The sequence below is a fragment of the Blennius ocellaris genome, assembly GCF_963422515.1.
Source record: "Blennius ocellaris genome assembly, chromosome: 3".
Classification (NCBI taxonomy): domain Eukaryota; kingdom Metazoa; phylum Chordata; class Actinopteri; order Blenniiformes; family Blenniidae; genus Blennius; species Blennius ocellaris.
The window spans coordinates 11,518,353-11,662,531 of NC_137652.1; the positions used below are offsets into that span (position 1 = coordinate 11,518,353).

General features: G+C 40.3%; 5 protein-coding genes across 5 annotated transcripts; 2 read left to right on the plus strand and 3 right to left on the minus strand.

Moving 5' to 3' along the window:
• Window positions 1-11,474: 11,474 nt before the first annotated feature.
• On the plus strand, window positions 11,475-18,685 carry adra1d (adrenoceptor alpha 1D; the record flags this gene model as incomplete). Its single annotated transcript, XM_080494207.1, has 2 exons — window positions 11,475-12,435; window positions 17,960-18,685. The coding sequence occupies 2 exons, from the start codon at window positions 11,475-11,477 to the stop codon at window positions 18,508-18,510; spliced, it is 1,512 nt and encodes a 503-aa protein (XP_080350333.1). The 3' UTR covers window positions 18,511-18,685.
• Window positions 18,686-21,912: 3,227 nt separating this feature from the next.
• Window positions 21,913-22,977, minus strand: LOC308128696 (5-hydroxytryptamine receptor 4; the record flags this gene model as incomplete). Its single annotated transcript, XM_080494358.1, has 1 exon — window positions 21,913-22,977. The coding sequence occupies one exon, from the start codon at window positions 22,975-22,977 to the stop codon at window positions 21,913-21,915; it is 1,065 nt and encodes a 354-aa protein (XP_080350484.1).
• An 8,982-nt stretch (window positions 22,978-31,959) lies between these two features.
• On the minus strand, window positions 31,960-38,238 carry mettl14 (methyltransferase 14, N6-adenosine-methyltransferase non-catalytic subunit). The gene is made up of 11 exons (XM_080520287.1): window positions 37,888-38,238; window positions 36,418-36,506; window positions 36,097-36,184; window positions 35,349-35,426; window positions 35,156-35,243; window positions 34,997-35,087; window positions 34,769-34,910; window positions 34,251-34,343; window positions 33,265-33,381; window positions 32,879-33,089; window positions 31,960-32,451 (listed from the first exon to the last, which is right to left on the minus strand). The coding sequence occupies exons 1-11, from the start codon at window positions 37,951-37,953 to the stop codon at window positions 32,144-32,146; spliced, it is 1,371 nt and encodes a 456-aa protein (XP_080376413.1). The 5' UTR covers window positions 37,954-38,238; the 3' UTR covers window positions 31,960-32,143.
• A 3,229-nt stretch (window positions 38,239-41,467) lies between these two features.
• Window positions 41,468-64,246, plus strand: prss12 (serine protease 12). Its single transcript, XM_080518473.1, has 13 exons — window positions 41,468-41,858; window positions 43,551-43,689; window positions 44,652-44,824; window positions 45,036-45,186; window positions 45,735-45,913; window positions 46,558-46,699; window positions 46,828-47,048; window positions 50,439-50,580; window positions 55,010-55,215; window positions 55,809-55,887; window positions 56,579-56,701; window positions 60,383-60,678; window positions 63,516-64,246. Exons 1-13 carry the CDS (start codon window positions 41,528-41,530, stop codon window positions 63,836-63,838), a joined length of 2,505 nt encoding a protein of 834 aa, XP_080374599.1. The 5' UTR covers window positions 41,468-41,527; the 3' UTR covers window positions 63,839-64,246.
• A 4,874-nt stretch (window positions 64,247-69,120) lies between these two features.
• ndst3 (N-deacetylase/N-sulfotransferase (heparan glucosaminyl) 3) lies at window positions 69,121-113,566 on the minus strand (the record flags this gene model as incomplete). Its single annotated transcript, XM_080520732.1, has 14 exons — window positions 69,121-69,282; window positions 70,254-70,364; window positions 71,432-71,534; window positions 75,462-75,571; window positions 76,968-77,138; window positions 77,581-77,755; window positions 78,332-78,455; window positions 79,448-79,544; window positions 79,970-80,152; window positions 91,317-91,445; window positions 97,972-98,157; window positions 100,262-100,416; window positions 101,340-101,427; window positions 112,568-113,566. The coding sequence occupies 14 exons, from the start codon at window positions 113,564-113,566 to the stop codon at window positions 69,253-69,255; spliced, it is 2,661 nt and encodes an 886-aa protein (XP_080376858.1). The 3' UTR covers window positions 69,121-69,252.
• Between the last annotated feature and the right edge of the window lie 30,613 nt (window positions 113,567-144,179).

A 144,179-nucleotide genomic window follows, 5' to 3' on the forward strand; every position in this document is an offset into this window, starting at 1 on the left:
TAATAAATGTGCCATTTGTGTTCACTGTGCTTTATGGGGCAGTTTCATTTATTTATAACGTGTGCTCACTGTCTTGATAGAAGTGTCAAGTTGCACTGAATCACCAACTATCATTCATAGAGTGCACTGGATCAGTATGTCTCCCAAGATGCCTAAAATTCAAGAATGATTTCGGGTGCATAGATGTTTGCACGGTTCTTATCCAGATGGAAAATCTCAGATCTCGATACCTCAGAGAGGATACAACTCCACACCGCTGCCACTTTGCAAGTTGGGGAAAAAAAAAAGTATGCTCTAAAAGTCAGGATTGAATTTGGATAGCAATGCTACATCATGTTTCTGATGGAATTATGCAAGAACTGCTCTTCTCTGTTCTGACACAAACCTGTCCATCCATTTGAGTGATTACTCCCAGTTTTAATAGGCTGTGATTAAGTCAGCATTTGATTTGCACCTTTTTTAGCTAAATAAACATTTAAGTAAACAATGAAAGAGGAAACTATGATCAACTGTCACATATTCTTTGACAAAAATAATATTTCTTTGAACAATATTCAATATATTTGCTCTCAAACAATAAAAAATTGCATGTTATGTGTATTCAAAATTAGTTTCCTTTTGGTTCGGTGGTGAGATACGTTTAGTCCTGCTCGTCAGAGCACATGGGACCAGCTTCAGTACTGCTGAACATCCATCAACTGTTATTCCTACATTTTCAAACATCTATCCATCTATCCATCTATCCATCTATCCATCCAACCATCCATCCATCCACCCATCCATCCATCCACCCATCCACCCATCCATCCATCCAATTTAGAAACACTAATTAACCTCACATTTGCAAACAGTTCATCAGAAAATGTCCAAGACATTATTCTGTGTGATTCTCATTAGTCACCTCATCTTGGGGAAGATTAAATCAGCATGGATTTTGAACTATCCAGACAACTCTTAAGAATTCTACTTTCAAAAATAGAAATGTTCAGTAAAGACTAACTCCATCTGGGCTCCAGTGTGCATAATAAACATTGTGTCTGAGACAACACAGAAGCAATTGTGCCCTGACCTTTGAAAACATTAGTGTGCAACAACATGTGAATAAATGAATTTGATCAAATTTACCTTCAGCAGTCAAAACAAAACGTTTTTATTCAAACTTACCAGGTTCATATGAAGCCTTTCCTTAATATCAATGTTGTTTATTCCCATAGATTCATATGACATGACCTGCTTCCGGTAAACAGCTGTTGTCTCATTTGTCCTGTGTTCCTCTGACTATCCAAATCTTTGGTATATCTGTGTGTGTGTGATTGTGTGAGGCTTGCTTTCACGAGACACCTCTAAATCCAACTCTTTATGAGACGAAGACCAACACTGGGCACAGTCTCAATGCAGCTCTGGTTATCATCTCTCTGCAGAAGAACAGACAGCCTTGAGGTAATTCCAAACAGTTCATAAGTAATGCTATGATTTTTTTGGCTATGTCATTAATCGCAATGACAACAGAGGGAGAAATCGCGTCTATTGCCTCTGCTCAGGTCTGATTCTGTCTGATGACAAAACAAAAGTCCAAACAAAACATCATAGTATTTATTCATCATGAATATTATTTGAACCCTTCGTGGTCTGATTTGTTCATTTAGGATTCAATCCTTCTTTCTTGATACCCATAGAGGCTGTTGATCAGTTATGCATTTGACAGGTTAATTGTTTATTTACACTAAGATTGAAAGAGTTCTCTGATTACTTATGAGGCCAGCAGATAATATATGAACCCTGATCCTAAGACAGTGGACAACATAAAATTGTACTTCTTTTGCTGCTCACCATTGAAATTTTTATACAAAATACAAAATTGCTCTGCTCCCAGCAATTAGAGCTGAACACAAGTTTGACCACTAGTATGTATTATTTGTTACATTAGCCTTTTTCTCTGAAGACCCCTGTACATAACTGGGCTTTCTCTGAATACATCCAGAAAAAGTGTTGATAATTTTTAATCCTTGGACCAGGGCAATCACAGTGATTTCGTTTCTGCGGGTACTCCGTTCTGTCTCCGATACAAAGTCAGCACCACTGTGACTATGAGACAAACATAACAATCCACAACTGACAATCAAGACCAACAATCATAATATGAACCACATTCCCCAGATAACTTAATAACTAGTCTCCGTTTGGCACTCGTTTCGAAGTATCCTACCCACAGTGCTCAGATTTCATGCACAGAAAAGATAAAAATGATAAAACATGCCAAGTTTTTAAAAGTATTGAGGATTGTGTCGGGAGAGAAAGTCACTAACAATAACTCTTGAATCTGCTTTTAAACAGTGCTGTTAAGATGACATAAATGATGATTTTTGCCTGAAGGAATAAAAGCTGAACTCTTCCAAACGTGTCAGAATCCCACCAGTCAAAATGGACAATGCTTTTACCATAGATAAAATAAGTCTTTTCACCCCTCTCCTACACCTGCTGATAGGCATTTTTGTTTGGTAATTGCCTCAATTAAGCATGGGGGAAAGTGTGATAAATGCAGCCATTTCTTAAATTGTCATAGCAATGCGGTGAATTCCAGCATATTCTCTATGTGATCAGAGTGCTCTCTGAGGCACAGCTTTAATGTGGAAATCAACACTTTTGAATGCAGAGAGGTTGAGAGGCATATGATGCACCAGCTGGTGAACACTGAAAGTTGAGCAGGAAGGACGGGTCCTTGTTTCACTTTGATGAAAATTAGTGGTACTTTTATAGCAGAATTGTTTTGGGGGTTTTTTGTTTGTTTTTTCATGTGTGTGATGTGAATACAAATCACAGTCAAATGTTTTGCAATGAATGCCTCAAAATATGCAACTATACACTGCTTCTGTTGTTGTTTCTTTAAATCATCTTTAAATGTGGGTCAATTGTCTTCCTCCCACAAAGCGGTATGAGAAACGCCTGACCATTTGACCTTTTCAAACATTCGAGTCTTTGAACAATCATGTAGGAAGTGATATCAAAGCACGACATGACTTGTGGTCGAGTGACTCCCAGCGCTCTGCCGGGGACTGATAAGATGGCACATAGTCAAAGTCGACGGCGGATTACCATATTGAGAGTTTGAAAGGGAGGCAAGAAAAAGTATGTTTGTGTATATTCCTGTGTGTGTACAAATATCTGGTTAGCTGTATGACAAATGGAACCCACAATATGTGCAGGCAAGATCTCCCCCCTTCTCCTCTTTGTGTTATTTTAAACATTTCAAATGATGTTTCAAGAAGACAGAGAAAAACTTAATTCAATCCTTTCTTGATTTATGTTACTTTGAACGCAGCTGATGTCTGACTTTCTGACAGATGCTTTAGGATGAAAAATGAACGAGTCGGCAGCGCAGCTGACTGCGATACTTTTGCTCACTGCACACAGACCAGCCCTTTGTCTCAGGAAATACCAGGAATTTTGATGCAGGTCAAAGACCTTTGAGGGTAAGTGAAGTAAAGCTGGACTGTAGGGTGTGTGAGTTGGGTTTTTTTTGGGTTTTTTTTTACATTCTCACAAACACACATTCACTCCTCGCTCTCCAGACATACGTATGGTTATACATAGAAGCCTCATCAGTTACTCAATGGTACAACAACTTTACAACTGTACTGGAAAAAGGCAACAAGCTTCAGTCAAAACTGTCCAGCCTCAAAAAAACCTCCATAATGTGACTGTGTAACAGACTGGACAGACTATGAATTTCTCCATAACTCAGCTAAATGTGATAATTTTTAGTTCAGCTGCAAACTTTTGTCCACTTTTCCTCCTAAAAAGGAAAACAAAAAGGATGCAGTGAGACGTAGCTCATTCAGTTACTTTGCAATAAACAAGTAGAGATGGATTGACCTGTCGATTTTATGCTTGGAAAACGATCAACAACACAAGCTGAGCCACAGCAACCCTTGTCTGAGGCTCACATCTCATCCAATTGGTGGCCTTACTTTTCCTTTGTTTTATCCAGGCCGCAAAAGTTAAAGCAGCTATCCATCTATAACCTCGGTGTCAAACTTATGGCCAGTGGTTCAAAATGGAATGGAATGACTTTAGGATGACCTATTTATGCTGCTATTTTAGTGGCTTGCTCACTCAAAATCAAATTAAGATCAATGCGCCTGCTGAACATGAGAGTTTGACACCGTTAATAGAGTGGTCAATAGAATTGCCACCATTTGGAGATGTTGGAGGTGAGGTTTTGATCCCCATGTGGCTCTTTTGTCTTTCTTAAGGTCCCTGTATAGATCTCTTATGAAGTGTTATCATAGAACCATTATGAAGCTGCTCACATTGCATAAGACATTGGGTGACACTACAAATCATGTACTCGATAAAAATGTATAATCATTAAAAAAAAATAGATGTTGTCATCCTACGTCTTGTAGTATGACCATCCTATGTTTAAATCTGTCTTTTTTATAACTTAATGTTATGAAAGGCTTTGTGAATATTTCCACTGAAATGTCCTCCTGCCTTTCAGTGCTGTTTGAAGATACAGACTGCTTCAAACCATTTATGTCCTGCAGAGAGGCATGCTGTGACTTTCCGCCTATCCACCAATCCATCCATCCTCTGTGCTGTTGCATCCAACCCAATATCACAGGGCGCAGGAGCCAAGTACTGCTGATAAACATTAAATGATGAACTGATTAAATGCAGGGTTGCCAGGTGAATTCAAATGCAATCTTTTGCGGGGGACTGCTGGAAGAAGCCAGGGTACTTGGAGAAACGCTTTGCACAAATACACACCAACTGAAAGTAGAGACCTTCTTGCTATGAGGTGAGTTAAAGCTGTACTCCACCAATCAGATGTAACTTTTCAGGATATGAAATTTGAATCTGTTTAATGTCATGACTCAATATTTATTCTTCTAACATGTGACAAAATGGAAATTTTAGCCATTCTTGCTTGAAGATGGACAAATACAATTCATACTTGCTGGTAAAGTAATTCACTTGTTTCAGGAAAATAGGCAGCCTTTACATGGTGGAGATGGCTGATGCTCCACGTATAAAGTTTATAAATGGAAGTCAATCGTTGGAACAAACTGGAATTGAAGCAAAACATAAGCAGAACTCAAAGGGTACGACTGATTCACTTCCTTTTTTAGTTCAATCAAATTCACAGAAATTAGAATTAGTTTTTTGAATATCTGATATGCTGTTTAACAGTGTCAAAAAGCATTGCGGCACAAGTTCACACGTTTTTGAGACACACAAGGTACCACCCGCAGCAAAAATAAACATTTTCACAATCAAGCTCTCATTAAACATGTATAAAGGGTTGCTATCAGTGGACACCTGCAATAGAAATGGGCAGGCGTTTTCTAGTTTCTCCAGTAATCCTCTGCAGGACTCATACAGCAGCCAGCTACACTTCTATGTTTTGACAGCTTTTTGCCTTTCGGGTTTTTCGGCAAGTGAGACTCAGCTTTCTGTAGATATATGAAAATCATTTACAGCCTTAAAGCAGAGACTGGAAAAAGCCAATGGCAAAATTGTTGCTTCATTTTTAACAACTTGAAAAAACAAATCTGAGGAAAACACTCAGTCCATTCAAAAGAATTCATCTTTTGAATGTGCTGGTTAAGACACAATCATTAGTGACCTCTCGTCTCCACAAAGTACTTCATTTTCTAAAACTCCCTCTGACATGCTCCACAACATGCAGCTACAAAATCTTCCCTCCTTGCAGCAGCCCACTGGTCACTGTGGCTGCTGATTTTGTCCTCTCGAAGGAGCAGGTGGGTTGTCTTTTTTTATATATACATATGTATATATATATATATATATATATATATATATATATATATATATATATATATATATATATATATATATATATATATATATATATATATATATATATATATATATATATATATATATATATACATATAAATCCAATAATAAAGATGTGTCTTGACAGCTGAGCAGATTAATTGTGACTAGAAACAGAAGCCCCGTCACCCACACTAAGGACTCAATATCAGAACCAAATTGCCATAATATCTTTTACACATTTCAGCCAAACCCACCAATCAAGTGATTTGAAGGACACCTAATTATTTTTTTGGACTGCTAAATTTCTGAAACAATATTTGTGATTATTGAAGATATTGGTACTTAAATCAATGTGTGTTCATTTGTCCTACAATAAGGGTGCATACCAAACCTTACCAATACTCCCCTGCATGTTTTATCTCCTCCTCTAACACCCCTCATCCACATGAATGGGTTGTTATCAGGCTGCTGCAGGTCTTGATAACAATCCATTTGTTTGAATGAGCAGAACTGAAGTGTAAAGATACTTGTTTTGGTTCTTCGTGCTGGAAAAAAAAAGTATTTGCTTGTTCACGTTGAGTTTATTTCGACATTTTATTTTTTTAATTAGATCAGACATGTGACCATGCAGAACTATTGAGGATACACATGAATATGAGTATAGCTTAATGTGCTGTTAGAAACAGGCATCACTGTATGTGCTGGTTATAACAATACCAACAAAGAAGAACGGCAAGGAGGAGGGTAAGTTCTGGGTGTCTTGCCACGTGATTGTTTTTTTCTCCTGTTTTTTTTTCTCTGTGCTGCATTCATATCTCTCTCAAGCTGCTTCACAATGGAAGCAAAGCTGGCTGTGTGTCTGAGTGACATATCTAAGATGTCCTGCGAAAACAGTTAAAGAAAGTGGGATGTGTTGCAATATTTGACTGGCCATTTCAATCGCTGGAAAATACTGAATAGTCATCTCACACACACACACACACACACACACACACACACACACACACACACACACACACACACACACACACACACACACACACACACACACACACACACACACACACACACACACACACACGAGTGGTGCCACATGAAGCATGAAAATCAAGGATGATACAGAGGCAGGAAGCAAAGAAATGTAGGAAAACAACCCTATTGGCTGGTTATTTAGTGAAGCTGAAAAGAAACTGTAACCCCTTAAAAAATTTGTAAATGTAAATACATACATACATACATACATACATACATACATACATACATACATACATACATACATACATACCCCTACTATTTTTCACTTCATTGGGACTTTAAGCAAACAAGACCAGTTTTTCAGTCGGTCTTGGTCCATGGTGCCACTGATGCACAATAGAATTGAGTTCGTTTTATCAGAGCTAAACCTGCTAACTGTGAACACACACTTAAACATGTAAAAATGTGTGTTGTAATATAATATTGTCACTAAGTAACATTTTTAATTAATGTGCTGCAATGACAGGATCCTCATGACGTTAATGACCAAATTCCCGTCTGAAATTGAGCTGCACTGCTTAATTATTGAAACATGTGAGCATTAGTGCTGCTAATGATCACCATCCTCACCGTGATTTACGCTCATGTGACTACTTCCGTTCGTCTTCACAGCTGCGTCTAAGAATAAAGCTGACAGAAAACTAATAAAAGCCCTACCTTATAATTGTATCCATATTTCACAACACCACACGCCAACGTTTAATGTAACACTTCCCCAATATATTGCACTGCACATAAAGAGCAGCACCCTAATCTTACAAGACAAATAAATTGGCCTTATCAAGGTTGGATTTCTGAGTGAACTGTGGGTAAGACAAGATAATTGTACTAATTCAAGATAACATTTCCGATGTGAGATATTTTTACAAGACATAATTTCAAAAGCACTGACAAGAAACTTTTTCATGGCTGTCAGGGCTCAACATGAAATCAATACTTTTTTTTAACAGTAAGATTTGTCTAATTATAGAAAGGTCTCTTTTGTTTCCATCTCGTCAGTGATTCTGTAATATGCTGTGTAATTATCATTAGACATCATTAAATCATGTGGGGAGAGACTGGAATGTTTTTGATCATTTCACAGAATCATCTTAAGATTTATCTTCTACAACATGAGCTGCTGATTTCAAGCATATTGATCAAAATCTGATATAAAGATGGAAATGGAAAATTCGATAAAGGTTTGTCTACAGTCAAAAGATTTCTGCTGACTACTGCGGGAACTGGTGTCATGAGCAGAATATCTTGCAGGTAAAGTTGTAAGACTTGCAAAATGTTTACTTTGGTTTTACACGACAGGTTTACTGAAAATGACGTGATGAACGTGACATACAATTTTCCAGCACAATATATACAAAAGTAACCACTCAATCATCTTCTTTGTCCAACAGGAGGGGAGGAGCTGGGCTGGGCCCAACAATGAGCAGGTGACACTATGGACAGGTCAACCGGTCAATCACATGGTTAAAAATCTGTCAACATAGGCACATCGACACAACCCATGAACGAACCAGAACATGCGAACTCCACACCGGGAATTAAAGTGGGATATTGTCATGAGACTGAAGTTGAAGCCTTGTCTCAACAATCTCCAACAGAAATTCCAGAGTGTGTTTTCTGTCAGATTTGAAATGAATTAACTGGACACAGTCATTCAGCATCTATTTCTTGCTAATCAAGGCACAGTTGGTGCTCAAGCTGCTGCGCCTCCATCTTCTCCTATGTGTGCTCCCCTTACAAGGCATGTTTTTTATTCATTCGTTTGTTTGTTTGTTGTTGTTGTTGTTTTTACTTATTTCATTCATAAGCACATTGTAATTCATGGAAAGTCAATACTGTCTTTAACACTTTACCCATAGCAGCATCACAATTAGCGTACACAAATCAAGCATCCTGCAGAGCAGCGTCATGACTCCCCTCGCGACCCCTGACTCCCCTGACCTTCCCTCACTGGTGACAGACAGGTGACGACAGCATTGTCCTCAGCTTCAGCTGTGAATTTAAATCACAATTGAAGCATCTTTATTCAGCGAGCACAACTCCGCCAATAGGCCAATCTTACGTTGACACAAAGCGTATACCAGCTGTGTAACATTGCGTCATCAGAATAAATTGACAATCATTCTGGTCGTTGCATTTTGACCTGCGGCTTATCACAAGAAACATGCATGCTGTTTCCAACTTGTTCTGATTTATACGGTCCAACTAAATGTCTTGAGGACTTCATGATGTTACACTGGTACTTGCAGGACAACCAAGTGATTGTTTATTTGTCAAGGTTTTAATTTGTCACTCTCATTTGGAAATATCCTGTTACATCTGTTTAACTGTACAATGATGTGATATCAGGCACTCCAGCCCAAAATAGGTACTCTACACAGCATTGTAGTGAGACCCTTTAATAGAGCAGTATGTAGTTTACCTCATCATGTTTTCCTTGAATATTATTAAAACCCTGCTGAATGAATAGTTCAGACTATGTTGTCATTCACTATTTCTGGGAGATTAGTTTAAATGATAATATTCCAGAGTCAGTTTGGAAGATGGCATTTTGAACTACTAAAGAATTGAATGAACATCTATACATGAGTGTGTAGCTAATAAAAACAACCAAATTGAAGGTTTTCTCATATTATCAACTGTGACCATTTAAAAGTGGGGTGTTTTTATCACTAACCACCTGCCTAAAACAATCTCTGTGCACAGTTCGAGTTTCTGATTACTTTCATCATTGCACATTCAGAGTCATTACGTATAAATAGAGCTTATGTTTGACTTTACTAAGGAAGTTCTATTCATGTCCTGTCTATATTCATCCAAAAGCAAATATGCAAATTTTTGCAGATTTCATTTTTTTTGTATCAATTACATCAATTGATATTATGGGTTTTTCAAGAGCCAATCAGTCTTTAATCCATCCTCTTTCGGCATCAATGTAAAATGGTCATTTAGCCTTTCAGAGTCTGTGTACAACCCTCCTTCTCCTCTTCCCTTTCCTCCTCCCCTCACTTCACCCTAATCAGCCTCTCTTTTTATTTTCACCAGTCATCCACCTTTCAATTCAACCACTCCCAGCAAACAGTCCAATCCTTTGACCAGTATTTCACTCATCACCCGAGGCTTCATACAAAATCCTTCCCATTATATTGTTATCGCTCAAGAACATAGTTGATGTTTATTACCTACATGGTTTGATTTTCTTCTTCTATCGAGCAAATATTGTTGTCCTTGAAAGGAAAGAATATGCAGAAAATCAAAACAAACACACATCCACAACACAGTCACTGTAAAGGAAGAAAGAACTCCAATAGGTTTGTCCCTTTTCCCAAGAAAACTTCCTCATTCTTTCAGATAATATCTCCCTTATTAAAATAACATTATCAGACATTCTCTGCAGGAATGTGGAGTTAAAAGCTCTTGTTCCCGGCTTGATTGCCATGCATTACGTTGGTTGTTTGTTACTTCTCTGCTCTGTGTGCTCTTTCTGATGGGTTTCTTTGTGTTAAAAGAGGGTCCATCTCTACATCTCCAGCAATACTTACTTTTGTGGCATCTGTTTTCCTTCTTCTTTTTTTTTTTCTCAAGTTGGCTTTGAGATGAGTGTTTTGTAATTTATGCTACATAAATTTAATTAAATAGATAGCACTGAATAGACCAGTGTCTTGTGATGTCAAAATACACTCCATAGCTGCACTGATGGGTGGATGTGAGAGGATGTTTTCCCATGCAGAGTTTGTTTGTCCTCTCTGTGACTCTGCCTCTTGACCTTCCGTCTCCTCCAGGCTCTCTGGTGGCTCATACAGGCCTGTGCTTCTACTTAGGCTATGCACACTTGGAGATGGCAGCTGCAGAGTCAGTTGGGAACAAGGAAGTGCCTCAGTAGGCCTATGACTTTCACACTATGGTTTCATGTAGTGTAATGCGTTTTGATCTGATCCTGCTGTGACTTATTTTGAAGAGAAGTTTATAATGAGAGAAGAATGTGGACATTCTTTAATCTAGTCTTGCCTTTGTTTTATTTACCTCTGAATGCAAATCGTGTCCCATGAAGACATTAAATGACCTTTATATTGTTATGTATACGGATGCACAAACGTGTTGGTGAAATAAGGCCAGATGTGTCAGATCAAATAAAAACTGACCACACTGAAAGCAACGCTCTCTTGTGGAGTGCTGTGAAGGCGACGTGAGTGAGTGTGTGTCGTGTGGGTGGAGCTGTCGGTTCCGACCTGCTGGTCCAGCTCTGATCAGGGAGTTGTTACAAAGGATGCCACCAGTGGAAAGCCACTGCATGGAAGAAATGCAGTGAAATGGACCAAAATGCATTTTACTTCTTTTTTTTTTAATTATTATTATTATCGTCGTTGCGGGTAGATGTACTTCATCCATCAAGAAGTAAACCCAGGCCGTTTTTAGTGAGTTAAAATACTTAAAGGGGTTTCGTAGTCACGCGTGTATTTTGTGATGGAGTTGTTTGAGTTTAGTTGACGTGTTTCGCGCGGCTTGATTCACATGTTGACAGGGAGGACGGCTGCTTGGTGATCTCGCAGACGAGAGACTGAGAACTGTGTCCGTCACTCTGCATTCTTAAAAGAAACAAACTTAGCCCAAAGTTCTCTTTATGGCGTTTCAAAATGACAGCCTCTAACTTGAGGAACGAAAGCAACCATGGGATGTATTTTTCTGAAGCTATTAATGGATCTCTTTTGGACCAGATGCTCTTTCAAAATGACAGCATCACGACGTGCAGGAACTTCACCATGGACTCGCAGGTGGTCGGGGTCGGGGTCTTTCTCTCGGTTTTCATCCTGGTGGCGATCGTTGGGAATATTTTGGTCATCCTGTCCGTGGTTTGCAACAAACACCTGCAAACCGTCACAAACTTCTTCATTGTCAACTTGGCCATGGCAGACCTTCTGCTGAGCATCATCGTGCTGCCTTTCTCTGCGTCTTTAGAGGTGCTGGGTTGCTGGGTGTTTGGACGGGTTTTCTGCAACATCTGGGCGGCGGTGGATGTACTCTGCTGCACCGCATCCATCCTCAGCCTCTGCATCATCTCGGTCGACCGATACATCGGGGTGAAGCACTGTCTGAAATACCCGAGCATCATGACAGAGAGGAAGGCTGTGGCTATCCTAGTACTCGTCTGGGTTTCATCCACGGTGATCTCCGTCGGACCGCTGCTGGGTTGGAAGGAACCGCCGCCGGTGGACGAGAGCATCTGCAGGATCACGGAGGAGCCGGGATACGCGCTCTTCTCCTCGCTCTTCTCCTTCTACCTCCCGCTCATGGTCATTCTCATCATGTACTTTAGGGTGTACGTGGTGGCCCGCAGGACTACCAAGAGCCTGGAAGCGGGCGTCAAGCGGGAGAGGAACAAGTCGATGGAGGTGGTCCTCCGTATACACTGTCGGAGCGCGCCGGAGGACGCGCGTCCCGCCAGCTGCAAGAGCAACAAGAACCACCCGTTCAGAAGTTCTCTGTCTGTCCGGCTGATGAAGTTCTCCAGGGAGAAAAAGGCTGCTAAAACCCTCGCCATCGTCGTGGGGATGTTCATCCTCTGCTGGCTGCCGTTTTTCTTCTTTCTGCCACTCGGTAGGCTGCGTTATGACTTTCTTCTGCGTAACGCTGCGTAAAATGTGCTCCAGTTGGCGTATTGGGCTTTTTATATGCACACAGATGTAATATTCGATTCGAGTACTCATCTAGTCACGAATCAATGTTTGTTATCAAATTTTATTATATTAAGAGTGGTAAAATTGTTAATTATTACACATGGAATGCTTTAAAGTGCCTTACTCAGGATGGATTTCTTGTTTTACTATTTTGTGAAATGTTATTTACAGAGACATTTAAATTATTCCTTCCCACCCATGATGAGTTTAACTATTTATTTATATGTATTTTGGTTTTCCCTAGAGTGCTGCAACATTTTATGTCTGTAGCTCCTTGTAACGATCAGCCATGATTGTTTTTTTTTTTTTTTTTTTTTTTTTTACAGACAAAACAACGTACAGCGTACTTTAAAAATAGACTTTTATCACCAAGTAAAACCTACAATGTCATAAGAAAACACACATATGCTTGATTTAATGATATTTATTTCAGGCACCATTCCAGGGCTTTGTCAACTTGGAAGATTGTCATAATGCAAAAAAAAAAAAAAGCAACGTTTTGGTTAGTAAAGGTCAAAAACTCGTTTTCATGCTTGAAATTTTTCTGAGAGCCTTTTTCTTCAGATGGCTTATGTCACATTCTTACAGCAGCAGCAGTCATAATAGACATACATTCTTTAGTAATGAGCTCTCTGAAACCAGACACCTTCAAGTAGGTTTCCTTCTTCAGCAAGAACCTTATACAGTAATAATCAATTATCTGAACATGCGTGCTTATTTGTATTTTGAGAGTCACTTGTGACCCAGAGGTCACTGCATAGTTCCACTGAGTACCCCCCCCCCCCCCCCCCCCCCCCCCCAAATTAAAAAAAAAAAAAGGCCATTCCTAACCCATTCCTTAAAAACAATTAAACACAATTCTGAATGAATGGCATGTCAAATGCTTTTAGAGGCATGAATAGAGAAGTAGTCAGTCTCTTGTTGCTGTCGATCCCTCACAAAGGATAACAAATTCAAGTCATTATGGGCACATATAAATCAAAGTGAAGGATGCAATATGCAGTTACCTACAGCCATGTACCCAAAGGAGGTAATAGTTTTAGATTTAGACCTGAAAACCATATACTTCCATATACACTAATATACACATATACAATCAATACTCCAATCAGGCTCATGAATTTAAATTTGGCATACATTTCCTATAATTGATTGTAAAAACTGTTTGGAACAACTGGGCGTGACATTAACACTGTAGTTCTCATGCAGCAGCACTCTCATTCCTACCACACCTCTACATTCACAGAATTGAATAAATAGGGCAAAGCAAAGCTTGCAGAGAGAGAGAGATACAGAGAGAGAAAGCGAGAGAGAGAGGTGGGGTTCTAGAAATGAAATCTGGTTCCACTAATCATGTTAGTTGCTCAATGGGAGAGGAAAGGGCAGGTGTATTTGTAAGCAGGGGTGTAAGACAGCTCCTCGATCATTTTATGTGATGAAATATGTGCAAAGGGCTTCATTTTTAAAATCATAGTCAACACAGATTATTCACATCATCAGTTCATTCACATCACATTACCAAACATTTAATAATATGGCAAATAAACGGTTTTTTTTATGATGAACTAATATATTGTGATTTTGTCCTCATATTATGGAACCTGCTGCAAAGATAAATTATGTCGGAAAAGTGACACCATAAATCTGTATTTTAAAGTAGTAAACAAAATAGATCTCAGCCAAAAGGGATAATCATTTTAGAGAATGTGGCATCTTCAGTTAATTTAAATGTATGACTCCAGTAGATGGTTGTAGATGTTTTTAATTTGCATGGTAAAAACAGTCAGACCAATGCTGCAGCTACAGCTATCATGCAGTGCCTGCAGCATATAAGTGGATGAAGTGTCATTTGGTGGTTAAACCTAAATAAAACACAGAACTCTTAGGAATCTTAGCCTCCCTGTTGAAAACCATCTGCCGGTTGAATTCATGTTGTTCTATAAAACAACCCTGAACTCTGACCTCCCCTGAGGAAGTACTTTATAATGTAAAATCCCGACGGGTCAATAAGTGTTAGACAGTCGATTCATCCCTGTGGGGGGTTTCTGTTTGTTCCCTGAATTGCTGACAGATGATGAGCACTGGCAGCTCATGATTCCCATTTCCGCTTGCCCATATTTGGTCAGTCAGAAAGATTGATGTCGATAGTGGTACATTGGAGAAATAACTATTATTAAGTACCCTTTCACTGAGAGGTAGACGTGCACTTTTAGCACCTCTTATTCCAATCAGGCCTTTTTGGTCCGATGATGCATATCTAGCTGGAGTAGTGTGACTCATTTGAGACGCCACTGAGAGTGCCAAAACATCATTTGCTTAAATTAGTGCACCTGACTCATGAATACTCTTCTGGTTTACCGGATACTGAGGGCATGGATGGAAAAAGCATTTTAGACTTTCTCAGCATAAAATATATTCTCTCATTGTGGAATCAAAAGTGGATTGTGTTTGATGGGATACCAATGTGTGATAATTGACTGGTTTTATTGTGAACGTTCCCTTTCTTTTTCACTTCAATTCAAACGGCACATAGTTTCACTGTTTGTTTTCTAAAAAGGACTGTTCATACGTCTGGTAAATCACTTTAGAATATAAAAGCAACATAACAGCATCATTTACAAAATGATAGACTCTGAATTTTAATGCCTGGGAGGATGATTTCAAACCTTCCGAGAGCTTCAACAACATTGTACCTTCCCAGTCACTCAAACCTATTTCACACCAAGTACGAGTATTTAGCAATAATAAGCCGAACTAATGTAATTGCAGTCAGATGCCTTCATCTGAAATTATTTTTTGTCTGTACTTATTGAAATTTTTTTAACCTAATTTTATAATTTTTATTGTTATGTATTACATACAATGAATATCTAAGATATGTGTTGTAATGAAATAATTATTTTTTTCCCCTCTAATTCTTTTTTATTTTGTCATAATTGCTCCACATATTACATAAGTACATAAAGCACTTGTTTTAAATCAAGGACTTCAGATTCCGTCTTTATTTGATAGTATTCTTAGTCTTGTCATGAGATTTCTTGGTAATAACAAACTCCAGAAAATAGACTGCTGCAAATAATTAGTGTGACCTGTGTCACCAAAGGTAGGCAGGCCTCTATTTGGTTCCAGTGATCATCATTGTCTGAAATCCATTGAACCAGATCAGTGACCATCATTGTGTCCCAATTTGTGACATGGTCTTGTAGTTACACAAATACACAGGCGGCCTTTGAATCATTCTGCTGTAAATACATATTTATTTACCTCTGCCGTGAGTTTTCTTTTAACCCTGTGAAGTCTCTGGTGATTCCAAGATATTTACATCTCTAGTAGGAAACAGCAGGCGTTGAGCTGAGAGCAATGTTATTATGTTAGCAAATCACACTATGAAATCCACAATATAAAAATTTTTTATCTTCAAACAATATTTGGTCATAAAAGACTGGGTGTGTAAGAGGACTGATCTGAATGCTGCCCACAGTAGACAGCCATCACTAAATATTGTCATAAAAATTTGGAGGGCTCTCCCCAGACATCTGCATTGGGTTCATTGTATATTCACGGCAGTTGTTTCTTGCTTGAATTCATACTTGGATACTGTCAAATATGAACTTAAGAAACGCTCCCAGTCAGAAGGTATACAAAGAGGGAGACATCTGAATTATAACAGACTGTTTTCTCTGAGGCACATACAAAAAAAAGAGAGAGAGAAATGGCCGTTGTCATGGTGTTGTGGTTGTGCGTCAGAGAGGTGAATCACTTGATGTCTGCCATCAGAATGACTTCATTTTTTTAATCATTTTAGAGAGCAGAATCAATGGAGGGGATCATCTCCATTAATCACTTTATTCGTCTCAATCATTAATCATGTTAGCCAGAACTAGTTTGTGGAGACTCTTTACACCAATGACAGAAAAGGAGAAGCCAGGCAGAGGAAGCAATACACAAAACACTTCAATACTGCCCACAACAAGACAAAGAGTATGAACTGTGTTTTCTGATTTCGTTTTTTTTTTTTTTTTTTTGCCTTGGGTACAAATCTCCTGTTTGCATTTGTCAGCACGCAGTTTGCTGCTTGTGGCTGATGTCAAAACGGCATGAAACCATTACTTTGGAAATTACATAAAAGCCATTTCATGTTTCCTCATTGGACTAACAGAATTGAGATGAAAATGGACATGTGGGTCTGGGGAGAGCAGACTCGATATTAGCTTTGTGATGTGCTGCCTCTGTGTCTGGGGTCGACAATGTGTCAAAACCTGAACCCTGGAGAGACAGCAACAACTAGTAGGAAAACAAGAAAGGTGACATTGAATGAGCAAAAGCATGCAAATCAATGTAATGTGAAGCAAAAGTAGCTTTCGTTGATGGTCCAGAAAGGATTTGTTTCTTGACTAAGATATGCTAAAAGTCTGCTATTTGTGAGAAATTACCAGTGTTTGATGACTTCAACCACAAAACCAAAAGTTTGAACGGATTTTGTTTTTGTTCATTTTTTTTCTGCCTTCAGGAAAGAAAAACATGTTTTTATCTTCTGCCGATATAACCAAACATTTGAAAAAAAAAAGAGAGAATATTTTAAAGGTTGCTCACAGCATGTTATTTTTTCCATTACAGTTACACTAATGACAAGCACAAGGCTTGTATAAATGTGTGCAGCAGCAGAACACTAGACTTGTGACAGGTGGTGGTACAACAATTATGAGTTTTCTCCTTGGAGCGTAGCAGCAGAAATCCTACATGACAGGGTGTATCCTCCAGCTCTTTTCTCCAGAGTGTACATGTACCACAGATAGGGGGGTGGGGGCTGCTTTCTTGTTTATTGTATGCAAAAAAGGTGTGGAGTTGTGTGGAGTTTGAGAAACAACCGAAAATGTGTCACGATCACACTCTCTACGTAATCACTGGCGTCACAAGGCAGGCTCTTTGCACCGTGTCTGGTTGCTGAAGCCTGTTCTAAAAATATCTGCCCTATAAATAAACATAACCAAACCGCTACTGCAGTAAATCACTACAACATCACAAAAACAGCATTTTCCTGTGAGAGTGCTGAAAATGCATATACATTGCATATTACTGCTATACTGTGCACACACGCATGCATTGTTTATTGTATGTTGATGAGCAGTGGGACAGTTATTCTCAGCAATGCTAAATATTGCATTGATGTGAGTTGTTAGATTCTTCAAAGTCTTATTGCTACAATTCTTAAAAGTATTATTGCTACAATTATTGATTTATCATTTTATAATTTGATCTGAGTAAGGCCCAGATCAATAATAACTATATCCTTGTGCTAATATTATTTAAATATGTCTTCTGGCTCAACATTGTATTTCACCTGTTTTTTTTTTTTCTTTTATAGAATATCTGTAAAAGGTTTGAATTTTACTGTGCACCTTCACATGTTTACTCACAAAATCCTTGTGATGGCTTCTTTTCAGGTTCTTTCTTTCCAGCTCTGAAACCGTCTGAGACCGTGTTCAAGGTGATCTTCTGGCTGGGATACTTCAACAGCTGCATCAACCCTATGATCTACCCCTGCTCCAGCAAAGAGTTCCAGCGAGCCTTCACCCGGCTCCTCAAGTGCCAGTGTTACCAGAAACAGAGAGTGCTACGGCGCTTCTATGACCAGCGGTGGCGGACAGCTGTCAGGGGAGTGACGAGAGATCAGAGAGGAGACTATAGGCCCAGCTATATTGTGCACGATTCCTGTGGCGGCTCCTTTTTACACAAGGGGAAAGGACACCCGCTGGGTTTCAAACGATGGAGCCTGTTTCCACCGCTACAAAAGTCCTCCTTCCAGCTGAAAGAAAAAGTGAACAATCTGTCAAATAAGATTAAAGGAGGAACGGGGAAAGGCACCGCAGTTGCGGTGGGCCGCACAAACACAGTGGACACAATCTCTATGGGGATTTGTAGCTCTTGTGAGCAGAGCGGTTATCAGTTCTATGATTTGGCCGAATGTTATGGCCTGAAAGAGACTGACATTTAAGAGGGCCACCAGAGATTTATCTATTTATTTTTCAAAGGCCCATATTGGACCAACATCAATAAAGAATTAAATATCTGAGTGTCAATATTAAGGCCGAGAACACACACACCCACACACACACACACACTCTCTCTTCTTTACATTTTATATTAAACAGCCTTTGTGCTTTTAACTATTTGACAGCTGACACTGTGTGACACCAACTCCCAATAAATGGTGATGGCTTTGTTTGATATTTTGTAAAAAAACAAAAGAAAAAGTTTATTGCAACAAATAATGATTTGTGAGTGCAATTTAAAGTGTTCCGAATGGATTATGATTATTCATTTGTCATGTTTTTTTTTTCTATTTTGACAAGGCATTGTAAAGAACGAGGCCAGCAAAGAATAAGTATTTATTCTGTTGAATTTCTATGTTTACCTGATATTGTTTTGTACACTTGAGTCTGCGTGGCTCACTTAACTATAATTTGCATTGCTCAGCGAGTGCTAAAGTGAAAAATAATATGCCTTTTGTATTTTTTGATGTTGTGTGAGAGAAAAGTGGAAAAATAAAAAATAAAAAAAAGAAGAGAAACCATATTGGTGTCCTGCTAATTTTTTAGTTGGTGACACAAAGTTTTCAGGAAATATAAGAAAGTGAGCGACAGATTCACATCAGGCTGAGCTGCAGGCAACGCAGATCAGAGAAAGAGAGACCATATCAAGACTCTCAAATCTCAATTGTTTCCTGCTATTTGCTGAATTCCAGCATGAGTTTTCCAAAATGTTTTCTTGACTTGCAGGGAAGTAAAGCATTATGTCTTTTTTAAGTTGAATAAATTTGAAGTTTTTCTCCTTAAAATGCATTGATTGATGCAGCAGTTACAAAGTCATTACAGTTGATATCTGGGAAAAGGGCAGGCATGTGGCCGACTGGATGCCAGTTATATAAATATTTACCAACTTAAATGAGGCCTATAAAACAAGGGCAAAGTGCGATCGCTTGTATAGAGAAAAAAAAGGCATTTCTTTGCTCATAGTTAAAAAAAATGTCAGTAGAGTCCTTGCAGTGATGTTTTGTATTTCATAATAAACATCTAAATCTCCCATTGTAATGTGTTGATTAAATGTTCATAGTGTTTAAAGTTTGACTGTTTAAAAGAGACAGCGAGTGTCTCCGGCTTTCATTGTGCATTGACAACATTGATGCTACTTTAACAAAGATTTGACTTTGACTGGGGCTCAGAGCAAATAAACAGGCTGCAGCTCCACATCAAAGTTCATCATGTGCACAAAGCTGTCTGGTCCTTGACTATATGAAGTGGGGCTGATTTATTATGCACAGTGAGTAGTGGGTATCAAGGCTGAGCACAGGATTACTATACACTCCAGGAAGAGTCAGGCTGCAGCAAAAAATACTCTACATTTCAAGAATTTACTCAGTTTTCCAAAGTGCTTTCTTTTTTTCCCCCTTTTTTTTCCTCATCTTCATTGCAAACCTTAAAGCAATGCCAAACCACAACCCAAGTCACTTTTTAGCATTTTCTTTGTCAGTTTTCAGCTTATTGTTTGTTCAAATGGAGGCACAGCTCTGTCATACATGGCCCAGGGTTTGATTCACTCCCATTGCCACGGCTCTGCAAGATGTTGACACACCTAGTTCAGATAAATGGCTGGCTTTTGCACTGCTCAATTACCCCGGTGGTACTCGCTCTTGATACGTGACACAAAACCAAGGGGTAATTTTTCCAACATTGAACAGTATGGCTCATTGGACAAGCCAGCCGTTGTCAAAATACATCATTTTAGCCCTGAAACCTAAATCGAATTTTGCCTGAAGTGTACATTCATTCAAACATCCACATAAAGACAAAGTGTGTGCGAAGTGTAAAATAAAATTGCAGCAATTAGTTAAAATCAATGAAATAATTTTAAAGTCTGAAAACAAATTATTAAACTGTTGTACATTGTTTTATTTATTTATTTATTTTTCCCAACTGAATGAACGGTCCAAAATTGATGGAGCTGAGGTGCCGCTAACTTTAACATGTTACAATAGACATGATCGATGAACAGCCTTGTCAGACCTGCTACCCCTCCTGTTACCTTATGTTTATCACCTCACTGCCTTCCTCCCTCATTCTGTCCTGGACTGTAGGATCAGCAGAATCAGCAGCTTATCACTTTACACCAACGAGCTTAAGTGAGAGTGAATTTAACTTGTCAGCCTTTCTCAACGTTGGACTGAAACTAAAAAGTATGGCGTAACAACACAGAGAGTAATGTCAGGTAACTCTGTTGGTAGAAAAACAAGCAAACAACACTGTTAAAACCCTACTTTTTACACACAGTGTAAAAGAAAGAGAAGTCTGTCAGTATGTTGTGTCGTAAATCCTCGCCTTCAAACACGTGCCAGGTATCTTCTCTGATTGTAAATTCAAGTCAGGGGGTTATTTCCTGTCCTGCTACTGCCTCAAGTTCTGGTATAGTTAAGTTGGGATTTATCTCATCCTTAAAAGTGACAAGAATTGTATTTTAATAAAGGATGAAACAGTTTTTTTGAAACATTAACTTTTTTTTTTATCATGTGGATATAATATGGGGTTCAGTCCTGTTTTCCTCAGAAAAATTTATGATCAGACATAAGGCTGATCAGGCTGTTGATCTTTCTGTCTGAATCCATTTTTCAAGTCTGTATCATTTTTAAATTGTCTGTAATATTTTTAAATCTTTTCATTTGCAGAGACTTAAAAGGACTCCCACAATCGTAACCGGCTCACAGGTTGTAATCCCACTGCTGATAGGCTTACCACTCTGGGTCCCTGAGCAACAAGTGTAGTTAAGGTTAACTACTGATAGGATATGTTAAATGTGAGAAAGTAATTTCCCCAAGATTGATTAAAAAAAAAAAAAAAAAAAATTAGCATGTTTTCATTTTCAAACTTCCTTTTTGTAGCATTTATTTTCAAAGATTATATCACAGTAAAAATAATACAGTTATTTATTGTACAGCTTTGCACAGATGTTTGTACGTCTTATTAATAAACAAAGGGATACACTGTCATCTTCTGGTAGATGGACATTCTCCAAAATGACTCCATCGGTTCACCATTTTGTGGTTGCATTTAACTGATATGACTTCCTTAACTTGAACAACATATGGAAGTCATCCAAAGCTAATTTACTTGAAAATCACAGTCCCAGGAAAAAAAAACCACTGTGGCTAAGTTTTCCCTGTCACAAAATCATAATGTTGTTGTATAAATATGTGGAATCCAGAATTAATGTTGGTTACTATTAGTCCGATATCGTATCTTAATCTTCCAGACTGGAGCACCCTCAACAATAACCTACTAAGCAGTCACGACCCTGAATTTACAATGTTAATCTTTCTACAAAACAAACTGATGTGGTCTCTATTTTAGGGCTGATCAGCCTCTTTCCTCGTGTGCGATAAATCCATCCCTGGAGATGATCCAGGAAGGCAAACCCTGCAGCCCATGATCATGAGGAATGCCCTCCGAAAAGAACGGTTGAAGAAACCATACAGGAAGGGGTTTAGAGATGAGTTGATATACCCCAACCACAAAAATATATCCCAGACGACCACCTCTGTGCTGTAGTCGATGAACGGGTCCACAATGTTGATGGTGAAAAAAGGCATCCAGAAAATGAGGAAGACTCCCATGATGATACCCAAAGTTTTTGCTGCCTTTCCCTCCCTCTTCATTGTATTCCGGTGTTTTTTTTTCTTGCTGGAGTCTTTTCCCACTCCTGACGCCATCTGGCTTTCCATGGCACTGATCTGCATGGCCTGGCGTTTGGCAGCTTTGAAGATCTTCCAGTAGGCAACAAGCATGATAGCCATGGGCAAGTAAAAGGCCACCAGGGAAGCCATGATAGCGTAGATGCGATTGACCAAGAAAACGCAAAGGTCTTTCGGAATCGGTATGTCAACACCGGCGATGTGAAGATCTAGCATGATGGGGCCAAATGAAATAAACATGGGAACAGCCCAGCAAACAGTGATGAGCAGGGCTACTCGACTATTGGACATCTTCAGGGAATAAACTAGAGGGTTGCAGACAGCATAATAGCGATCATAGGCAATGCAGCTGAGATGAAAAATGGATGCAGTGCAGAGCATTACGTCCAGGCTGGAGTGAAGCCGACAAAACAGGGAGCCGAAGTACCAGCATCCCTCTACGGTCCGGATCATACTGTAAGGCATCACCACCAGGCCAACGAGGCAGTCGGCCACAGCCAGGGACATAACGAAGGAGTTCGTCGGCGACTGTAGTTGCCTGAAGTAAGCAATAGCCAAAACCACCAGGAAGTTTCCCACCACCGTGGAGATGATGCCGGCAGAGAGAAAGGCATACAGGAAAATACGCGAGGCTTGGTTTCTCAGTGTTGTGCAGGACTCCAGCTCGATCTCAAGGGAGTTGTTAGCCTCCTCCAGCCATCCCAAGCTGATGTTATCCATCGTTTAATCCACCTGTCAAAACAAAGAGACATAGTGGGAAGTAACCTTTTTTTAGACTGCTTCAAGTTGCTCACAATCTTTTGTGGGACAATAATACTGCTAAAAATAAACAAACAAGTAGAAGCTTGTTTCTTTAAGATTTATCTGCAGCACAACAGTTGTTATTTTTTTAATATGAGTTTTAACCAGATGTAACAATGGAAGATGTCTGAAAGACTTTTCCTCTATGTTGGCTTTATCTGACGCATCTCCTCACTCGGTGATGGTGAAAAATATCAGATGAATATTTCACCAGCAAAGATTGTGATAAAATGAGGAAAAACATATTTCTTTGGCTTGTTTTTTTTTTTTTTTTTTTTTTTTTAAAGCAATCCAGAATGGCCTCTTGGTGCCACAACAGAAAAAAAATTCTATATAATAAATATCTTCAATTCAACAATATGAAGTAGTGAATGTGTTCTATGTTTGTAAATGATTGGTTTGTGAGAATGTAAGTGTTCACCGGGAGGTTTTGGGACACAGTTGTTTGCAGTGCTCATTATAGTAGAAAAAAGAAAAAAAAAAACACATGTGATTGTAATGAGCACGATCAGATTAAATTTCCAGTGCCAGTGGAGTGAACATTGAACAGATGTTCCAGCTGACTTAGAGAGGATTTAATGAACACCGCAGGGATGGTGATATGATGACGGGAGGTGGTAGACAAAACTCATTTTCTTTTCATTTTGGGTGGAAGCCCCGAAGACCGAGAAACATCACAATGGTTTTCCAGATCAAATATAAAGGTGAATATTTTATCATAAACTCACATCTGCCTTACTTCTTCATCAAGTCAGTCGGCTCTGGAAAAATCTAATTATATCCAATAAAACTTCCTTCATGCAGATTAACAGAGCCACAACATATATTTACAGTAAATGGTAAAATCGCATGTGATTCCTTGTGAACTGATTAAGTCTTGCCAGCTCTTTATGTGGACATCATTAGAAACAAACTTGACCAGTTTTTACATTTTATGCTGTATGTTGTAAAATTCCATATTTAACTTCACGCATATTAAATAATCATAAACACACATAAAACAATCACAAAAGATTTAAATCATCCCATATTGAAATATTGCATCAGCTGATTAAGTGATCATGTGTTTACCAGACAGTTTTCTGGTTTTACCAGAAATTGTTAGTTACAGATATGTTTCAGTCATAAATGCAGAAGGAGAGTAACAAAGAAACTCAGAAGTAACTGCAGAACTACAGAAACCATTAACATTTTAAATTGTATATGGCTATAGTTATTAAAAAAAAAAAAAAAATTAATTTCATTAACAGTTAATATAAAAACTTTATTTATTTTGGTTTATTTCCAGTCTTTTATTTATTCAAAAAGATTTAATAATTGTACTAACTTTTTTTACACATTTGAACTGCAATTGAAAAAGTCTGTTTAAACGCATTAGTAATAATTTTCTTAATAATGAATGTGTCTTTCGTCTACCGTATCTTCCTACGGAGAGATTTAGTTCTGCTAAGTTGAAAGTATGAGGTCATATCCACATCCCACTCCCAAAAATAAACACTATTGCTGAACCTCATCCTTTTAATTGTTTTCAATAATCTCCCTCTCTTGTTGCAGATGATACAGTCAACACAACATCAGACACTTGGTAGTTTACACTATCAGTAGATTATTATAGCTCCAAACCTTCTTTAATATCTTTCTTCCAAGCTCATCAAATGGTAATTTACTTAGAAAAAACAAAACAAAACAAAAACACCCTAATGGGCTGTTTATTACACTTTTTTTTCTCATCCAGCAATAAAGGATTCCATCACAAAATACATATTAAAGAAAAATGCCTCTATTAAATAGTGTAAAAGTATCATAACTTCAACTGAGATCAGCATCTGTCATCCTATTGAAAGCAGCTCTGCTACAACATGACTCAAGTCAGCCAATATTGGTGTGCAAGCATTTACAATCTAGCCTTGTGGTTTAATTTCATCATATTTGTTGAGCTCGTTCACATCAGGAATACACAGACGACTGAATGAAAAGAGGGACTCACCTGTGAAGAGGAGAGACAATAGTCTGCCCTCATGTCGGTGTCAGGCTGCACTGGTGTCAACCTTGCCTTCACGCAGAGGAGAGGGATGGGAGAGGTGGGAAATAGCCTGTAATCAATGCATGCAACAATAAGCACAGTAACAAAGCAAAGTCTGCTTCCAGCTCCCTTGCCAGCGCAATTCTAATGACTACAAATGACAGCCAACCGGCTTACATTTTCACATGATGACACGGGCAGCCTTTTTGCAGTCTTGCGGTGTATTACATTTAGGGAAAGCAGCACCTGCATGACCATAAACAAAGGCACTCGAGAAAATTAAATCGTGTCCATTAAAACCACAGCCATCATAACCCTATGTAAGCCATTCTTATAAAAAGCACAGAGACTCAAACGTAAGCAGAGAGAAAAGTAAAACCAAGTCTTTTATTTCCCCAGCCTGAGATAAAAGCTGTGAGTTATGAGCTTCAATAAGTTACATGCAACCTCGATTTGATCAGTCCATTTTTTTATATATTTTCTTCTGTTACTGTGTTTTGATGACAGGGGCACCCACTATAAGTTTGACCTTTTTTGTGCTCTTTTCGATTATATAAACGTCCAATGCAATGAGCTTCATGAAATCTGAGAAAAACCAAGTAACAGGATTGAAATGAATAAAACAAAAGAAAGAACAAAAGAAAAACGAGTGAATCAGAAAAAAGAACGAGAGAGAAGAGTGAAACTAAGTGGAGCATGATGAGTCAAGGAGCATGAAAACATGCTTACACACTGGATAGCACAATGGTAGAAATCACCGGTACACTAAACAGGTTGACTGAGGACATGCGCTGACATTTGAGGAGACCAGAAAGTGAACAGGAAGATATTAATACAAACACCAAACTCAACACAGAGAAGCACTGATGAGTTACAACACAAAAGCAAACCATGGAGGACACCGAGAGAGCAATCTCAGCAGTCCAAATTACACTTGATACAAACTAGCACAAAGAAAGCAGCAAACAGGAGTGCACATAATTAAATCGAAATGAAAGAATCCGATCGAAGTGAAATACTACCGAGAATTAATCAACCGTGGATGTGAGTAATATCAACAATGTGAGCAGTAGTTGAATGAGTATCTAATGTTGTGTTTTGACTACTGTCTGTTGGTGGAAATTCAATTATATTTTTAATGACTATTATGAAATTAGAGGCCCTCACAATCATGCTCGAGTTTGTAATGAAAACACTTGGAGAGCAAGCTCAGAAATCAGATGTTTGGCAGCCTTTTGTAAAACTGAACACAGAAAATAATTTTATCGAAGAACAAAATATCCAGTGACTGTGCACACAAATCGACACCAAATTGCCCTGGAACTAAATTTTTGACGACAAATTTCAAACAAAAACATAGCGATTTCAGTCCAACCAGGATGCAAGAAAGAGATGGATGTTTATCTGAACAAAAGGCTGAATATCTGAACAAAAAGCTGAATCTGCTGATTATCCACATGAAGCTTATTCGACCAGTCCTCTGTGCTATTTGATAAGACTCTGAAGATAGTTTTAAACTATGTTGCTGGATGACTATGCACGAATTGGTCTCAAATACATCTCTGGTGTTCTTGTTATGAAACATCCAGACCTTTCAGGCTGTCTAAAGCAGGCTCATTCAGTGGATCCATGATCAACTGGCACTAATCGAGGTGAAGCAGCTTTTAGTTTTTAATGCTTTTCTCCTCTGGGACAATATTCAAGAATGCTTGACCTCTGTAGTCGGAGGATTTCAATCAGGCCTTAAAAAGACTGTTTTAGTGCAGCTTTCCAGTAAAGTGGACTCATAACTTCTGGTTAAAGTAATTTGAAGTTATGATTATTACATTGTTTGCTATTTTCGTCTTCAGTATTTTCCAATTGCAGTCTTTATGATGAATTACCCATTCATTAACTTATTTTTAGCTTCTTAATTTCTGTTTTATTGCAATCACACCATCATGAATTATTAATTTTGTTGTTGTTTTATTTTGATGCATTTCCATGTGCTTACAATTCCCTTGTGAGCTAGTACTGCTATATAAAAAAACTTGCATTACAAAGCCTTTGCAGACAGTAAGAACTCACTCTCCATGACATTTTTCCTTGGTGACGTAATATGAGAATCAGCGGCAGAAGAAAGAAATGTGATTGTATGTATTTTTAAATGGGTTATCGCCAGTATAACCCGTTTTATAAGTAAGTATCCTACAAGCATGAATTTATTGGATAAAAAAACAAAACAGAAAAGTGACAATATAGCTGCTTATTCAATTGTAGTTTTTGGGGGAAAAATACTTTAAAAAAAAATACTCAGACCTCATGTTTGTGTGGTGAAGTTAAAACTCTGTACTGACCAGCTAAAGAAAACACCTCACGGACAATGACCTGAATGATTAAGATAAAATAAATGAGATTGACACTAACAAAGAGTGTTTTGTTTATTTGATGAGACTGTTTTATATTAACAAGCTTTGCATGAATACAGTTTCCCTTTCTTCATACCCGTAAATGACTCTCATCATCCTCCCTCATATGTTTCTCTGAGTGCAGTAGACCAGAGCCAATCCCGTCGAGGTTGAATACCTTGGGCCTCAGCCAATGACAGACGTATCTCAAGTGTGGCGATGGATGTTTTCTAATTAAACATGAGGGATTTTTAATGAAGGCTGCAATAAAAGGCACACTTTACAGATAGTGGGGTTTTTTTTTTCAGACCAGTCATTCATATGTGTAATACAAGTGGGCTTCATGAGGAGAGTGGACTGCTGCACATCTGCTCTTTTGTGTGTAGAAGTGGAGTGAGGAGGGGTTGATTCCAGTGCTTTGTTACCTTCACAAGAGGAAAAATTATGGAAATTGTCTTATGTGATTACACATTTCATTAAACAGTATGATACTGGCTCAAGCCGTTATGTGTGGTTTCAGCTTAAACACTTGCATTCAGGAATTCAGGATTTATTCTCTTTTGTAACATAATGAATACATTTTTTTCCTTGCATTGAATGTTGTGAATAGTAACTGATCTATCTATGGTGTGAATCTTTGAAGAATGGAGAAACCATGTCAGAGCTCACTAGGATCATGTGGCTTCAAATCAAAGAGAGCAAATACACAAACACACACTGAAGCTAGCTGTTGAACACAGTGGATCCACCGCGCTCATCATCAAACAGGAAGTGTTAGCATTCAATTGTTATTGCCTTTGCACACTGGGGTAGTGGTTAATGCTCTCATGTGGTTGAGTCCCAGGTTTGAGTGCGTTTTCGGGTCTGGGGGCCTTTCTGTGAAGACTTTACATTTTCTCCCTGTGCATGTGTGAGTTTCCTCTGGGCACACCAGTTTCCTCCCACAATCCAGAAGCAAGCATCTGAGCCTGGTCGCCAATTTTAAATTGCAAGCTGGTATGAATGGGAGTAGTGATGGACTCATCAGCTGGGATCAATACCAGTGCACAAACATCCTGAGTTGGATAAAGCGCAGTATAAAACAGATATACAAATCCAACAACATGCCCCAATTCTACTGAAAATGTGCAAAGCACAGAAAAAAATATATATTTTAAATCATTAAGTACTGCAAAGCTCTCAAACTTTGCCAAAGGTGTCAGTTAAAACTTGAAATTTCACCTCAAACGAGTTAACCCAATCAACGTAAAATAACCCAAGAAATGCTCATAATTCATCGCTGGTAATGGAAGAGTTGATGGCTCCACAAACCCAGGCCCTACCACCTCTATCTAGGCAGTGGCTTACATTCTGGGTCAAGTGTCCATAAAGTCTGGACAGTTTACCTCTGCAGAGATTCATATGAAAGGAAATTCTACAACTGTCAAGGATCGCTGATTGGAGAAAGACTCATTTAGGCAGATACCACCATTTACGTGACAAGAGCTTGTTTTGTTAAAAGCACTACGGAAAGCCTGGAGCACACGGGAATGCTAAAATCACAAGAACACAAAACAAGCCTGAAACAAAGACAAACCGGCACTCAAAGAAAAACCCCAATATATACCAAAGCCACCAGGTGAAGACAATCACACACTCAGACACAGGTGAAACACATCAATGCAGCAATCAGACACGAGGCGGGGAAGTCAACCAGCCTTTGCTGTCCATGTGAACAAATGCTGTGGTTGTGACTCCAGCATTCGTTCCCATGGACACCAAATATCACCTGGAGACATACATTTACCGCCACGTCTGGGAGAGTTGGCGGCTTTGCTCAAAGCCAAAGTAAAACGCTAACCCTTCACAAGCTGCGGAAACCTTTTTCATTTGACTCGTTTACAAGCAAGGAGATTGCAGGATCTGTGACCCCGGACAAGGCTGCACATCCCCAAAGGAACCCTCCAGTCCGGACTTGTGTATTTTCTCCTCACCCTATCAGTCGTCGTGATTATCAGTGCCTTTTGTGAAGCATTTTTCTCAACTGGAGTTGGGAATTAAAATACAAACGCAGCTGGCCTTGTCCTCAGCTTTACCCTCTTATCCACACTGATAAACAACAATATTATTGTCAAATGATTTGATCCTCAATATTCAGAAGTGTTTATGTGATTAATTTGCAAATTATCTTCATGAAATATGGAAATCACCCCATTTTCTGACCCCTGACAAGATAAACTCAAGAAGATAAACTCTAAAAACTATAGATCCCCCACACATTCAGTTCTCTTCCCAGCAGTAACATCTTTTATTTATTTATTTTTAAAATGCCACATGATATATTTTTAACAGGTCTTTGAACAATAATTTGCAGTTAATACTTTAACAACTTCAACAACTTGTTTTAATAGAAAAAAAAAATACTTTAACAACTGATTACTGATCCAGAGATAAGAACAACTTTGTATCAATTAGTTTGACTCACAGCTTTGATTTACCAACAATTAACAATTGATTTTGCATGGTTTCACAACATTCAATGTACTTTAACTGAAACTGCTGTGACTGAATGAGATCAGGACTGTGGCAGAGATTGAGTACCGAGCCTTTACACATACTCACATTCACACCATGGGCGTTTTTGTTTTGTTTTGTTTTGTTTTGAAGGATTATCAACTGTGGGAGAAAATAAAGAGTACCTGATGAGAAACCTATGAAGGGACAGGGAGAAAAGACAAATTTCAGAGAGAAAGGCCACCAAGCCCAACCATACATATCAAAACTAGAAAAATATATGCACAGCAATTTAAAATCTCATATCAGACTGGACTGGAAACAACTTCCTTCAAACAAAAGATGGGTGAAAGAGCTGCTACAATCCATAAAACTTGAAAAACTAAGATTATCTCTTAAAGGTGCCTCTATCAATTTCGAAAAGACTCGGAGACCGTTGTTAAAGCCAATTGAATCTTTGACATCTCTGCCTGATTGTGACGACTGAGCCTGCCACTTCCCTTTTTTTCGCTTATTTTTTTAATTGTACCTTCTTTTTTCCATTTGTGTGGGATGAGACTGTGGGAGAGGGTAGAAAAAGAGAGAAAATGGAAACAAGTGTACCCTTCCTTGATATTTCCTTTATCTCCTGCTTGTTGTTCCATTAAAGAAAGTAAATTGAAAAACTTTTTTTTTTCATATCAGTTCTGAAGTTAAAATTGTTTCTGCATCCTTGCAGTTCCCATCACCAAAAAAAGAACAACTTTTCTGGCGGTTGTCAAATTAGGAGGATTTGTATCTTTTGTATCCATTTGTATTCTATCTTGCTGTTGTTATGTTCTCATCAGATTAAGTTCTGGTCCTGAATCGAAGGTTTTGTGGGATCAGTTGACCTTTACTTTAAAAATCAAAAAAGCCAAATCGTGTAGACACTAACGACAATGAATAGCAAGTTATGAGATTATCCTTGGGGCTCTGCAGCCGTCTTGTGGTCAACTGTTGTTATTACACCAGGAGCTCTGCCAGGAGACTATCTGACGCTGAACTGACAAGGTGGTAAAGACATGTTGGTCATAAATCAGGTTTTGGTGGAGTTGCATTGACACATGGAGAACTCATGTTTGATCTGTAGGGACTTTGAACTGATAGCTGGTTTTGGCTTCAATGTTGCTCAGACTCATAACTTAATTATTTGAATGTTGCCTTGTTGGACTTTCTTTAAACTGTGATCTGCCATAATATAATGACTATGTCTGATAAGGTGCAGGCCAGCCTTTGTCTGCTAAAAACAAACAAACCTGACCTGCCAAGACATGGAATCATGCAGCTTTGTTCTAGGTGTGCTGCACCGTCAAGGCATGTACCACCTGATGTACCACCATGTTGTCCTATAGAAAACAAACTGTGATTCACTGTGTATTGTAAAACAATTAAACAGAAACAGTATCAACCTGAGTTACAGAAGCTCATTTGTTGGATGGAACCAACAGAAGATGCTGCCGTTCTTTAAATACACTCTGACCACTGCATGCTGGGAACGCCTCACAGGAGGACTTGTAACCTTAAGTCTTTGTGCTTTTCCACTTTTTCTGCTTCTGAGACATAAACATGAAGCACAGAATGCTCACTTGCTTGAAAAATAAAATGGTTTTGAATAGAACAGGTAATCCGTTTCAGTGAACGTGACATTCATATTGCAAAATGTCACTTACACGGCATTCAAAGCACTTGTATGTTTTCATCTCTGTCATCGGAGAGAAACACCAGTCGACAGCATTTAAAAAGTAATTACTTGAAAAGGACATTATGAAATGTATATTATTGCAGGCCGACACTTTGAATCACACATTTCTTTGATGTATTAATTCAGCAGAATACTGTAATTTCCCACTATATAACACTTGGAACATAATTAAATTCAATATTTTAATCATTGGATGAATCTTCTTTGGGAAAAAAAAAAACGAGACCTCATACAGACTTAAAGAAAAAAAACGTTTATTTGGGAAAAATCCCCTCAGTAGAGCCCTGAAAAATATCAATACACTAAAAAAAAAAAAAAAAAAAAATTAAGAAAAATATCATCGTATTTACGGACTCGTGCCGCCACATGTCACATTCTAACCAACCCAACTGTGTCAACTTGTGTTTGCAGACACCGTAAATGGGATGATGAGTCTGGTTTTGTGTGAGTTGTTTGGCGTCAGCGGGGGGGGAAGCCCCTGTGTGGCCCCCCCCGGCCTCTGAACCCTCCTCTGTCTCCACGGAAATTTGGTCGGTTTCTTTCTCGGCCTCTGTCTCCGCCTCTTCCGGCATTCGGTCCTCCGCGTCCTCCTCTCGGTGCTCCTCCACCGCGGTCCGACTTCAGCTTGGCGGGGGGGGATTTGGGCCGCAGCCTCTCGATCTCCTCGGTGCAGCCAGACAGGTGAGAGTCGGGCAGGGCGAAATGTGAAGCGTAGGTCTCGGGGTTGAAGTTGGTGTTTGTCAGAGTCGGACCCACGGTCAGCCAGCCTGGGAGGAGACACAACCAGACGTGAAAGTCACTCCGGGCAAACATACTAATACATCTAAAAGATTAACACCCATGAAAAGGTTCAATCATTTGATCAATTTCAGAACGTGGAGGTTTTGTTTTCTCACATAGCTGTAAGGTCTGTTTTTCACAAAGTGCTGGATAAAAGCAGATGAACTGAAACTGATCGGAGATACAAAGTGGACGTAAGCAGCAGGGAAACACTTCAGCCCTGAAGAAATCTGTTCATTCAAGGACTTGCAGGAGGCCGAGCCAGAACATTAACAACAAATACACGAGAGTTTTATCCCGGAAATTAACGCCTTTCTACTTTCATGAGCTTCCCAAATTACAAGAGAAAATATTCATATTATTCATATATTTTCTTTTTTGAATTACTTCACAGCCTTTTCATGTTCAGCTTACCTGGTCTGATTGTTGAGTCTCGCCCAAACAAATGCAGCCTCCTGCGGCCCAAGCAGAAATGCTCGATGATGTGGAAGATCTCCACGGGTTTCTCGACATTTCCCATCTCTGGCTCCTCGGTGATGATCAAGTCAATGTCCACATTGGCGTGGATAAAGTCCCCATCAGTGCTCCTGCGCACGGTTCCTTTGATTCCCATCAGGCAGTGTTCCTGGAATAATTGTGTCGTGTGTTACCGTGCATCATAATGTTACATGCATGTTCACTTCATCCTGGTATAAATGTACAATACATGGTGAAATGTCCTTCTAAAAACGAATGCCACGGAGGGAAGCGTAAAATAAATGTGACATGTCTCATTTGTCGTGTGCGCATGCATTCTGCACCTTGGTTCTCTGGAAAACTGCTTTTGGGTCGAGCGCCTTGGTCTTTCCCGGGTTGTTCTTGTTCGTCTTGATCCAGCAGATGTCCTCACACCTCCTGAAGCCCCACTTCCTCAAACACTGGAATCAGTAGAACAACGGTCATTACAGGTTTCCGAACGGCATAAGCTTAACAATTATTTAATTTCTTAGATTCTACATCGATCTCTTTGGTGAAATTACGTTCACTTAACTCCACATATTTGGAACCCTGTGCCCCGTAACCACATCAAGACCAGCACTGCCCAGGGAGGGAAGTCAATGTTTTCAGTGATCTCAGATGTTTCACACAAAACTGTTTCGTAGAATACAAATCTTCAAACACAAAGTTAACCCCCCCCCCCAAACAAATCACGGTTGTTTTTATTGTATTAAAAAAATAAATAAATCAGCCAGTGGAACTAGTAAACACCAACTATCTTATAGTGAGAGTAACGGGATGATTAAACCACCTATTGGAAAACAATACATGGTAAGATTTAGTTTTTCTTATGTATCGAGAGTGTCCATAATTCAAGGAAATGAAATGAAAAAATCCATAGCAACATTTTGTGTTGAGCAAAAGTTGTAAGTACGTTAAGTAAAGATAATAAATCCCTTAATCCTCCCAGAGCAAGACCATGACTCAGTGTTTCTGATAATCTCAAAGACGCATCCTGAAGAGATAATATTTTACATTCGATCACTCCATTGACTTGAATCTGTATATTTGATTAAAGAGTTGCGGAAGCAAACAGTCGAGGGACACTCGCATATTCTTAAAATTTGGCAGTGATCATCTCTGACAGGAAGCCAGTTACCAAACTAAAAAACTCGCAAGTTCCACAAAAACTCTGTTCGTACTAAATGAGGCAAGCCAGGATCCTGTCAGGAGGATTAGATACATTTAGGAACATTGGGCCCATCCGTACTTTAGTTTGTGCATTGAACTGAAAATGAAATGGCATTACCATTCTTCCCAAGTCCAGACCTTCACCAGAGCCACACCAGAGAAAGACAAATGAGCGTAGAGCAGAAATCTCCTCGATCTCCAGTCTCATGATCTATAATAGCAAAGAGGTGAAAACGGAAAGAATAAGCATAGACAATAACAAAAAAACATTTACTAATCAGTGAAACCTTCTCTGCAGAAAACCACTCTTTACAATCAGGTGTATTGGTTTGGTGAGACATCGAAACACAGGTCCAGAACCAGTTATCCTAAAATTAATGTTTTGGACTGTGGAAGGAACCAGGAGCACTTACAAAAAAAAAAAAAGCATGCAAATTCCACAGCGAAATATCCCCCAAACCAAAAGTGGAGATATTCTCACCCAGGGTGGGCTTGTTTATTTGGAGTTTCACACTTTTTTCATATGATCACAAAATTTCATGCTATTACTCCAACCAGCTCTTTCATAAGCGAGAATCTGCTCCTATTCAGTATTTAATCACACATCAGAGCAAACTGCTGAATAGCCATACGTACGTCATCCCAGGTCCAGAAACGCTCAGTGTGACTGATGCCGGACTCTCTGTAGTATTCCTCTAAAGGAGGCTCAAGCAGGATCACATCGAATTTGCACTTCAAATCTTGAAGGTCAAAATTCTCTGGATCGGCCTGGAGATACCTAAACACAGAGAAATACACACCTTCAACAAAACTAATCCTCACTGACGGGTAAATGCTTCACTCCCATATCTTCAGTCAACCTACATTGGGGGAATGTTGGTGGTGGAGATGAGTTCATCCTTCAGTCTGATCAGCTCTCGAAGTTTTGGGTATTCTTCAAATCGGTCAGCCAAGCCTGCAGCACAGACGACACAGAGATCACGTGACGCACACAAGCTCTTAAAATGCAAAGCGAACACTCACCAACATCTCGGATAAAGTTTTGTGGCCTATGCCCCGTGTCCACAAAGTGCTGACAGTAGTCATTGTGAGGATTCAAACTCTGGGTACCCTAAAAAAAAAAAAAAGAATGAAAATACTGATGTATAAATAAATGACAGAAAAGAAAAAAAAGCCTTATGTGCAAGGGTGTGCATGTGTGTGTGTGTGTCCCAACCTTAAGAAAAGTACTTGAATCTTTGTACACTTCCTCATATGGGTTGTTTTCGTCTGGCTGCTGCACTTCTACCTCGTCCTTGAAACATAAAAATCACGTATACAAAATCACAACAGGCCGAACCAAATCAATCAGCTGTTGAGCAAAGAGACTTTGGGGACATGATGATGAATCTCACATTCCACAGGATGCAAATGAAATGATAAACAACGGATTTATGTTGGCAAATCACAACCTCGCTCTGTACTCCAACCATACTAACCACTAAATTACTTCAGTTATTTGATGTTCTGTTGGTTATTAACCTGAGTCAGTGGGAGCAGAGCCTGACACATTTTAATACAAGGGAATATAATTCAGTGGATGTGTAAGATGTTATTTTTGATTTTATTCTGCAAACAATTAGAATAAATAATAAAATTTTTTTTTACATTAGTTAGGATTTACTGAAAAAACAATTGCTGCTCATGGAGTTCATCATCGGGACTAAACCATTGTTTCCCTCTGTGGGTGGACTTACCGTACTATTGAGTTTTCATTAAACTGATTCATTATAAATACTAACTTAACTGCTCAACACATTTATGAGCTCCTAGACGCTAAATCCATTTTTATATATATTTTTTTTTAAGTGCTGCATGAGTCAGCTATCAAGATTTTAAAGGTTTTTGGTGCAAATTTGGAAGTGTTATTTTTAACTATTGTTGTAAATAGTAAATAACTCTATACCCAATGAGACTGCACTCACCTTTTGCTCCTCCACAACCTCCTCTGTGTCTTCTCCCTCAGTCTGCGTTTTCCTTTTAGAAGGGGGAGCCGAGCTGTCATATGAAGCTCTGCAAAACAAACACGCTTTAGATATTTCCTATCTCATCAACGCACAGGAGAACAGTGGACAAAAAAAACCTATCAAGCTAACAATAACGTGTCAAATTAAGTTATCGTGTTCAAAGTATTGAATTGAGAGAGAAGTCTCCCTGAAATATCTATTTGTTATCTGAATACGCACTGAAATCACTTCAGCTTTTTTGTCTTTCTGATAGCAACCAACAGCTCTTCCTCAACTTACCTGCATGTTTCTCTCGTCTCCTCAATTTCCTTTAGCTCATCTTTACTGTTGAGGACAGCTCCAATACTGTCCGCGCTTTCGGCTCCCAGCTATGATTGAATGAGAAATGAAAGGTTCAATGCATTGTGTACAAATTAAAAACTACAACATTTGTAAATATTTGCCCCCCCTTCTCGAGAATAGAGATACACAAATCATCTCTTTCAGTCGGGTAACTTCATCCACTGGGTAAAATAGTCAAAACACTATCTTTTAAATGTTTTTATGTAGCTTAATTATATGAATGTTTGGTGAATGTTATTGGACCCATCTTAGACTTGAGTAGTTAAAGTTAGAGTTGCAAACCAGAACATGTTCTGAAAATTCATTGTGATTTACAGAAAATCTTTACATGATTACATGCTGTTTGAAGTCACTTTGATATACTAACAAAGAATCACACATTTTGCACATTTGTGGATCTGAGCAGCCACTAAAGAGGATGTCCACTAAAACATGTCAAAAATCCATAGTTTTATGATATGAGTTTATCTGATGACCAGAAAGGCTGCACAGAAATGCCTCATATTGTGATATCCCACACTAAACATGAAGTGATCAGGAAGTGAGAGGCAGGAACCTATTTCCACAATGAGCAAAGATTATACCTCTATAAACATTGTATCACATAAATCTAATTGATTTTGACAGTTGAATTCCACATTATTCTCCATGTGAATGCTAAGCCACGGAAAATTATGCAAGCTATAAAGAAATAAAACGTTTACTATTGAAAATTAGAAGTGACCTGAGAGATTCCAAAAAGCTTTGCCAGTATATTTCTCGACCTGTCATTTTGTTTAAATGGGTTTCCAGACACCAACCCTATTTGAATGATCTGCCACAGGAAGTGGTAGTGTCGTTGCTGAAGATGATTGAAATTGATGATGCTGATGAAGTTGTCTGAAGTTTAAGTGATGTTGTTCGCCTTTTGGCACGTTTAAGACGAACAGGGGGAAGTTAACACACGGAGAGCGTTGCCTTCATATAATTTTTGTGACTCAATGTTCTTGTAACATAATATCTATAAAGGTTTCTATTATCCCACACAACGGATATGAAGGAACTACTGCTCGAAGCAACAATGCCGTCACTAATAAAAGTGACTCATGCACTCTCTCTCTCCTGTGTTTCGCTCTACTTTAATCCACATTTACTGAAGGTACTTTATTGAGGAAACCATCATGACTGAAATCCTCCAACTAATCACTGCCATTCATTCTAATCGAAGCTAAACCGCTAGAATGGAAATCAACTTTTGTTTACAGGGGTCTCTCTTAAATAGTTTTTATGTCATCGTGGATTTACAACACACCTCTTTCCAATAAAAAACAGATGTCTAGTGAACAGTAACGATTAATGTATTGTACATTATCCATAGCTTAGAACCGCTGCTACTATAGCTACTTGCTAACAACGCACGGTACTTGCCTGTTGAGCTAACAGCTGCCGCCTTAGTTTTTGCTTCTCTCTGATCTCCTGGAGCCGACTGTTCATATCTCTCCTTTGGGTGATTTCTGGATATATCTAGAGTCGTCTTGGTCACTGTAGTGCAAGCCAAACTGTCCACACAAAGCCGATAAATGTTATGACGGGGTCCAACTTTCGCTAATGTAGGTTAGCCGCTCAAAATGACAATAGGAGCGCCCGTTATCATCACCACTCCATCCCGAGTCTGTAAACTGCTGAGGTGGAGCTACTTTTTTTTTTTTTTTTTTAATTAAGGGTGACCTGCAGAAAGTACCTATCCAGTAATGACTTCTCGGTTGGAGTCGATGAGCTGTGTGGATGAATTAAATAGAAACATTACAACCGCGAAACAAATACGCGTTTTATATTAAGCTAACTCCGCCCATCGAGGCACTGTACGGCATACGCAGGTAAAATATCAAGTGGACATGTTTATGAGATAATTGGCGATGGGTGATGATCTGCGGCGCATCTATATAACGTCAGTGTTTTCTACCAATCAGAGATCGTATTCCAGACACAAAAAACAGGCGGGAGAAGACAAAAACTGATAATAATAATAATAATAGTAATAATAATAATAATAATAATAATAATAATAACAACAACAACAACAAAAATAAATAATAATAATAATAATAATAATAATAATAATAACAATAATAATAATAATAATAATAATAATAATAATAATAATAATAATAATAATAATGTACTATTGTATTATTATGTAATGTAGTCTTATTTATATTATTTACATTCTTGACGCCGCCTGCTCGGCTTGGTGCGTCCTCCGTCCAGTATCCAGAAGCTATTATCAGCTACTGCGCCCCCTGGAGTGACGCCAGGCATTACAGGACAAGGCCAAAATAATGCCGTCATTATTTTTGATGAATCGATTTGGACTATACTATACTATACTAATCCGTGGACCGTAGTTTTCCAAGTCCTGTGCTACAATACATTTTCCTCAGGGAGAGAGATGTTGTTTACATTAAGGATTTATTGGATGGATGGCAGTTCTTCTTCTTTTGGATTTAACGGCAGTTGGCATCCATGATGTTGCATTACTGCCATCTGCTGGTTGTACCTATCTATACTATTCACACCGCTCTCGAATGGAGGAGTGAGATGATAAGACGTCATTAAAATGAGACGTTGCCATGGTAACAACTGTCCAGCCACGCTCACGAAGCCAGAAATAATCAGAAGTTTCAGTTTCTGTGTGTTCACTTTCTCACTGTGAAAAGCCTGTGTCTTTTTGTCTACGCAGGAATAGAGAGACTGTGCCTGTAGTTCCTGCTGCTGCTCCTCACACTCATGTCAACAATTCAAAGTAAGCTTGCTTTTGCTGGTTGTGTCCTGAATGTGTTTCTCCTTGATAACAGGCTCTGGATTTGAAATGAAATGGATCCGATTTCTGCTGATGCACTGGAATTCCGTCATGATCAACATCTTTCATGAGACGTTCATTTACCTTTACACCGTTGTTATTGATATTTGAATCACTTCATATATTCCTTCATGTTTAAAGTGTTTATCTCCACAGTTTTAGACGTTGTTCATGTGCCCTCACACTTTGATTTTCTCTCATGTTCTGATAGAAAGAGAAAGTACGGGCACCAGCAAGACAAAGAGAAGCCCTACATCAAGAAGCCACCAATTGCTTTCATGATGTTTCTGAAGGAGCAGAGGTCTCTCGTCACAGCTCGTCTCAACAGGGGAGGAAGTGCAGCTGTTAATAAAGTCCTGGGAGAGAAAGTGAGTGTCTTATCTCCAATGTCACCACTCAGCAGTCAGTGACAATGATAATCTGTTGAGTATTATATGAACAAGCTGGCATTTAGTTGAGCATCAGTGTGTGTGCTGACAGTGTTCAACAGTGGAAGTCCTTGTCAGAAGACTAGAAGGACAAATATTTTGATCAGGCAAGAAGAGAAGCTCAGCTGCAGGCTGAGCGATTCCCAGAGTGGTCCACCAGTGAGAACTATGTAAGTGAGCTCTGTTTCGAAAACATATCATTATGAAAACTCGTGAAAGAATCAGTCAATATATTAGATCAACTCACGGAACATTGAATGTGTCTTACATTTGCAGGGAAAGAGGAGAAAGAGGATAAGAGCTGCAGCCAGAGCGAAGGTACGCTATGATTGCTGAGTATCACATTAGATTGGGCAGCATGGCTTGGTTGGTAGAGCGGTTGCTCCCAATCGGAAGGCTGCATGTTTGATTCCCATCACTCACATCACTGAACCCTAAACTGCTCCCATTGGAGTGACAGTGTCTTGCATGTCTGCAGCCTCCGTGTGTGTGAATGGGTGAATGTGATGAACGATGTTCCATGCAGCTGTAAGGCAAGTGAAGGCCATTTATAATCTGTATCATAACTACAATTTCAAGATAATACCAATTTTAATGAAACTATGTGGTGTAAAGTGCAGTGAAGTGTCCAAAAAAATATCCTATAGCTTCATTAGTCATGTTTTTACAAACTCACCCTGATAGCATGGCTTTGAGCAGCAAGGTGAGCATTCATCCCGATCTCAGGTCTCAGTGTTGCATTGTGTCCACTACTCTTAAAAAAACTGTTATAAAATAAACACCCCCCAAAAAACCCTATGTTTTTTTGTTTTTTTTTTATAGTTACAATTTGCTTGTGGGTGGTTTGGCCATATTGGAGCCTCTTGCAGGCTGATTTTGGCCCACAGGCTTTATCTATTTACACCACTGGATTAGACCATAAATCCCTCAAATACATTACATTTATAAAGAAGGGAAAATTATGTTACAGTGGTTTTAAAGATTTGGAGAAATAGTTATTTCACTAAGATGTTCAATTAAAGGTTAGAATTTTTTTTTCAGATGATTTAACTGCTTGTAAATAACTTGTAATAGTCTAATTAATTCAAAATAAGGTACAACATGTTCCTTCACACACACTCACACACACACACACACACACACACACACACACACACACACACACACACACACACACACACACACACACACACACACACACGATGTGTGTATATATGTATATATATATATATATATATATATATATATATATATATATATATATATAATCTTTTTTAAACTAAATTCCAAATTAATACATGTAACCAATCGCATTTCAGTCTTTATCACATTTACATGAACTAATATAAAAAATATTGAGATTGTTTGCAGGCTTTTGGGAGGTTTTCACACTATATACTAAAATTAAATAGTGGTGTAAATTAAAGATGATAAACACAAAATAAGCGTCTTTAATTAAAATTAGTCTTAGGGTACCACGACTATCACTTCTGAGGAAAAAAAAGAAAGAAAGGAGAACCTGTCATGGCATAGATCCGGTAAAGGTGGGCTGAGTGTTCCAGTGTTTAGTGTGGAGGGTTTGTCTGGCGCGCACCATCGATCTGCGGCGCGCTTGACTCTGGTGCGCTCGCGCTGCTCACTCTCCGCGTGTTGCGGGGCGATGGTGAGCCCAGGCCGGATCACTCCGAGCCGTCAGCTGATGAAACCCGCTCCTGACGTCTGTGCTGTTATCAGCTGTTCGTCGAATCACATGTAAAAAAAAAAAGAAAAAGAAAAAAGGATGGTGCCGTTTCTCGCTGCAGCGGCGGCACTTTTGGCTGCGATCAGCGGCCGCTGCTCCTCCAGCAGTGTCCCTTCATTCATCCACCCATTCACCGACTGCGCTCGGAGCCGGGGGAAAGACGCCTTCTACCGGGGAGCCGTGGACGTCACCGAGTCGGGCACCCGGTGCATGAACTGGACCGAGGTGGCCGGCTTTGAGGACCGCTATCCGGGGAAAGGGATCGGAGAGCACAACCACTGCCGCAACCCGGACGGCAGGATCCGACCCTGGTGCTTCTTCAGGAACCAGAAAGGCAGAGTGGACTGGGGATACTGCGACTGTAAACAAGGTAAACACACAGGCCTGGACAACAAAACATGCACGGTACTAAACACAGTCACAATCTGCAGCGATAACTAAAGTGTAATGACAACTGGAAGCTGGACTAATGATTTATTATTATTTTTTTTTTTTAATAACAAAAGACAGCCCCACGGCTGTGTACATATAATAATCACAATGTATTAGTGTCGACGAGAAGCTGCATTCATGTTGTTCAGACACGTTCCAGTTCCATGTCTTCACCTTACAAGTCCAACTTGAAGTAATTAGAAGGGACACACCTTCACTTCTCCACGTGAGAGTCGGGCATGTGATAGCAGGTATAAAAATATTTGTGCTGTAATGTGAGCATACACCTGAACTGTGAAATTGGTGTCAAGTATCATCAGATTATAAAATGAGCCAGTGGCTTAAAAAGTAGAACTCTGGATTGATGAGAGTGAAGTGTGAGTTAGACAGAGTGGTGAAAGAAGTAAGAGTGTGATTTCCATGTGGCACATGAGAGGTCGTCTGTGTTATTTTTAGACTTGGCCCGTGTGTCAGCACAGCCAGGAAAGAAATGTTCTCCTGTTAATTGATATGATGAATTAGTCTGCATTATTCAAATTTTCATTGACCTTTAAACTTTATATGAGGTGTAAATATTCAGTGTGTTAAGGAGTCATGTATCACCTGCGAAAGGAGGAAAACCTTTATCTGGCTGTTCCTGAAAGCAATCTCAGACATGCTGATGGTAGTATGAAGCACATATCTTGTTTATGGGGACATACAGTAAACATGAACACCGAGCTTCTCTGTTGCCCTTCTCACTCTCCAGATTACTCCAACTAATTCTTGCACTCACTATGTGAGTATATGTCTCTCCTGTGAAGCTCATGTAAGTTCACTGAGGTTTAGCAAATAAAGCCTTTTCAGTGTCTTTCAATCTATTTAAATTAAAGTAAGAAAGTATAGTAATTACTATATAGACATTTTGAGTTACTGATCATAACGAATCATTTCAAAACATCCAGAAGGCCTCTTGTTTTTGTTATGCTACTTATATTTAGCCACACTTCTGTATTTGCATCAAGTTCTGCTTCTATTTTCTTATCCATGTATTTTTACACTGCTTAATTAACCAACTAGTAATATTAATGTGGTCAGTAAGAAGTATTTGGTGGGCAGGGGGATGCCTTTTTCCAGCAACATTCTTTTTGTTTAATTATTTCAAAATAAATCCTAATGAAAAGTACAAATATATGGAGGGCAAAATATTATATATTTCATGACATCACAAATGTTTATGAGGGTAATCGAAATTAATAGTTTTATAAAATAAGGTTAAGCGCAAAAACCACAGGTGTAAAAATGAATGGAATTGAACGCGCCACTTCTTGGCTCACAAGAGAAGAAGAGTTATGTTGTGTATCTCTAAAGCACTTACAATTAATATTGTACAATTTGAAAGACATTGACAGATGTAAAATCCAACCAAATATAACTACGTCCCTTGATATAAAGCATGTGCAGCCTGAGAGATGGGAGAGACTGGCATACTGTGGTTCAGGCTGAGAGGTGGTGCTCATCCTATCACACTATGAAACCCCCTTGGGTTAATGCATTCTTTTGAATATATATATATATATATATATATTTTTTTTTTGCACAAGCAGTATTGTTTTACATGTATGGTTGTCCAACCCTCTTTCCATCTCAGGCTCAGTGCGTCTGCAAGGTGGCCGGTCCAAACTCGACGGCCGGGTGGAGGTGTACCTGGGAGGAGTGTGGGGCTCCGTGTGCAGTGACGACTGGGGCGATGAAGATGCTGCGGTGGTCTGCAGGCAGCTGGGGAAAGGGTGAGGGAGATAGAGCACACATTCATATGCACATGTTCAGTGTTTGCTGTTCTCTGTCGTCTGTCTCGCACATATGTTTACAGACACAGGTGCAAGTGGATTTCCCATCTGCCATCTGCTATAAGCTTCTGAGGTCTGACAGATGCAGTTTGATGGAAAAGTGGTGTGAATTTCAAGGGAGTTCGCAGCGCTTCAGACTTATGCATGCAGACCCTCTTTCCTTTCTCTTTTCTAAAATTTCTTTGCGTGACCCTTGCATTCCACCCCTCCATTCCCCAGAGGTATTTTAAATACCTTTAGTGCTCCGCTATTTGCGTTGTTCCTAGCTCTCTGCCTGTGTCTGTTTCTGGTCCACACACAAATATGTCTTGTGGTCTGGATGGGCGGTGAGATGATGTGAAGCGAGAGGAACTCCCTGGGGAAGCCTGCATACAGATTACTAATATCGACAGCGCACATAAAACAAAAGGGGTCCAAAAGGTTGCGAAAGAGTCCTGCTCTCCCTGGAGGACAGATACATTCTGTGTACTTGCTACACATGGTGCCACTAATACCAGTGAGGGCACGCAAGCTGACATGAACGCATGACTGTGTGCATTTATGTCAGCATGTGCATATTCACACAGGAGTCAATGAAAGCTCACAACAGAGAGCGAGGAGGGCAAATGTCAGCCATATGTCAGCTGGAATCACTGGTGATGATTTTCACATGGCCATTTATTGAAAGCTGCTGGGTGTGAAACTGCTCACTGAACTGGCCTTCAAACTACAGATCATGAGCATGCCGGCAGCTCCAGCTTACTACGACCACGTTCAAGCGGGTGCTCAGTTTAATTAACCTAACTAAGAGTATTTGTATTAATAAAAGTAGAGTCATTTTAATAAAGAACCCTGGGTTTTAATGAGGTTTTGGCTTTTTAGATAACTATAACAAGCATTTTTGCTTATTGACCTCCTCCTAGGGTCTCAGGGCGTGCTCGTACAGTTCCACTGTTCCGGTCAGGCTTAGCCAAGATCCATTGGAGTGCAGTTCACTGCCACGGAAAGGAGCCAGACCTGCTACAGTGTCCTAAGTCTACTTGGAATGGGGAAGAGTGTTCTTTGGCTGCAGCCGTCACCTGCACTCAGCAGAAAGGTAGTCCCGCCTTATTTGGAATTGAGTTGGATGGATAAACGTTTGCATGAGTGTGATACTGCCAGTGAGCAATCTAGAAGTTTTTAAATATCAAGATTTCATCAATATAGACTTCAAGATGAATGCAACAAAACAAATGTATGTTGTTTTGCATAGAATCTTCAAGCTCACGGCATTTACATTTGCAAATGTATATTTTTGTGCTTTTCAGCTGCTGTGACGCTCCCAGTTCGACTAGTAGGAGGTCGATCAGAGTTAGAGGGTTCGGTGGAGGTGTTCCATGCGGGACAGTGGGGTTCCGTATGTGATGACCAGTGGGACGACAGTGACGCAGAAGTGGTGTGTCGACAGCTGGGGCTCAGGTGAGGTGACACGACAAGCATTGCAATGCATGTACACGTCATTGCATGCAGCCATATTTCTAAGGACCAATAATTAGCCTTTTTCTGCAAGTATAAGTTGGGAAAAATAGAGATGGAGGAGGAAGCTGTTAATGTGGGTGTCCAGTCATCTTTCTCTCCCTCTGTCTCCAAAAGTATGACAAGTATTCTTTCCATTCAGACACACAGAGAGAGGAGTGAGCAGTAAAGAACATCTGGGGGTCAGATAGTGAATCAGGCTCATTGTTCCTGCATGAATTCTAGCACCACAGAGATATGCATATTTAGCAACACTATACTCTCAGTAAATGGGCTGCAATGATTATCTTTGCATGGATTTGTGGGACTAGAAGCCTCTAAATAATAAGCTTGAAACACAATCATGTTATACTGTTTAATTTTCTAAATAAACAAAGATAATATCGTGTACCCTGTGCTTTGTAAGGCAAGGCCAGTCTGTACATCTGAGTTTCATTATGTTAGTATTACTACAGCGCAAACCTTCTCACTTTCTTTACCTTTCTCTGTAGCGGAGTTGCAAGGGCATGGGGCCAGGCACATTTTGGCAAGGGCTCAGGCCGTGTGTGGTTAGACGAGGTGCGCTGCACAGGCAATGAGCTCACTCTGGATCAGTGTCCAAAAAGTGCCTGGGGAGAACACAACTGTCTGCACTCGGAGGATGCAGGGGTGTCGTGCATCCCCCTTACAGGTAAGACAAACATGTACTAAGTACTCCATAACACTGGTTAAAGATAAAGTAAACATACCCTGGAATTTTGCACAGGAGGATATGTCTTGTCTACAGATTCAAGCCATACCTCGGTGGAGAGCAGTGTTTACCCATGACCCTGAAGAGGTTGTTACCTAAAATGAAAGATTTGTCTCAGGCAGTTATTTTGACTCACTATAAGTAACTAATAACTAATTTATTCATTTTTTTAATGAAGACAACACATTCAGCACTGTATCTGGGCACTTAAACTGAATTATTATTGTATGTACAATATTCTCACCTTCTGACCAGTCGAAACATCTCCTTTGGAGGACGAATGACAAATCGACTCAAAGAGACAGAAAACCAATTAGATTTCAGGAGAGTGGCCATGCTTGAGAATATGGAGCCTGACTACAGCTCCGCCAGCACAAAGAGTGTGGGAAAGAAGGAGCAGGTTGACATGTTGCCAAGTTACCAATATGCCAAGACAGCAGTCTTCAAGGTTAAATTAAATAAATATAACATGCAATTTCCTGAAAAGTCTACATATCGAATGAAGTGTAAAAAGCATTTTCAAAGCTATACTCATGACAAAAGACATTGGTTTTTTTCCCCCCTCTGTCTCTGATTTTCTCCAGATGGTACTACTAGACTAGTCGGGGGAGTAGGGAGCCATGAGGGACGTTTAGAAATCTTCTACCACGGTCAGTGGGGAACAGTGTGTGATGATGGCTGGACGGACTCCAACACGCAAGTAGTGTGTCGACAGCTTGGCTACAGGTAACCTGAAGGTTGCCAATACCTGTATGTTCACATGGAATGCCCATTTACTGCTCAATAAGGTCTTACTTGTGTAATTTCAATTTCTGTGTGTGTGTGTGTGTGTGTGTGTGTGTGTTGTCTTGTAGGTTAGGGGAGACTCTGCTCTCTGAGGGACTCGACATCACCCCCGTCCCACGCTTTGGTGTGTCGTCAGGTCCAATTCTTTTGGATGATGTGAGCTGTACAGGGAAGGAGCCCAGTCTGCTGCTGTGCAACAAGAGAGATTGGCGCCACCATGACTGCACACACCATGAAGATGTTAACATTGCATGCAGCCCTGTACGCAGTGGAGACAACTTTCCAACTAGTAAGGCATTTTATCTTATCGCAATTAAAAGATTCCAGATAACAACTTCTTGTCTGAAACACGAGGACACCATACAATGTGGTCACATTCAGTATTTGTCATACAGTAGATGTGTGACTGTATGCTTGTTTTTCCTTTTTAATCTCTCTTTCCCCAAATTATTTTTGTGTTTCAGAAAATTATCATGATGCACATTTATATCACTATGATTTGTTTCAAATGTCAAATGATGAAAACTACCTTTCTTTCCCTTTCTTTTTGAGACTTGATCTTTTGTTGCATTTCATTTTGTGCTGCTGTAACTCAGATACAAATTTGATGATATGAATTAGGAGCTCCTGATTTTAAGTCCTCAACTGCTCTCATTTTCCATCCAAATGAAGATTTACCAAACTGGTTCTCTTTGGAATACCTTTTGAGTAAATAGTAATAAATTAAAAGTTCAGATTCCTCTCTTTTCATAATCCCACTCCTTAATCTTGGTTGGCTCCTTTCCAGTATTACTAAGTGTAATTCATGGTAGTAGCATCATCACAAATAAGTAATCCACTCTTAAATCCCTCATTGGCACAAAATGAAAAGACTTAATCTCTTTAATCTGGATTACTGCAATGCTCAACTTGATTATTGATGTGCTCCACATTCTTGTGTAAGAGTAAGTAATTTCCACTGGTTTTAATTACACTGTGAAGATACTACACGCAGCCTTTGCTCTCATTATCCAGAAAAGCTACTGGTTAGGGGCTATTTTAACTTCTTTACACAATGTTCATTTGCACATAATGTACCAGCAGTGTTGATTTTCAGATTTTTTTTTTTAATGCCGATTGTGAGTTATGGCTTGAATTGTTCAGATTTCGTGTGTGTTCTGTTTAGGTAGTTGCAAACTGAAATGGCAAGTGGAGTACATCAGAAGAACTGTTTAAAAAAAAGCTATTGTGAGATTGAATCATATCTATTATATAATACTTTCATTGAATCACAAAATAAAATACTTAACTGTGAGGATTTTATATCAGTGGAAGTAGGTGGAGTACTCAGTGTCGACAACCCGAGTTCAGATAAAATGGGTATCAAGATTAAGCGGTTGAATGGATTGAATTAGTAATGAAAAGAAGCAGAACCCCAGCTATACTACTATGCTTTTTAGACAGCGAGGAACAGGAAATCAAATGATGAAAGCGTCTATGCAGTTTCCTTTCTCTTCATAAACGCAGGTAATGGAAGTGCAGGCTGATCTGAAATCTGATCTCTGCCAGGTTCAACCTGCAGTCAATTAGGTCTGGCTACTTCTAAAGAGGAAAGCCAACAGACAAGGGCTGACGTAAGTGATGCTAACTCTAATGAGCAAAGCTGCGATTTGGCTTGTGTGGCCCTGATCACATGGTTTGTTGTAAAATCATCATGATGAAGCACGCTTTTGCAAATGTTTGCCCAAACTCAATCCAGAGTGCAAAATCATAACTGACTGGTAGCAGAGAGTGCGTTTAACATAGGAGCAGTTCGCCATCATCGCAGACCTGCACGTCTCTCACCACTTTATAAGAAGAGACATGGAGCAGTTTGGTGGTGGTAGAACTTGCTGACAGATTGGGGAAGTGCTGAATGGTAGCGCCATTAATCAGGGCTGTGTTCATAGCCGTCAGACAACAATAAAGATGAAGAGGGACAGGGATGGATGGAGGAGAGTGAGGGCTCAGATTTCACACCAGACTGTACTGTGTCTCTGCCATTTGTCTTGCCGTTACGTGACATATACACAAGTCTGATAAATCTGGTCAATGTCACAGACGTGACACAGCAAGGTTTTTATATCCTCAGTGATGATAAGTTGGAGGCGTGGGATTGTTTGATGTAGACAGCGCACACACACACTGTAATGGCTCTTTCATTTGGTGGCTTTAGAAAGCTTATGCTTGCTGTTTGGCAAGAGCCAGGGGGACATTCTCAACTCACAAACACCGTACCAAAGAATTATGTCATTACTACATGGTATTTGTCTGTGGGCTTTTTTGTGTATTGGTGTGTAATTGTTTATGTGTATGCACAAATCCCTTCTTAGCCCCTCAGCATGCAATGGGCAGACCGGCCAATGTTGTTTTTGGAAAAGGAAAAAGCAGACATAGTGCAGGCAGTGCTTTGAACTCTCTCTCCCTTTTTTCACTCTTTACTGTAAGAGATCACCGCATTAGGGCTGTATCAGAGTTGTAATATGGTACATGGGTGTGTATTCCTGTCTCTCTGTGTTCATGTTTTTCTAGATTAGTGCTCAGATAAACATTGTGCAGACTAAAAATAAAAGTATCCATTGCATAAAACAAAGTTGGATTGGAAGGCTAATAAAAAGGTAACCCTTGCAGAAAATGAATGCAAGCCAATGTAATTTTCTTCAAAGTGATGCAAAAACAATTTGACATGTGTATGTTCGGGGAGGGGGAAACTGTTTGTGTTTCTGAGCAAGACGACAAACAAGAGCATTTCCTCAATAGCCAGCCCCGACTGAGAAGTAAACATTCCCACAATCAACTCCACCGACCTTCCCTCTCACCCTCCTACAATGCTAATGTCCCACACGCACAAGCACTCACACAATGTGTCAATTCTGGCATTTCTCACTCAGTTCAGTGAGGCCACAAAGAATAATTCCATGGTGAAGTTACAGAAATCCTGCTCATAATATATGCAACAGTTAAATGATGCTTAAAATGGTTAAAGCATTATCATGAACGAGTTTAACAACGTACATGGGTTGATTCAAATAATTCAGTTTGACATGACACTTGGCAAGTGTGTGAACTGATCCTGACACTGTCCACAGATGAGAAACGCTTCAGTACACATTTTAAAGAGTTTTTTTGTGTGTTCAAATGTTTTGTGTCTGCATGTCGATGACATCTGTTTGCAGACAATTAATGGATTGTTTTAACGTGAGGCTCAGGCTGATTTCATTGCCCCTGTGAGTGAAAAGCATTCAGAAGCGAGGGAACACAAGAGAGAAAGTGTGTAAAAAGCTGGAATCAAGCAAAAACAGACAGTGTTTTCACAGAGTGGCTGCAGTTAAAAAACAAACAAAAAAACAATGAACAGTGGACACGCACACACACACATACACATACTCACAGAGGAGGAAATGAGGCGGTGTCGTGCAACAAAACAGACAGGTGTTCCTGCTACTACTTAAGAGAGAACATGCATGCACATGCCTTCATTCATTATACGTGTTCGCCTGCAGGATCAGGTTTACTAAAGAGTATGTGTTTAGTGCCTTTAAGCAGTTTTAGACTCTGGGTTTTGTGTAGCTTCAGTGAACAGGAATAAATCGGAGCCAGTGAGTTAAGTCTTTGTATTGTCAGTCTAAATTGTATAATGCGGCCGTGTTTGTGTCTTCAGATGTGCCAATAAGAGTCGTGGGAGGAGAAAGTCCAAGGGAAGGCCGGGTAGAGCTCTTTCTTTCCGGTCAGTGGGGGACCGTCTGTGATGATGGATGGACTGATCATGATGCGGAGGTGGTGTGCCGACAGTTGGGCTACAGGTACGTACATATGTGCAGTATTTTCATGCATGTGCGCGCAACTTCTTTGAAATATTTGTGGCTTTGGGCAGCATTCCAGTAACAACATATTATGGAAACCCAAGGGCTTTAGCTAAGGTAATAGAGCAGGCTGACTTTCCATCCAAGATCACCAGTTCTACCTGTCTGCATTACAGCTCTCTGTAAACTGGAAAATGTCAATAACAGTTTAAAACACTTTGAGGTGCTAAAGTCGTGAAGTTGTTTTTACCATGGTAAGGATGGTGAGGGTGTTCGGAGGGTTGTGAATCATTGAGTTATTAAGGAAGACAGAAAACAGTGAAAAGTGCAAGTCAGATGGAGTAATTATTACCACCCCCCAAAAAAATCCCAAATATTCAAGTTTAAAGAGTGGTGCTAACTCACAGGTTTTTAATGAACTTTAATCTATTAATAGCATTGATATTTGACTGATTATGTCTGTGTGTATTTGTATCATATTTGTAATTATATTATGGGCAAGGGTATGATACAGCCTGGACAGGTCACCAGTCCATCACAGAGCAAACACAGAGAGGCAGACAACCATACACTCACATTTACACCCTGGGGCAATTTAGTGTCACCAATTAACCTCACATGCATGTGACAAATGTGCCCGGAAGAAAGCCACACACAGAGAGAACATGCAAATGGAACCCAGTGGTAATTATGTTTAACTGTAATTCAAATCATAATTTTTGACTGTCTCCCACATTAACTGGATGTCTAAATAAGCAGTCTCAAATGTGCATCTATGACAACACAACATGTGTGGCAGTACAGCACAATATCACTTCACAGTCTCATTCCTGACAAATTAATCTCAGACTGACTCTTATCAGTTTTTATTTGAAGTCTTTTTAAAGCTCAGGATGTTTGAAAGGCAGTGAGGTCTGGGAGAGGAGCTTCGTTTTTCGTCGTGGCATTATGCGATTGCTTGATACGTTTTACACACCTAAGTGAAACCAGACTGCCGACACCATTTGCTAAAACCATCACAAAGTTTTACGGTTGGCATCTGTTTTATGCTCGCACTCATTTTTTCTGACTTTTATCTCTCCATCTCTCAATCTATTTCTTTCCACCTCACACTTCACCACACATGTCTGAAAATGTTGAGCTATTTCACTTAAGAAATACTTCCCGCTTCAACTACTGAAAGATTTTGGATTGATACGTTGAATTAATTGATCTTTTCAGATCGTGTGCTGAACTTTTGAAGCACTTTTTATGAGCCTTGGTAAGCTGCCAACTGGCTTTATTGGTGATTTTATCTTTGCCCTTTTCCTTGCGCCAAGGTAAACATCTAATTATAGAGCAGGTCAACTGTACAAAGAATCTATTTGCAGTGAGTGTCTCAACAACCTGCCTTACATTATGTCTATTTACTGAGTCATTTTCTTCAACAATGACAGCAATGACGGCAGGGGAAAAGTGGACCAAAACAAACTCCTCATGTCCTTCCTTTTGTCCTCAACACAGGATAGTCCCCCCCCCCCCACACACACACACACACACACACACACCACCCCACCAAAAAAAAAACTTTCTGTGACACATCTGTGTTTAGATGAAAGCCACATCTGGAGTGCATAAGTGTGAGAGTCAAATGAAGCCTGTTAAAAGGCATGTTAAAGCCATATTAGGACCGTCACTCTGTCTCCCACAGGGTGTGGTGAAACATCACGACATTCAGGGCATCCCCAGGGGTTAGAGGTCGCTCGGGTGGTGATAAAGCAAAATATACACTGACACATACACACACACACACACACACACACACACACACACACACACACACACACACACACACACACACACACACACACACACACACACACACACACACACACACACACACACACACATGCACTTTCATGCAGGTTTTATTTAAAGGCACTAAGTTTGACCCAGAGTGACCCTGAAGAAATGACCTGAGAAGAATCTGGACTGTTACAAACACCAAACATCTTTCTGCATTCCCATGGACCTTTACATTTGCAAAGTCAGTTAACTGGGTTTGCACACCATTTAATAGATAATGAGAATAGTGGTGTAGTAGAAGTCTTTTGGTTTTTTTCGTTGTAACACACGTATTACCGAAATGTTATCAGAACTACACATAAATCATATATATAGTTATAATCATATAATCAATACAAATATAAATATAAATCCAAAATTAGCACCTTTATACATGCCAATGCCTCCAAAACTATGACACATATTCAGTGTGGGATTGGTGACAAAAAGCAGAAGGTTTTGTATTGATGTATTGGAGACAAAATGAAATACAAGACCACAAAACAAATGTTGCAGGCTGCAGAGATTTAAAAAAGCCTCCAATTCACACCTGGCTACACCTGCAGTTTATATAAAATGAGATGTTTCATTTTGGTAATACAGTATAGATAATATATCCCATCCATTCATTTTCTATACAGCTTAATCCAACTCAGGGTCTCGGGGCCATCTGACTACAGACAAAGGCAGGTTGCACACTGGACAGGTAGTTTGGATTAAACCAAAATGTACTACCTGGTGTGAGGCAAATGGGCTGCATTGTGTGTATTGTAAATAATTAGAGACACAGATAATAAAGAGTTAGTTACTGTCAATATGTGTAAAAGTCAATTCCTCTGTTTTAGTTCTCTATCATCACATGCATGTGTTTATAAAGATCTTTAGAGTACTGCTTTAATGCTGAAGCAACATGGTAGTTTTCATTACTGTACCTCTGTTCCCTGGCCCCGGATCTCACAGTTGTGTTATGTCCATTACACATAACAGTGTAACCTCAGTGGACTGAAACAGACCCTGTGGTTGATTGTTTTTTTTGTGTGTGGTTTTTTTTTTTTTTTTTTTTTTCACCTTTGCAGCCATATATTTGACACCTCTGCTGTGCATAACATAAAAAGAGTTCTTATCTAAAAGCTGCGTTAAGGTTTGCCAAGAGTCCACCTGTCTACAACCAGTCTGTTCAGTTTAAATAAATTCTCCATCCCACTAATAAAAATTGATGCACTTTGGAAAATGCCTTATGGAAAAGTATCATCCATAATGATTGACTCCAGAGAACATTTATGATCACTGGGCATGACATGCATTACTGAAAAACCGCCCTACTCCACTTTCCTAGTTCTGAAGTGATTATCCAAGCAGACCAAGTTGCTTTTTAACATTTGTTATATTAAAGCTGTGTTGCTACAGAAACACAGCATACAGGCATGATGTCAGTCTGAAGGTTTAACTCCCAGCGACTCTGAGGTTCACCCTCTATATGCTGAGCACAGCTCAGGGAGCCGTTAGAGAGACACAGATACAACATGAGATGTCTCAGACAGAGACATGAGATCCCCAGTGGATGACGGAGGATACGAGACCTGTCACCCAGCAGGCTTCAGGGAAGCAACTCAAGACCCTCTCCTGCAGTTATCTATCAATCTTGATTAAAATCACAGTTGCAGCCCAAATATAAACAACTGCACAATTGCAACCTGTGTGTGTGCACGTGCGTGTATGTATGTTCAGTATTTCCTAATTAAAGTCAGAGGTGAGACAATATTACAAACGCTGCTTCTTATCAGATTTGTCAAGTTCATTGACATGGTTTGCATCACAGCCTGAGAATGTCAAACCGTAACAGCTAAACCAATATGTCATCACCACCAAAGCTTATGAAGTCACATACAGACAGCTATTGTATCTTCTCAACTCTCTATTGACTTACTTTGGCGGCATTTCTAGATGTAACGTGGGTTCCAAAACATACATAAAGAAGCTCATCCAAACAGGAACAAACCAAAAAAACGATCCAGGGAACAGGTTCAAAATGTCATTACAGCATTAAACAGTAAAGATTTGTCACAAGCTGCAGTTCATTGGAAAAGTCTTAAAAATGCTGCAGTCTATCTTCTAACACAAATAAAGAGCGGGAAACACACCTCACTGTTGGCTTCTTTCTATTATGTAAAGTGAAGTTCAGAATCAATATACATTTTTTTTTTTTTAGCATGGTATTGGCATGGGTAAAGACCTTGAGCTCATTTTTTGTTTGTTACATTCATGGTGTAACACAATCTGTTGGCTAAATTACATATACTCTTGGAGCTTGGATTAAAATAAATATTTGAAATGAAGGGACACACAGTTTGCTATCGCTGCTTCAAAAATGTTGATGGCTCCTCATGTTGGTTCCACTGACAAAAGTCACCATTTCAAAGATTCAGGTCATACAGTGTGGGCCATGCATTTATATTTTGTTTTTCCTGATATGGATAAAGCTTCTTTAGTACTTTTGCCAGATTTTCAACCCATGCAAGTCGACCATTCTGACAGTTAGAGCTGTGTTATTTAACTAGTTTTATATGATTAAGAAAACAAAGACTGATCTGTCTATACTCTGCAGCGGTATTGCAAAGGCTCGTGTGATGGCGTACTTCGGGGAAGGAACGGGACCCATCCATGTGGACAATGTGAAGTGTAGTGGCGAGGAGCGATCCTTAGCCGACTGCATCAAACAGGTGCCGGGCACACACAACTGTCGACACAGTGAGGATGCCGGGGTCATATGTGACTACGGTGAATGGCAGCCCAGCTACCAAGAGATCAAAGGTCAGTCAATTTGTCAGGGCTGTTTTTCACTTGATGTTTCTCTGAAAATAAATAGAGGCTCTGTGATTTATACAAAGCTCATTTGATGCTGTAACATGTTTATCAAACACTTCCATTGTGCCATATACTTTCAGAAACTAATGGGAAGATGTAGGATTTTAAGAAGAAAGTGTGGGGCATCTGTCAAGTGTAAAACCAGATGGTAAATTGTAGAGAGCTTATGTTATTGCTTCACCCTGTCTGTCACACATCAGGACAGACTCACACAGTGCTCTTTATTACCAGCCCATGTGCTAATATCTCTCATATGTACACGCTGTTGAAAGTCAAACCAGAGCAGGATGGTATTTTGTCTCCCCGGCTTGTAGATTTGAACATCACAGACACACAGACTATACATGTGATCTCTTATTTATTTAATTTCTTTGTTTATCTCATCACATTTTCTATTTTTTTTTTACTTTATTATGTTTCTGACCAGTCTAAATATTTAATAAGAGCGGAATCTGAGCTGAAATGTATGGTTTAGTAATCATCACCCTCCTACACACTCTCATATACACAACCAGCCGTTCCTCTTTTGTCTCTGTCAGATCCTGTCAACTCAATTTGTGGTCTGCGGCTTGTACACACTCGCCAACGGCGAATCATAGGCGGAGAGAACTCTCTGAGGTGAGCTGAAAAGGACAGCCGGGATTAATAACGGCACAGCAGGCCTCCCAATGACATATGGAGCAAAGAATAGTGGTTTATTGGATTGAAAACAGTCGATTCGAAGCTACATGCAAATATTTTTTTTAATTGTGAGAATATGCAAAAGTCAAAATATGCTTTTCTGCTTGTTGCGAACTCAAGAACGGTTTTCATGTAAAGTATTGGTCCTCCTCCCTGTTTTCATTGTATTTCTGCTTATTACTACTGATTGTTATGAATGACTCATTATGCTTTCTGCGGGCTTGATGATGATAATGATACATTGATTGAATTTAAGTGTGTTAGAGCAAGAACATGTCTAAAACATGCAGAACATTCTCCAGAATGACACTCATGTGGAGATATTTTCATCAGGCTTTTGCCTGATCAAATCTAAAATTGTGCTTGAATTAAAATAAAAATGTGTTTGATTTCGAAGCAGAGGGAAAGAAAGGGCAACTTTGTAGTTTGTCGATTGTTTGTACTTAACAGAATAAAGTAAATCCTTGTATTTATGTAAACCTTTACATGAATAACATGTGGCTATTAAGATGTCGGCCACCTATCTTGTAATGTTGTATGACTGTTTTTGTGAGCAATGTGTGTATTTTTATAACTATGTGTGTCTCTATGCATGTATGCCTGTGTTTGTGTGTCTATATGTATTCAGGGGAGGCTGGCCATGGCAGGCTGCCATTCGTTTGCGAGGCTCTCGAGGAGATGGGAGGTTGGTATGTGGAGCAACTCTCATCGACACCTGCTGGGTCCTCACATCTGCGCACTGCTTCAAAAGGTTAAACTGCACCTCCATGGCTAAAACCAACACATGCAACTATTGTGTGATTGCATGTGTTATAGTTTAAAAGTTATTTGCATTCATGGAAACTCAAGTATGCCTGTGCATGCATTTGTCAATGCCTGTTTCTTCAAGCTTAAACATGTTAACCATTAGGGTGATGATTTAGTTTTAGGTTTGAACTCAGTCCAAACTCAGGTATATCATGTGTGTACATGGATGTAATACGACATGCACGATTTACGTCTGGCAAAGTCCTGAGAAACTTAATGAAGTGATCATGAATCAATGGTGCCTTGGCTGTGATTGTGGTGTCGGTAGCAAAAAGCCCAGGCAAGTACTTAATCTCAACTTCACCAGGCCAAGGGGCCTCTATTGGGAGCTTCTGAAATATTTCCCTGAATGCATGCAGTAGATAACTGAGAAAAAAACCTTAAGACAATTTACACCAACCATAGTCTGTTTTTCATCTTTATTTAGTTAAATCACTCTGGTTGCATTTTAACAATAATTACCTTTGGTTTGTCTTATCAGGATTTAGCTATAGTTCTTGAGTTTCGGTCAGAGAGCCATAACTTCTTACGGGCCTCGGCAGCTCTGCCACTATAAATTCTGGTGTTTCCACATTAAAAGGAGGAAGCAGTCTTTCTTTCTAACCTTTCCAGTGCCATTTCTTGAACCATTCCCAGGCTACATTGTCAGAGCTAAACTTGTTATATGGAAACCTCATCTGTATTATGTGAAACTGCCAACTCCCTCTTCATTATGACACACATGGGACATCTCCAGATCCTGCAATCAAGATGTCTCACTAACCAATCAGTAGTTAATCATAAAGTGATTTATTGATAAACATTGCAATCGCAGAATTAAATTGTTAATTTGGTTCTTACTAAGTGATAAGGGATTAAAAACTGCACAATAGGTATTATAGTTGCCCGTCTGAAATGTAGGCATGTCTTTAACAGAATAATCTTGTGGTTGCATGTCGGCTGCTCTTCACAATGGCAGAACATAGACATTGTATGATTGTGTGACCTACAGTAGGTGCCTCGGGCTTGGCTTTTAATGTTAAGTGGGTTTCAAAAATAGACTGCAGCTTGTGAAAATCTTCTATCAGCGCCATTATGTGAACAACATCTACAATGGTCGCCCAGCAGACTACTGCAGATTGGCTAAATGTCACTTAAATATCACATTGGAACATGTCAGTGATGTTGTCAGACATGAAATTTGCAACACAACAATGTTGACTGCCTGAGCGCATGCCAGTCCTCAGTCCTGCAAGTACTTGAACGCAGCTATGACAGCTCTGAAAAGTAATTTGCTGCATGCAAGCCAGAGGACGTAGAGTCTAGACCAAGATAGGGACTTCCACCTTTCAAGTGTCACCTTTCATTAATAGTGACCAAAACAGGGTGACACATTCACACACAAGTCCGGTGATAAACACAGACCAAAACAAATAGAGCCCTGCAGTTGTGCTGTGCAGAAAAAAAAAAAAGTATTTCAAATTCTTCTATGGTCCAGTTTGTACACATGCACAGATAATATAATGGGGATATGTTTATGTCCAACTATTAAAGTTAACAGCATGATCATATTTCCTCATTCCTAACACTGGCATTAGTAGCTTGATAAATATCGACCTCTGGTCAATGGTCACATTCTGTCAACATATTAAACCTATTTATAATCTGTAACTACAGTTTTGGAGTTCAGCCAATATTAATATAACACTCAGGTTGTCAGCTGCTCAAAGCAACAATAATGTCTTAAAGGTCCATTGTGATCCTCAGATTAGCATGTAGCACTAAATCAGACCTCAGTCTGATACAACCACATTACAAATGCAATTTTAGCTTTGTATTGATAAAACCAGTGTGTGTGTGTGTGTGTGTGTGTGTCTGTGTGTCTGTGTGTCTGTGTGTCTGTGTATACTGACTTATAAGGTTGGTCAGCAGTGCCTTTGCTCTGCCAGAAACACTGGCATTCACAGGCCAGGAAATCTTTCCGGAAACACTCCACCGTATGTAACTTGACACAGACATTTGGCTAAGTCGAAAGGCATCCTTCATCTCACTTACCTCATCTTTGTCCTGGATTCACCCTACTCCTCTCCTATCTGCCCCTCCTTTTGCATCTCAAGACCAAACATCGAGGACAAGATAATTGAGTGCAATCTGATATGTCACCTTATGAATATAAATACAATAATACGCGGACACAGTGGCAGATTTATTGCCCTGGTTGGCCTCAGTTGCTGTCCAAGTTAGAATGTGTTTTGCTCTGAGAAGTATTGAATGGAGGTTGCGGCCTGATGGTGACTCAGCCATGCTCATCAGAACTGATGGACTGATGCATTTAGATTTTTGTCTGGAATTAACAGTGAAAATACCCCAAATATTGCCATTATGAGACTTTAAACATCCATCCATCCATTGTCTACCGCTTATCCGGGGCTGGGAGGTGGAGGCAGCAGTCTAAGCAGGGATGCCCAGACTTCCCTCGCCCCAGACACTTCCTGCTTCCAGCTCTTCCGGTGGCACCCCAAGGCGTTCCCAGGCCAGCCGAGAAACAGTCCCTCCAGCGTGTCCTAGGTGTGCCCCAAGGCCACCTACCGGAGGGACATGCCCAGAACACCTCCCTGGGGAGGCGTCTGGGGGAATCCGAAATAGACGCCCGAGCCACCTCAGCTGGCTTCTCTCAATGTGGAGGAGCAGCGGCTCAACTCCGAGCTCCTCTCTGGTGACTGAGCTCCTCACCCTATCTCTAAGGGTAGCCTACGGGGGAAAGTCATTTCAGCCGCTTGTATCCGGGATCTCGTTCTTTCAGTCATGACCCATAGCTCATGACCATAGGTGAGGGTAGGAATGTAGATCGACCGGTAAATCGAGCGCTGCATCTTTTGTCTCAGCTCCTTCTTCACCATGAAAGGCCGATACAACGCCCACATACTGTAACTGCAGACGCTGCACTGATCAGCCTGTCGATCTTCCGTCGTTCCATTTTCCCCCTACTCGTGAACAAGACCCCGAGATACTGCAACTCTTCCACTTGGGACAACAACTCTCCACCGACCTGAAGGGGGCAGGCCACCTTTTACCGGTGGAGAACCATGGTCTCGGATTTAGAGGTGCTGATCCTCATACCAGTTACTTCACACTTAGCTGCGAACCGTGCCAGTGCACGTTGAAGGTCCTGGTTTGATGAAGCCAACAGGACCACGTCATCTGCAAAGAGGTCAACAGCTCCCCACCACCACTGTAAACAGTGTTAGTGAAAAACTGCTTCCCCCACCTGAGGCACCGGACGGTTTGCCAGAATTTCCATGGCCTTCCCAACTCCTCCCGAGTTTTTGCCTCCACCACGGCAGCCTGCGGTACGCTTAGCCTGCCAGTACCTATCAGCTGCCTCGGGGGTCCTATGAGTTAACAACGCCGGATAGGACTCCTTCTTCAGCTTGACGGCATCCCTTACTTCCGCTTTAAACATTTTTACTAAAATGTTAGAGAATTTTACTGGTGTTTTCAGTGGCCTCAGTGAGTTGAACTGTAGCATTCTGTTTTGGTGTCTGCTGCCAAAGGTTGAAATGTTCCTGCTTATGTTTAAGTGTCAACAAGGGGGTTGCAGCACACCCAGCATATCTAATGATCCTTCTCAATGTTTCCTGTGTAGGTACGGAAACAACACCAAGCAGTATAAAATAAGAGTGGGCGACTACCACTCCCTCGTCCCTGAAGAGTATGAGGAGGAGTACGGTGTCGAACAGATCGTCCTCCACCCCAGCTACCATTCCCATAGTAACGATTACGATCTGGCCTTGGTTCGTCTGTCACCGGGGGCAGTGGGCCAGATGCCGGCAGAGTGTGTGTCATTCAGCCGCCATGTCCTTCCCGCCTGTCTGCCCATGAGGAAAGAGAGAGTCCTCAAACAAGCCAGCAACTGCCACATTACTGGCTGGGGTGACACAGGTAAGAATGAGTGAGTGTGTTAGAGTAGTGAGTGAATCACTGGGAGTGCAAAGTGCACTGACTTCACTTTGTGAAGTGAAATTGCGAATGATATATTGCACATTTTTAGATCGAAATCTTACAATACATCAACATGTTTGGTCTCTCAGATTTAATTTTATTTTACAAAGGCATTGTGATTAATGTGTTACAGTAACACATTAATAACTATATATACAATATTACCAGTAAAAGTACTTCAAAACGGATGGGGCATGCTCCAGAATTGAATACAGCACATCATGCATTACACCCCTGCAAGGTTGAGCCAGCATCTGTTGGTGCAGCTAAGCTTTGCTGCATATGCATTTGTACTGGATGCAGAATGAGTGAATGCCTGGAGGAGCAGGATGGCTCAATGACATTTCAGCCAATTTTGCAAGAAGAGAAAAGAAATAAAATGTACATGGAAAATAAGAATTTTTTTTGGACAATATTTTAACAATGTTTACACAAAACAAATATATGTAATGTTTGTTTTAGCTCAATCTGATGTTAATGTAGCAAACTCGTCCTTTTTCCAGACTCACTCTTAAAAAAAATAACTCAGCATGAATCCTGACTGCAGCGACAGTTTTAATTATATATAAGTTAGGATTACGGGATGTAAAAAAAATCTGTGCTTGTTAACCTATGAATTTGTGTCAGGTGTTTTGTTTTGTCTTTGAAACTAATAAAGAGACTCATGCTATTGTTTTCCAACACATGCTGGCTGGCTCAGATTGACCATTCACTTTTGTTGGTTGTTCATTCATGTGCCTTTTCAGGCTGTTCTTCCCCCTTCCTCCTGCATGTCCTCCTTATAAACCCCAGCCTGCTACTATGAGAGAGGAGGGAGGTAATTAATGCCTGATGGGACTCAGGTGTGTTGCGAAACCTCTCTCCTTAGCGCCTCCCTCGAACTGCCTCCAAGATCCAGTCACACTTTCTTTAGGTCAACTAAAAACCTCTCCAGTAGAAATGAGTCATCGTAAATATGCATAATGTGATTAAAACCTTATTGTGACAGCTGGCAATAAACACAAACCTCGGTTTTAAAGAAGTGCTGTAATCAATCTAGACGTGACTAAAAGAGAGCATAAATGCAAAGGACAGCTTTAAAGGTCAATCCTTCACTTCAATTACGCTTGTTTGAGGCCATCTGTGTCTGTTCACCCACCCTTGATTGAACACACAGACACACATCTGAAAGTGATCTTTAAATTACATGCTGATGTCATTCATCGCAGCGACTTCATAAAGAGCCAAGGAAGGTCACAGTGCACGCTCATGCAGAAGCATGCACTCCTGACCGTGAAGCGTCCGTCAGTATCCCCTGTGACGAGGGAATTCATGTGTGATAAAATGTGGATGTTTCGTGTGTCTTGGGTGAGTGGATGGGAGAGAGCGTTTTTATTAGTTTACTTTACTGAGACAACACAGGCTGTTCAGTGATAGTGATATTGGGTGGCTGCTATTTGACTTGAGGCGCTGTGTCTGCTTTGTACAGCTGTTTATGTTTGTCTATCTGCCGCTCCGATATCACCCACGCAAGCTCATTTCACACAAACATAAAACTTGAAACTGCCGTGGATAGTTAATGACATTGTGTGGTCATAGACGGCATCAGAGGAAGAGAAGAAAAAAAAGGAAACACACCAGTCACGACACAGGATCGGTTTTCAGTAGTGGCCTCCACTCACTTAGTTGGGTGTATTCCACTGTTGCAATTTTGGAAAGCCAAGACAGTTAATGCCTGTGTCTATGCTGCTTGTTGCTAGCGGTTGCTAGCCGATGCTCTGCATGCCAGACAATCGGATTAAAAACAAAAGAGAGGGACACGGACCCGGAATCATTGTGTAATGAAATAAAGCTGGACTCATTCTTTGCCAAAAGCCTCCAAACTGAACGTTAAATCCCTCTAATGCCCATGATTACACTGATAAATAAGAATCATCCTTCAAACGCAGTCTACTGTATACTGACCAGAAAAGGAAGATTAAATATGAATTCACCAAAAGCCATCCATACATCTTTTCACACTCAGTCCACATGGGGTTGCACTGGAAATGTTTAGACTCTAGAGCAAATAAGCCAAGACATCCAAGCCTCATGCCTCTCCAGCTCTTCTGGTTGTACCCTGATCCTTTCCCACACCAACTAAGAAATGTCATTTCTTCAGGAGGTCTTGGGAAGACCCCAGGCCCTCATTCCCAGCTGGGAAGGAGAAGCAAATAGGGGAATCCTAATCAAATGCTTGAACAAACATTTACAAGCAGAATACAGCTTGTGTCTGGTTCACCCAACTTTTGTTGTCAGCTAAATCAACAGCATAAATCAAACACCCGGTGAAGGCACAAAATGACAGATTTCAAATACATTTCATCCTCTGGGACATAACTGTCTGTACCAAATGTCATGACACTCGATCCAAAAGGTAGGCAGACATTTCACTCTCGACCTAAAATGTCAGAGAGCTGCTCACAATATAGAAGTCACATTATCACCATCTATCATCAGGAAAAGTGTCATGAGTGCAAAATGGAGAGCCAAGACACTGGGGGTTATGATTGTTGTAGATATTGATGATATGAATGGCAGTCTGCAGCTGAGAAGGCTCCCGTCATGATTGCAAGCTTGGGTTTTTACTTTGGAGCTTGCATGTTCTCCCTGTGCATTCATTCAAAACCCTGAGTTTGATGGGAGTGGGTAGAAGATATATAAATGATGGATGGATTAGTGGCAGCAGAAAAAAAACACCTTTTGTAAAACCTTGGCATCATCGTTTGACTCACACAAGCGTCTCTCTTGTTTCTCAGGCCGCTCATACTCCAAGACCTTGCAGCAGGCCTCCCTGTCCCTTCTGCCCCGCCGCCATTGCCAGGAGCATTTCCACGGCGCCTTCACAAGCCGCATGCTCTGTGCCGGCAGCATCCAGGCAGAGAGGCGTGTGGACAGTTGCCGTGGTGACAGTGGAGGTCCGTTGGTGTGTGAGCGCCCAGGAGGGGGTTGGGTGGTTTACGGGGTCACCTCCTGGGGTCACGCCTGCAGGACACAACAGTCCCCTGGTGTCTACACCAAAGTCTCCGCCTTCAGCTCCTGGATTCGAAAAGTGACGGGACGTGATGAGAAAACACGGTGAAAGGTGGAGTGCAAAGTGGAACAACTTACCTCTCAGTCTTGATTTAGTTATCTTAATATCCAGTGATGTGACATGATTTTCAAACAGAACTGAGACTACAATGCTGGACTTTTGTCACCTGACATTGCTCTAAGCCTCTTTGGAGGGAAGAAGGACTTATTTTCTCTCATCCAAGTCATCAGCACTTATTTTGTTTATTAAAATTTTTACATGGTATTGAAACTAAACTACTTAACTCTTTGTTCTGTCATTGAATACTCTACCTTAATACTAAACCTATTTTATGTGCTACCATTTTGTTATGAAAATGTAATTTATGTTGTGATTAGGTATATTCAAAAGGGACCACAGTGTTAAAATATTCAACATACACGCATGCACTCATTGTATCGTTGCACTAAGAAACCATCTCTGGTACTTATTGTATGATACTCAATGCATGATATTTGCCAAAGTGAAATATAGCTACAAACCTCATTTCAGTCTTGTTCATGTAAAGGTTCTCTTCTTTTTTTTCTTACTGTGGATGAACAGTAGCTTTCAAGTGATTCTCAGGTCTACTCAGATCCAGTCAGTATTATTTCCTTGGACTCTGTGCTGCTCAGCATTTATAAAGATAAGAAGAGACTAAAGTGTGTCGAAGCAAAAGCACAAAACAAGTTTTATAAGTGTTGATTTGAGAAATATGACAGACTAGGTTAATGTTCTGTTAGGGCAGTGTTGTCATGCTTCTGTCAACACTTGGAATAGACAATCTGCTACACTTGAAAGAAATGACATTACTCTGCTTTCTCTTTTAGCATTTACTCACACTGTCATGTTGACTGTACTGTAACATTTGTTCATAAACTGAAACTTTGTTAAAAAAAAAAAAAGGTCGATCTGTTTAATTGAGACAATTCACAGTGTTATGTGCTTTTAATTAAAATGTGTTTTAAATTGGTTGCTGCATTTTATGTTCCCTTATGTGACAGCAGTTTCGACGGCGGGGCTCTTTCAGGTTTGTTTCTGACTGCAAACTGTCAAAGTGGACACCCCCATGTCAGACAATGTGTATGCACACAGTCCCACACACAGTGTCGCTGGTATGTCACACACTCTACAGGAATGGCTGCAGCTTTTTGAGTCATCCTGGTTTACGAGACAAAACAAAACTGGGACCGACAGTTACATTGAGAAATGTCATGAAATCTTAGCAATAATAAAACAATTGGTAATCATTTTAATATTAATGTCAATAAAACATGTAATTATCAATGCACTGTAATTTACTTTTAATGTGCAGTATTTGTATTCTTTTATTGCTTCCGATAAGTTGAATACAATGTCTAAAGTAAACAGAGGCAACTGGCCACCAGCTTAATAAATTATTATTCTAACAGCTAATGGCAGCATAGCAGTCATTTTAAACACATCTGAATTAGTCGTGAATTAAAATTCCTTACAAATTAAAGTACTACCAAGTTCATTTTTGTGGAATAATGATCACAATGTTGATTATAACATACAATTTATTTTCATTAAATGCCATTATTATAATAAATCAATGTGGTATAATACAATACAATAATAAAAAATGGTATATACAACTTTATCTTCACTTGTGACCAAGCATATATATATATGCTTGGTCACAATTTGGCCCTACAGTAGTGAAGATAAAGTTGTGTTAGGGTAAGGAGACACGTCATCTCAAGAAAGTTCCTATTAGATTTTTTTTTTTTAAATAACTTATTCACACAAAAAAGTGCACAGATTGAGGATTTATCGTCTATGAAATGCATTAAAAGTGTATGCCAGTCAGCCTCCATGGACTCCAGCAGCAGTCATTAACAAAATTTAATTGTCTGTTTTACATAAATTTACAGGCTACAGTGAAATGTTAAATGCATAAATAATGCATGCACTTATTGAAAAATAAAGTGTCACAATGCATTATGCCTCTGTATTTCCCTGGAGAGGGCTGCACTAGAATAAAATCCAGGCAGACATTTCATTTAAATAATGAGCACAGAAGGGAGGACATGTTGCAGGTGAATATTTATGCGAATAAACGTTTTGACTCCCATCATAATTCATCTTGTTCTACATCAGCACACAAGCGTCAGTAAAACTGAGCCCTCTGTCCCAGAGCACCCTCATCTGGCCATTATTATGCAGGACAACTACAGACATACATTCATATCCAGTGTCTTGTTTCACACACACACACACACACACACACACACACACACACACACACACACACACACACACACACACACACACACACACACACACACACACACACACACACACACACACACACACACACACACAGCATCAAACTCACCTGTGAACTTGCATGAGTTGTCCTCTTTGTGTCCAGCTCTGTCTTGTTTGCCTAATGACACCATTAGGAAGCGTTTTCGCGAGCAGTCCAGCCTGTTTTTGAACATTTTGTAAAATTGGCTTTCATATTACAGTCTAATTGTAGTTCTGTTTAGGTGGTATGAAAAAAAGACCCTTTATTTTCCTGCACCTCTCTTACTGACCTCGTTGGATTAAAAAATACAGTTATGGGCCAGGGTAGTTATTGACAATAGGAGAAAAGATGGAAAAACATATCAACTGATCTGAATGTAAAAAAAAAGAAAGGCAACGCATTTTTTCCAGAGACTGATTTGTATGAGCTTTAAGCTCAGATCATGATTAAGTCTAGCTAAAACTTATTATACTATATAACTGTGATAATTTGGTGATCATTAAAAATAATTTATGAAATTATCAAATTATTATTATTATTATATTTAATTGATCAATTATGAAAGCTTTCAACTAAACACAACCAAACATCTAACTCAGAAAAATAATATGCTGCAGCTTCATCTTAATTCTTATTAAAATATCATTAACACAAAAAGTATTTTTATTTGTAATTATCTTGGTGTGTATGTAAAATAAATCAACTCTAGTTAGTCCTTTTTCAGAGTTTAAATGGCACAGGGTATGAGTTTGCTAAATTCTATTTTTAATGTGATGTCTGTTGTCCTGTAGGTATGGATGAGCACTGAAGTTTGCATGCTGATCACACAATCCACTGGTGTATAAATCCAGCATCAATTCTCATAAAAACACACTGCAAAACTCTCGACAAACAACCAAAACAGATGAACTGAGGACAAACTTCAACAGTGACTCACTAGTGACACCTAATGCACAAAATACACAAAATTGACATCCTTAAATTCTAAATACTACACCATCATGGACTATCATACTCGGCTGTCTACATGACTGCTGGGTTGATGCACAAGATTTTCTCCTGGGGTGAAGAAAATGTAGTCTGGATAAAAGTAATATTGTATTTTATTCGAGAAATAAGTAGAAACAGCAGCTGAAAGGACTTGTCTTTTGGGCCAATCTTTGTAAAGTCGTTACTTGGTGCAGGTCACTTACCTACAACGCTGTTCCACATCAGGCGTACAGATGTCGGGTTAATGTTTTTATAAATGCATCATTCAGCATATGGGATTGGCATAAGTGAATTCAGTCATTTGGATGATCCATTAATCTTCTGCTTTATCCAGCGCAGGGTATCAAGGTGCTTGAATTGGAAAAGGCGGACAACACCCGACACTGGGGATGTTCATAGAGCTGTGGTGGGCACTCCTGGTCTTCAAAAGCCGCAGGGTTTTAATGTTCCCCTGCTTCAACACACCTGAAGTTAATATATCATGATGAAGCTCTGCAGAAAGCCTGATAACGAGCCAATCATTGTGATTAGTTGTGTTGAACTGTGCAGGATTACAGCCGTCGTGGACCAGGAGTGCTCACTTCTGCCCGAGACAGTCACTTAGTGTTAGAGGAACCAGTTAAATAGATGGATTGTGGGTGGAAACCAGGGTACCTGGAGATAACCCACACATCCTCAGAGAGAAAATGCAAAGACAGGCATCCAAAATAGATCCCGGAATCAAACCAGAGATTATCTTGATATGAGGTGACTGCGCGAACCACTGTACCTTATAATCATGGGCAAGTTTCTTTTGAATTTTTTTTTTTTTTTTTGATACGTATGCATAATAATCCATCTGGAAACCTTCTGTACTCACTTTATCCAGATGATGGTGGTGAGAGCTGATAAGGGACAACTGGCCGAGTACAACCTGGGCAACTGGTTCGTTTGTGTCAATAGATACACACTTTTTCAAACAATGAGCTGCAATGTTCAGGTACTTTCAAGGTCAAATTTCTTTTTTCTTGTTAACCAGTTAAACCAAACATGATGAGTTTGCAGGTCATTAAAAACATTGTATGCAGTTAGTCATAACCACTTCTTTAATTTTGGTTTCTGTGTTTGACATTTAGCTTTGTTTTTTTTTGCATTGAAACTGAAGGTGAACATAGGCCATTTATTCCAAAAGGGGGAAAAAAAAGAGATGCGGTTGAGATTAAATTGAAATACTGATGAAACAAAAACCATCTGCATTTACAGCAACTATTCAGAAAGCCTTAATACTAAAACATGTTACACCCAACAGGTGGATTTTGTCATCTCCCCAAATCTGTGTCTCTTCAGTCCTCAGAGCTGAAATCATCAATACTCATTCTTTGTTAAATGGACACAATGTTCCTCTACACAACTTGTCATAGGGGAAGATATGTAGCAGGCCATTCTTTTAGCTTCAGTGACTCATTTTCCATCTTAACTTTCAAGTGAAAGCATCACGTGACATCTGAAAGGGTGAACAAGGCTTTTGGATCTACCCGAAACTTTTAACATAAAGAAAAGACGGAAAGCAACTGCCTGTCATTCCCCCCTGAGTTTATGCACTTATCCTCAATGCTGATTCTCTCTCAAAAAAACCCAAAACAAAACTTAACAAAATGTAAAATAAAAAAAAAATCACCCACATAGTTGTTGTTTTTTTTTTTGTGTGTGGAACAAAACGTAGTATAAAGTCATTTCTATGACACCATGCACAGCTGACCAGCGCTGTTCTGGTAACATAATTTAAAGATGAAAAAAACAAAACAAAACAAAAACACTGAAGTCACTGCAGATCTGCTTGATACTTCACAGCAGTTCAGAACAGGGTTTGGGTATCAGAGACTTCCGAGTATCTCCCAAAGTCCTCTTCACTGTAATATTGGGGTCCTTCCTTCAAGTCCCACTTGAGCTGCTTTCACCACCATCCATCCATCCATCCATCCATCCATCCGTCCATCCATCCATCCATCCATTTCAGCTCATGAAGTTTCTTTGCGTGCTCCCAGGACTTCTGCTGCCCTCAGCAGCGTCACAGCTCCTCGGTGAAACAAGGCACCCTGTGCTTGCCGTCACCTCGGGGTGCACAAAAAGGCCACAGACAGTAGTGCATCTGGAGGTCCAGACGCTCCTGGTCGCTTTCTGGTCTCTGACTCCTTGACCTTTAACCCTGGCTCATGGATGCAAAGGTTATCTAACCTTCAGGAAGTGGTAGAGAGGGACGGGGTGGAGAGGATGACACAAAAACAAGAAAAGGGAAAAGATGTGAAAAGGTGATATGATTCCTCCTGATTTACTTCTTTATTCAAATGACAAGCATAGAAATGAAAAAAGAAGCCAAACAAATGCACCGTAGAGATCAAGGTAAGACTGTCACCTCCATTATTGAACCTTGTGAATTTATCATGCTTTGAATATAGCAAAAAGATTAGGAGGTGATTTGGCCTGGGAGATTACCTGTCTTCAGCACAAGCGAGTACTTTTAGAGGTCCTTTAGTTTTTTCATGAGCAATTGTTTTCCCACCCAAAACATTTTGTGTTTTCTGTAAACATGGTGTTCTTTCACATGTGTTTATGAATGTAAAAATTTGTTTTCTAACCCCCATAAAATCCCCTAAGCCTTGTTTCTAAGTGGACAGGGTTAGGTCTGAAAGCAATGAATGTGGTGATGTCTATCCATTCATCTTATATACACCATTTTATCCAAATCAGGTTCAAATGGGGCTACAAAATGAATTGAAGATATTTGAATCATGTTTCACAACTAAGCTTAATTACTTATATCATTAAAAAAATACTACATAATAAAATAATATAAGTATTAATTAAAACACATAATGCTTTGCAACTCTCAAATGAATCTGAAAAGGACTGGCATATGAGCAGAGGTAACAAACAATATTTTAATGTTTCAAGTATCATGTTTTAGTTTGAATGAAATACTCTACAGGGATGATAAAATACTATAAACACACGCAACCATTGTCCTTTGTTTCAGGTTTGGCAGCAAAAACTTGTTGACAATGACAATGTCATTGTTTGGACTGTTGCTTACTTTGCAGTGAAAGCAATGACAAAGTATTAGGATGTTTAGTTAAGCCCGTGGTTAACAATTGTTGAGATGATGACTCGCATGTAAGTGGGTGAGATGAGCAAGCTGCTGACCTTCTGCAGCTCCTCTCTGAGCCAAGAGGGAAGAGGCTGTCCGAGGCGATGCAGCAGTTTCGACAGCTCCACATTTTGTTCCCTGTAGTACCTGGAGAGATATGCACGTGCCTGAAAGAGAGATGCAGGGAGGACAAGAGTGAAGAAGTGGAACGATAAGAGCTAAATAGATGGGCGATATACAGACATGGTCAGGTAATGAGGACGAATGGAGAGAAAATGAAGGAATTAGGTTTGGTGAATTTGGATTTGATAAGACGTAGATTTAAAAAAAAAAAAAAAAACATGGATGAAAGAAGGAATGTCACTAAGACTTGCAGCCAAAAGTACATTTCAAAGGAAGCAGATGAGGAAAGGAAATGCAAAAAGAGTAAAAAAAAAAAAAAAAAAAGGGTTAGAATGAGGGGTTGAAACAGTTTGAAGAGGAATAAGCAAGAAACATAGTGAGATTAATGACATGCCACAATCTTTAGATCAGTTTATTTCTCCACAGGTGGACTTTAGGGCTGAGAAGTGCTGAGTAGAGTGAACAAAGCTAAGAAATACGAGAATCAGAGAGAGGAGAAAATTACATGAAGGATGCGTGAGATCTATTATCCCTTGTAATCTTTCCCCCTCCACTGTGTTTGCTCCTTCTCCCTTCTTACTCCTCTTATTCTGTCCTCTCCTTTCTGTCCCCTCGGTGGAAACTCAAATACAGTTTAATTACAGGTGACACCGAGGCACAGCCATTAGCTGCCTGTGAGCACATGTGGGAGGACAAATTTTATCTATGTGTTTGTCTTCATGTGAGAGCAAGAATGTGATTCATTGTCTGCAGGTCTGGGTTCTCGTCAGCAAAGCATTTTCCAGGACAAAGATTTATGGATTGGATTTTTTTTCCTTCTACCTCACTCCCTCCTTCCATAGCCTGCCTCATTCTCTCTCTCGCGGGTGTTGGGTCACTACTGAGTCCTCATAATTAGGCTGTAAGTTGGCGGAATCTGATTGGCTGACAGTTTCCACCCCTGTGCTGAGTCCTGTGGGAAATTCTGCCACGGTGATGGTGGAGACTGAGGTTCTGTCACTGTCAGTCAGAAAGCTGCTTTTCCATCTGCGTTCGTCACTTTTTCAAACATTTTATCCAAAGCAGACATCTCATCTTTTGTCAAACATCAATCTATATCGAATAATTATACCTCTGGCTCCATCGGTGGGTACTTCCGTCCTTTGCTTTTCCCCAAACATTTGGTCTTTCCTCCCTCAAGGAGCTGGCACCAAAAGCCTTTCTGCGGGTCAAAGCTGAGGAAGCACACATTGGAGAAATAAAAAAAAAAGTAATGATAAACTTCAGTGCTCCTATTTGAAAATGGTTCTCCTTTTTAGAAATCAGACCAGTAAAAGAGCAGCAGACATCTTACACATACAAACCAGACAGAAATGTTACTACGCATTCAGCACACTCAGCCTGTCTCGTACTCCTCACTGACAGCGGCGCTGTCTCGTTATATCTCTCTGTCTCTGTTGCCCTCTCTTATTTTGTGGCTGTCATCTCTGCTCTGTACCCGTCTCTCTATTTCTCAATCTCTTTCTCTCCCGCTCAAAGCAAACACTCAGCAAAAGGAAAGTATATTGGTTAATTCATACAGCAAACCACGAGCAGGAGTAGTTAAAAAAAATAATTCTGAAAAGACACACTGGTATTGTTTGTTTCACTATTTATGTTTTGTTTAGTTTGCACAAAAACACAATGAAGGAAGTAACTGCAGACATGAGCTGGAAAGGATTTTTGTGGATTTTTATGATGCAAAATTCTATACAATATACTGTATATATGCAATTTCTTCATTGAGACAAAACATATTTATCCCAACATATGACCAGGAAAAGAACCGTATTCTATTTAATAGCATACATCAGAAAAGCAGAAAACATTTCAAGCAAAACAAACAGTGAGGTCACTGGAGAATAACTGTGAATCAGATAGAGCAGGATTTCATGATTGGATGTTTAAAATACCCATACGTGAGAAAGGAAGCTTTTAATGAATCTGATGTCTGTCTAAGGTTTCTTGAGCGTCCCTTGTGAAAAGTGTTGTTCCTATTATCAAAGTGCAAAGACCGTCGCATCCCCACAGCACGTTCTGTGACAACCTGTCAGATATGGTGGGTGACTTTCTAAGCAAAGTGCCTTTGCAAGTGATTGCATTTGTGGCTCGCTGTCATGCATGGTTATGTACAATTACATAAATATCAACATGTACATAGCATTGGGGGAATCTGTGCTTATGTACTATAATTTGAAGGTACATTTACCTGTCCAGCTCAATTCTGTATACATACGTATATTTAGTTATGGAAATAGAGTGGTAAGCACCGTCGCCTCACAACAATATTCTTCCAAGGTTTCGCTTGCTGGCCTCCATCTTTGTGGAGTTACCATGTTCTCCCTGAGTATGATTTCTCCACGGATATTTGCTCTTCTTTTTCTGCAGAGATCCATGTTATAGTTCTTGATGCATTTTAATAAGCCCAGGTGTGAATGAGTGTGTGGATGATGGTTCATGTCGATTATCAACCTGTCAAATGTGTACTCTGATTTTTGCCCGGTGTTGGCCGAGTCTGGCTCCAACTTCCTGCAACACTAGTATGAGTGAATTCTAATACTGCTTAATTCTAACCTTAGTGTAAAACTTGTATTTTGAATTTGTGCGGCGACAGTTGGTGGAGCATTATGAAAGAGTCAACAATTAAAACAACAATGTACACTTACTCCCATGTTAAGGGTGTAAATGTAATTAAAATGAATCTTCATCAGTATGCATCGGTGGGGGAACGAAATAAAAAAGGAGTTAAGTGCTTCTTCCTCAGCTCTTCTTTTGACAGGACAGGAGGAAGAAAGGAGAGGGGGATTAAATAAATAGGCTCCAGTGTTGAGGATCTGTCAGACTGCTGCCATGTCAAAAGAATGAGGAGGAGAAAAGAAAGATTAGGCTTTTGTGTAACTCTGTCCTCTGCCAAAACACACACACACGCACACACACACACACACACACACACACACACACACACTTCCTTATTATTCTGTCAAAATGCATCTCTTTACAAATTATTTGTATGCATGTGGGCTTGCGTTCTTGAGATAGAGACCCTCTCTGTCCCAATCTAAGCTACAAATTCTAGATGTCCCTGTCTGGAGACTTGAGGGCTCATAGGCAGATTGCATTCTGATGAGTGGTGCTTGAGAAATAAACTGTTTACCACTCCTTCAAAACATAAAGGTCACATGCAACCTCTCTAATGGAGAATGAGCTGAGACACTGCATCACCAAGCCAAAGCCAATTCTCTGGACTTGCAATAAAGATACTTTTTGTTGATGTGCATCGTATAGACTCTGCATTCTACATTCTACACATTTATTTAGTTGGTTGAATTAGATTAAACCACATGTTTGTACTTCATATAATAAAATATACAATTTGAAATCTTTGGTGGTCTGTTGAATTTTTGAAAAGTAGTAACGTGGTAGAAAAAACTCAGTGGATTTATGATATAACTTGTTTGCTTCACATTCTTATGACTTGGAGAGTTATGAAATACCGTTTGTTGCACCGAAAAATAGCTGGAAGACAGTTTGATTTTTCTGCATGGAAGATGCTGCAGTATCCTTGTCATAAATTAATAGGAGAGATGACTGTATGCAGAAGCAGATCATCTCTCGACAAAGAGCTTCTTTAATTTTTTTTATTATTGCTTCATGTGTTTTGAATTGTTTTATGTGGTTTTTAACATCATCTTGTACCTTGTTTAGGTCATTTTAATTATCATATTTTCAGTTTTTATTAGGTATTCTTGATCTACTTCTTTCTCTCAGTTTTAATAATCACTCCAAGTTCAACTTTTTATATGCCTTTTTTTCTCATCCTTGTCTTATTTTTTCTGTTCTTTTCCCGTCGTTGCTTTGTCGCTGTAATGACGTCTCAATCTTCAGTGAAGCCCTTTGAATTATAGCAACCCGAATAATATATGGTATATAAATTAAGTTTGACGGATTCATTCCCAAGTCTCACATCAGTGTCATTCTATGCATGTGCTTTCCCTATTGTAGCCATTTTATTCAAATGAAAACAAAAAACAAAAGTTAATCATGCGCATATTTAAATGCACACAATGTGTAAGCAAATAGTTTTAATTAGTGTCAGATGCATAGAGCATTAAATTGTAAACACATCCATACCCTTTGTTGGTGGTGTGATATGTCTTGAGTGCTGCAACGCTTGCAGCTGCATATATTAGTTCCATCATTAGTTTTATCTTACTGGTTACAAAATATGTAGTTTAATATTCATCTGGGAAATTGGCCCCAGTGTGTTCTCTATTGAAGTTATTTTGGATCAGCACATTTCTTTAGTTTAGTTTTTTCAGATGGAGGTATTATACATATGTGAGAGGAGTCATCGCTCTGTGGGCTGATGATCCACCACGTTCTGACCTTAAGACAAAGATTGCCAAAAAACATTCATATTTCATATTATGTAACAAAACTATTATTTAATAGGGACTTGTGTACACACACACACACACACACACACACACACACACACACACACACACACACACACACACACACACACACACACACACACACAATATCTGTGTATCAGAAAATGAATGTCACATTATTAGATTTTGATAATAAAATAGCGAGAAAGCATTATAACTCAGCATTCACTTAATTTGTAGTTTGCATTACACCAAATAACACTGTATTACTTATATTTGACAAATAAATGATTTCACTTATAGAAATGAAATGAAAAGTGATTATTATGCTGAAGTTGTGTGCCTTTTCATGGCTTTCTTTGTTTTCATAAAAAAAAAGAAGCTTCTAATCTATTATGACAAAATTAAGTAAAATTTGTGTACTATAATCACAGCCTTACTAAATCTTGACAAATATGTTGTATTTAGGAGAGGATCACATTGCATAGAAACAGAGATAGGGAAACCAACTGACGCCCTGTACAATACCTCACTGCTCACCAGTAGGTGTCAGACTTTTTACACAGTTGGAAGTTGGTACGTTTTAGAAGTAACATTTTTATAATAATTTCTAAAACAATGTATAGTAATGGAAAGCTGCTCTACACCAAAATGAGAGATTGGTAAAACTGAGAAGAGAGCACAGGGGATAAAAACAAAGGCTGACATAATCTGTGTGAAACTCACGTCAGCGCCTGGGAGTAGTTAAAGTGAGGAGTGACTCCCAGGAACTTCTGTACTTCGTCCATCACTGTCACAGGGTCAGTCCTCAGCTGATGGCCATCTATGATCATCACCTGCACACAAATAGATTTACACTGTTAGACCAGAGGCTTACAACGGACAGCTACATTACTGCAACAAGATCAGCTGCAACAAAAGTTGGAAAGTTGAACTTAGGAATAAGATTTAAATACGTACATCAATTGACTCTTCAACCGAAGAGGCATTTTTTTCTGTTTGATAAAGGTTTGACAGAACTTGTAGAGTGGGATACTGTGTTTTTAGATTGAAACGTAGAATAAATACATATATTTATACATGTGTTTCAGTTGTATAATGATAAAACACTTTAATTTCAAAGCTTCCTTATAACTTAAGGAGAGTTGTCTCAATGCAAACACTCAGCAAGACACACATTATATTATTAATACTGTAACATGCAAATTGTGAGTGCGAGGAATTATAAGGATTTTATTTGTCGTCTCTCCAAATGTATACGATTTGGCATGATTTTGAATTCTGTTTGGGTGAAACAGCTGCTAGTAAATTAGTGGTAAATTAATGTTATGTGTCAATGAAACAAACTGTATTGCAATCACCCCAAACCTTTTCTCCTTGGAGCCTTTCCCCCGGTTGCCTCAAAGAAATGCTATACTTTATCCATAAAGAAGCAGGGGCTTTCAATAAAAGCATCAGCCAATTTCAGGTCTACTTTAGATTCTAGAAAGTGTTTTTTCTTCCTTTTCTTTGACAAATGTAATTTTGGCAATCAAGACAATCAAAACAAGAGATCTCAGGTGACCCCAAAGGCTCTTGAACTCCCGGTTGGGAACTACTATTGTAATGTATCAGAGTTGTGTCAATTACTGGGACTCTAGTTATATTGGTATATTGGCTAATTATAAAACCCTTTCAAATCTATAACTCTTACAGACGAGGTGTACATCTCCCACGAATGAAATCCGTCCAGCCATCTTCTATCCTGTTTTAGGCTGGTTAACTGATGGGGAAGTTGGAGTGCAACGTATTTTAGACTGTGAAGATGAGGTATTAGGCAGTACTTGAAAATTGTTTATGATTGAACGGCAGTGACTGCAGAGAAGCAAATTAAGCAATTCAATATCAAAGCCCTGTTTCAGCAAATGTAGCTGCAATAAAAATATTTATATACCTGACACTGTAAAATGTGTTTGTTTACCATTATTCCCAATTATGCCATGAAACCTGAACATTTAACTAATTGTCAGTGCTGTACCCAAATGATCAATCTCTACTTAGTTTAGAAATTGCAAATAAATTTGGGCCGAAATAAATTAAATACTTTGTTACAAATGGTTCTGTTTAAGCTACATCAGTATTTTAGAATGAAGAAACTGCTCTCAATTCACATTCATAAAGTTTTGTCTATATTAGTGGGTTAATGTAACGGTGCCACGCAGGTGAGCTGGATATGCACCTGGACAGGTTTACCTGGTTAGCAGGGTAGTGTGTGAGCCACCTCTCGAGGTGAGTGGCGTACAGACCGGGGACGAGACAGCGGTTCTGTAAGGAGCGCAGCTCGGGTGGTGCGCCTTGTCTTGCACTGATGACATCATAGAAAGTGAACCGCAGTGCTGCGTGGTCCTCGTGAGCTCTTTGATGCTGATGAAGGATCACAACCACCAAATAAGCTTCAAAGAGCATGACTGCGGATTTAAATCACTACATTACTCACTCATCTGTAGCGTGAGCGCATCTGAGCGTGAGAGAGAATTGTTTTAATAGACAATGACAGAGCAATTATTCTGGCACGTTGTTCACGTACATATCTCGTTAAGTAATCAGGACTAAGCAGAAAATCTTACGATCCTGGTAGATTTCATGTATTGAGATGTCCATAGATATATGGAGGTATGATAATCAGGATAATTAAATGTACTCGTGACTGACGCTCACTGAACACAACACTAGATTATAAAAAACCTAATGTAGTATAAATACAGAAACGCAGCATGTATCCTAATGAAGCAAGCGGCTGCAGAGAGTTAAAGGTAATGCACACGCAGTCACAGGCTACTAATATATTCTGTGTGTTTGTGCTTACCTGATACCAGCTGTAGGCCCTGTCAGAGGGGTTGATGAGCAGGGTGATGATCTTGGCCTTGGGCAGCAGGGCTGCAGCTCGCCGTGGGGACTCCTCGGAGGGGAAATAGTTTGCGCTCTTCTCGAACAGGAAGTCCGTGCTAACGTTGGAGGGCATCGGGAAAAACTCCATGTACCTGAGGTCATGGAAACAAAGAAAAACTCAGGAAGGAACATTTGCACGTGTGTACACTCACGATGTCTTTCCTCACACTCACAGATTCAGGCCTCACCGTGAACTCAGTCTCCCAGAGCAGGCACAGCTACATCTTGAAGTGTATTTTTTTTTTTTTCCAAAGTCAGACAGAACTTCTAAAGTCACAAAGTTGAAGCCTTTATCTCTGCTTAGAGGAAGATCTTAAAATGAACCTAATGGTATAATTTAAGCAGTGTTTAATGAAGAATTTCCAGAGTCAAGTCTTGATGGGTGACTTTAGAGAATGCACCAGCTGTGTCTCTGTCAGTTAAGTAACTCATTTATAGGTCAATTTAAGCAGCCATATGTCTATTGGCTTATGTCTGCGCTCTTAAAAGATCATTCTGAAGACACTGTTGAACTGTTTTGAGCTGTTTTATGTGTCACTGAAAACTACAAGACGCACAACTGCCTGTAACAACCTTACCGAATAAAACAAACTTTGTCTTCTCCTTATCTGCTTTGCGAAAAAAATGCAAAGTCAAAGGATCACAGACGAGTGTGTGTGTTTTCTCACCAGTCGATTCCTTTGTGGTAGTTGTTGGTATTGAAGAACTGAACCTCCTCATAAGTCTTTGGACTCGGGAAGTTACTAGAGATGGAGGGATGCATGAGCAGGAAGAGATAAAGTGCTGTCGTTCCTGGAAGAAAGGGCATAATTCATAACTGGCTCGTTAATTCAGCTCAGCAGAGAGCAGTCCGAGTAAGAGTGAATGTGTGTGTGTGTGTGTGTGTGTGTGTGTGTGTGTGTGTGTGTGTGTGTGTGTGTGTGTGTGTGTGTGTGTGTGTGTGTGTGTGTGTGTGTGTGTGTATGTGTGTGTGCATGCTTAAAGTGTTTCACCGTGTGTGTTTCAGTATGTGTGAGTGCTATCGTATAGTGGATGAGCTTTCTTTTCCCAAGATTTATTTCCCATTTCCTGCTCAGAATTGACGGTGTGTGTGTGTGTGTGTGTGTGTGTGTGCCTGCAATGATCACAGGCCTCCAAACAAATGATTCAAACCCATTTGACACCAATCAGTACGGGGGCTCTGGTTCTGCCCTGTCTTGCCCTCAGCTGTTCTCCTCTCACCTGTTCCTCCAACACTTTCTCCCACACATCCAGGCTATGTCCTGTTGTCACTCAGTGTCTTATTAGCTCCTCTGACACTGTCTAATATAACAAGAATTTATGGCGATGTAATTGTTGTTGTAGCCGTAACGACTCCTCCTCTCCTTCGAGAGATTATTACCTGGTTAATTAGCAGCTATGTAAGACCTTGTCCCCTCTCACCCCCAAAACCCAGCAATTAGAATACCTGAATTCACACTGATGTGACATTTGGGACTCCGGTGATGCATTACGATGTTGAATAAGCTCCTCCTTTTGTGTTTTACTTTGATGAGATAGATATTTTAGAAAAAAAGGGAAAGGCTGGTAGCTCAGTGCTGTATCCCACGCATCTAAAGTAGAGAGCACGTGGGAGGAAAAAAAGGAAGTCAGAGCCTTGTGCTTTGTCTCCATCTGACAGGACCAAAGGAGAGAAGGGTATTAAATGAATAGGCTGTGATAAAGAGGCTCTAGACACCTGGGCACACAGAAGGAGTGTCTTTGTTGCATGTACATGTTTGACTTTGCATTTATGTGTATCTTGCCTGTTTTCTGTGGTCCTATGACCATGAACCTGGGCAACCTGTCACAGGTTTTTTCTTTCGACCAGATGTCTTTATGCCGTTTATCATCACACGGATTCTGTGGCAATGAAAAGAAAAGGATCGGAGGTTAAAGGATTCATGTCAATATTATACACAGAAAAAGCAACATGCAAATAAATGTATTCCCATAAGGATTTATTGCATTCAATAAAAAGTGAGTGACTGTGATCTGTTCTTTTGCCAGCCTGCATTCTCTTAAAAGAGACTATAAATACATATACATTTAATTAACATCCTAAAAAAAAAACACATTTAAACCAAAAACTAAAAACAATTAAATAAGTCAGTTGTCTTAATATATAACAGGACAAAATAAAATGCATCATGCCCATGTTTGACCCTGCAAAATATTTCTGTGACTTTCCTTTGACCCACATAAAATGAATTATGTTACATTCTCAGACAGAAACAAAACTGTCTGAACACATGCCCAAACATGTGGGTAAAACATGGTACACACACCTGCCAGAGTGGGTTCCTTTGTTCGGGGAAGAGCTGAAAGTACTTGTGTGCGAGCTGGAGCGGCGGGAGCGTGTGGAGATTCAGGTTTGTCCATGAGCGCAGGAAGGAGGCCAGGTGGACGAATGTGTAAAGACCCAGTCGATCATTGCCATAGTTAGACAGGTGGGTCATGAATATACTGATCTGGAGAGGAATAGCAGAGACAAAGAGAAAGGATGGAAGTAAATGATGAGAAGGAAATACATATTTATTGTATTTTGCAAAGTTAAGATAAAGTCAAAATCCCATTTCGCAAGTTCCCATGTTTAGTGATGTCCCTTCAATGGAAAGCAAACAGATTATTTCTCAATGTGAGATGGTTTTAAACTCACTAACAGAGCGGCTGTCCGGTGAGTATCAATATTTGTTATCGCTTCGCAAAGTGCCACACTCACTTTTGTTATATAAGATTGCGCTTTAACTTTCAGCACCACACACTTTCAAGTACAAAGAGGCACACAGATAAAGTGAAACCCGATGTGTTCACTACTCCTGATAGATAACGCTGAAAACGCAGCACAATACTCCTCATAGCTATTGGGTGTTGGGAGAGATGCAGCTACACATGGGAGAGTGTTTCAGAGTGTGTCAGGAGTGTGTTCATGACGGTTAATGTGTGTGAGGAGGAAGGAGACACGAAGAGGGAGCAAAGGAGCGATAGTGTGTTGGCCTGGGCTATCTGTCCACGCATCAGTGCTTTTATAGGCTGATCAAAGAGACAAGCTAAGATAACTGCTACAGACAAATGCACACACAGACACATGCGCGTGCACATGTAGACATGTGTGCGTGCACGCACGGACGCACATACACACACACACACACACACACAGATGCCTCCTTTGTGATTGCAGGGAGCTCAGGAACGTGTCAGGATGAGATGGTAACATCAGCCATTAAGATATGAATTATTTGTTGAATGTGAGCATGTGTGTCTGGATGTGCATGACTGCTTGTCTGTCAGTATGTGGGGGTCTCCCACTGAATGCGAACACACACACACACACACACACACACACACACACACACACACACACACACACACACACACACACACACACACACACACACACACACACACACAGCCAGTTCCTGTCACTTCAGATAACATTACAGTTACACACACTGATTTTCTGGATGCCTCAAAATATTTTCTCTGACAAAACCTGAGCTTAACCCAATTTAGAAAAGGGTCCTTATCCCCTAAAATTCAATCATTTATGCTCCCCATCCCCAAACGGTGAGCCGCACCCTGCAATGTGACTTCGTAAATAGGTTTATGTCAGCAAACTATGAGTAATACAAGTACATCAGCGAACATACAAAGACTCATTCAAGCATGCACTGTGAATTTCCTGGTGACAGAGGATTGTCGGTGCTCCTCCTTAACGGCGAAGGTTGCTGTAGATACAGAGCGACACAGTGTCGGGGTTTGATGGATCAGCGTCCGGCTGACCTGGAAAGCTGTTCAGAATACTGATCTACTCCGAATACTGATGCAAGGAGTGCGTGGGTGTTTATGTGTTCGAGTCACTGTGGGAGAGAGACTCAGAGAACAGATGTGTGTGAGGTCACTTTTGTGTGTGTGTGTGTGTGGGTTTTTTTTCATGAGGAATGCCACAGAAGAATAAAACGAAAAAGAAAAAGGCACGGGTGCACATGTCAACGTAAATGTTTATGCATTTATGAGTTTATGTGCATCTGCCAGTGCCTTCTTATCTTGTGCTCACTCTAAGCAAACCAGCAGAGCACCACACAAGCTTGCCTGCTAAGGTTTCAATCTAGCTGATGTCAGGGCAACAACGTGGAACCAACGTCGAGACATTGCCAAGCACTCAGCCAGGAACAACAAGAACACATGCCAGCGAAAACTGTTTGCTTGCTCCTCCTCTCCAATGAATTACAATGCCACAACTCCAATAACCCCGTCCTCGTCTTTATCGCACGACGAGAGAACTTGGAGCGCGACTCTCGGTAAAGTGTAAAATTAAATCAGACCACATTTCACTTGATACATCGAGTCACATTTGGGATTGAGAGGGAATATTTCTGCCTCAAGCACCTTGCAGCAGTTGGGGAGTTGGCACAATGTGAATATCTTAAAATGAAAAGGATATGAAGTGATATACAGTTAAAGTAGGCAAATGTGACCTGAGTAAATAAGAATCATTTGAAAGACTTCCATTTTGTGTTGTTTTGTGCTTCCTTGAAAGGAGGCAAGGTGATCAAAAAGTGATTTATGTTCCTTTCAACCAACTCAATAGCCTCTGATGTCTGAGTCTGGGGGAATGGTCGTATTATGCGTTTGTGTGTGTGGTACATGTGCAGGTGTGCAGAGTAAGAAAAAGAGAAAACAAGTGTTACTGAACATGGAAACGTTCATTACTGAGCTTAAACACTGGCTGCCAAATTAAACAAAGGGCGAGACGAGAAGATGATTTGTGTTGGTAATTGGAGAGCTGGAGGAACAGTACAGGGAGGAGGGAAACAAAGGAAAATACAGAGAGAGTAACCTTGGCAGGTGAGTCTGAATTGAAAAACAAAACCCCCAAAAAAGCCACTCGAGAGAATGCTAATTTCCCAAAACACAAACTCTAAACCTTTTCGGAGAAAGGACTCGCTGTAGCTAAGAAATCAATTAACTCAACCATATAAACCTTTTTTCTCGTCATGTAGTGTCACATCTCATTTCCTGAATATTGGATTACTCTGAATCCCCCCATGTGCCTTTAATATAGAATAGTGCACTAATAATTTATCACCAGAGTTGGACTCAAATTATATTTTGCACTGGACTGGGAGAGAAGTGCAAAAATGAGAGAAATAAACCCAGCCCCCCACTCCCCCTCTTTTAATCTTAGTCCCTTGTCTTTTCCTCTCATTGCTCCTGTGCAGCTTCATTTCCTCCTTCTTCTCTCATCCATTTAAAACCCTTGCTTTCACTCTGTTCGGCAAAGAAAGTCACTTTGTGGATGTGTGCTTTTTATTTTTTTGCTTCTCTCTGATCTAATACTGACCCAGATGCTCTGATGAAGCATGTCAGTCCAACATGGAGGGATGTTCTTCAATATTCATGTGCACATGAGCTCACAGGCACACTAACACAAATGCCATGTCTTGGTAGATTAACAGGACACCAGCCATGTATTTGAATTTACGACATGTTCAAATCCCTTCTAACATGATTGCATTCTTGAAATTAGGATTTTTTAGGCTGTTTTTTTTTACTAGCTTTTGGTTCATATTTTCCAGTTTCTCTTCAACAATCCATCCAACAATCAAGGCAAAACAAATGCTAAAAGGTGTTGATGAAAAAAAAACAAACACAAGACGGGTTGTAAGTGGTGTCAACAATTAACATTTACATGAAGAAAACAATCGTGAATGCTGAAATCTTTTCAACGGTCTTCATGCTAACTTTGTTCAGGGGAGGCAATGGGGCTCATCCTGGTGAGGTTGCATATAGCACTAAAATACACAGAGGAGCGAGGTGATTATCTTTTCACCATCGTACCAGTTAGAGGGCAGAATTTGAAAGACAGAAAGTGGATTCTGTCCTCTAATTTGATTCGTTAGAAACAGGGAGAATTGGTACTGTAACACCTACGGTGGTCAGAGTCTATCAGAAGTGGTATGAGGAAGAAAAAGCGGTAAACCAACAAAAGGGTCACGTTTGGCTGAGGCTCATTGATGCCAGTTGTCCCATAGAGGCACCAGCTTCAAAATGGAGTACTGACAGAATCATGGCTCACTGGGTCAGGGCTGTTTTGCAGCAAAAATAAAAGATATCACATCACTAAATAAACTGCTGTCGACAATGACAATCAATATAAGTATATGGCTTATCTTCTATAGCATCAGTAAATGCTTGGTGGATTAAGATTTGGCTAATTGTTTGAAGGCACAACCCACATACTTGTTCCACAAATACATGTTTTTGTTAGATTTCTCACCATTTAAAAATAATTATTATTACAAATGAAAAAATATACATGTTTCGAGTGGCATTAGGATTATTATAAAGATTTCTTGAGGAAATGGGATTCAACACACACATTTCCTTACTTTTTGTACGTAGTTTAGTTCAGAGATGCACAACCTCTGGAGCCACATCAAATCAAATCAAACTTTATTTACAGAACACTTTTCATACATTGTGTGTAGCACAAAGTGCTTGACATGTTTGAAATACCACATGTGGCTCTTTAGCCCCTTTGAAGTGGCTCCCTGAAGCGTAAATTATACCTCCAACATTTTTTTAATCTTATTTTTATTTCATTTACACACCATAACCATTTTCAAAAAGACTCTTATCTCTTGGCTGAAAAGGACTTTCAAAAATGGCCCAAGTAAAATGATGGAAAAGAGATAAAACTATAAGAAATCGAGAAAAAAAACAATCCAAAATGACCAGAATCTCGAAAAGAAAAAAAGAAGCTTATAATAGCTTTAAAAAGCCCTCAAAGGCTAAAACAGTGAAAATGTCAGAATTGGAAAAAATGCAACATACGATCTAAAGCTGTATATGAAACTTTAGAAGCTGTGTTCATCCTATTTTAAAGGTTAAATATGTATTGTAGCTCCAGGTAAATGTGATTTGGTGGAAGGTTACAAAAATGGCCATTTTGGTCACAAAGGTTGCAGACCCCTGCTTTAGAGGATTCTTATATAGTGACTGAGAAACTTTTTTTTTTCATGTGATGGGTGACAAAGACTACATAGGAACTGCTCATATTAAACCTAAACTCTGCAAAAATGATTAAAAAAAAAACCTTTCAGAACCACTAGGAATGATGTGTGAATATTTGTGGTTCCTCTTGATGTTTGTGGGGTAGCAGCATTTTACTGAAGGTGTTTCCTTTGGACTGATGAATTTTAATGCAAGCTGTTGATATGTAATTGAAAAAGACCTTTGTTGAATTCAATTGAGAAAGTCACAAAGTAGGCACACTCATAGAATAACATGCATAGAATAAAACACGTTATACCACTAGTATCAAAAATGTGGGTTTTGTGCACGTTTCAGCCTCTCACAGTAAGATTGGTATAGCATTCTAAAAATACCATGAACTGTTTTAATTATCAAGTCATACCAAGTTACATAACATAAAAAGACAAAAAGAAAAATCAATAGTCAAAAAAGGCATAGTCATGACTTTGCTGTAAAAACAGGTCCTTTCGGACAACTTTTCAAAGACTTGGCTAACACGTTGTTCTCCAGTTCTTCTCAGAACTTCCCAGTTCTGTTTCACTTACTCATATATTTTCATGTATTCCCACACTCATTGTGAGATTGACAAAGATGTTTCTGTAGCACTGTTTGACACTGTGTTTTAACTCTTGTATGTTGCTTCAGAAGTGCCAATACATTTATATGTTTCTGTCATCTTGCTGCCCTCAGCTGCCTGTCCATCTCCCTGCTGTTGATGTCCTTCTGTGTGGAGCTCTCGCAGTCTGTTTTCCATCACAGGCCACTTAACTCCACATACAATTCTCCATGATTGAATTGTTATTGCTTCTAAAGAAACCTACCCCCTTATTCTGTCCTCCCTTGTCGTCGCCCTTTTCCCACCTCTTACTCTTTTCCATTTTCCCTCTCATAGGCCATCTCACTGTCTCGGTCTGAGCAGTGGATAATTGAAAGCTGAACGTCAATACAGCAAATGATTTGGATTCAATTTATTCTGCCTGCTCCAGTCAACATCTGCCAACCCTTCTGATTTTGACATTCCGACTGCGTTACTTGCACTTTCTAATTTCTCAGTCTGGATTGTAGCTTATTTTGTGTGCGTGCAGGCATGTGTGTGTGTGTGTGTGTGTGTGTGTGTGTGTGTGTGTGTGTGTGTGTGTGTGTGTGTGTGTGTGTGTGTGTGTGTGTGTGTGGGTTTGCTGCACTTTCCGTGTTGATGAGTTGCCAAAGCTTTCAGCCACAATCAGTAGAGGGACTGAGTGAAAATAGGGGGGCAAATGACAGAAGAAGAAGTAAATATGCAGGAGCAGTCAACATGCATGAGCTAAAAATTAGAAAGCAACAAGGAAAAGGAAGGAGTGCAAAGATATCGGAGGCCTGCAGAGCCCCTGAGAAGAGTAAAGGGGAGAAGTGAGGGATGGGATGAGAAGTGGGTAAAACAGAGGGTAAGGAGGGAAGAAGATTGTGCTGATATTTGGTGTTTGGCTAATAAGCTTAGTGGCAGAGCTAAGCGCTAAATGTCAGCCCTGATATATGTCTATAGCTCTGCTTATGGCAGCGAGACACACTTAAAAAAATTTTTTTACAAAATATATACGCACACACAGACACACACACTTACATGCACAGAAAGACACTAAAATCGCACAAACATTCACTGATGTGTGTGTGTGTGTGTGTGTGTGTGTGTGTGTGTGTGTGTGTGTGTGTGTGTGTGTGTGTGTGTGTGTGTGTGTGTGTGTGTGTGTGTGTGTGTGTGTGTGTGAGAGAGACTGTCTATATGTGCATCACTTCCTCACTGGATGTGTCTGGATTCTCAAGTGACACAAGATGCCGTGACCTGAAAATTAAATCTCAATCTGTCTGCCACCTTCTCACCCCTCCCAATCCCTTTCCCCAACCTCCCACTCTCCTTTCCCATCTCTCCCTCTCTCTTTCTCTTTCTCTCACACCATCGCTGGCCATTTATTGGGGAATGACTTGTGCCCTATTGGCTGTTTGCAGAGTCCAATCAATTGTTGAGTGTGCTGTGTACAGTATGTGAAAGTGGAGCTCAGTGGTTATTGATGCAGCCCAGAGTGATGCAAAAGTATCCAAACTGGCTTAAATACGATCTCACACCCATTTACAAATATGTAAAGCACGTGCAAATGCAGGGGGTGGGGGGGGGGGGGGAAACACAAGCATGTGTTGTAATTTGCTTGTTGTCACTGATGAAGTAGCAACAACAGCCAAATGTGATTTAAAGTCATTGAGTAGGAAGTGGCAATGTTACCAATGTGCAGATCATCAAACAATGGGAAACCCCCGAGGGGCTAAAGCAGCAAGCTACAGAACACTATTGATTACACGCACAAAGTGCATGAACTAATTAAGCTTCCACTTCTGCCAATGGAAACAGCAAAAAAGAATAATCAGTCCCTCTGTGTGTGTGTGTGTGTGTGTGTGTGTGTGTGTGTGTGTGTGTGTGTGTGTGTGTGTGTGTGCGTGCGTGCGTGCGTGCGTGCGTGCGTGCATGAGAGAGGATGTAATTCAAGTCAGATAGCTCTCATTTAATGTTGACATTGCCTTTATGTTTAATAGGCCTCTCCATTTGGTGATACAAGAGGAGAGTTTCATCTCTTATTGCAGTGATTAAGAAAGGGAGAAAGTGAGAGAAAAGGACAAAAGACAGAGGAAATAGAGGGAAAAATGTAATTAGCTTCTGCGTGTTTCTTTCAAGAAGAAAATTTCAAAGCCTTATATAAGTGTGTGTGTGTGTGTGTGTGCGGGAAAGAGACGACAGAAAGTCCCTCTTGGATTGTTGAGCTCATGATGAGGTGACATCACTGGTGCTGCAAGCAATAAGACTGTGAGGTCCTCTCTCTTGACACACACACACACACACACACACACACACACACACACACACACACACACACACACACACACACACACACACACACACACACACACACACACACACACACACACACACACACATTAAATAACCTATTGAAATGGTCCTGACAGTAATTGCCTGACTTTAGTGCCGGACTATAATGGTGAGAATGAGGTAATTTGAAAATATGATAGCATGTTTTGATGGAGGAAAATTTCTGAGGAATATTCAGGTGTATTTTTAAATGTCAAAGTTGACATGAAGACAACACACTGCCCCTTCCACTGTGTGCATATTATAGTTAGAAAATAAGCCATTGCTATGGTGCTATATGCTCTGAAATGTATTTCTCAAATGTATTGTCTTTTACTTTAATGTTGCCCCATGTACTGTGGAGCTTGGTTTATTTAATTTAATTTTATCTTATCATATGCCATTGCTGTTTTGTAATGCTACTACAGCATCACATTAATACAATTATAATGAGCATTAGCATAATTTACATCATAATAGCTGCTCTTTAAAACACAGCATGCCAGGTTGTTGTTGTCGTTACCAAGACAATCGTTACTATCATCACCATTAGTACTTCATCTACACTGCAATCCTGTGCCTACAGGGAATTATGTGGAGATTACTACGTCATTGCTACTGTGTTGAGCTTCCTTTATACATTAAAGTAACCTTTCACTGTGAGCAGGTTTTGAATTGTCAGTGTTTAAATATTCTAACTTCATGAATTATATAAATGATAATGGATTCTATTCTCAAGTGCTACTTCCTTGGCCAGGTTTTGGCTGTGTTTATTATAAATCCCCAAACAGAGGTGAAAATTATCTTCACAATATTTTTCGGATAAGGAGTGAAGTACATAAGGTCTGGCTCCCACACTGCCTTTGTACATTGAGCACAAATCTGATGGAATAAATGATAAATTATTACATTGAGTAGAAGAACTTTTCTGGCTGTGAACTATACTGGCCTGAGCACACAACACATCTCAACTGTAAGTGCTTACTTATGAGCTTTAACTTGGACCAAATTAACAAATAATTACCTTGGGTTAGTGTAGAATATTGAAACCTTATTAAGTATTTTAAGTTAATGTATAACACTTTTTGTTATTCCATTGTTCTCTTGATTGTTTTTCCTTTGTCTAAGTTTTAGTATAAGGAGTTGTTAATAAAATATTCGAACACATTCCTCAACCTGTGATGACATTTTGATTTGTGCCTCAACAAATACTGTTAGCTGTCTCTTTTGATAAATTCATAATCTTTATGACTTGAGCAGATCAATACCCTTGCGCACATGCGTTAAGTGACAACAGCATGTTAAAAGTTTACTTTGAGCGTGAAAAATTAACCATCTGCTCGTGCAAGACAACATTTCAATGTTTTATTCATCAAAGACCGAAGTTACTACCGAAGTGTTGATGTCTAGGGTAACATAAGCCTATAAAGCAACATTGTGCCTGTCTGCGAGTAAACACGCTGCTTTATGACACTGAGGTATTACAGTGAGAAGCCGACCCTCACTTCAGTAAGCACAAGCCACATGCGCAAGCCAACACCCCCCAACACACACACACACACACACACACCACACACACACACACACACACACACACACACACACACACACACACACACACACACACACACACACACACACACACACACACACACACACACACACACACACACACACACACACACCACCACCACCACCACCACCACCACCCTCTGAAGCTTCGACCCTGCTTTGTCATAGGAAAACTGTTGAGGCAGTTAAAACTATGAGACCTGCTCCCTGAATCACAAACTCCCTGGTGTATTATTTTGTAAAGAAACCAACAATTTTCTTTTCCTCTTTCACATTTAATAAAAGCTACTCCAATCAATGTTAACTCATAACTTAAGCATGTTTATGTGTAATTGTATTGTTAGCAATGCTAACATATGGCTATTTTTTCCTCTCCTTTTTTTTTTTTTTTTACCTTTTTCTTTTTAAAGGTCACATTTTTGTGGCACTTCATTATTATTCATTCAGTGGAGCATGGACAAAACTGCAGTGGGTAGGCCTTTTAGAGTCACAAGTGGCTGTTTCTCTTTGTACACCTTCCCCACTGACTTGCTGCATTCATACAATTTGTCTCACTTACTGTAACAATAGATAACAACCAGACTCCCTAATCACTTTGCCGGTTTGACAGAAAAAGGTAAATTAGCCTCCCTCTAGTTTTTGCTCCCTGCCAAACAGCAAGTTCTTTGTCTCTTATTAAAAAGCCATTGTTGCTGCCGGGGGAAATGTGAAACACTTCGTGTGCACAAGAGAATATTTTTTCCAGGAATGGGTTCCCTAATTCAGAGCAATTACAGAAGTTCTGTAAAACTGGATATGTACTGATTCCTGTTTTGTTCTATTGAGTGTCAATTGAGATAACGTGCACAAGTGCCTCTATGAGATTGTCATGAATAATTATCTTTTCAAAACACTCAAACCCAGCATGGCTCAGAAGAAACGAAAGAAGATGCCATGGTTGCTGAGACAGAAAAGACCAGCTAAATAAATAAAACGATGAGGAATGGAAGTGAAACGGGAGAAATTAACAAAGCGAAAGAAATTAAAGATAATGAGGGACGAAATAAGGAAGAAAGAAATGAGAGAATAGGAGACAGTGGTGCAGAGAAAGAATAAAGAGCCAGATTGGGTTGTTGTACAGAGCTCCTCTTGACTCTGTGATGTTCAGCTGAGTTCTGACAGCTCCTCTGGTTCAGCACTCTCCTACCTGACACTTCAATACAGCCAACTGCTGGTCTATGAGCATCTTTGTGTGCACTCATGGTGTGAGGCTGACAGAAAGAGAGAGACAGAGAGAGAGAGACAGAGAGAGAGAGAGAGAGAGAGAGAGAGAGAGAGAGAGAGAGAGAGAGAGAGAGAGAGAGAGAGAGAGGAGAGACAGAGAGACAGACAGACAGAGACAGAGACAGAGATAGAGACCAAGAGACACAGAGAGAGAGGCAGGTAGGAGAAACAGAGATTGTTTGGGGACAATTCCAGCGAATTTCCATGCCTACCGTTAACTTTGTGCGCGGATGCCCTTGTGAGCATGTGCATGTGGATGCGCATCTTAACTGCCACCAAAACCTAATTCTGTTCCTTAATTCAAAGCAGAATGGAGTTGAGCTGACACACGCAGCGGGGGTAAACGGGAAAGGGAAGGATGTGTGTGTGCGTGCACGTGTACGTATGTGACAGCAACCCCCCTGTGGTGAGACCTAATTTAAAGTGGGGAGCTGAACACAGCTCCACAGTGAGGAGCAGCCCCTGACAAGAAAAGAGACAGACACACACACACACACACACACACACACACACACACACACACACACACACACACACACACACACACACACACACACACACACACACACACACACACACACACACACACACACACACACACACACACACATACACAGAAGAAATAAAAGAGTGAGCCAGACAGAGAGGAAGTTACCTTTAGAGTGAGACCGGTAAACCCTGTTGGTTCCTCTTTATGGTACAAAAATCAAAATAAAGTGTTAAAATCTTCCCCTGGTTCTCACTCTGAATCCAGCATGTAAACGTCTGTCTGTCTGTCTGTCTCTGTGCGTGTGTGTGTGCGTGTGTGTGTGTGTGTGCGTGCGTGCATGCGTGCCTGCATGTGTGTACATGTGTTCTCTATGACTCACCGGGTTGAGTAGCACAGTGAGAAACAGTTCTCCCCCACGGATACTTTTGTCCAGTTCTTTGGGTCCACCGGGGTATTCCTTATAGTAGATGGTGTGAGTAAACAAGCCACATGTCTGCCGAGGCAGCACCTAAAAACACACACAGACATGCAATAAAAGTGTGAGCTGATATTGTTTTTACAATTTTTTTTTTTAATTCAAACTACACTTTGCAGAGTGCAGTGATCAATTCTCTACACCCACTTTACAGGGTCGAAGTGGACATGAGCCGATGCCAGATGGCATTTGGTCAAAGGGAGTCTTGATGGATTACCAGACCATTGCAAAGAAAAACACATTACACATACGTATAGACAAATGGCCACATGCAAACCTATGGGCAATTGAAAGTCACCAAAAGCCTGGACGTACAGCACTTGGACTGCGAAGGAAATCCGAGTAAATGGTAAATGGGCTTCACTTACACTACACATTTTTTTTTACCACTTCAGCAGTCACACATTTACGGAACCTGTTCACACACCAGTGGACCCTGCTCCCATGGAAGATGTTTAAACAAATGGATTTCAGTGTCTTACCCAAGGACACTGCCACAAATAGAAAGGGCAACATGGGATATCAAACTACCGACCTTTGTGTTTGGAATGTGGCTCACGCCAATAAGTGAGTCGCAGTCGCTAAGAGAAAGCACGGAAACTATACACACAAAGACTCAATGTTTTCTCACTATGATGTAAGAATACTAAATACTACGCATCAAAGAAACATCTAGTTATGGCAAATGCCTGTAGATCACAAAAAAGTAAAACCTGAGTACCTGAGAATCTGAGGCAATAGTCACAAATGTGCAATTTTAACTTGAGTTGACAACAATTTCCCCACAGATTTTCCTCTCATACCATCAAAGGCTTTAAACTTATTTAACCACATGCATAATGGTACTTTCCGCAACCTATAAACGCACGTTGATGCATAAAATCTATAGAATTCCCCTCGAAGCAGCACAATAATTCAATGATCTGAAATTGAAATAAAACTACAACAGACTGGTTGTATACAAGGTGTTTTGTTTTTGGGTTTTTTTTTTGTAAGTGATGATTATTCATCTATTTCAAGTACAAACAAAATAGGCACAAAGGTAGGCTTAAAATAACCAAAGACATTCAAATGTGAATGATGTAAGTATGGGAAGCCAGTGAGTTGAAATGTGCAGCTATACAGAGTCCTGATAAGAAACACAGACAGCAGAGCAGGTTAGGGATTCACTGAAGCTGTGCCATTCAACATATGGCAAAGTCACCTGTATCCACAGATGGTGAAGTCATTCTCCTGTAGAGTGTAACAGAAACTTTTCACAAGTGGCATTCAGATGTATCACGGGATAAATAAACACCGGTGTAATGATTAGCATCAAGTGACAGCTCTGCTCCGTTCAGCTGGTCCACGCCCAGTGATTTGGTATTGTGCATCTTTACCGTCACCTCATCATAATGGAGCAATTATTTCTTGTGATTTGCTGCCCCATAAATGCCCCAAAGTGTCTCCTTTGAAAAAGTTTAGTAAAGTGAAAAGACACACCAGTTACAGTCTCGACTGTGCTTGAGCATCGAGTCCTGAACTGCTGTCCAGTCAGGAGGTGCAGAGCTTATGTTTCCATGCAAGTGCACAGTAAGGCATTATTTACATTAGTGATTATTGAAATCTTTCAGGAGCACTTTTCAGGCTTTTTTTTTTAACCTGCACCCAAGCATGACATGTTGGTGAGTAGCTGTCGGTTGTTCCAGGCAAAAATAACAGTAATCATCTCCTCCTGCTTCAGATACACTGTGCACACTCAGTCACAAAAATACCCCCCAAAATATCACCACAGCCTGGAAGAGCCACAAAATACGTGTGTATGTTATTTGTTTCTGTCATGATTAATTCAACTGCAATAAATGTTTTGGCTTCAAGACCTAATATTGAGGTTTACAATTAGCCTTGATCACTACACTAGTTTTTAAATGTAATGACTTATTAAAATACACACACATTTTAAAACATTTAGGCAATTAAAACAGTAAAGATGAGACCAGAACAATATAAACAACCATGAAAGACTAATGGGATGTTAGCAAGTAGTGCTTAACAGCTGATAAATTAAATGCCTTTTCATTAGTTCATTAAATGATAAGACGACGAGAAGAGAAGAGAAGAGAAGAGAAGAGAAGAGAAGAGAAGAGAAGAGAAGAGAAGAGAAGAGAAGAGAAGAGAAGAGAAGAGAAGAGAAGAGAAGAGAAGAGAAGAGAAGAGAAGAGAAAGAGGGTCTTTATAGCAAATTCCTTGTGGAGCACTTCTCTGTGTGAAATAGAGAGTAAAGGCTGGAAGCGCAGATATTGGTTTATCTATAAAACACTGCAGAATCGTTCACACACACACACACACACACACACACACACACACACACACACACACACACACACACACACACACACACACACACACACACACACACACACACACAAGTGAGAAAGAGAGAGAGAAAGGAAGCGATGGAAAGAGAGAGTGAGAGAGAAGGCCACCACAGCCACAGACACTCAGCACTATTTCACCAAACCAATTATCCACAGAGCTATAGCTCAAACTGATATAGTACATTTTAAAAAGGAATACACACACACACACACACACACACACACACACACACACACACACACACACACACACACACACACACACACACACACACACACACACACACACACACACACACACACACTCTTGCTGCACAACCCCATATCTCAGTCTGATTTGTTCTGATACTGTGGGTCCAGTGGGTGGCTCTCAATCTGCTGACAGAGACACACAAACACCAATTTTACAGCCTTAAGACAACTTCCTGTCCTCCTCTGAACAAACAAAGATGGAGGCGCTGCAGAGGAGAAAGAGATTAATCGACATAAATTGCAAGACCAAAATGGAAGTGAACAAATGTGAAAGGTAAAGAAACAGCGAGGACATGAGCCATGCCCCAGAATGACCTAACAAGGGGTCGTGATGTTACAAGAATTATTCCAATCCAAAGGTTTATGTGCAGCTTTATGGTGAAGTGATTTGATAGTTAAATAAAACAAGGTGCTCATAAAGCCACACAAATAAACCACCACACAAACTGGCTCTCTGAAGAAAAGAAAATGTTATGTTTCCCCAAGCTAATTTTTGATTTTGTTTTCTTGACTTCTTAGCCTCCATTTGCTATTTAGTCAGTGCAGCATGCAATGTCCTGGAGCAAAAGATGGGCCTTTTTCGTGTTTCCCTGCACTGGTAAAACTTTCTGCAGTGTATTCAATGGAATTCGACTGAGCAATGTCGCCCCAAGGTCTTTTTAATGCTGCTGCTGTTTTACATTCAGTCCAACCACATACGTGTTTGATTTTTTTTCCTTTTCAGCAAACGGCCCCCTGTATCCAATGATCTCAATGAAAATGACATCAAGATCTTGATCAGGAATGAGTAATCTCATTGGAAACTCCAGATTATAAAATAATCAACCATGTGGAGATAAAGCAAACTTTTTTTAATTACAGTTTCTGAAATCAAGAATAAACTGCACAGCAGGGCAATTGAAGTATTTTTAAGATTGAAGGTAAGTCAGACAGAATTTCTTTCAAACTCTGTCGTGAAGCCTGCTGTTCCTTTTGTTTTCAGTGGTACTGTGGGACATGTAAATTAATTATCTCCAACACAGAGGGGAGACTGCTGAGATCACCAAGAGCAGAGCATCGTAATTCACAGATCTGACGTTCAGCTCAGCCTGCCGTGCGTGATCCTACTATTTTCCTCGCCATCTAAACTGGCTTGCACTTTGGCAGGGCGGTCTCTGTGGAGAGTCCTTACAGAGTCATACACAGTGTTTTTCCTTCAGTCTGCAGCCTGACTTTGAGAGAGCAAGCCACTGATAGTTCACTAATAGTATAGTGTATTTATTGAAAAAAGTAGTGATAACTTGTTTTATTCTAAAAAAGACAATAGAGTGCGGATTATAATCAAATTAAGTGATTTTGGAGTGAGCGTTTCATTTTAAGTTCTAGTCAGAACCGTCTCTGCTGATTGTTAGACATTTGTAATGTAAGACATTTGTTCATTCTTTCTTTATAATTCTTCCATCTTTCTCTGTTTTTCTTTTTTTTTTATTATGTGTTGCAAAGCGTTGAAAATGTGCCTTTGTGTAGTGACATATTTTCGTGAATTCAATGATTCACTGATGCCTCTCGATACCTCACTATTGATATTGTATAACAACACATTATAGCCTGTCAAAAATTGAGCTTGTTATTGTGTTGAGAGGAAGAAGGATTAGGTGGCTGTCTTTTATGATGCTGTGACAAGATGTCAAGAAATAAAAGCTAACTTCTTGGACTGATTAGAAAATTGACATAGCTGTCTGTTCAAATTGTTTGCGCAAGACCCAAATATGGCAGAACAACTTGGACGGGTAATTTTGGTGTCAGATGTGATTGGTTTCTTATTCAATAAGGGAACAGTTTTGCATGTTGACAAAGGGCCTGAATGACAAGTGAATGAAGAAGAGGAGGTGGAGGAGAGACAGAGGGAGGGAAGAAAGACAACTCGCTTTGGTGAAACGGGTGACAAAAGTTTTATTCTACTGCCGTCTCTGGCTATGACTGATGATTATTTTAGAGGGAAATAAAAGTCTAAAAATGCTCTCATCACTAGATCTTTACTCCCTGACACACGCACTCTGTGTGTGGGTACAATATACAGAAAATAAGAAGTTTTCCCCTTAAACTCCATTAGGAGGCCATTAAACATTAAATTGAAGTGGAGCTGAGTCTGCTGCGGGAGAGACAAGGTCAAAGAATTCATATCACATAAATGCCAACACAAACACGTACAAGAGGTTACAAACCATGCACAGCGCCATCGATTTTATGTTTAAGACCGCAACAACAATCAGCACACAATTTACTATTCAGCCAACACTTATATGGACGGGCAGACAAGAGTCAGTATAAAGATAATAGAATAAGAGCAGTTATTTAACATTCACACATAGAATCTTATAGGCAAATTATAATCAGCATCTGAGGCAACTTTGACTAATCTGCTCTACAAATGTATAATTCATTGTTGTAGTTTCAGTTACATGAATTCAGAAAATATCTCTTTTTCCTTGGGGGCAAACGATATTACATAATGTGCTAGGTTTGATTCCTGTGCCTGATTCAAACGTGAATAATAACGTGCCAGAAATTTGTCAAAGAGGCCACAGTGTGGTTGTGATATTTATCGCTTTTTATCTGGACAACCTGACTCACCCCGTTTTGTCAGACAACAACACATCTTCCAGTCAATTTCATAAAATATGTCTTTATGCAGCACTGACTCCAACTTGTATCAAAGACATACCTGCAACAAACAGCTGTGGAACAACTGGCTAAATGAAAACTCCTACTTGCCTGACAGAAGATAAAAATAGAGGGTGAAAAAAAAAACACCACAGCAGACTGACGCAATAAAAAAATGTGTAAATGTATCTTTTCTCAGGCATTTACATGCACAAAAAGCAGACACATTTTTACCAATAGATTTCTCGACATGAAGATAATAAAAACGTTTTCTTGTTTTCCACACTGCTCAGCCATAACATTATGACCACGGTTTTGACACCTTTCTATCAGAGAACACATTAGCTTCTGTAGCGCTCTGAGTTTATCTGTTGGATTGGATCACCAGCCTTCCCTCACCATCACCATCAACGAGCCTTGGCCACCCATGACCCTGTCGCCAGTTCATTGCTTTTCTTTCCATTAACCACTTTAGATATAGATAGATAGATAGATAGATAGATAGATAGATAGATAGATAGATAGATAGATAGATAGATAGATAGATAGATAGATAGATAGATAGATAGATAGATAGATAGATAGATAGATAGATAGATAGATAGATAGATAGATAGATAGATAGATAGATAGATAGATAGATAGATAGATAGATAGATAGATAGATAGATAGATAGATAGATAGATAGAGAGATAGATAGATAGATAAATACTTTAATGATCTCCAAGAGAAATTCACAGTTCCAGCAGCAGCAATATGGAAACACAGGGGCATGCAGGGTAAAAAAATGTGTTGTATTTCCTCTTGTTGTAATGACTTCACAACACTTTTTTTTTGTTTGGGTGTCTCTTTTCTCAAATCCCAAATAGTCCCAAATTAGTTTTGTTCCTCTGGAATTAACTCGGCTGACTCTGCAGACACCATTATTATTTGTGTCACTTTCCATTTTGTCTGTTGTTTGGTAGGCGGATATGGGAGATGATTGGTTTGCAACACAGAGAAGGGCTTACTTCAATGGTTTAAATGCTTTGCCACTTACAGGTCAGAACCATGCCTTTATTTACAAGGAGGAGGAGTGGGAGGAGGACTATCTACTAAAATTGTAGCTTTTGCGATTAGCAAATCTCAATGTATCAAATCACAATTTGATGTTAAATTCAATTAATCTCGATGTCCTACACGTTGCACACTTCAGCTGTCAGTGGGTGATCAGTGTCTGTTCAGAAAAAAAATGTCAACAATAGTGCATTTATGTATATGTATGATGATGAGGACATTCACATACAAACAAGTGGCGTCGTCTCACCATTATGTTGTTGTGGATGAAGCCCTTGCGGTAGCGGGCGGGTTTAAGGTGGGGGTACTCCTCAGTGCTGGTGACCCGGATGTTCCACACTCGTCTCCAGGCTTCGTACAGCTGCAGGTGTACTGGGTACACGCCGGAGTGGTGAGGAGCCACGGCATAGCCCATGTCCACAGGGATATTGTGCTCCTAGATGGCAGGGGCCACAGACAGAGATACGATCGGGGTTATATACATAAACACAAAAATCATGGCACCTTTACAACTTACAGACAAAGGACTCACATAAACACACAGAGCCCGGCCATCTGACCTTGTGGGAGACGTACATGGTTTGTGCTGCATTTGTTATGATGTTGGCCTTCGGGTTGGAAATTAAAAAAATATATAGTTTGTGCGAGGCATGCGTATGTGTGTGAGTGTGAGGGTGGATGCTTGGAGGGTGCATCCCGAAGACTGATGGTGTTGTCCTTTGCGCTGACACACACCTACACACACTGTCAAAGCCAAGCATCAGCAGTTGGGGAATGAGGGAGTGAGATATGTATGTGTGTGTACAACAGAGGTTAGCGATCAGGCTTTATGTTTGCGTTCACCTTCAACAACATGCACCAAACCTCCCCGTCCTGTGTTGTATGAGTGACATGGCAATATTCCAATACCATCACCACTCAGAAACACACACACACACACACACACACACACACACACACACACACACACACACACACACACACACACACACACACACACACACACACACACACACACACACACACACACTCACACACACACACACACACACACACACACCCATAAAACACTGCAAAATAAAGTGCAGGGCAGAGAGCAGAGCAGAGCAACAAAGGCATTCAACCTTGTGGACTTCAGATTAACCAGGAGAGATTAAGCAGGGCTCAGGTGTGCCTGTCAAAATAAGTGCACCTTTCTCAACAGGTAAATTGCATTCTGTTCATTTGTCAGAGGGAAAACTATTTCCTCCCACTGCTGCACCATGTGCCACATTGAACTAATTTTCACAGTTGAGCGCTTTAACCCCTGATTATCTACTTTTAACATGGCAACATTGACAATATTGCACACATGCATTTCATCTACATGACTTACTGATGGACACTGTACCTGAACACAGGACATCAAATATGAGTACTAATATTTTGATGATTTAGATTTTTGATGTGACATCCAACTCTTCACACTAAATGTGATATGACGGATGGAGATAGTACAAATGAAAGCAATGTACATTGTCATCGAGGTCTCTTCTTCTAAAGGGCAGTTAATTCAACTTACAGCTACTTATGATCATAAGCATAGTTCTAAGCCATTAGAAAAGAACTTATAATGTTACAGTTTTTCTAAATCAGTAAGGCTCTTCAATGAGTCTTCCCTTTCCTCTTAAGAACAACATTTTGCATGAAAATCACAACAATATGACATGTTTGCAAATAGTAGTTTCTTACTTGGAGCACTTGATAGATTACTTATTACTTGTCATTGTGATATTTTTTTTTATAGCCAAATTAAAAAGAACTCTCGAAACTCTTCTGCATGAATAAACCAAAATGTGTAATTTCCTTTAACCAAATTACACATTTTCCACAAGTGTTGTGGAAAAATCTACTAATTGTCCTGAGACTTTAACTACAAATATTGAGGAAATAATTTCTCATGCAAGATATGAATGAAAAAAACCCATCAATGTGCATAAGTCAATAAGACTCACTACAATCTAATAGTTAGATTATGGAAATAGGTTTATAACAAGGAACCACAGTTCTGTTATTTCAAATGGAAATCATTTCATTCGAAAGCTGAAACAATATTTTCATTATTGCATTGCTCTTTGCTGATCATTGTGTTTCTGGCAAAAAACAAAACAACAAAAAAAAAAACAACTAAACATAAAGAGGCATTTCTCTACAGTTGTACCACATTTGTGCAAAATGGTACTCTACAGAAAACTGTTTTAATCTTCTGACAATAATCCTGAGAAATGTGTACAGAACAATGTAAAATAAAAATTGGGGCATTCTCTTCTGACAAAACTCCAAGTGAAGTCAATGAGGACAAATCAAGCACTTCAACCTGAAAACATCATGTAATCCGCCATGACAAAGTAACAACAATTACTTGCAGCTACAGACGTCCTTGAAGAAAATGCAATGATGGGAAACGGGAGTGATTAAAAGGACACACAAGAAGAAAACAACAGCGAAACAGACAGCTGCAAGAAATATGTAGGCTTGCCTGTGTTCCATTTCTAACTCACCAGAGCAAACTCCTTGTTGAGGACCATCTGCTCCAGCAGTGAGGACTCGTTGTGGAAGAGGTGAGGCTGCATGTGGCTCCACATGTGAGGGAACCACCAAAACTCATCTACATACTTCAGTAGTAGATCATCTCCTTCATCCTCCTCCAGTGTGCCTGTACAGACACACAGATACGAAACAGGAACAAAAAAAAGACAAAGAATGAGCCAAAACCAAGCAGATTGAGAGCAAGTTAAAGTTGCTGCCATACATTACTTGTAGCTGATGTAATGTTGTAATGTTAGGGAAAAAATCATCAAGCCCTCTGAAGACTGTGTTCTTAAATAAGGTGGTCTGATACCATGGTGATGAAAAGTGATGCCATAGCAATAACAGATGGTATGGTAATGTGTTCCATTCTCCATCAGATTTCTTCTAATTATAATCATGTTCAGTCTTGCTTCATTTTTTTTCCCTTTGAAGCATATTCCACACCTTTGTTCTATTGCTGCAGTTTTAGACACTTTAACTGTAAAATCAATAAAGTCTGTCCTTGGAGCCACAGCACAGCCCAGAATGCACCATACTATGTCATGACCTCATAAATATGCCTGGGTAAATATCATTCTGTAACTATGTATTTATAGATAATATATTTCTTCCGTTTAATGATGTCAAGATTCCAAGATTCACCTTCTTAAAGGCAATAACAATTTTCTACAATAGATGAAAGTATTAATGAACAAGGTAAAAAGACTGTTTTATTATTGGTTATTATCAATCAAGGGATAGTCCATGCCAAGGTAATGTGTTAAGCTGAAGGCATATTATGCTTTGGGTTTATTCAGAAACCAATGTCTCTTTGTGTGCCTGCTTTGAACCCCAGTTCTCTGGATTTTTTTCCACAATCAAAAAAATCTTATTTTATATACAGGTTTATTTAAAAAAAGATTTTTAAATAACTAAAAACACAAAACGAGGTGGTTTGTGTGATTTGCTTTAAAAGCAAATGGAAGTTGATTTGAACATGCTAATATCGTTCACTGGTGGTTGTGTCAATACAGTGTTGATGTGTGAAAATGAAAACGTGAATCAAACCTGTGTGGTAAAACTTTCCAGAGAAACCCAGATTGAAGGTGAAGTTGGAGATCTGAGAGCGCAGCTGTTTCTGGGTCTCAAGAAGTGCCTGTGGATAGATGGATGGATGAATGGATGGATGGATAGACAAACAGAGAAATAACTGCATTGAAATGCACAGGCGTTGCTCACTGTATCAGGTCAATCTCCTCCCAACCCACATTCTCACAGATAAAACTCTTATCTATCAGATATGAATCTTATGTCTCATGTATATTTAGGTCTTTACTCTTATCCCCCTCTGGCACCCAGGAGAAGTCTGGCCATGCTCCTCCTATGCTTTGTCAATAATCGCAGTCACACACGTACGCGTGGTGTCGTTGACCATTAATCTGTTACCCTGTGTCCTTCCAGTGGCTATTCCTTCCTGTTAAGTCATGCCAGTCCCTGATTTCAATACTCAAATTGGGATTTTCTTCACTTATTTAATGACTTCATTAGTTTACTGGCCTTTAAACAAAGACTCTGTAATGAGTGTTAACTAAAGAGAGTTGCACACTCTGCACACATACACACCAACGGTAATGCGAGTTAATGAAGGTCAGTGCATTAGGAGCCTCTGGAGGGCGGACTAATAACCCCCCCCATATACTCCTCCCTTCTCATCACTCTCTCCATCCCTTCCTACAACCAAGTGAATGCCTCTGCAACCCCCTCCTTTTCTTTTCCTCCCCTCTTTGTCTGTGCCTCCTCCTCTCTTTTTGGTTTTTCCTCACTTCTTCCATCTTCCTGCTTCTGAGAACCTGCAGCCGCCTCTGTGCCCCCCTTCCCCATTTGTCTTCCTCTCCTCCCACCCTTCTCTGAACCTCCATCTCTCCCCTTGCTTGCTCTGTGAAAATGTCACATTCTCAGGAGACAGGGCTGTTCTAATTTGAAAGGAAGGCTGAAGCTGTGCGGAGGAAAGATCTCTCTCTCTCTCTGTCTATATCCCTCTACCCTTGCACTTTCCCACCTCATTTTCTTCTTGCTATCACTTCTCACAGTTGTATCCTGCAAGTAATTTGTTTACATATAAAGCTTTTACAATTCTCCTTATATTTCAGTCTGGTGGCTCTTCCCGTTGACTTCCCGCCACATGCCTAATACCAATTTTCGTCATGCTGCTTTTAATCGATCCCCAGACAACCTTTCCTGATTTACAAGACCTGAGCAGCTGAAGTCAGAGCAAGGAATTGGTTCCAGGCGGTCTCCCCCTTCTCTTCATCCCTTTGTTTTTACCCTCTCGGTTCTGACGTGTGTACTGCATCTTTAAAACTCACAAATACACAGACACAAGCATGGAGCATCTTCATTAGCTCTAATCTAATGGTGTGAAGATGGTCGCATGCCGACAGATGTGCACAATTCCCTAATCTGATGCCATCTCCTCTGCCATAACAGCCTCCACATCTTAAACACACACACACGCACGCACGCACGCACGCACGCACGCACACACACACACACACACACACACACACACACACACACACACACACACACACACACACGGGAGAGCGTGTGTCCACAAAGACTTAAGAATTAAATTAAGTTTGTAGCTGAGTGCTTTGCATTGTAACTCAATATACACCCCCTGATGCGCTTGGTTCGAAATGCATTATTTACGTGCGTGTTGGTATCTGTGAGTGCCAGCATAGGTGTGTGTCCAAGTGTGCAGCATATTAGTTTAAATAGCTCATTTGTATTCTGCTATCTACCATCCATAGCAAAAGGATAAATAAAAGACCCACATAGGAAATGTTTGCGGTGAGTCACGAGAGACTCAAAGCCACAAGCAGCCAAGCACTTTCCTTTTTTTCCCCTTTTTTTTCTCCGCCTACACACGGTCAACATTTTGTCACCTCTATTTCTGACTCGGGATAATTATATTTTTATTGTGTGGCAATGCCAGTGTGCTCAGAAAACCATTTTTAAAACTCTACTTGTTGAATTTACAGATGGTTTCGCATTTGAGTGCGATTGAAAGGAACTGCACTCCACTGTAGGGGGAAATTTCAAACTGAACCACCAGAAAGCAAACATGGATGCTTTGAAATGGGCGTTGTGAATGTGCAATTTACTCCATGAAAGAGTTTGTTGTTCAGCAGTCGGCTCTCGAATTGTTCACATCAGAGAACTAACCAAAAAGGGGTCTTCAAAACACTCCAAACCCGAGACCACAGTGCATATCACAAAACTTTCCCAGGGAACAAATTGCTTTGAGATTTGCTTTATCCATCAAATTTGGGTTCTTGGTTAGATTTCAAAGAAATTAAAAGCTACAAACAACATAATACCTGATTATTCTTTATATAACCACAGAAATCCCCAACATGATTTTCAAGTGTTTGTGTAAGGTCTTCAAAAAGTGAGCAAATTTCTGCGATTAAAAACACCCTCAACAGCTTCCCTCTCGCGCAAAGACAGAGAGGGAAGAGAGAAGATTGAGGAGGGGTGGGAGTGCAACAGACATTACCCGTGTTAATGCTATATACTATTTATATATATATATCACGCGGTTCCAAATGCTTTCAAACCGTTGCTAGATTACACGACATTGAGCAATACTGTCTAGATATTAACACGATTTTCAAGCAGGTACCTAAATTAGCAAAAGCAATAATAACTACAGAAGTACATGATTTTTACAGTTGAACAAATGATGGCAAAAAACAAGCAACAACAGCAGCACAGCTCATTGATGAGGAATGGGAACGTGTGTGTGTGTGTGTGTGTGTGTGTGTGTGTGTGTGTGTGTGTGTGTGTGTGTGTGTGTGTGTGTGTGTGTGTGTGTGTGTGTGTGTGTGTGTGCGTGCGTGTGTGCGTGCGTGCGTGCGTGCGTGAAGTTTTTCCACTCTGTGCGGTTGAAATTGTTGCTGGGGGGCCTGCAACCCGAGGTCATCGGACCCGGGCACCTCCATCCCTGGCACTCGGCAGCCCCCCAGACCCAGGAAGGCTCCAGCGAACCACCCCAGAGAGCCACACCCCCAGCCCAGGAAGCACCAGAGAGAGAATACAAAAAAAGACCGCAACCAGCCGAGAGAAGGCCGGTCAGAGGAAAACCATCTACCCGCCCCTAGAAGCATAGAATTGTGTTCAAACATGAAGAGTTCAACCCTAAGTGGCTGACCAATTCGGGGCATCAGATTGACGTGAATGTGAGATTATTTGTTTTTAATAAAACTACAGAATCACTTGATGTAATGACAGATGGTTCTGGGATGAGGCAGTTTATGAAGCTATTTGGCTATGTGACAGACAGAAGAGCTGATTTAATTGGCAAAGTGACAAAAATTCCCCTCATTTTATCTTTGGTGTCTTCATGTTCATGCAATATTCCAGACAACAGGCAGGGTTGTCTGTAGACAAACAAACTCAAAAGTAGTTTAATACCCTCAACATCACAATCTGAAATGTGAAAAAACTATGTGGATACATACACATTTACGTCTTTTTTCAATAAAATTTTAACATGTTGCACTGTTCAGGGACAAATGATGCCGTATTTTGTCAAATTATAAAAGAAAATATTCTATTATATTTTATCTATTATTTTTTTTACAATATTTTCATATTCATTCATTTGATCCATCATCCATCCCACAATCCATCTTCTACACACTTTATACTGTCTCAGTGGCAAAGGTGGGGTTTCTGGAGCGGATCCCAGCTGACTATGTGCAAAAGGATTTTTCACCCTGGACAGGTTACCAGCGAGTGACTTTTCCACATTTTGTTCAAGTGTACAAATACTTTTGCAAGCCATGGTGGATTAATGTGAAAACCCCTTTGATTGACCTTTTGTGAGACATTTTTAATGAGTTTAGAAATTTCCCAAATTGAGACCAATAATGAACATCAAAAAAACTATTTGATTCAAATGTAATCTTTTGCAGATTAGTAAGAAATCTACAGTTCATCTACAAAATATTTAAAACAGAAACATATCCGGATACCACAACCTCTGCAATAAAAACGGGAAACTCTGTGCGACAACCAAACATTACAAAACCAAACCAAATAGAAAAACTGCAGACAGGACGTGACTGTCATTGTCAGAAACCTTACTTTCCAGAAGAAAGAGCTTAAGGAAAGACTGACATCTCAGTGCAGACGATGGCCAACAATAAACAGAAGCACACTTCTTGGCCACAAACACCCACACCGAGCACATAACAAAACTCCAAGTCTGGCTCTGATATACAATGAAGTCTGCCGCTGTTTTTCTGAGGGTAACAGCAGCAGATCTTGGAGCATGGAGGCTTTAACCGATACAGAGCCAATCTGTCTACTCTATTGGATACTAAGCTCAAAGCTGAGAGTAGTTTAAAATTGGGCCATATGAGATACTTCATAAGAAAGAAGGGGAGATTTGGATTAGCAGGAGGTGGGACTACGTAGCATGTGAGAGATCTTGACAATCCGAGTGATGAAGGTAAACACACGCTGGGATTAGTGGCTGGTGATAGTCCTCATTTCGGTGCCCAATCCCACAGCTTCCTAACACTGCTGGTGTCAGAAGCAATGCCAGTGTGTGTGTGTGTGTGTGTGTGTGTGTGTATGTGACAGCACTCATGTGTTGGTGTGTATTTGCATGTGTGCATGTGGTAAGCGCTGGAAGAGGTGCCAGCTAGATGTTGGGGTTCAAACAGATGGGAGACAGGCATCTGGACAGCTGGCATTCACTGCTTTTCAAAAGCCCTTTACACCATCCACCTCTTCACTATATCCCCATTCTGTCATTCTCGTGCCTTTGCACTGTTTCTTTTCCTCTTTTTAACATTTCTTTCTTCTCACAGCCTTAATCCTGGCTGGGAGATCCAAAATAATAATAGTAATTAGAAAATTAGAAATGTCCTAATGGGATTTTATGCGCAAACCAAATTGAAGGCAAACAGAGAGCAGAAGAGGTTCAGCACATTCACAGGGTTTAATTCCTTTGTACGAGCAAGTACAAAATTGTTGATTTGGCAACCTTATTGCTTTGTGTCTGCTTGTGTATGTCTCCGTATGTCATACAAACACCAGCCCAGCAAATTTAACTGGGTCAGGCAACCCTATTTGATGAGCAAGAGGCACACCTCAACAGTTAATACCAGTCCTCCATTTGCTTACTTCTCCCCTCTGTCTCATTCCCACTCTCACTTGTCAGATTCAAGACAGTGCAGCTTATTATATTGGAACATTTTACAAAATCATCTATTCACTCGCATTTACGTATCCAAGGTACTTGTGATTGCTTTGGCATCACTACACTTACACTAAATTCTTCTTGGCAGCCCCTCAAGGATTTTGAGTTTCAGTGATTGCTGTGACTGCAAACCCAGCCTCATTTGGTGGAAGAAAATGCATGGCACTCAGCCACACTCCCAAGAGTTTATTTGGACTAAAAGCAAGGGGACAAACAAAAAATGTTAATTAAACAAAACAGTTATTAAGACACTTTTTTTTAAGAAACACTTTCATTTGAGGATTGAAAACAACCTCAGGTTCCAAACATTGACATGTAATATGGAGTTGAAAACAGGACACAATGATTTATTCGCAGCCATATCTTGTCCCAAATATAACACAGACACCATATCAGATGTTGAAAGTAATTCATTTTACCATTTCAAGATATATATTAGCTCGTTTTGTATTTAATGGCAGCAATACATCTGGAGGGATCATCAAAGTCGTCGCATATCTTATATTCAGGACTTTTGTTTCAGAAATTTCCTCAGTTTTCGCTCATAGTTAATCACATAAATGAAGGAACATCTTCTCATCTTTAAGTCAAAAAAACTCCAAGTCTTTAAATTGTTTTTTTTCTTTCTTATATATGTGTTGCCAATAAACTTGATTGTTGGTAAATGCTCCAGCTGTTTTCAGTTACGGGACTTACTTTTGCAGTCTTTACTTGCCCCTATCCAATTGTTTCTGAGGCCATCAAATTTTAAATAAGCCGACATTTTGAAACAAATGACAAACTGTCTAACTTTTATTACCTAATCATGTTGTGCTTCTTCTATTGTGAACACCATAGAGGTTTTATTCCCAAGTAATTGCATCATTGCAATAATTAGTTTTTTTGGTTACACCTTTACTTTGTCCCCCTTCGTTTTTAGGAGTCATTGTTTAAATAGCTTCCCTGTAACGTTCTTCGCTCCCTGCAGGGATGACTGGGATAATGTAACTTCTCCTGATCAGGGGGTATAAATGAGAGCAGATGTCAGGATGCATCCTGCTGTAAGCATCACTCTGTTCTCTTCTTCCATCTTATGTGTCATGTCTTTTCACTCTTTACCACCTACAACTTTATTATTTTAAAAGCCATCAGGAAGCTTTCTTATCAAGCCTGCCGTAATTAAATGAATATCAACCCACAGATGAAACATTAGCACAAAATTGTGTGCTTCTTGTCACAAAGACCGAAACTCAATCGACTTCCCCCAGTTTTTCTCATCTCTCCACTGATTTTTAAATCCTTCATCCATTGTTTATGTCTTTCTTCATTACTTATGTAATAGCATTTGGCAAAGTACTAGAATGATATGAAAAGAGCTTAGTTTGATTGACTTAAGCAGTAAATATGCATCATATTTAATTAGTTCTAAAGATTAACTCTAAGCAGGACTGCACAATAAATTATGGACGGATCAGCCAAATACCTTCAGTGGGATCTGAAACGAGTACATTTTATGCAATTCAATTTTGGTTTCCTTCTTTTTTACATCAAAACAAAGTCATGAAAAGGGCACAAACACAAATACTTTAGCTTGGACATTCTTGCTCATTAATTTCAAGTGTGCTTACTGTGCATTCTTGTCAGTCATATATCGCTCACTTTAGAGTGCTGGTAGAAAAACTACCATCTTGCTGAGTTAGATTTTAAAGCCGGCTTTCACTTCTGGCCTACGGGCAATTCAGCATTTTATGGTTTATTAGCCCACATGAAAGTAGTAATTATTTCACTCGCCAAATTAAGCAAAGTAATGCAAATGGTGAAAGCTGTTCCACTGTGTCATTGGAGACATATGTTTGAACTTTTCCTAAAATAGAATTATTCCTTTTTCAGAAGCACAAAACAGGGAATGGTGCAACATCACATTGCCAAAACACAGCAGATTTCATCTGGTGTGATAGTAGTGTATAACTGGGTTTCTTGACACCTTTCTTTCCCCCACTGGTACTGCAATACTCGATTGTACTTGCTTTAAACAGCGGCTCGTTTTTCTAAACTTTGTTTGCTATCCTAAAATTCAGCTGAGCGATACTGCAACAGAAATCCATGACTGTCTCTTGAAAATGACAAACAGAAACCAAACAGGATGTCATGTGCAATTGAACACTATATTTTCAAAGCCTTTTCAAAGGAACACTGTTTACAAATTGATGTTTGATAAGGTGAAAAAATAAATCATCTGAGGTATTAAAATTGGTGGATTGATGCAAGATGCTCTGTTCCATGTTTGCAATGATGCAAGAAAGCAGAGGTGATTCAAATCATCTTTTTTTCCCAACCAATTAGAGCACTACAGTGAAGTATTATCACATTTTAGTGTTATTTTGCTCCTTGAAAGTCTAATTTAGTAGATATTAAAAAGGTTTATATAAAAAAAAAAGAAAAAAAAAAAAAGCCAGTACCGGTAGTCTGAAAGAGACAGTAAATATTAGACTCAAGGGGAGATGAACTCATCACTCGTCGTTGAGCCACAACTTGTCTTCGGGTAGATCACTTTTTCAACAGCTAACACTGCAAATTATGCTAAGAGTCTACGCCTTCCTTGGCTTCAATGTGTTTTCACATGTATGCGCGTGTCATCTAAACTTGGCTGACACCGCTGCAGAAAACACCTTGGGGGAGGAAAAGAGCAAGAACGAGCAGTGAGAAAGGTTCAGGCCAGAATACAAATGGGGCGTAGATACTGATCAATGACTGAGGCGAGGAGTGAATGAGGAGGAAGGTGACTGACGAAAGAGGAGGAGGTGGAAGGGGAGAAAGGTGGAGGTGATAAAGAGAGAACCAAAGATGAAGATCTGACAACACCCTCATGACCACTCTGAAGGAAAGAAGGAGAAAACCGACATGCATGAATTAAAAAACACAAGCAGTGGCACGAATACCATTGATGGGAGTTTTTGACTGGCATCATCCCTCATTTTGAGAAATGTCATCGGTGGGGTGCCTCCCTGTGAATCATTTTAATAGAGGAAATACAGCTGTGTGTGTGTGTGTGAGCGAGTGTGCGAGCAGACAGAAGGGGGTGTAGGTATTGTTTGTCACCAGATGAACTCGTGGGGTGAGACTAATGAAGAGTGCAGAGAGAAGGAGGGTGGCATTTTAATTGGCCTCTCTCTCTTTCAGTTTCACTTTCTCATCTCCTCTCAGGCAGAACAGGAGATTGAATGTTGGCTTTTCGGTGGTAAGAGTGGATTTCTAACACTGGCCCTGCAAACACCTTGTTCTACTAATTGGTCAATAACAACCCCAGTTACATACTTTGATGCAATGTTCGACATAAGCTGATTTTGAAGCACAAGAGATCAGAGTGGATTTACATTTTCACATTCATAATGTGTCGTTCGAAATTATTCATTGTGAAATCTTTCGCCATCGGGAGTATTATAGCTGCTATTTGCTTATAAAATAGATTGGAATTTTACACAACTGTAATACCATTTTCAAAGCGCTGCAGGCAAAAATTCAACGATGTTGTGATGAACCTGCCAAACAAGGTTTCGTGGTCTGTAATGTCATCATGACCATGAATCAGACTGTTCTGACCCAAATTTTTAATCTAAAACAGCTTCCGTGTTTTTTCTCCTTCCATCTCTTCCGAAGCGAAGGCAAATCAACGCAACCTCAGTATCAGCAGGGGAATGACCGCATGCCCATGATCAAATCATTCCTTGAATTCCACAACCACTCATCTTTTTAATTTAAAAAAAAAGAGGCCATCTTTTCATTCGTCACCTTCACCCAAAGCTTGCTATATGGTTGATATGAGGACTTTCAGTCTGAGTCATCCCTCCAACAGATTTCCACCGGCGGCTTGACTGAAGGTAAAGACTTTCACTTATGAGGGCATTCGAAGACTGACAAAATATACTACATATATATAAAGACACTGGGAGAAAGTGGTGAGGTGAACTTGTTGATCATATAATTGTGAATATGCGTGGAGTACCTCTGCGTACACATTTTTTACATAAAGCCTTCCTCGTACTGTTATCTGACAGGTCTACCTGAGGCTCTCCATCTCTGAGGGGCGGGCTGCTACAAATCATCATATTCCTGCTCCTTTGCTACTCCTCCTCTGCTTCCCCATCTCCCTTCAGCATTTTGTTTTTCTGAAATCAAAAAGTTAGCTGCGAGCTCTTCCCCTAGGCACTATACTCTACCTCCCTCTCTCCTCCAACTACTTTCTCCTCGGTTCCTCGAGTCGTCCTCCTCATGATTGCCAGCTACCCTAAAGGAGAGAGGCGAGCTGAAATGTGGAGGAAGTAGTGTGAATGTTTCAAGTAGCATCACTCTCTTCTTTTTTTTCTGACCCACTCTCTATCTATCTTGCCATCTCCCCCCTCCTCTCCACCTCTTACTCCATCCCAATCTCTCTGCCCTTCTGTTATGGCACTGGTTCATCCTCATGTATATTTATGCTACAAAGCTGAAGAGTCAGGCAGACTTAAAATGAAAACTCCAACTAGAAAGCGCTTGTGTGCTCATTTTGTGAATGTGTGTGTGCAAGGAAACCTGTCGACTGTGAGTGTGTGTACATGAATATGCACTCTTTTATCCTTTTTTTGGATACAAGCATCTTTTTTTACATTCAAGGGTGGAATTCCTCTCCACTTCACCACCCACTGCATTCCTGTTTTGTTTTTGTTTTTTGTCCCATCCAGCCACGGACAGGTGGCTCAGATTTTGTCAGAACCTGACAGGGCAGGTGAAAGTGACATTCTAATACAATGTCGTAATTCAGAAAACAGCCACATACACACACCCACACCCACACACACACCCACGCACACGCACACGCACACGCACACACACACACACACACACACACACACACACACACACACACACACACACACACACGTACACACAAACACTTCTGATCATGCATATCCTGTGAGTGCTGTGAGATGCATAAACTCTTCTGTTCTTAGCTGATGTGCGTAACCACAAAGCACCATGAATCTCATCTTTCTCAGAGTTGTACCTTCCCTCCCCCCATTGACACACACACACACACACACACACACACACACACACACACACACACACGCACACACACACGCACGCACGCACGTACGCACGCACGCACGCAAAACCGACCACATCGCTATTTATTTTCCTTCTTAGGGAAAGATCGCAGAGGGAGGATGTGACCACAGTTTTCAAACCAAATTCTGCCTGCTGAGGAGTTTTTCAACCCTCCAGCGAACCAGGAATGGGTTGTTTTTTTCTTCGCTTATGAATATAAAATTTTTGCAAATATCAGGATTTTTTGTGTTTACAAATACTGTATTTTTTTAATGCATACATGCACAAAGGTGCAAGACCATCTGTATATGTGTGTTTGCGCATGCAAGCGTGTGTGTTGAAACAAAAGCTGTTTTGAGAGGCGGGCTGCATGGCTGACTCTCCTTTAGTTTCCTTAAGAGGAACGTGGGAAAAGAGGAATAAGTGCCATTCATCTTTTCACTGGCTCATTCACTACCTCTCTTTTTTTCCCTCTCACCCCTCCTCTTTACCGCTTTCACACCACATCTTTGTTCCCTAAATGGCCTCTTCTGGCTTAAACTCCGCTTGAAAATACCCTCTCATTGTACCCTAACACGTATGCACTTGATACACAAACACACGGAGGCATTTTACACACAACACACACACACACACACACACACACACACACACACACACACACACACACACACACACAATTCCAAGCTATCTCCTTGATGCACCCCAAGCCTGCGCTACAATCCTCTAAAATACACTACGAGAACAATCTTAACAATCTTTTCCTGGGATGCCTTACACCGCAAGATATAAACCTTGCTTATCTCCACTACTTTACTGTCATCAATTATTGTTCTTAGAAGTTGATACCAGAATGAAAAACCCAGCCTGACACTACTGACTCGAGAGAATGTTTCCTCTCAGTCTTACCGTTTCTCCCTGATGCACATTGCCACACATTCATCTTTATCAGTACCTTCACATCCTTGGCGTTCATGCGTGTCCTCTCCTTCCCGACAAAAATGTCATCTATATCCACCAGTATGTGCCGATCCAGGCCCAAAGTAAGCTTTCTGTCTGTGAGGTAGGAAATTGCATCCACCAGGATGAGTCTGTGGAGCCAGTAGCCTAGTCCCTGGCCGAAGAGCACTCGCCTCACGCCATCATAGAGTCCCATGTCCTGAACCACCGTGGCCTGGAGGCCAAGGCTGAAGCCTTGGCCTGGATTATCTCCGCTGCCTGCCCCCGCTCCTTCTTTCGACCGTGCATGCAGTACAGCCTGGTATGTGGAGTGATTTGAGGTGAAGGTGGTCCAGTCTTCTCCGGGTAAGGCCCCTCGATCTGTGCCAGGTTTGGTCATGTGGAGGAGAGGTGAGCTAGAAACCACACAGCAGTCCCAAAGTGCCTGGTTGGTCCTCAGCACCAGTGGCAGGCCTCTGAATTTCAGGACAGATGGTGAGTTCTCCGTGGAACGAAAGAATCCGATGATGCCAACTCTGTACTCAGTACAGTATTGATGCAACAGCTGTCTGTTCCATGTGTCTACATGTGCATACTTTAACAAGTTCTCATAAATAATGAGTGAATATCGTCCACGACCCTTTTCTGTTAGCGGCGGAAGGTCGCCCTTTCCTGAAGCAATCTCCATGCGGAACTGAAAATGTGCAGACTCCAGTATTGCCACAATGTCCTGACCTAACTGGGAGTACTGGGAATCCACCAGCACAAGCACAACCGGATCTGTGTGGACGTGTATGTGCGGCGGGTTCGGAGGGTACGGGTACGGGAGTTGACGATAAGGTGACATAGAAAGCGACTGAGAGCAGGCCGGCTCAGCAGATTGCCCAAGCTGCATGGAGGGGGTAGAGTTTGAAAAGAGAAAATATGCAGATAGGAGGAGAGAGAGGAGACAACAGGAGGCCAGCAGCAGCAGAAGCCGACGCAAGTGACGTCTGAATCGCACGGCCACGGACATTGTGAATTGCAGACGTGTTGTGCGTAGCAAGAAGAGCTGTCTTTTTGGATTTGCTGGAATCTGGGGAGTGCGTGCAGAATTATCGGGGTCAGACAAACCCACGAGATTGTCTATGTGTGTGAGACAGGAGCAAAGCCACTCAGGGACGGGTCATGTAACCATGGCAGGTGAAGAAAGGAGTTGTGCCGGATATTGGGGAACGGAGATCTTGATTGTGGAAATTCAGCCGAGGAACTCTCCTTCAAATCCTCACGGAAGAAGTACATGCACAGACGGAGCCAGTGATGATTAATATCTGCAGAGAAAGGGGACAAGGAGAAAAGAAAAAGAGTGAATTTGTTGGGCAAGGTTGAATAGTATGCATTAGTCCTTTCTGTGCATGCTCGCAGGCGTGTGTATACCTAGGTTGTGCCACCCAGGGGAATGTGAGGGCACAGCTGGTAACTACAGCGTTGATTGAAAACAACTTGTATCCTTAGGGCTTAGCCAACCTCTGGCACACACACAGAACACAGACACAGACACAGAGACACACACACACACACACACACCAGCACATACACACATTCAAAATGACATCACAGTTAAAAGCACAAACACAACACAAAAGTCAATCCTCACAAATAAACAACAGCTGGTTGTGTACTAATATGGCAGTGTGGGGAGGTGGATTGGAGCTCAACTAATCAGTCCCATAAAGCTCTACTGAGAATTCCTCTTATTGTGCCAAACTCTGTGCACCTCTGTCCTATTTCTGAACCTAATCATCTGAAATACCACAAAATTAGAGTTGGAATCCTTTTGCCAGGAGCACTAATCTGGGGGGAGCCCGTGACAGTACAGAGGAAATGAAGAGCGAGAGAAAGTGCAAGAATATGACAAGAGAGTAGAGCACAGAGGGGAACAAAATGCAATGAATTATAGAAAGAGACAAAAAAGACCAGGATTAGCATCTTAATGTATGTGCCGGGAGCCACGGCGAAGAAAAGATCTCACAGCATCTCTTTCGCTCTCTTTTCTCTCCACCCCCCACTCTGTCTTTTTACACCCCTTTTCTCTCCTTCTGTCTGTTTGAATATCAATAGTCTTTCCTCACATTTTCTATCCTTTTTTTCTTCCCTTGCCTCTAGTGAAACACGCGAAAAGAGAAGGTCAAAGAAGAGGGACTCCAATCATATTCCATAAGTATTAGACCAGAAAAAGAGGATGAAAAGAACTCAACACTTTTCTTTGTATTCAGGCCAAGCCACAGAAGAAAGTTGTAATATTTGCTTAAATGGAATGTGTGTCACCCTAACTGGCACTTGGATGGGAGTACTATCTCTGAGAAATGCTCTGTTTGAGTTCTTAACACGCACCAAAAGTGTAAGAGATAAACTATCGTATGCTACGGAGGGTTGTGTGCACTTCCTCAGTGTTAGAGAAAGCTCATTTAAAGTGAGCTTTGAAAGGAGAACCTACAGCTGAGTTTCTCCACTGACAGAGCTGATTTAACCTGTTACTGCAGGTAGCTATGCCACTATTTGGAGCCACCGGAGGGCGCTGCGATTTGATTAACACTGACACTTGTGAAAGTTTTTGGCTGTTATTTTCGTGAGTGTCCACATTATTTGAAACATACATATATACATGTACATATTTGAAAAAAAAACACACACACAAAAATGCTGATGGATTATACTTCTCTCATGTTTTGATTGTTTTGTTAAAAGCAACATGTAAAAAGTTTTGAACCCATCCAGATTTAAATTACAATTAGAAAAAACAAAGACAACAACTTAGCTATTTTGGCATTGTTATTATATTATATTATTTGAATGAAAGCTATTTGATGATATCTTATTTTTGCAGTTAAACGGGCAATATCATATGAATTAACATTAAAAGTGTCGTGCGTTGAGAAAAATTTGAATGGGGATGGAAAACAATCAGCTTATTTTTCATTGATTGACGATCATTTAAAAAAAAAAAAAGAAAGAAAGAAAAGGCAAACCGCAGTAAAATGTGACTGACCTGGCACACGCGTTAACTTCAGACAAATTGTTGGACGGATTGCAGCAGGTAATTGAAAATGAGTTTTTTGTTGTTTTTTCCCCCCGCAGTCACTGAACTTTACGATAAGAAGCAGCTCCGGCGCGCTCACTCACCTCTAACCAGGGCTGCGGTGCTGCCGTACGGGGAGAGGCGAGGAGGCGCGCTGTGGAGCGCGAAGCTGCTTTGGGTGAGTCCGGGGCTCCGTTCGCGGTGGCGCACCACTCCCGTATGTTTTGGATGCTGAGGCTCTGTGCCATCTCTCTTTCTCGCTCTCGCTCTCTCTCGCTCTCCCCCAAACCTCCCCCCCGCCCTCCCCCCCACTAGTGCAGCAGGGGCGGCCAGCCGGAATGATCCGTTCTCCTCCCCCTTTTCATCATTCCTCGCTTTCACCCGCTTCCCGTCTCCCCCGCTGTCATCCCTCCTCCCCCCTCCCCCCTTTTATCGTGGCTTATTAAGGTGGAGATTAGGCGGCGAGGAGATGGAGGAACAACGATCTCAGGCTGCCCGTTAACAACCGGCTGTCGCGCGTAAACGCGCCGCTTTAAGAGCGCCTACACAAGTGGAGGCGATCGAGGCACGGAGATGAGGGTGGGTGATAGGAGCGAGAGGAGGGGAGGGGGATCGGTTTGATTGACACAAACAGGCTTTTCCTCGGGCATCAGCGATCACGGGGCCCGGTAAAAGCTCACGGCCCGTTAGTTGGTGTTAGTTGAATGAGGGATGTCACACACCGATACGCACCGGTGCAACTTAATGGTGCGCCTTACTGATTTTTCTCTCGCGCCCTGCACAAGTTGTAGTACTTAGAAAGAAAGAAAAAGGAGGGGGGAATTGTCACACTTGTGTGCTTGTCTGGCAATGAAAATGATGAAAATTAGTTTTTCAGTCATTGACGTTAGTATATGATGTTACATTTACATTAAAAAAACCGCATGTTTGTTAAAAGTCATCACCAGAGGACCTTACGTCTGTAGCGTCAATCAGCCAGTCACAGCTTGCCAATCACAGCAGTTTTAACTTGATTAGGTGTTCCCTTTTCACTCCCTACTAGTTCATCAATCTCCCTAACCTATTTGCAGTGACACACTCTTTACTCACACAAATCTCAGTGGAGCTGGTGGGCCCCCCATTCACATTGTAATGGCCTTACAATAGAGTTTATTTAGTGTGGTGTGTGTGTGTGTGTGTGTGTGTGTGGGGGGGGGGGGGGGTGCTTGAGAGAGAATATGTCAGACGTGTGAAGAAGAAAATAACGTGGAGACACAAGATTGTGCTATTTCACAGACAGTCTGAAAGGGATGAGAGGGGGGCTGAGCATTCTGTTTACGAGTTCAAGTATGTATGGAACATACAATGCACAAGCAGCACACAAAAGGTTTCCATATTCATTTGACTGATTTGGGGAATTTAACACGCTTGTTCATAGTCTCACTAAAGATATTCTTATTTGTGACTCTCCGCCAACTGACTAAGCATCACTGGTGAGAAATGAAGTTCGAATGAACGATAACAGCCAAAATATCATGCCCTGCAAAGTGGAATCTAGATATAATGATGGTTTGGATTGGAGTGCGATTGTGTTTGTATGTAAATTAGTGTCAGTGGGTGAAGTGTAATTAGAGAGGCTGTTCACCCATTTCCTCCAAATTACAAGCAAAGAGCCACTTCTGCCACGGTGCTAGTTGGAGACAATAACCCTGAAATGAAAACTAGATGACTGCACACGGGGCGGATGGCAGTGTTGGCCATTAAGTGCATGTGTTTTCATGCATGTGTGACCTAAAGGTAGTCATAGAGACACTCATTACCACAAACTCCTTATTAATAACTCATGTGCTGACAAAGATGTTATTAACAGACAAGTGAAAGCATATCCTGTGCCTGAATCACAACAGTATATACGGGATGCAGTCACATAAACACATGTAAGAGCACACACAAGAAAGGACTGTGTGAAAAGTGTCAGAGCTGCCATGTTCAACTTGCACCCTGACTGTTAAACAGAGAGAGCATAGAGAAAAATGAGAGAAGAGCAAAAGAGACAGAGAGCGGGAGAGACAATGCTTGTTGTCTTCATCAGAGGCTTTTGTTAAGTGAGAGATAAGAGAGGAGGAGCGACTGATTCCCCCTCTTCTCTCTCCCCGCTGAGAGCTAAATGGTGGCTCTGTGAATCCTCTTGTGCTGTGTTTGGGGCCTGAAGAGAGCAAATGGAGCTCAAGTGTAAAAACAGGAGGAGACATTATCATCATGATGCATCACATCATCGCAGGAGTCAGGGCAGCAGGCTTTGAGACAGCACAACGGTCACGTTACACACTCCTAATTAAAAACAAAACAAAACATTGGACAGATTGCTGCATACATGCACTGAGCACACACTGGAACCTGCACCTTAGCACTCAAAATGATGCTCTCCTCTCTTGGCAGTTTCCACAAAGCAGAGGATCTATTGCTCAAACTCGCAGCTCCCTGAGATGTATCAGCTCTTTCCCTCCCACAGTGTGAACAAACACAGGTTGGCTTTGCTAAGGTGTATTGACTGCATGATGCTGTTGCTATTTCAATGATCATGTCTTCTCTGCGTGTGCGCGCATGCACGTGTGCGCACGCACGTGCAAGCGTGCGCACGCACATGCAAGCGTGCGCACGCGTGCGTGTGTGTTTGTGATCGAACCACCTATACATTCCTGACCCTCCCCGTGCCTGGAAATGTTGATAGATAGATGTTCTCTTAAGAGCTTGGAGGCTAAGTGAAAGCTGTCCCACCCAGCCCCTCTTCTCCCCCACCCGCCTCACCCTTCATCCCGAAGCACATTAGAGGAAATATGTTTTGGACAATCAATACAGCACTTGCAGATTGATAAGCCAAAGATACACATGCTTGGCAGCAGCACACATATGGGCACATGCACGCGTGTGCACACAGAGAGAAAATGTGTTTTTCCATTTTTGAGTTTCATGTATAGAATAACCAGAGCTACATCAATCTATTACTGGAATGCTGCCAATTGCAGTATTACCATAGCAACATACACCAGCAAACTATACTCTGCTAGGAATAATATCAAATGTATTTTTAGTTTACAGACCCAGATAAATAGCTAATTCTAACCTCCCACAGTACAACATGATACCACCATAGCAAACCATCATGCATTATTGTAATACAAGTGGAGAAACAAGTTGACAGTAAGAGCTTGGCTATGTATGTTTTTTGGTACAAAAACCACAGTTGCGAAACAGTATTATTTGATAAAATGCTATTGCGTGAAACATATTGAAAAGTTATTAGTTCACAAGACAGTTTTAATGCTATTAAGAGTGAAGAACACTGAATATAACTATTTATGTGGCTTGTCATTAAGATTGTTTTACTTTACTCAATCAACAAATAATATTCAGGCCCGGAAGTGCCATTTATTACTAACCATATTGGTAAGGGGGCGTGAAATCATCCATTTGACTCCAGTCCAACTAAACATGTTTATAAGAGACTAAGATCAGAACAGTGAGTTTTGACACAACATTGTTTTTCTTTTGTGAGTCATTGAGAGACAGGATGTGGTTCACCAATAAGAACATTGTTTTTTTTTTTTCTTGTTTTACATATTCAGGAACAATATTGCCTCCACGCAAACAGAAACACACATAAATGCGCACGCATACCCACAAGATCATGCTTAACGCCCACACATCTCTGTAAACAACCCAGCACTCCCACACTTTTGCAAGCCACAAACACTAGCAGGCTTGTTGCTGGTTAGAGTGACAGAGCACACCTTCATTTCAGATCATATCAACACTTCATCTCGGCACTGATCAAAAGTGATGCTTCTTGACAGATAAGAAGGCACCAGGCATGGCAAGGCTAAATGTAAGCATGGGTGTTAAAGAAGACAAAAGTGATTGTGCACGAGTCGTCTGCATCATATGGTCATATGAAGATGTTTAAAAAAAAAGAAAAAAATAGGCGGAATGCCTGGAGTGCCAAAAGACGGGGGAGGATGTCACGAAGCTCAACAGTGATCAGATCTCACGGCACTCAAGGGAAGGAGGGGTAAAGTGATCTATCTCTGTCTCTCTCTGACCTTGTTCACTCTCGCCAAAAAACCTGACTTACAACCCCAAACTAAATATGATACCTCCTCTTTCTGTCTCTCCCTCATCCCCCCCCCTCTCTCTGGTAATAAATCGTGCTGTAATTACCAGGCTGGATCAATAACAGTCACATCACTCCTCTGCTCTGCTCGTCTCCCTCGTCTGCAACTGACACTAACGTGTTCATCCCTAGCTGTGCGCCACCGTTATAGATCTGTGAGTGATAGATCGCATCCTGTGTCGTCTGTATACACACAAACACACGTGCAAAACACAGGTACACACTTAAAAGCTGCACACACAGACAGATGAGCCCACTGGAAGCACACACACACACACACACACACACACACACACACACACACACACACACACACACACACACACACACACACACACACACACAAGCACAAGCACCTGCTTGAGTGCCGGACGCCATGGTGGGGTTGGGGGCGGAGGCCATAGGTCTCAGTTGCTATTGGAGACATCTCTTCAGCTGTGCAACCAACAAAGAGTTACCATACTCTCCCAGAATAGATCACTCAGCCCCCACCATCTAATGAAATGGAGGACAATGATGAGAATCACATGGTCAGTCACGCAGTGTGAACTTGGTGAGTTTGTGTTTGACAGAGAGAGGTGTGTGTATGAGAGTGTAATGTGGTTGTGTGCATGTGCAGAGGTGTGGTTTCCATGCATAATCATGCGAGCGTAATGATGTTTAATAGGAAATTAAAAATATCCTGGAGAGCAGGAGCAATTTTCACACCTCAAAATTGCTGACTTGTAATATCCACTCGCGCTCACACTTCCCTGCGTGCGCGCGTCAGCAGCCTTGACTTGATAATATGTGAAATATGTGAAAGTAAACATGAGTATTTTATAAAAGTTCAATGATGTGGTCAACTCTCATAGCAAATTTTAATATATACTCTTCCTTATGCCATATACTCATATTTGATTAACTTTTGGTTCATTATCTATATTTGCATATTTAAAGAAAATCAAATCTGTTCGTGAGCTGATTGTTTTCCAAAGATGAATAATTTAACACAATTTTAATAACTTTGACATTTTATGTAGATTTTTATTAAACTCATATAAGAACAATTAAACACATTTTAAAAAGAGGGAAAAAAGAGGACAGGGTTTGAACCCCAGTTACAGTACAAAGTGCATGCAGAGTAAAGTGTTGATAAAGAAAGTCAGCAACCAGGCTTTTTTCAACAATGGTTGACATACTTTCATTGTAATGATAAACAGGTATAAAACAGATATTGTAATGATTACAATATCTGTTCAGTTAAATTCAGTACATAAAACACTGTCGATTTAAATAATGAGTATTTTTTGGTTCATAAATTACCATTACTTAATGTTTAGTCTCATACCAAAGCACGTCCTTAGTATACCCCCAACATAATGTCATGGTAGAGTGGGAGAGTAGAAGATTTTTGATTCATCCCCCAGAGGGAAAAGTCAAAATGTCCAGCAGATCACAATATAAAGTAATAGTCAAAGACTAATGTAAATCCCTAAAAGATTTTAATGTTGGGTTTCTTTCCTGTTTTCTTATCACATGTTCATCCTGTAAAGTGACCTTGGGTGTCTTGAAAGGCGCTGATAAATACAATGTAATATTATTCTTATTAAGAAAAAAAATAGAACATTCCTATTTCATATTTATTCATATTTACACAGCAAATTACTATGGTATGATCTTTATATTGTTTATGGTTTACCCTACAAATGTGCTTGGAAAGTTCATCAGCTTTATTTTTTTAGCCCCTTCTGCCCAAATCACACCAAAAAACATTTGTATTGTAAGCTCTTCATTTGTGGTGTGGCATGAATATACTGTATCAAAAACCCTATTTTAATCTACATGGCAATGCCGCAGCTCCCTGCTGAGTTGATCAGTTTTGACTTGTCGGGTTGCTTCTGTCCAGGCCAATAGTGCCAATAAAGCCTCTTTAGAAACTGAGCCAGCATAGTGGAAGCAACACATTTTTCACCACATTTGTAGTTTCACGCATCAAAATCAAGCATAAGCCCAGAAGGTTCACACTTCACAAGCTGAGATATTTTCAGAGTATTGCAAAGGACGGTTCAAATAAAATACGGGCTGGCTTACAACTTTTCATAACAACTTGGTCAACATTTCAGGAGGTCGCTCACTTCAGGCGGAAGGTGACAATGTGTGGAAAGTTACAGCTTTTTACAGCTATTCATTTCATACTCACAATAATGATAGACAGCGATATCCACCCAGACAGACACCGCTTCACAAGCTCATTCAACACTTGCAAAGGCTCAAGTTAAAGACATGGTTTTTTTCTGATTAGAGGGACACTTCATTTTACACATTGGGATCGTTTTCCAGTTGTAAATCTCCAAGATGGCGAGACTTTCAATAACAATGCTGTGTTGCAGCTGTTTTTCCCCCCAACATGGCACAGAACAGCATATATGTATATCCATCATATATCAACAAAAATGATTTAATTTGATAAATATATGCTCAAAATAGATCTTTCAAAATGTACTTCTAAAAAAGATAGATTTTTTTTAATGAGAGCCATATATGAGTGCAACCCCATTAGCTGATGGTGTCTCATCAAAAGGATCTACACTGTGATCTGCAGAAATAACAAACAAATCCTCTATATTAAATTTAATTCTGCACCTCTTTAAGATCAATTCTTTAGAAGACATTATAATACAAACTCCCAAAGCTGAAGATGCCATTCTTTAGATGACAGTCTCTGTGCCAGCAGAGCATTGTATTAATACATTTTGACATGATATCTGTAAGGTTCTTTCTCGCACCAGCACCACTATCACAGCTTCCTGTTAGCAGTTACATCGCAGCTGAATTCACTCAAGATCTTGTGAAACCGGTAAGAAGAAATGTATTTACTTGCAAGATGTCATATTTGTAACTAAAGGGAGACAAAGATTTTTTTAGCTTACATGCAGAAAGTTACAGCCTTCAGTTGACCAATCGTGATTTCAGGCACATGATAGCAGCTCATGTCAGTAAAGAAATGTTCAGTCGAATGACAATTTTCACAGTTTATCTTGAGCTAAGGCTTTTGCTCTCTTGCGAATTAAATCAATTAGTTTTTAGCACTTGAACAGAAATCAGTTTTCCGAAAGTCCTTTTTAAAGCATCTTATAGAAGTGAGAAACTGTCCCTACAGTTTGTAATGCCACTGTGAATAACAGAATGAATATACAATTTGATTAAACCTAATACCTGCTCAACACTAAATATACACGCATGTAAAAAAAAAAAAAATCTGTCCTCTAGTTATTACACTGGACTGTGCCTGCCTGTACAGCGACTGATCGGAAACATATGCAGTTTGTTTATTATTGGTACATGGACTGCTCATGTGTTACTGTGTGTGGATTTGGTGTCAGATCACGAATCCTCAGTTGCTGTCTGGAGCGGATTCAGTCCACTGGCCTCCGTCTCATCTCATCAAAACCCTCTCATCACAATTTTACCACACAGTGATAAATGAAATATGAAGAAATTGGTCATGGAACTAGAAACATGTCTGGATTTCATTTTCCCAGATGCAGCAGCTTAATAAATCCCTTTCATTGCAAGTCTGTTCAGCAGTGATTTTCTTTCAATGGGCAGTCTGGGGAGGGGGCAGACAGCAGAGTTCAAAGTGGCACTTGACTTTTGACTTTCAATACAGAAAAGCGAGAGGCGTATCATTTAAGTTTCTGGATTACTTTTATGCTACTTTCATCACAGACCTTCCAAACACATTGCACTAAAATGTTGTTTACCTGCAAGTTATACTGTATGTGAGCTCCTAAGTTTTATTCAAATACAAAACATGCAAGCAGATGACAAATTCAAATAAATAGAGGTAAATGACAACATTTTACAATCATGGATAACAATGTTTGAATTGTAGCATAGAAGGTCATAATAAAGCTGGCTAAATTATAACCGATGATGTGTTTTTTATCAGATCATCATTTAATAATTGTATTGTGAGACAAATCTGATGTACATCATATCTATATAAGAGATAAACCAGAAATCAAACCAAATAACATGTTAGCTACCTTACAGAACTAATTCAGTACACCTTAGCACCATAAACATAACAATACATGAGAAATTTTATACAAATTCATCCTTGCCTCAACACTTTCAACGGGACCAAAATTCCTTATGTGTTATGTGGGCAGTCAGAGGCTCAGATGCAGACAACAAGCAGGAGACAGAGATTCAGAAAGTTTTATTTCACCAAAAGTTTGGAGAGCCAGATTGGGTCTTGAGTCCAGAGTGGATTAGAGATGAAGGTCAGAGATTTCTTTCACAAGAATCCACAGAGTTGAGTAGAACCAAGGTGAATGGGGTGTAACTCACCAAGTTGAGTCGATCCGAGTCGGGTGCAGTCGATTGATCTCTCAAGGGTTCCGCGGAGCTGAGACGGGAGCCGAGTCCAGTAACAGAGAGGACTGTTTCTTCCAGGAGTTGGTGGCTTACTGGTGGGTGCCCAGATGTGGCTCCGCAGGGGTGAGCAGAGCAGGCCTTGGGTTGGTTGGAGTGGGGAAAGTCACAGAACTGGTTGAGGTGTTCAGAGAGGCTGACTCGAGAGCTGATGAGTGCCAGGCAATAAAAAAACACCACGTCATGAACTATGACGTAAATATCTGGCTACCCCCCCCTTCAATCTAACTGGAGACATGGAGTTTATCCAGATCTCCACTGTGGCCGGAGTTTTCAGGAATCATCGTTTGTGGTGAGTTGTAGCCATGTTTATGTGTAAATGCGCGGCCCAAATGCAGAGAAATATCACAGTTTTTTCAAATACCCAGGTACATATAAACATGGCCTCAAGGCAGGTTGAGTGGAGAGGCACATCTTCAGCTGAACGAGCTCCACCTGGAAACACAAGCGAGCTCACTTGTAGTAATTACCAGCTGGCCAGGCTGCCTGCACACACGCACACACACACGCACACATGCACACATAGCCAACCACACCCACCGAGAAGAAAAGGAAAGTCTCCACAAACAAAGCAAACAGCACCTCTATTGGCGCTTTTCCACTCGTGCCTACTCAGCCCTAGTCAGCTCGACTCGACTCGATCGCATCGCTTATGACGCTTTTCCATTACGTGTTAATACCTGCTGCCATTTACTTTTGTGCTACCAGCTTGGCCAAGGTTCCAAGCAAGCTGAGGCAAATAGAATATGTGACGTTGGAAGACAGCAGGCCGCTGATTGGTCGGCGCGTGGTGTCCGGGCCCAATGGCCTCGGGCTCTGGGGTGTTGCTTCAGGCCCCTCCCACAACAGTTCCAACCACACCCAGTAGACACACACACACACGCACACAATCAAATCAATGGATCAATGTGATAACTGTAAATAATAGTTTTAGTCTCTTCCTGTTGCAAGAGCAAAAACTGTTCTGACACTAGAAGGATCTCAATTACATAATATTGTTCATGCAAGCTGCCGAACAGGACAAAGGCAAAAAAATACTAATACAAATTTGACTCTCTCCCATTTCTTTTTCACATCTTCTGCATCATCTTTGAATTTAGATTCAATCCAAATGACGATTGGAAATTTGTAATACTGGGTGGTCCTAAAATCAATATGAATTAACTGCATCGTTGGACTGGAAGTCAATGCATGGCCATAAAAGGTGGTGAGTACCCTAATCTAGAATATGGACCGATGGATGTGATTTGATAGAAGGCAATGTTATCACACCAAATCACATGTTACTTAGGTGTGGATAAATGGTTCATTTAAGAAAGAAAGAAAGAAATGTTCTTTAAGCAACACTGGTGTGAAACAGAGCAGAAGTTCTCTCTCAAAAGTCACTTTTCTATGTCAGAATATCATAGAAATTTGTTATTCAAGATATACAATGTAATTTTGTGTTACTGGAATTCGGAAAAAGTCAATATTTGTAAAAGATCTGTCATCTGCAGAATGCATCAATTCATTTTCATGCAATATGCCTCTTTCTTGGGTTAATTAATATATCTGATTTTCAGGAAAAATGCAAAAAAAACCCACAGAAATTCACAACACGTTTTCAAAGAAAATAGGAAATAAAAGTTTCTTCAAATTCAATAGTTTGAACAAGATTCTGTGAAGCTTTAAGATTAAAAACCCTGTGAATGGCGTAGTTCATGCTGTCATACTTCTAGTCACATAGGTAAAATATGCAAGCAGAGAAATTACTGGGAAAAGAAGGCTGAATAAAATCTTACAGAGACAGATAGGTTTTCTATTTTGTTGAAAATGGAGGTGTACATCTGGACACACGCCTGCCTGTACACACACTAGCACACTCCGGGGCTCATGCACACACACACAGGATGGGACCTGCAGAGAGGGTATGATTAACTGTTCTGTCAGAACTGAGAACTCTCTGGGGCGGGAAGGGCCGAGGAGGGGGAGCGACGGAACAGAGGAAAGGATGAATTGGAAAAGGATGGAGCAGTATTAGGATGGAGGCTGAGGTCTCTAGGGTTTCTGAATGGAGGTCTCATGGGTTTGGAAGGCGAGCTGCAGCCAACTGTTGCTCCTGCAGCACTCTGTGCATGTGTGTGTGTGTGTGTGTGTGTGTGTGTGTGTGTGTGTGTGTGTGTGTGTGTGTGTGTGTGTGTGTGTGTGTGTGTGTGTGTGTGTGTGTGTGTGTGTGTGTGTCCATTTTTCCGGTCTGCACGTGCACAGGAGTGTGTTTTTTTGAGAGCAAATCTTTTCTGTGACACTTTTGCAGAAGCCGTCTCACAGATTATCTTCCTTGCAATCTATATGCTGAGCAGAATGGGCTTTGCGGTATAGGATGCAGATTCTGCGTAAGGGTGTGTGTGTGTGTGTGTGTGTGTGTGTGTGTGTGTGTGTGTGTGTGTGTGTGTGTGTGTGTGTGTGTGTGTGTGTGTGTGTGTGTGTGTGTGTGTCTCCCTTATCACAACTCTGCAGTGCAATAGAGCCGAATGGTCAGCTGAGTCCCTCTTTCTCAACAAATCAGAATGACAGACTTGTAGCTACACACCTACACACACACACACACACACACACACACACACACACACATGCACACACACACACTGCTACCCCTCTATTTTCTCCCATTCGTCACAGGACTTGTTGTTCTAATGCCATTGCTAGGTCTGCGTTCAGGGTCCCCATGCTGAGCGGCTTTGCTCATAATGACTGGCGTCGCCACATTTCTCACCGAGTGCAGGGAATTGGCTGACAAAGAAAGTGAAAGGTTGACAAAAAATTGGTGAAAACATAATTAGCAAATAGAAACTTCAGAAGTTATAACTGACATAGAATCTGGTTGTCAAAGTCCATTTTCTGTGTCAGCGCTTTCAGAACATTTTGAGAATTGCTTTGTTGAACATAGTAAGAAGGATCTTACTAATCTATAATCAGCAGAGTGGACATTATTCAGCATACCATTAATAACCCTCAGGCGCGCTCACAAAAAAGGTTTTATAATATGTTTGAACACTTTTCGGCACACCCTAAATTCTCTTCATCCTGTGGCAGCTTTTGAAAAAAAAAATTTTTTAAATCAGAAAACCTAATTAAAATATGTTTAAAAAATGTTTAACTCCTTGCTTGTTCAGTTCTGACTCCCTTGTTGGTGTGTCTGCTCTCTCTTTGGTTTCCCTTACTCTCACTCCTCTCTCTCTTCTGAAGTGTCTTCTTTTACACAACCACCAACTTCCAAAACACTTTGCCACACTCTAGATCCAGATCACAGTCCTACATGGCTCTTCTGGTCTCTGAATGTTGCTTATGAAAGGGTATTGTTTGCCCACTTCAACTGATATGGTCTCGGAGCTGTAAATCACCCATTACTACTTAGCTTACTAACACTCCATTCAGCAGGAGAGCACAATAGATTCACAACACATTCATTCAACAGCTCTCCCACTCCCGCCCTCCTGCTATTCAACTTTACTCTCCTCCTGCATTCCCCCTTCTTTCTCTTTTCTCCCTCCTGCTACGCTAAGCTATTTTCTCTCTTTCACTTTCTTTCTTCTGCATTTCTTCCCCCATCAATTCCGCCACTCTAGTTCCTGATGTGGTTTTGTCTGTTGCAGGGGCCAACAGTTTCCCATGCACCTGCCTAGTCGTGGATATGTCAACACGCACACACGGGTCTGCGCAAGCTTACATAAATCCAAATGTATGCACAGTCAGCTTGAATTTGCCCTCTAAAAGTTTTTTTTGCTGAGCTTATGAATTAATTTTCAGCCAGTAGATTTCATCTGTTGTGAGTGCCAGCGTGTGCCATTGTTGTCTTCGCGAAAAGGCCGACAACCACAGGCATGCACCCACGTACACAGAAATCCAAACTGCACCGCAGAGAGAGGCATCACTTCTCATTGGTCTTGACATTTTAACAGTCTTTTCTTATTGGCTGTGGCACTTCCAGAGTGTGCAGTCTCACTCCCTATCTGTTAGGTGTTAAAGCAGTGATAACCACACACAGACGCACACGGCCACACAAACATGCATGCAAGGATCACCAGCATTGACTGCCAGATGCAATCATCTCAAAGTATGCTCCATGTTAATGCAGCAGGTAAGAGCAATGAGGGGATGGGGAGGAGGGAAGGGAAGAAAGATAGAGAAAGAGATAGAGAAAGAGAGAGCGATGCCAAGCAGTGATTTATGACCTGAAAAGACAGATTAACTCCACTGGCTGCCTAACTGGCCCTGAAACAAGCTGAATTACAGCCCAGACCAGGAGGAGAGGAGAGGTAGAGAAATAGAGGAAGAATGAAACCGAAAGGTCAGTAGTATGGCAGGAGTGAGAAAGAATAGATGACAAGATGAGAGAGCAGATTGGTATGAGGAAACTCAAAAGTGAAAAGGTCAAAGGTAAAGAGGAAAAGACAGATTGAAGACAGCGGGGGTAAATAGAGATTGAGCGGGCTGGGGATTGTCCAGAAAGAGGCTCTGGTCGATGTGGGTTTTGTGTTTGGCCCTAAAGTTTGTGTGATCTAATGAACCCTATTAGATTCCATTTTCTTTGCATGCTGCAGGGAAGCAGGGTGAGGGTCAACTCCATTTCACCTGCTTCATGGCATCAGCGGAAAGGTCGACATACAATACAAGTGCAATTCACAGAAATCGTCTGAGCTAAAAGTTGCCTCTGTCACACATTTTCTGTTCAAAGGAGGAAAAAATCCACAAAGAGATACATGTTAGGACAGTGGGTGGTGGAGGGGTCAGGTGAGGGTTTCTTCTTCTACTTCAAACAAAGTGAATTTGTGGAGAGCTCTTTTTACTGGATAGAGCAAGCATGTCCCAGTTGTGTAATGCGTTAGTATTACTGCTGTCCAAGATTTGACAGCTCTGCAAGTGTGCCACCGATTGCCAGGAACCAATTTTTTTGCAAAGAGCCACAGATGGATTTTTTGGTATGGCACTTTCTGCTGTGACACGGTTTCTACTTGTTCTCATTATTCCTTGATATGGGAGAGGTGTAAAAAAAAATACAAAGGACATCTGAAAGACACAAAGAAAAGTCTGTTGAAACTTTACAAGGTGACAGAGTCAGATTAGAGAAGAGAGGACCAGTAGGAAACTGCGGAAGAAATAAAATGCGGGTGCGATATTCAAAGCACTTAATTGCAATACAGGGAAATTCATTAGACACCTTAGCAAATGCTCACAACATAATCAGGGACTACCCTTGCAGGGCTGACACACACAGCTACATAGTTTAATCAAAGCAACACAAGCAAGCAATAAATATCTCTGACTCTTAATCACTTAAATTGTTTACAGTGGCCATGCTCACATAGTCTCTGAGCTCGAAATTGCACAACAGCAAACACAGTTCATAAGGGCCTCCAATTTTTAACTGGGTAACATTTTCTGTTAACAAAATTATTAAATGCTGATAGTTTATTTGGATGAGATTGACACTTGGCATTACAAGTAAAACGTTTGCTAACAACAGGTTTTTTACCAGTATTTGAGCGGTGGCTTTCACAAAGGATTTCCTGCTAAGAGACTTCCTAAGTGGCACTAAGAGTTTCCTAAGAACTGTTCACAAAGCTGCTGAGAGCGATCACGGAACAAAGAAAAGTCCTGAGCTCATAGAAAGAGTAGAGCTGACCGTATGATCAGCATGTTTCATTAAGGAACATGATCATTTCACAGTGATTACATGGATGTTTGGTAGCTTATTAGTCTGTGAGAGGAAACCGTTGGTTTTAAAATGTGAGAATTAACATGGACAGGGGAACTATATTTATCAACGTATATATAACAAGAGTTACTGGTACTAAAGTGAGGGGGATTCAATGTTTAATCATGATATGTTATCATAATACTACTCCAAAGCAATGTGGTTTTTTTTCCACTTCCTCTTCCAGTTGATGTAAACCAGTGTAAACTAATGAGAGTGAAAAGGTCATAAATACAAGCAGCAGCTTTTCAGAAAGCATTCAGTAAGAGCTACTGACAAATGAAGTCGCTGTTCAGCAATTGCCCTGGATGCTGTTAATGTCTCTCAGGTTTATTAACTTACTGTTTTTATGGTTATCCTGTGTCGTATTTCTGTGCACACACACACACACACACACACACACACACACACACACACACACACACACACACACACACACACACACACACACACACACACACACACACACACACACACACACAAATACACACCATGTGACACGTCTTGTCCCATTAGGCATGAATGTGTTTATGTGTTCCCGTGTGTGAGTTATGCGACTGGTCGCTAATTGCAGACAAATCGCTTTACCGCACACAATCATTCCTGTTTTTTTGATGTTTAATTTCACCAGTTGATTACCGGCGGAGTTTAGCGCCGCCATTCCTCTTCCTCTGCCACGGGGACGACTCATCCGTCTTCACACTCCCTCACTGTTGGGCATACATAATGAGCTCACTCGGACGAACGGAGGGATGGATTTCATAAATCATGCTCTTGTTTGTAACAGCTTTTCTCTCTCTTTGCCCGTCTCTCTATTCCCTTTCAATTAAAGTGGCAAAGCCCCTTCTAAATGTTGAGTGCCTGGAGACATACAGTCCAAGTGAATTATTTCCTGTATAGTTTTTTTGATTTGATGCAATTTTGCTACCCCTTTCCCAATATCCTCCTCACTCCACCTGCCAAATGACACTCCAAAACTCTGGCTGGGTTTCTCTGTTCTTTTATGCCTGTTGACTTTCCAATAATAAGTTCCATAAAGTGAGGGAAGTATAGACACAGCATAAGGACAGCATTGGACCAGGAATGGGGCTATAACATTGTTTATATCCACACATATACCATGGTAGATATCTCTGCGTTGTTAAATGGTACCCAGTGGGCTTTTACTGTGTATTGGTTATGACATTGTGCATCTGCTAGGTGAATAGAAACTCACATTTCTCGCACACACACACACGCACGCGCGCGCACACACACACACACACGCAGTCATACGTGTTCATACCTTCTTGGAACATTCTATTGACTTACATTTATTTCATGTAGACTTACTCTAACCCCAGATGTAACTACTACTTGCCTAATCATTACTCTAACCTTGACCTAACCCCAACTTCAGTTGACCTACAACACATGCCATGATGCAAAAATGGAATTGCTTTCTTGAGAAGGACTTGCACACACGCCTGCATGCACACGCACACAAGATCTTTACGTTGACCTTAACTTACCTGAGCCCTTAAACATTATCTTAAGCCTTAAGATCTGTCAAACATTGTGGGGTCGTGCATTCTGATCCCACAAGTCTGTATTTGGCTCTTGGAGTAATACAAGATCACACACACACACACACACACACACACACACACACACACACACACACACACACACACACACACACACACACACACACACACACGTGCGCTATATGCACATAAATGAAAAATGCAAGCGAAGCTTAGCATTGGTGTAATACGGTTTTTATTACTCACTGCTCTCTGTGATCGGAAAATAAATCTGGCAACTAAATTGATTTATTTGTTTTTATCACTTGCTCTGAAGCTCACCCCCTCCTTGTTGCAGATTGGATTTTGTATAAGCCCAAGAGATACACATTTTACAACCCAATTTGAAGACATGTTCAGAGAAATGGTTGGGGTGTGTGGATGTGTCTCTGTGTTAGTGGGTTCTGTTCAGGCTCAATTTTCTTTTGTGGCATACTGTCTTTGCAACTCACTCTCTGACCTTTATAAAAGAGTCTTCCTAGGTTAGGAAAAGAGCCAGTTTTTTCTTGGAGTGGTACCATATCTCCTTATAGCCTGTCTACTTACCGCTTGACTCTCATCAGCTAAATAAATAGCACCTTTCAATGGGCCTGTTCAACAAACCCCCAGGCCACATAGGTTCCAGTATACCGTGTGTTTGTGCACAGCTGTGCAGCAGTCTGTGGTGCGCCTGGAAATACAGAGAACGAGTGGGTGCGTTTGTGTGCAAGCATGCACCTTTCCACTTATGTTCCAAATGATTTGGTAAGCTCGCCCTTGGCACAGAGGAAGGAAATTGGTGTTCGATCCTTAGCAAGGCTAGCGTGCCTTTGGGCTAGCTATTAGCCATGTGCTAAGCTAAAAACAATGCAAATAACAGGCCCAGGGTCAAGCAGAAGATCATTAACAGGCACTCAGCTTCTTCAATTATACAACAGGTGATGCATGGCAGCATTGAGGGGATGCTTACACCCGTTGTTCCTCTATAAAACTCCGGTGACACACTCACGTTGCAAGGGGTCAAGGGAAGTGCACTATACTGCAAATGTTTTCAGAAAAAGAACTGTAACTGCAGGCAATGCTATTTTGAACCAGAATGCATTGTGTGGAGTGAGTATTTCTCATTTGAAATATACTTATAAGATCTGTGCGCATGGTCATTTTATAAGACTTTTAAAAGAAACGAATAGCTCTGCAGTACTCAGACATCTATAAAGCTTAAATATATGGTGCTGCTTGAGATATAGGCATTTACTTTGATATTGTTTATTTTTTTGGAGAGGACAGATGTCACCGGAGGGAAGAAAGAATAAAGCTACATTGAGCTCATACTCCAGGGTGACTATCAATCATGACTAAGGTAGGTATTGACCACTTTCCTGGACACACTCTCTCTCTCTCTCTCTCTCTCTCTCTCTCTCTCTCTCTCTCTCTCTCTCTCTCTCTCTCTCTCTCTCTGTCTCTCTCTCTGTTTCTCTTTTCAAATTAAATGTTTCAAACATCACCCACCTCATGCACAAGAAAGTGCTTAGGATAAATAATTGCATTGGTAACACTGATGTTGGAAACTCGTGATGTTAATTCACTCGGACTATGCACACTACGAACACTAATGGACTCTGGCTGTAAGTCTGTTTGTACATGTACTGTGAACTCAGTGTGCGACTGTGGAATATCAGGGGGAAGATTAGACATTAACATACCACCATTGGTTTATTTGATCAAGTCCACTATCATCCACGGTTGTGTGAGTCTGCAAAGTCTACACACAAGTGTGTGTGTGCTCGTGTGTATTTGCGCATGTGTGCCACAGATCTGGCTGTTCCAGTGATTCTCTTTTTGCTGACAGGAATGAACACGGTATTGGGCTGAGAGTGCGGTGAGCCGAGACCGGAGAGGAGGAGAGCGGAGGAGAAGGAGAGAAAGAACGACAGGCGAGGAGAAGCACATCGGACACCAACTATTTATCACCCTGACTCCTTCCGTCCAATGCCAAGGAGAGGGAGAAGAGAGAGAGAGAGAGAGAGAGAGAGAGGGATGGAGCGGATGAAGACAGCAAGTCTAGAGTGGTAGGAAAACAGCAGAAGCTAAAGCCATATTAGAAAATGGAAAAAGAGTAATTGGATCTTTATCTTAACTTTAAGGCCTGTCCTTCTGCTTGTATTGTTCATATGGTTCCTGCTTCCTGTATAACCAATCAGCCTCCCAATTCTCCCTGAAGCCCTCACCCCTGGTTGATTTGGTACAGCAGCAGAGGATGAATAGAATAGGAGGGGTTGTGGAGGGTAGTGTGGGTGGGGTGGTGGTAAGGGGCTCCCCACAGAGAAAGCTACTGTTACCAAGGAGAGAGTGGAGGAATGTGCATTTCAATTGCTGAAAAAAAATCATCCAGTGTAACACACCATCAAAAGAAAGTCCTTCAGCTCAAATAAAAACCTTGACGCTTGATGATGGACTGGTCGATATCAAGGAAAATGTTGTGATCCCGCGCTACAAAATTATACATTTAACTTCCATATCCAAACTGACTCTTCACACCCATTTTGTGTGTGAGTGCATGCAGGAGTGCTGCAGGGCATACACAATAAAGGTTTTTATGCTCACAAACCAATTTAGGCCCTGAAATGAGATCTAAAGTACCGTCTCACCACGCTCTCATAATTAATTGAAAAGAACTAAAATAATGATATCTGGGGAGTGATATTGATAGCCATGGTTTATTTCTGACAGCTGGCTCATACCAAGCACTGAAACACTCTTTATTATTAAGCCAGCGAGAACAAAAGATTTAAAATCTTCATGGCTGCTCAGCATGCCTTGATTTTTTTTTTTGCCGTTGTCAGTGTATGGATAATGAGAATGCAAGAAAAAAAGAGGAGGAGAAAGAAAGTTCATTTTACTCTGTGGGTATGACATAACAGAACAATATTGTTACATTTTCCGGGGTTTTGTTTGAGAATATTTCATCATCTCTGGTTCTAGCTTCTTGTTGTGTAATTGTTTTGAGCGAGAAAGCAAACTTGAAGAGAGTATTTTGTTCTATAGGCATTTGCACTCAGGCAATGGTCCCTACCACCAGCGGGGTGATAAATTGCATGCCTAAGAAGAAGGGACACCTGTCAGCTACCCCCTGCCTCGACCAACGCCACAAAAGAGGAGACGTACACATGTGTGCCCACGCACACATACACCGACACACAACACCAGTACCCAGAGCTCGCGTCACACTGCACAGCACTGGATTGATTAAAGGTAGCCGTCACCTTGAACTGTCAATTCTTTCATCTACAACATGTACGGAGCTGTCACACAGCAAATGAAGTGTGCATTAGGAGCTGTCTCTCTCCATGCAGTGGTACATTGTTGCATGTATTTGCTGGAGTGTCCTTCTGTGCATTTATGTGTAAAAGTGACTTCTCACTGCAAAAACTGACAATCTGGACAAGAAGTCCTGTGGTGTTTAGTGGAGGAGCCCCATGTACAGCCACTGAAACACGCTTACCCAGGAGTCAACTACAGTTTCTACCATTAGCATCATGTCAGGTAGTGTGGGGATGTGGTGGTGGTGGTGGTGGTGGTGGTGGGGGGGGGGTATGTTCTTTTAAAGTTAAAGCTGCAAACACCTATTATTGCCCTTTTTGGGATAATTTCCTCGTAAAAACAAAAAAAAACCTCAGGGAGACAGAATACACTGGAAACAGACTGAGAGCCTTTTGAAAAACTTTAAGACAATTTTATGACATTACTCTTGCAAGAAGAGACAATATCACAGTACAACGTTTGCATCTTTGTCCAGGAATTTGTCTAACTCTGAGGCTGAGTTGTTTTGAGACCGCATTCAAGGACACCAAAAGTGGCACAGAGGTTCCAGAAGTGCTGACATGGGTCATCCTTGGACACAGACTGCAAATTACACATCCTTCTTTATGAGAGAAAACAAGATTTCTCTAACAGCCCTTTTTACTGGGGCAATTGTATTTGGCCAGCCACTCCGTTCATTCATCAACCGATGACTCGAAAGCACAGCTGGCAGGTTGAATGTTTGATAACTGTGGTAAGCACAGCACTGTGCTTTTCTTCATCTTAACCAGGTAGCATCATCATGATTTATCTCATGAGAGCATGCTTTTGCTAATTAGGTCAAGAAAGCATGACAGAAAAGTGAATTTTCTCCCATCAGTAAAGACAGTGAAGCCAATGAAGATCCAGATGGGAATGTGAGTACACTCACCAGTGACCTCAAGTGCTGAGCCCAGAATTGCTATCAGTACTTTCAAAAATGTGGCAGTTTGCGATTGCAGCTGTGGAGCACTATGACGTTCATAGTCTGAATTGTTGCTCCAAGCAATAAAACATGTCCAGTAAATGATAGTATTAAGCTCGTTTAATCTTGATTTGCTTACCTTTGGATTTTTGATGGAACGTGGTAGCAAAAAGTTAGCAGCAATTAGCGGATTTACGATTAAAGGTCATGATGACAAAGTCAATGTAAACATTTTACATAATAACAAACTGGTCAGCAACTGAATTACACTTGTCGGAATAAACCTGAGGAGAATGGGTTTCATTTGATTATTGTTTATTTTTATATGACTGCCTTCAGCCTTCATTGTCAGTTTGAAATAAAGAGCAGAACATGCTAAGAAGAGTAGACCTGGCCTGAGAAAAAAGGTAGAGTAGACCAGTAAAGAATAGTTACCGAAGAGTCAACCTGAACAAGAACAGCTGTTTTCTTTAAAAAATAAATTTTGTTAGCTAATATACAACACACACACACACACACACACACACACACACACACACACACACACACACACACACACACACACACACACACACACACACGTATACAATATATAATTCATGCATCTTCATTGTTTTTCACAGAACCAGAATTATTGATCTTAGGTAAAAGGTATTTAATCTTTAAATGGATTTTAAAAAGAAGCACTACCTGCAGTATTGCCCCCCACAGAGTAAGAAAATTGTACTGAGCCAAAATAAGTCCTCCCATAAAGCTCGAAGAGACACAAGAAGTCTCACTCTGAAGTGCCTGAGAGTTGTGGGTACATTTTCTGGTTCAAAGCTTTGACATGATGCTGAAATGAAGCTCATTTGAGTGTGAAAACCCCCCAGAAAAAGCCACCAGAGTCCACAAAAACAATATTCAGACACACACACACACACACACACACACACACACACACACACACACACACACACACACACACACACATGCACACAACATACCATTTTGAGTCCATGAGCTCAAGCATTGGCAAAAAGGTGTCATCAGACTTCAAACATACAGTATACTGTCGTGGCACTCAGTCAAAAGCAGAAGTCATGTTTTTCCTTTCATATTTCAGAGAACACATATTTTTAACATGTTGTATCGTGATTATTTGGAAAGGTGCAAACATTCCTCTCCATTGGTTGTAGAAGAGGATTATTGCCTGTAACCTAATAATAATAAGTAATACGATGACCATACTACTGAACTAATAAGTAGTAAAACTGGAATAAACTACCATAATTACCTGCAAGTGCCATTTAGCCTATAGGGGAGTAACGAGATAGTAGCAGAGAGAGAGAGAAAGCGAGAGAGAGAGAGAGATGACATTATCACCTGCTCACTGTACTGCTGTATTAACTCTTGCCCTATTGAGATTTTACCAATCCGGTGTATGGTATGAAGCAAACTTTATGGACCAAAATCCTAGAGGCTATACAGTTAGGTGCTAAAACTCTTTAGCGATCATCAAAAACCAGTCATATTTTTACTATTAGAAAGGATATTGCATCATCTAGATTTTAGACATAAATCATAAAAGCTGATTTTTGAAGCCTTGTTACAAACAAAAATACATGTTTTCTGACATTTGAGTATAAACAGCTTTGTCTGACTATAAGCATGCTGAGTAACTTCCCTCCATGTGTTGTAAATTCAATTATGTGTCACGTAGGCTGATATGTTGAACTATCAAGCTGACGTCTGTACTTGTTAATTGTCTCCACTAGTTTTAACCTGCAACTGCTGAGTTTCATAAGTGTTGCAGTTTGCTTCGGTAGCCATGAGATCAGAAATACCACATTAACTCTGTCACCCGACGATGCTTAATTCAGTAAATCTACTTTTGTAAGTTTAATGCAGCATAAATAAAATAAAGATTATGTTACATCACGTAATCCTTCAGTTGTTTCTGCACTCAATGTTTCAAGTCACTGGATGAAAATAAAAGCAGGAATTGAACAGTTAATTATATGAGTTGCCCAGCACAAGTGCATTACCATAGTTCTTGTGAATGTGGTGTTTTGTTTTACAAACCAGTAGACCTGCTTTCAAACACAGAAGCTGAAAACAAGCAATGCAGAAAAAACCCAGCTCAGAAAACAGAATCTAGAATTCCAGCTGAAGTTGAAATGCCAAGTTTTACACACCAATATGTTCAGCATACATTAACGGCTGAAAGCTGCACAATAATGCTAAAACGTTGCTGCATTATACATACACATATGGAACCACATTTTAAATTTTTTCAGCTTTTTCAAAAATCAAATCTAAAAATATCTACAGAAAAGTATGCATTTTACATCCCTTAAACATTATGCATTATTTATGATATCAACATAATTATTTGAAATATCTTCCAAGAATTCAGCAGCACCGCTTACGATGCATGACAGGCGATTTCCATTCATTTACATACTGTGCTGAAATCCCATTGGATTTCTTATTAAACATTTCCACATGGTCCATTCCATTTTATCCTGTAAACCCATGCTGCAGGATTACTATGGGTGAGGGACTACAAATAATGACTTTGAATGACTGTTTGAAACACATTAGGAGAAAATGCAAGCCCCCAAACAACATCAGAGTTTACACAAGAATCAGATTTACTTCATTACAAGTTTTGAAAGTACCGTAACTACATTACTAGTGACAACTTCCAATTACAGTATTTTAGATTTAATGCTTGAGTATAATTACACATGCATAGCAAATAAAAAACATCCAGTGTAACAAGCTCTTTAAATCTACTCTCTTTAACCCTAATTACTTTTTTATTGAACAAAATTAACAGTTCTGGTTATCATCAGTATTTATTATAATTCCCAGGCTGACCTTGTTGCTATTTTAACCTTTGTTTTGTGCAAGCCGGTTTATTTTAGTGTTTGGTAGAAGAAATAACGAATTCACTAATATAATTTAGCTAATGTAATTGTTTTTTGTTAACCTGAGTCTGATTGACCCAGACATATTTCATGTAATGACTATAAAAAAAGTATTATAATTTAAATCAAGTCTGTAATACCATAACACATTTCCAACACATTTTGTGGTGATTAGCTACATGAGACCTAATGGTAATGGAAGTATTTGAACTACAGGTGGAAACAAATAACAATGATGCACCCACTACTATCATTTCATTGATTCATTTTAGATGCTACACTTACTTAACCATGCAAAACAAATTGAAAAATTTAAATATTAATACCTTTCCAATTTAAACCAGATGAAACCCTCGCCTTTATAATTACATCACAACTTTGTATGTTTTAGGAAAACCTGCCATATGTGTAACTCCGAACTCATGCTGTATGTCACAAACTATCCACAATAAATATACAGGGAAGCTTGTGGTCCCATTGATTATACCACTGTCTTTTAAAAATACAATTTCCACATAAATTTACTGTGCTTCTTTTTACTGAATGTTTGATAGAAACTGCAAGTCCAATATTAAAGAGATCAAATATTAACTGAAAAAAAAAGTCACATTGACAGTGAATTTATTTAAAGTACACCATGTCCTACAATTCTTTAATTTTCAACATTCCGTGCTTTCAAGGCACGTTATAAAAATCGCCATTCTGTGCAAAAACAGATTTTTTTTAAAAACACAAGCAGCAGAGAGAGAAAGAAGCACACTTGAAACCTGAACATTAGCTTTGCAAAATCAAACCAGACTCGCTGTGAAACCAAACAGCTGGGTGCTCGAGCCCATCTCCTCACACAGCCAGGAAAAATGTGGACTGCGACATGTCGGGTTTTCAATGAAGTTCACCGGAGCAATCACATTGGTCACCACATCATTGAGCTGTGACCCCGCACAATGGTTACGAGCCCCCCCCCACTGGCCAGGGGGCCTGCTCCCCACTTCAAAAATCACTGCTAAAATTTGAAAATGTCTTGTCAGGAATGTTAAAATGTCATCATAAGGTAGAAAATACCTCAGAATTGGTCACTACGTAACACTTGTGGACCTCCCAATCTAAATCCATGGGTTCTTTGCAGGGGTGTTCAGGTCTTGTGTGCTGTGGAGCCTGATTAATCTGGTGAAAGCCAGTCCACCGTGAGGCAAACACAAAACCAAACCACACACATTCACACCGAAAGGCATTTTATGATAATTACTACTTACAGTTATATACTTTTGATGGTAATAAGTTACTCTAATGGCTACTGATAAGGAATTGGTCATCCAGCCACAATTACTCCAGTTTCAGTAGCCTCATTATTTGTAACTTTCGTGGCAAACAGAAACTGTCCTGGTTAATGAACCATTAGCATTAGCATTGCTGTTATAAAAACCTGTGAAGCTTGTGTGTAGTTTCATTTTGTCACTATGTCACTAAATCTTTGTGAACTGGAAGAGGAGCACATCAATTGCCACGAATCAATCAATGACACCTATCAATTATTACACCTGTGAAAGGCATTTAAAAGATGTCCCTCTGCAAGTTGCATCATCTTATATCCGCCATAACTGAGGTAAATTTGGAGCCTCAATAGGAACTCACTTTGAGCATTGTTATCAGGTTTGTAGCTTTTGTCAGGTGTTTAGTTATTCTCATTTTCATGAGAAAACGAGGTACCGCCACAGAGGGGTGACAACAAATCGTAACCGTCCACATCTTTTGTCAGTGGTGACACACGAAAACTCTTCCTGCCCCGCCCTGTACCGGCACCTACAGTGCAGAGGGACTGCGGCTAAACTGTGCTCACAGTGCAACACCTCGATAATAAGGGGCTCTCACTCTCTCTCTCTCTCTCTCTCTCTCTCTCTCTCTCTGTATCACTTAAAATATTATCGCACAGTCCACATTTTGAAGCATGTTCTCAAAGAAGAGCTTCACAGTGTTGTGCATTTGGTTATTGACTTGAAAAGAAGCAGAAATAGTTGTCTCCAGTGTGCATGTGGGCATGTACGTGCGTGTGTGTGCGTGTGTGTGTGTGTGTTTGTGTGTGTGCGAGTGTGCGTGCACTTAACCTCAATATTCTCGTCATATCAGAATGCGTGAAAGATTGCAAAAGCAAAAAATAGCACAGAAGAGGTTCAACAAATACCACAGTGTCACAAGCTATTGCATTATTAAAGTCGGTTCTTCGTAATGTTTGTTGCTCATTCATAATAATAGTGTTTTTCATTTAATTATGTGCGAACTAAATATAGAAATCCTCCTGTATCACCTCAAAATGATAGCATAAAGTCTGCGTTTGGGTTCACCTCCATCAGTCCTTCACTCATCCTTCAGCCACAAACCAGGTCTGACACAGTGATGCATGTAGACAGTATAGGTGCACAATATGCACTATCATATGAATCTCCAGACACGCGGTTCAAGCAATGGTAAAAATAGCCCTCTATAGGGAAACCAAAGAGACAGGAAGACTCGAAAAGCACACTGGGAGACAGACAGTATGAAACGCACCACAGTCACATACTTTATCAAAGCAATATTGTAATTCTTGTGGTCCAACATGCCCTCCATCTATTACGTGTTGATGCAAGTTAAAGCCTTAACATTTTATTACAAAGTGCTTTGACAAAGTGTGCAGAAGCTATTTGCCTTTTAAAGTTCTACAGGACAAAATGTTTGTCAGTTCTCATTACGATGCAGCTATTTCAACCTGATTCTGTTTAGATCTGAAAAAACCTAAATATAATTCTCATAAAGCCAATGACAAAAAGGGTGAATAACTCAGTGACAAGGAGGATAAACTGCAGAGGCATATTGCTTTGAGGCATTTTTGTGTGAGGCTGCAATAAACATTAACAGCTGTGTTAAACATATAGTGGGTTATCAGCGCATCGTAAGTGAACAACTTTAAATGACATTTATCAAACAGACCAAAGCTAAATAAAGTCACAGCTTTTATTGGATCATACTGTCAGTGAAATCTCTGAAGTCTTCTCTTTCACATTTGTCGCTGGTGTGGTGTATTGGGTGTGAGCCTCCATGCTCTCTCTTCCTCCTCTGCTTCCTCTCATCCGTCTCTTGCACTATCTCGCTATCCATGTCAGTGTTTATCGCTTGATGCAATCCTTCTGCCTCATCTGTCTGGCAAACTCTGTTTCGAATTTTAAATAGCTGAACCACTTGCCATTATTATATAAAAATGATATTACGCTGGATGTGTTCAGACCTTTTGACCTATAGGAGAAAATAAGCCACGGGCAAATTGCAACTGAAAAAAAATACATTAGTTTATATATCTGTTGTCTTGGTAACAGAGCAAAAAGAAGTAAATGCAAGAAAAAAAAACCCCAGCAACTTCACTTGGGACTTGGTACTTTTAAGAAAAGTATATTTTTGGAAGGGTTCATTACAGCTGGTGCACATGTGCACTATGTGCCACAGGGAACAAACAAAAGTTTATATAGTATCTTCAAATATGAGGTGACTTGTCTTTTGCAATCTCGTGAGTTTTAAAGTGAAGTTTTTCTTATCAAACAACTCCCCCCTGTCCTCCCTGCGACTTGCACCAATCCTTCCCATCCCTTGTGTATCTGTCCTTCTCCTCGTCTATTTCACTATTTCAATGCATTGAGAAGTTTTTCAGTTTTCATTTTTTCTTGACCCATTTTGAAGAGATAACTGTTGAGTAGGCAAGATAAAAAAAAGTGTTTCGAGTGTGTGTGTGTGTGTGTGTATATATGTGTGCGTGTGTGCACGCAGTGCAGTGCAGTGCAGTGCAGCAATAGATATTCTTGTCATTGGAAGTTGAATTATCTTGATTAATAATTCAGGTGATAACATCCAGAGATTTTTTCCCCTCCTCTGTTTTTCTCAGTATTCCATTTTCATTCCATATTTTATCTTCCCTTTTGGTTTAAAAAAAAAAAAAAAGTGCCATCATGTAACCGTATACTGAATCATAAATTGTGATAACTGCTTTCCGCTAATATACTCAAGTGAACGCAGAGTAAAACAGACAGTGGAAACACTGGGAAAACATTTGTACAGCTAATGACTAAGTTTCATCATCGAGCTGCAGTCACACCAAAGTGTTTAAGTGTATCTGAGCTGGTATCTGTGGTTATGGAGAAATGGTGGATTCTGCCACTCTCATGAATAATCAATGAGCAAATGACTGATAGGAAGGATCAATGTGCCAGCAGTACTGGATGACTTTAATGTCTCATAATGACCACTTATTCTGTCTTTCCCTCTTATAAACAAGGGAATGCATCTAATTTTGAGGTTTATCAAGATAGAATCTCATTCATATTGAAAAAGACAAGCTTCTGTCTTGAGTGAGGGACAGTGTGCTGTTTGAAGCATTCCTGTGCTGGAGATTGATAACTATTTATTTAATTTGATCACACACACAAAAATAAAACCCAGCTTCAGTTGCTTTTTGAAGCAACATTACATTCCCCGTCATCATAATGATATTAATATTTCTCATCATTTAGTCTGAGCATTGAGTTCAGATCCGAGGTAGGTTTACAAACAAATCCAAACATGAAGTTCCCTCTCAAAGCTGGCATGAAGCCTCTAGATTTCTATTTATGGGACCTATGAAGAGCACTGTTTTCTTCTTTTCCCACTATGTCTACCCTGCAACCCTTCCCAAGTGTCATGTTGTCATGCCAACATCTTTCTAAACGAGGAGACAAGACATGATTGTATCCCAACAGCACTTTAACACACACGCACGCACACACACACACACACAATGCGAGCAAAGGAATACAGCTGCAGAATTAGGTGTGGTCAGGCCTATACAGATTAATAATTTGATTTATACACATATTAAAGTGCAACAACACACAGTTTCCTTTTTCGACCTCACTTCTTTCTTTTTGTTATGTAGTTTTACATCCCACTTTTAAGCATGTTCTAAATAACTAAACCTGAACTTGTATTGATCGTCTCTAAATGGAGAAGATCAATACATCTTAGCACTCAGCAAATACCCTTTTAAAGTCAGTGGGAGGTTTTTGTTTTGTTTTTATTTGAACAGTTAGTGATGTGGTAAGTATTTTATTGTGGATGTTGTGTAATTTTTCTTCTCTGCATTTATTGATGCACTTTTTTTTTTTTACAATACAATGAAAACTTTCATTTTTCCATTTTTTTTTCGTTTTATTCTTTGCAATTGTTGAGTATAAAGGTACTTACTTACAAAACAATTAACTTTTCAATGGTTTTCAATTTTTTTTGACAGGCACATGTATGCATCACAACTAAATATAGATTTTCTTCAGATTAAAAGTTGGAGCACATGAAATGTGTCACTATGTTAAAACAATGAGTTAGATAACCTAATAAACCTTTCAAGAAAACATGAAATAACAAGAGTCTTTTGACAATAATCATTTGGCTTTTGGCATACCAACACTGTACAATGGGAGGGTGAGAAAACAGGCACTGAAAATGAGATCATCTCTAATAGCGGCGACTCAGCTCCCTGTCGTTTCC

Excerpts from the sequence above, each read along its gene's own strand:
- prss12 (XM_080518473.1), top strand. The coding sequence starts at position 41,528 with ATGGTGCCGTTTCTCGCTGCAGCGGCGGCACTTTTGGCTGCGATCAGC. Across the intron at positions 43,690-44,651 it reads TGCAGGCAGCTGGGGAAAGG|GGTCTCAGGGCGTGCTCGTA; the intron begins GTGAGGGAGATA and ends ACCTCCTCCTAG. Across the intron at positions 46,700-46,827 it reads TGTCGACAGCTTGGCTACAG|GTTAGGGGAGACTCTGCTCT; the intron begins GTAACCTGAAGG and ends GTTGTCTTGTAG.
- mettl14 (XM_080520287.1), bottom strand. The coding sequence starts at position 37,953 with ATGAACAGTCGGCTCCAGGAGATCAGAGAGAAGCAAAAACTAAGGCGG. Across the intron at positions 36,185-36,417 it reads GAGACGAGAGAAACATGCAG|AGCTTCATATGACAGCTCGG; the intron begins GTAAGTTGAGGA and ends TTTGTTTTGCAG. Across the intron at positions 33,090-33,264 it reads CAGTTTTCCAGAGAACCAAG|GAACACTGCCTGATGGGAAT; the intron begins GTGCAGAATGCA and ends CAATTATTCCAG.